This window comes from Xiphophorus maculatus, chromosome 8 (assembly GCF_002775205.1).
Source record: "Xiphophorus maculatus strain JP 163 A chromosome 8, X_maculatus-5.0-male, whole genome shotgun sequence".
NCBI classification, from domain to species: Eukaryota; Metazoa; Chordata; class Actinopteri; order Cyprinodontiformes; family Poeciliidae; genus Xiphophorus; species Xiphophorus maculatus.
This window is the reverse complement of record NC_036450.1, coordinates 6,916,596-7,060,774: the sequence shown is the minus strand read 5'-3', so window position 1 is coordinate 7,060,774 and position 144,179 is coordinate 6,916,596. Positions and strand designations below refer to the sequence as shown.

The window sequence follows — 144,179 nt, the reverse complement described above, 5'->3', positions numbered from 1 at the left end:
GGAGTCATTTTCATTGAGTCATTTTCATTGAGTCACTTTCATTGAGTCACTTTCATTGAGTCACTTTCATTGAGTCACTTTCATTGAGTCATTTTCATTGAGTCACTTTCATTGAGTCACTTTCATTGAGCCACTTTCATTGAGTCGCTTTCATTGAGTCACTTTCATGGAGTCATTTTCATTGAGTCATTTTCATTGAGTCACTTTCATTGAGTCACTTTCATTGAGTCACTTTCATTGAGTCATTTTCATTGAGTCATTTTCATTGAGTCACTTTCATTGAGTCACTTTCATTGAGTCATTTTCATTGAGTCATTTTCATTGAGTCACTTTCATTGAGTCACTTTCATTGCAGCAAGCCCTCACAGTGAGCATGCATGTAGCGACAGTGGGAAGGAGAACCAGAACCAGAACCTGCTCAGTGTGAACGACCAGCTGCGGGTTTGAGAAGACAGAAAAAGCACAAAACAAAATAAACAGTAGTTGTGTTTCCACTCACTGCATAGTTTAACATTCAACATTTTGGAAATAAATTTGCTTAATTTTGAAAAACGTTTTTGTTTCTTTGATAAAAGGCTTTGGCTCAAGGATAAGTTGGGGTTTATTTGGCCGTTTCAGTGTTGGGTTATTTCACAACACTGTAGGGGAAACACTTTTATGACGCATCGCATGAGTCACATGATCAACAACCAACTGGCTGTTACTACTGCGGGAAACCATGACCAAGAAAATGACAGGAAGTAGTTTGAGGCTCATTGTACAGCGTGTTGTTTAATGACCTATCACATGAACAATCTGATTTTAATTTGGTTTCTTATTTAATGGAAACAATGTAATTACAAATTTGTGGGGGAGTTTCAACATTATCAGAATATCGACAAAATTTTGCGAACATTTTGTAATGAATACGCAGCTGCAGACAAATTCATTTTTTCTACATTAAAGAAAAGTAAAAAATTACTGGTAGCAGTTGCTACCTTTTGTAGGAAGGAAATACAACTAAGTGTTATATTTATCTTAATTTATCTGGTCACAGTTACTTGGGAACACGGATGGCCCAGTCAAAGTCCAGACATAAATCCAGCTAAGAATGTGAAGCTTTAAACTGATGTTCAGAGACACTCTTCATCCAAACCTGAGCGATTTCACAAAGAAAAAATAGGACAAAATGTAAAGTAAACGATGGTTCCACGAACTATAGACACATAAATTCCAGATTAAATCTTAATTTTGAGGTTGTAACTCAACAAAATGAGGAAAAGGTCAAATATAAAAAAAAAACAAAAGTCAGGCTGCCTAATAATAACAACTCAAGAGACTTTAATAAATTACAATTTTCCAGTCAGGTGAAAATGTTTTCTACTCCTGCAATTTAAACATTTGAGATAAAATAAGGAAACAAAAAGCTTCTTTATCACGTTTTCTTTGTTTTGTTTCTCTAAGTTGAAGTAAAGCGAGTCCAGCTGTGAATCCTCCAGCGGCCTCACTAAAGGGGAAGCGTAATCTACAGAAAATGGACAATGCATGCATTTCTGTGTGCTTTTAATGTTTTATATGAGTCCTGATGTGTTTTTCTTGTATTTGGAAGAGAAGCTACCTAAGCTCCGACTCTGAGCCACTTTTGAAACTTACTGCTTTGTTTTTGTCTTTGTTTTGGACCAGGAAGGCAGAAACCCTTTGGCCGCGGGTTGCAGCTTGTGGGGAGGGTCTCGTTTGGAGCGATCTACTTTTTAGTTTCTGGACGGATGCCTGCGTCGACCCTGCCAACCGACATGCTGTGAACGACAGGGAGGGGAAACGTGGCACCAAGTTAAATGGAGCGAGCCTGATTTATGTGTCCAACACCAGATTAAGGTTACATTTTCGGCCACACTGACCATAATTTCTGCGTAATTGAACGTGGACAGTCTTCTAATAACTCACATTGGTCGATCTTTGCTAATAAACGATCCCAAGATGATTCTGGGAAGCAGTAGATTTGACTCAAGCATTGTTTTAGACATCACATTTTTTAAGCCTACCGTACCCTAACCCTAACCCTACCCAAAATAAAACTCCTAAAATCCAGAGTTAGTAAGATATCGCGGCCTTTTAATCCCCCCGTGGATTTTTCCCAGCGCTGGTCGGCATCCTGCCAAATTTACCCTCACCTGATAAAACTGCCAACTATTGGCAAAATGGAGGACAGAGACCGGAACACAGTGTTATAGACTGGTCAAATACTGGTTATATACTGGTCAAATAAGAGGTAAACATCTTACAGAGTTTTTGTTGTGTTTTTATTGACCTGAAGGATAATAAAATAGGAATCAGCAAAGACGACCGAAGCGATTAGCATCCAGATTGCGTGTGAGGCAAACCGGAAGTCCACCCCAAAAAACCCGAAAGCAACGCCCCCCAAACAAAGGTTTCGCTTCGCCACAACTGCTCCCATCCCAACGCCTGAATCTCTGGAGGCCCCTGAATGTCTGGAGGCCCCTGAATGTCTGGAGGCCCCTGAATGTCTGGAGGTCCCTGAATGGCCCCTACCAGCAGCTACTGAGTTTTCTTTGCCTTGATATCTCAGTCTTATAATTCTAGATCTAGAGGTTTAACATTTGAGGTTTCTGATCTATAAATCAGTCTGCAGCCAGGTTCTTCTAGAGGTTAAATAGATATTATTAGGGCTTCATTAGTAAAATGGCAGCAAATTAGCTTATTTCATACCTTCATAACCTTTGACCTTCTCTTCTCTCCTCTGGTCTGTTTAACAGCTACAGTCTCAGATCAGCTCAGCCCTCCAGGACTGTCAGCAGCAGAAACAGAAACTTTATACCTGTTGGGGAAAATATAGACTAGATTTGCTTTGCATTTCCCCGCATGATGGCAATGATATAGTAGGATCCAATTAAAATCTTGATTAATATGGGTTGTTGCTGTGTTGCTGTTAAGATCTAGTACAATGTGCTCTTTTTAAATTTGGGGCCCCCGCCCCTCCAAAGGTCTCTGCACGGCCCTGTTGAAGTTTATGGATTAACGCATACTAATACAGCAGACTCACCTGCACACATGCAAATGATAAAAGCATAATTCCTGCTGTGACGGAAAGAAAGTGCGTCTGTGGGCAGTGGGGTGGAATCAGTTTCTGCCTGTCACTGGTGATTGGCAGAGGTGCAGGCTGCAGCCTCCAGGAGAGCTTTGTTCTCTTGGATGGTGCTGCTGAACAAACATTAGGCTTGCTAAACTGCACTTCAGAGCTCCCCCTCAGCTGCTCAGACATGAAACAAAAACAAAAAAAAAAGCCTTTCTGAAGATGTAGGGATCATGCTGTAGAGAAGCACACGCTCCTCAGATGTAAACCTATTGAACTGTCGTTTCACGGGCCGCTTCAAATGGGCTTGAGAGCCAGAGATGTAGTCCAAGCAAACTCTTATCCAAGCATTTAGAAGAACATATTCCAAAACACGAGGAGCAGAAGAGCTTTAAAGGTTGGTATTACTGCATTTTTTAATTTGAGCGTTCGACAGAAGAGTTTATGCAACGTTTCTGTTTCATTTAGAAATCTAGACAGCTTTAAGATAATCCATCATACAGCATGTTGTGCCAAATCTTGTTCGATTAAGAGACTAAATTCTTTAGATTACCGGATGATAATTGAATTTAGAACCTGTATTCCCGTTACAAATGTGTGCCAGAATTAGTTGATAGTACGTGAATTGAGTTGTTCCCATTAAAAATGCAGTTAAAATCACATATAAATAAGTTTGTTTGCACAATAAGTCCTTAAAGAACATGTTGCACAATCTTCCTCCAACTACTTCCTGTGGTATTATTTGTGGTTTTCGCCAGTGGCAACATGAATATTTATGTGCTTAGCTGCATATCAAAGTTAGCTATTAGAAATTTTAGATTTTTTCCCATTTGAGAGGTTGATTTATGAGCAGTAAAATAACCTAATGGAGCTTTAACTTCCACATTAACAGTTAGGATGGGCAGAACATCCACAATCTCGTTGCGTTTTATTTTTTTAAAAAAGGAAACAGGACAGAGGAACTCCCAGAAGCCGTGAGAAGATGGCGGGCGCGGCTTGACTTGGTGGATTTTTTGGCTGAGGATGACTGCCTCCTGCCAAAATAGCAAAGCATTTCCAGCTGAGGGCCACTGCAGGAAGGAGTTCACATTTTGATCTCTCTTCCTCCTTCTGTGATGACTTCTCTGAAGTGGGGATTTAAGCGCACAGCACCAAAGACGGAATAAATCTGAAAGGATCCGAAACTTCAGTCTGCACACAGAGGTCGCACGAGATGAAGCAGTCAGAGAGGAACTAAAAGCAAATAATCACAACTAATCAGGTGTCAAAAAGACAACAGGAAGCTTAAATAAATCAAAAATGAGTTTGTGTAATAAAAAAAATAATCAGATGTGAGAATAGGAGGTAAAACCGGCCTCACAGTGCAGCTGCCATCTTAGATTAAAGCAGCAAAATGTGTTCAAACACCTGACAGTGTTTATTGCAGCAACATAATATCCTGTTTCCAGGGGGAATAAATATGATGTAACACAGAATATAATTTCTCTTAACCTCTGGTCTCAATGGGAAAGACGAAAGAACATGCTGGTCAAGTACAGCAGATCTTCATGTGATCAATAACCGGATGTTACTACTGCTGGAAAAGACGAAGAAGAAGACGACAGGAAGTGGTAGGAGGATCATGGCGCCGCATATTTTTTTTAAGGACTTATCGTGTGATCAAACTTATTCAGGTGTAATTTTAATTGCTTTTCTTAACCAATGGAAACACCACGATTGTGAAATTGTGCTTAACAACATAAGCAGAATATCGACAAACTTTTTCACACATTTGTACGTGACTTTCACTATAAAAAAAAACTCAAAAGCTGCTAGCATGTTAACAAGAGGCAGAAACGCAACAAAACTTTTGTGTTTTACTGACCCGGCATTGTCGCGTGAACAGATTCTTAGTCGTTGGCTCCCCAGGGGGCGCCGGTAAGTGTGACAGACGACATAAATGCAAGTCAGAGACAGTGGGTTGTGTTGGTGTATGCTGGTCCTGAGTCAGACTATTGACCTGTCCAAGGTCCTCCTGCGGAAACAGACTCATGTGACCCTGAACAGGATTTAGTGGGAACACAGAGTGACGATATCAAAGCAAAGCCTCTTGTTAGGAAGAGGTAAAGTTATCAGATGAAAACAAACAACCACCAGTCCTAATAAGAACTCTTGTCCGTTCAGCTCTTACCAACAACAGACACAATCCCTTCAGTTCATTGAAATACTGACTTCCACAAAAATTGCTAATGCAATCAGATCCAACATTTTTGAACGATGGAGCACAGACCGTAGAGCCAATCTGTCTAGACTTTTCTCTAGTAACGCCACAACTGGAGCTGAAACAACTTCCATCCCTCCGCAGCCTCGGCGTTCACACTTTCAGCCCTGTGAACGTCACCTGGCCGGTCTACCTTGAATGTGAGACCTTGCTGAGTTTCTCAGGAGATGCATAAACACAGAAAGCTGTTAGGATAGCAGCTGCGGTGTGATGCCTGCCGAGTCTCACTGCCAGCCCATTATCTGTGTCACCAGACTGCAGCGCCTGCCACTGCAGCAGCAACGGCGATTGTTTGCAAAACAAAGGAAGCAACGATTTTTCTTCAGAGCTGAGGTTTTGTTCAAATGAGATCTCCTAGATAGTCCAAAACAGACACTGCCACGTTCTGTAGAGTCCAAAATAAACTTTGGACTTTACAGAACTGATTATTGATCCAGGATAATTTAATTATTGCATCACAGATGACCTTGAAAATGAAACAAGCTTGAGCGAACACACAATAATTAGAGTATTGGTCTTTTGATCATATTATGGTGCAGCTGGTCTAGTTTCTGCAGAGCTATTTTGTCCCGACATGCACATCTATTACTAAAATCTAGATCTGGGGGAGGATTCTTACAATTACAAAAAATTAGACTATGTTTTATTATCTTATTATTTTCTTTATGAAAATGTTAGTGAGCAATAAAAAATTCCCAGATATTCTGATGATATTCTTTGCAGAGACGTTGACAAATACTTGTTTACAAGTCCAAGTCAAATCTTAAAGGGGCAAGTTGACTTGTCTTTTAGGGACAAGTCAACTAATGAAATAATGTCAAGTCTTTTCAAGTCCAAGTGAGACATAAACTCTTTATAGACCAAGTCATGGAGGCAGTTTTTAAGGAGCAAGTCAAAGTACAGACAAGTGTTTCGAGTGCAAGTTCAAGTCAAGTCTTAAACCCAAGTCATTAAACTAGTCTTTAAGAGGCAAGTTCAAGTCATGTCTTGTATAAACAAGTCAAAGGGAATGTAAAAATACGTGTAAATATGTTTAAGCCAAGTCCAAGTCATGTTTCAAGACTTTAAGGGACAAGTCAACTCATGTCTTTTAGGGGCAAGTCAAAGTAACGTCTCAGGTCTTTTCAGATACATATTCAATTCACTTACAAACTCTTTAAAGGCCAAGTCCAAGTCATGGAACAAGTCTTTAAGAAGCAAGTCCAAACCCAGTCAAGTTTTTTTGGAGGAAAGTTCAAGTCAAATCTTAAGCCCAAGTCATTGAACTAGTCTTTAAGAGACAAGTTCAAGTCATGTCTTTTATACACAAGTCAAAGTAACATCTTGAATCTTTCCAGGGAATGTACAAGTCACACATAAAGTCTTTAAAGGCCCAGTCCAAGTCATGGAACAAGTCTTTAAGGGACAAAACTAAGTTTTTTGGGAGCAACTTCCAGTCAGATCATTGAGGAGTCAAGTCTCCAAGTCAAGTCTCAAGTCTCTGAGGAGTGAGTTTAAATCAAATCTTTGAGGGACCAGTTCAAGTCTTCAGGAGAGGCTGCTATGATCCAATATTCATAATTTATAAGAGACAATAATTATGTACTAAGCTACACTCACCAGCTTACTTCCCCCTGAGATAAAGATTGTTAATGAGACTTGAGTCTGTTTTTGTGGCTCAAGAGCAAAACTCAAGTAATCATCTCTGATTCTTGGCACTTTTAACTGCATCCACCGAAACTCGATTGTTGTTTTGCTGCTTTATTATAGTCATTTGTCTCTGCAAAGAAGAAAATGCTGCTCAGACGACGACAAGAAGACGACATCAGAGAGTTTTTATTGAGTTTCTGCGGTTGCCGTGTGGTGAATGAAGCCAACCATCACTCCCCTTTATGCTGTTCCCTTTTTCTCTGCCAAAGGAGTGGGTTTCGCTAACAGGTGTTGCTGCTCATCAAGCCGACTGGAAATACCTTTTCACGTTGTGTTTTGAAAGGCAGTGAAATAAAAATAGATGTGCAGGGAAAGCAGCCATGCGGTTGGTTCGCCCTACTGATCGGCTTCTAAAAACGGCAGCTGCAAAAATAGGGATTAATTTTTCAGTTTGACGTGTTCTAATGACAACCAACACTTAAAAATGAAAAAGATTTTTTTCTTTTTTCTTTATGTACTGCGTTAGTTTTTTTAAAATTACTATTTGATTTGTTCAAGACTTTTTCTTTCAAAGCTTTACAGAATAATTTCAGCTCCTGTTTCTGATTTGTCGACGAGTTCAGGTATTAAATTGGATAATCTGGTCTTCAGATTTATTCCCAACCGTAACCTGGACTAAGACCTGTCGCCTAGCAACCGTGACCAAAAAAAAAAAAAATTGGCTAAAAGGAAGACTGCTATATTTCTGAGTTTCTTTTTTCTTATTTAATCTCTTTTTAAAAAATCAGTTTTCTTTGTATTTTACATTTTATTACAATTGACTATTAAGGCCATGGTAAGAAAATTAAAAATGCTAAAATTGCAAGAATAAACTTTTACAAGAAAGTTGGAATAATACAAGAATAAAGAAATAAAATATTGTGACCTTCTTTTCAAAATAATGACTTTATTTTTGAAATAATATAACTTTATTTTCATATTATTATGCCTATTGGCTTTATTCTTGTATTATTTGGAATTTATTCTTGTGTGACTTCATGACTTTATTGTCACAATAAAAATAATGAAATTGTGAGAATAAAGTCATAAAATTATGAGAGTAAGCTCATTAATTTTAAGTGAAAATATTACAAGAATAAAATCAGAGAATAAAGTCGTATGAGAAAGTTGAAATAATATTATGACTTATATAACAAATTTATTTAGTTATTTTTGTTGTAAAACTTTCCTCTCATAATATGACTTTATTCTCATATGAGTTTATTCTAGTTATTTTTTTATTTTCATGAATGTGGCCCTAATTCTCCACCATATTTTATACATATAAATATGTAGATGCAGATAAAAGCCCTCTCACTATAATCATTACATTTTTGAACCACCATATTTTAATATACTTGTGTTTACACCGAATATTAATCCTTTTCTCCCTCCAGATTTGTCCTTCATTATTACAAAAACAAAAATCTCCAGTTGGACCCACAGTGAATCTCTGAACAGGCTGGACTGCGAAGGAGAAACCAAACTGTCGGATGTTTTGCTTTCAAATTTGAACCTCCTTCATCGCTTTGTTGTGACGTAATCGGCTACATAACACAGCTACGCTAACAAGATGTCTACCAAACAGCAAACGAGGAGCAGCCATTTTAAATCTTACCGATTAAGAAATGCACTGTGGGTATTTTTAGTTTTGTTTATAGTACAAATATCTTATTGCACTTGAAATAACCAACCAACTTACAAGAATCTGTTCAATATTATATAGGAGCTTGTTTTAAGTAAATAATTCCTTAATATTGTTTAAAAAGTTCTAGTTCCATTGGTAGAATGTTTCGCTGCTCCGTTACCTAGCAACCCCAGCCACGCCCAGCCTGTCACCTAGCAACCCAGTTTTACTTCCATTGGCAGATTATTTCACTTACAACAAGATATTTTTCCCATGTTTTAAGATAAATAATCTGTCAATGCAACTAGAAATTTTACATCAGTATCAAAGAATTACTTACTTAAAACAAGCTCCTGTGTTTTTCTGATACTTCTGAGAAAGTTTTGTCTTATTTCTAATGCACCAAGATGTTTGCACTAGAAGATCAAAAAATACTTGGTAAGATTTTGTGTTTTTGCAGTGTGATGTCATTCAAGTTCAGGTGAGTGAAAGGAAACGAGCAAAAACTTTAGACAATATTGTGCTGAGTACAAAGCAAAAGCCCTTCGAACTAAAACAAACGTCTGTGGAAACACGTTGTAATAGCAGAAACTGAACAACATTTTTTACAGCATGCATTCAGTGTTTATTCAGATCTTCCTAAGAATTAAAAACTTTTTGTTACTGGGAAACGTTCTTGAAACTTCTTCCTTGTGTTCAAGGACGGAGCTGGACTCCGTTAGCATTCATTAAATCCTTGCCATTATACAGATTTTCTTTATAGCCGTTTTCCTAGAAACAGATTTTCTGAAATTGTGAGCCCAGCTCCCAGCGTCAGACATTTCAAAGCTGTAAAATATTTGCAGCAGATGCTTTTGTTTGCTTTTGCTGTTGTTTTATTCTCTCAAGGTCCCGACACATACAAAGACATTTCTGACTTTCTTACCCCTTTAGCCTGGAAAGGATAATAATTCTGACTTTAATCTAAGAATTCTGACTATTATTAATCAGAAGTCTGACTTTAATCTCAGGATTAGCCCTTAATCTAAGAATTCTGACTTTAATCAAAAAATTCGGACTGTTTAAACTCTTTAGTCAAAAAAAATAGCTTTTTTTAAACTCAGAAGTTTGACTTTAGTCTCATAATTTGTTGTTAAGATAATAATTCTGACTTTAAGTTAAGAAGTCTGACTTTAATCTCAGAATTTTGACCTTTTCAAAATCAGAAGTCTGACTTCTAGCGTTAATCTGAGAATTCTGAGTTCTTCTGTAAAATAAATTATTTAGTTTTCAATAGAAATGAAAAGCCAAATGAAAAACCTTCATCGGATCCTTGTAGTTATGTCACAATATTAGATAAAACAACCAGAAATGAAAAGAGAGGAAAAATAAAGTCTCCAGGACCTGAAGAACTCCTGATCTAAGCTAGTTTTAAACACTAAGCAAGTCTGGCTGCTGGGAAGGAAAATATAATAAACTTCTGGGGCAATTTAATATTGTTGCAAAGCACCATATTTTGGCAACATGGTGTGAAGTGTTGCTGGCCAATTTGTTTAAACCTTGAACGCACCAGAATGTCTCAGTTGGAAATGTGACGGCAATAAGATGGTTTCTTTAGGGCAGATTAGCATAAAACCTGTTGAAGGTGATCTAAAGTCCCTGAGCAGCTTATCGTTGATTTGCTACAAGAATAGAGACTCTTCTTTGGCCGCTCCATACCTGGAGAGAGAGAGAGAGAGAGGAGAAAAAAGTAATGAAAACAGGGAAAACATTGACAGAAGAAGCTAAATCAGCAGATCTTAAAGTGGGTGACAGCGAGATAAGCCCAGGGCTTCGTTTCCCTGCCATTAGCAGAAGCATGTACTCTCAGTCATGGACTAATGATATGCTGCAGGATCCGTCTCTGCATGAGCTTTCAACAGATGGAGCCAAGCAGGAAAAAAGAAAGAAGAAAAAACAAACTGAAGAGTGTTTTCCATTCTCACCACGAGTTTTACTACATGTATTCTGTCATCCTGGTGCAAATTTTTTAACAAAACATTTATTGTACAATAATTTAACAATAAATTGTTACATAGTCAAGTCAAAAAAAAAACATATTTACAGTAGCAGGTTGTTATATTTTAGTTATTCCTGATCAGAAGAAGAAGAAGAAGAGCATTACAAACACCAATCTGTTTATAATGTTTGAATCTCCCTGAGGGAAGCAAACGATCATCTTCCTCTTATTCCCACAAACTATACATGGCCTCATGCAGAGGAAGCATAAGGTTCACAAATTAAAATTAAAATCATGTCTAATAATAGAAAAACGAAAAGGTTTCACAGAAGCACAAGGCCTGATTGTGTTTTCAGCTGATTGAGTTTTAATGAGCTCTAATGGAAACAATGATGATGTAAATGTGAGACAAACAAGTGAAATGTTTTTAAAGAAGAGAGAATATTTTTAAGTCATAATATTTGTAACCTAAGGATAAAGTTGCAACAAAAACATTTTTTTTTCTTCTGTAGAAACAGGAGTTAATAATTGTTTTGTTTTTTTATTTGAAAGTCTCCATATCAGGGCAAACTTCTGCCATTTTTTATTCTGCTTTCTTTTCTCAACTGTCCTCCAGAATCACATTTGTTGCACTTCAAAAACAAACTAATTTGAACGTGAAGCTAACTTTTATAACTACACTATTTATTTTTGAAATGTTGCCCTTTTTCTACACTATTCTTTCTTCTTTTTTAATTTTTTTAAACTTACTTTGCTGCTGTCGCACAGAAATTTCTAAACTATTTTACAGAACTTTCCCAAATGCATTTTGTTAAATCCTCCTTAAAATGTCTAAATATTAATTTAAATTCACTCCAGTTATGTAGAGAAAAACTAATAAAGCCAGAGAATTGAAAATAAAACATGTCTTATAAATTACTAAATATATTTAAATTTATATTAGAAACAACTAAGTACCAAAATGATAAAAAGGTGTTGTAACTAAATAATGTGCTTTATTTATTTCATATTATTTTTGTTTAATGATAACTTAGACTATTACAAAATTATGTACTTTTAATTTGTGTGATATGGCTAAAAAAATAACATTTTGGGCTATTTTTCATATCTAATTTCCAATTTTAATCAAATCTGTACTTCCTCAAAGAAAATACAAGTGATAGAAAATATTTTAAATATTAAAAATGTAGCTAAATAATGTGTTTTATTTATTTTTATGCTACTTTATTCAGTAATTTAGGCGACATGGTGAAAAAAATATACTCTGTTGCCTAAATGAATTTTCATATCCTATTTCCAATTTTTATCAAACTTGTCTTTCCTCAAAAGAAATTACAATTACAGTAAATATTTTTAAAAATCATCATGCTTTGACCTGAATTCAAAGTCAGAACAAATACAAGCTGGAAAATGTTTTTTATAAAGCAAAATGGTGGGAATACTGGTGTGAAGGAATCAGCAACAAATATAATAATTAAAGCATTTCCCGGTTTCACAGTGGAATATTTAAACAGCTCTGCTTTCTGGCATTAAATTAAGAGTCAAGGGATAAATGTAGGCGTAGAGGAAAACACTGAGGAATGAGGTTTATCATAAATGTAGTCGGTGTGAAGTTGGCTGGTGTTTTAGCTGCAGGGAAAATATACTGAAGGATTTTCTGGCTAAAGGTTCCAAACAAGCAAAAATAGAAAAAGTATGAAAAAATGAAACTGATGAAGCCAAACTGAAAATATTCAAAGAAAATATTTAGATTACAGAGCAGAAACCTCAGGGAGTGTCTACATTCATTCAGTACGAAGCGTTTTGTTAAAAGGAGAAAACGTTTTTTTAAAAAGCGCATCAACATCTCTGAGCCTCAACAGGCTGCAAGTTTGTGTCTCTGAGCAATAAAATTATTCACAAATCCATAATGCAAATGAAAAGTGTCGCTGTTTTGTATCCTATATCTATAGAATCCCAAAAGTCTGGATCTGACAGAAACGAAAAATATCTGAGTGAACATTTATTAATAAAAGAACACAAAGTCTATGCTGTGCATAAAATGGAGAAAAATGGTTGTGCATGCTATCGAAAAACAGAAATGTATTGTTCTGTTGCTAACATAGCAATTTTTTCTCTCAATGCTGCAACTTTTGAGACATTTTTCTGTTGACTCAACGTCAAAAAAGAGACTAGAAACAAATTTAGTTTCTGTTTCCGTCTGTGTCAGCTCCTTTTGTCCCCACAAAATGCTTCTGGTAAATAAAGCTGCACTGGAAAACGTACAAAATACTGGTGTGGAAATCAAATAAAGAGAACCGGAAGGTCTGGATCTTAAGGAGGCTTCACAAATTTGCCTCATAAACCTCCATCATTTCTGCTTGAGCGGACAAAATGCCAAAACAATAGGTTACATTTCTCAAACTTACATCTACAACACCAAATATAAACCTTTATTTCTGTTTTTTCTTTTCCATTAACGCTACAGAAAAGAACAAGTAGCCATTATAGTAAAGCATATTACTGTAAAAACATTTCAAGTGTGGAAACAAGCATAAACATTAGCATGCTCCATATTTCCCACTAGCCACTTCATATTCAAGATTTCAACCAGTAATTAAAACATTGCCCATCTTAATTACCTCATATGTCATCATATTATTCAACTTTGGTCATCCTACTCATACACCTTTAAAGTGATAATATGTAGCAAAATCAGAAATGATTGAGGTTGCTGTTTGAGAATCTAACACCAGATGTCAATTGGGAGAATATGAAGATGATTTTGAAAGTTTGCAAGAAAAAAAACTCAGAAATTGTGAGATTAACCTCAAAACTTTTCTAGAAAAATTTGAAAATTTTTGAGTTTCAAAAGTTGAAAATTTGCTACAAATAACTAAGAAATTTTTTTATTTATTTTAATCTAAAATGGCCCAAATAAGTTCTTGTGTTTTAATAGTTAGCGTTATCTTCTGCTGTATTTAGTGGATTAGAATGAGCTAATCCGCTAAGTAGCTAATTCTAATTAGCTAATTAGCGGTGTTTATCAGTGATTTACATTTAGCGGTTTAGTGTTAGCTTCTGATAATATTTTTATGTGGTTAGCAATTTAGCACTAGCATAGCTAAACTTCTTGTTTAATGAATTAGTGGCTAATAAAGTGGCTTTTTGGTCAGCTGTGCCCATCACTGGCAGTAGCTAACGTCGATTTTAGTGTCTACATACATTCTCTCTTACAACCACGGCAGCCATTTTGTAATACCTCCACCAAACAAAGGAAATGCAAAATCAAGAAAATTATTTCTTTGCTTCAACATTTGTAGGCTATGATTTGATACCAAACAGAACCATCCAATTGGTGATTTTAGTGCAAAAGTTAATTTTCCATGGCAACCAGATAAAAAAATGTAAAAAATTGTCACTAAATATGATTTTTATGGGTCGATTAATGATTTATTTGACACCAAAAATGATCATCTGTAATAAATATTGCCAGATTTTGAGCAAAAAGACATTTTCATTTATGACCGTGGCGGCCATGTTGAATTTTTCAATGGCTAACTCCCCACCCCCAAAATAGACATTGTAAAGGTTTTTGTATCCACATGCTAAAAAAATGCTGAAAAATTGTATTACTTGCTGAACTGTTACAGGAAGTCAAATCAAACACTATAGCACAGGTTACCATGACAACAAGCTGGTGCTAACACCATAGCTCAGCCATCCACTTTGATTTACAACAAAAAGCTTCACTGACAGTATCCATCTTTGTAAAAGGATAGCATTGAACCTTGAAAGTTTCTTACAGAAAAAGGCCTGGTTTGAGTTTTGACTGAGGTTGGAAATGTGGAACCATTTTACTTTTTTTTTTTTTATTGGGAAAGGAAACTTTTTGAAAAGATTTTGAAAACAAATTAAGTCTTAAACACATCAGAATGAAGGCCAAGTATCATCATTTTAGCATCTAAAGGTTTACCTAAAGAAATAAAATTTTGTTTGCCGACTTCTGTTACGTCTTCTTCATCTCTGCAGACGATGAATGTGATTCTGATGTAATTAATTGCCGGAGAAACTTATCAGCAATTAATTATGTGAAAATGTTGTCAACATGTGTTGACATTAAAGTTGCCTTATGAGTTGCCTGGCCTGTCCTCTCTGACACCTGTAACACTTTATCGTCTCACGGTTAATCTGAACATTACAGAAAGTCTTTTCTTTATATTTAATTTTTATGTTTTTACCCTGTAAAGTGACTTGGTTTTATTTTAATTAAAGACAGAAAAATTACATCCTGCCAGAAAGTGTAGATGAGGTTTTCCTTGACTTTAGTATCATATTACATCAGATTTTTATACGAGTCTTGACCCTCTTAAAAAACACATAAATGCTTAAAATGCTGCTCTAAAGTCAATAAAGATGTTTTTATTAGAAAGCGATCAAAAGTATGTCATAAATCTCAGCTCTGCAAATATCTTAGTACACATGAAATTACAAGTAACTCATCAGCAGGATATAGGAGCTTGTGTTGAGTAAATAATTCCTTAATATCGATTAAAAAGTGAAAGTTTCAGTGGCAGATTACTTCATTTAAAACAAAAATAAAAATTGTCTTGTTAGAAGTAAATTTAGTTCAATTGGTGGAATATTCCACTGCGCTGCTACCTAGCAACCCCAGCCAAGCCCAGCCTGTCTCCTAGCAACCCAGTTCTAGTTCCATTGGCAGATTATTTCCCTTATAACAAGACAATTTCCCCATGTTAAAAGTGAAATTAAACTAGTACTTTTTCATCAATATAAAGGAGTTACTTACATAAAACCAGCTCCTCTATCTTGCTGATAAGTTACTTGTATGTTAGTTTTGTCTTATTTCTAGTGCAATAAGATATTTTCACTAGAAATGAAATGGTGAGTAAACTGGCTAATCTGTACTGCGTTGCATCAATCTCCAGAGAGGGCCTCGAGTCGACCGGAAAACCTTATCAGAACCGTCAGAGGATGATGTGATCCCTAGAAAATCCCTTTATCACCCGCCTGACGACACATCGGTCATCGCTGCTGGAACCTGCGGAAACTCAGGAAGCAAAGTTTCCCCGCTGTCAGTGACAAAACGTGATAAATCTCCGTCTCCCAACGGTAACCTTTAGTTTGCGGATCCCTCACAAAGACTAAACGGGTTTATTACAAACAGACGGCACGTAAATGTGGTAAACACAATAATCTGGTGTAAAAGTCAGCCAGGCGTGGAGAAAAAATGCGTATCATTTATCATAGAGTTTTGTCCATCTGAAAGATCTCCATCGACTCCATGAGGGGGGGGTTAGATGCTCGTTAACTTTCCCTCCTGGACAGCAGTCTTCTCTACATCTGTTCATACAGCTGGATGAACAGAGCAAACATGGAGGACGAACGGACAAAAATCTGAGGCAAATGTCTCCAACAAAACACGACAACCAATTCAAATTGTATTGATGATAGATTGTAGAAGTGGTCTATAAAATCAGATTTATCAATCAATGATGACCCCAAGGCAAATGACAAGGGCAGGTGATTATTTTGTGGACATTCAGATAACCACATAAGTTGGCTTAGGTGGTTTGGTGTGGTTAAATCCACCGTAAACATCAATAGCACCATATTATAATCATATACTTGTCTTTAAAGCCTTACTACTGGGCCCAAAGGCCTTTATAACTTAGCTACATTTGGTAAATTAAATAAAACATTCTTCTCATTACTCTAGTCTTGTGTTTCAGTCACTGACAAAGTGAAATACAGTAAAACAGAGCAACTAAACATAACAGAATTCACCATTTTAAAGTAAAACGGAGCTTCTTCTGGGAAAATATGCAATAAAATGATGAATAAAATACATATTATCTTTCTTAAGCATAAATAGACTGTAACTTCCGAGTCGTATGAACGCACACACTGATAAAAAAATTACCTAAAATATCCTATAAACACAATTTATGTCGATTTAAATGCTTTCTGATCAGCATTTTCACATCAGAACAAAACATTGCTCGCAAAACATCCGCGCCCCCTACTGGCGAAACCTTAAAACTACAATACAGCCCTCAGATTAATCGGTTAATAAAAACGATTAATGGGGGAAAACCATAAATAGCTGGAAATATACTGTGCATTAATAAAACTAACTAAAACATACTGAAAATATAGACATAATATCCTTTGATTTTTGTGTTTATGAATCTATTTAATAGCCTTTCAAACAGATGTGAAATTACGGCACTCCATAGACCTGCGGGGGCGACAACAAATGGCGACAACAAAAGTTGGAATAAAACAGCAGTCAGTTGTTTTTTCAACAATAATTGAAAACATTTTTTTGAAAATGTTATCTTCTGTTGACTATTCATTTAAAACACTTTGCTCTATTCCAATTCTGCGCCTAAAAATTCACCAAAGTATGCCAAAACCTAAAACTACCAATATAAAGAAGAACAACCAAATTAAAACTGAACAATACATAACTAACAAAAACTAGCACGCACTCTAAAAACTAATTGCAAATAACTGAATTCGACAAACAAAAAGTTCATAATGGAATAAAAACTATAATGAAAAACCCAAAACAATTACCAGCAGATTTCCAAAAGGTGTTTCAATTCACTAAACGTTGGATCGTAAAGAAGTACAAAACAATCCGGTAAAAACCTCAAACAGACAATGAAGGTTTGCCACCAATCAGAGCTAAACTGGTTCTACATCTTATTTAATATTTCATTTCTCTCTCTTGTTTTTCTAGCATCTTGCAAATTGAAATAATTATGGTAAATGTAATTAACTAAAACCAGGAAAGGTTAAGTATGATTTAATGGCACAAAGTGAAAAAATTTATATCTTTTGATTGTGTGTGTAAACACTTGGTTTCAACTTTATGTCAAGCAAAACAAATATGACCCAGTCATGCAATGTAGACACAATCTTATTCAATTAAATACAATGAAGGTAAAAGAAACTGTCATATTTCTGACAACAAAACATTTAACCAAGAAATCTGTTTTTAGCAAACCTTTAAAAAATTACTTTCTTCTTAATCATCAACTAAAAAGCTTCAGTCAAATCTTTCTTATAATGAAGGGTTTCTCTGGAAAGTCCAGTTTGTTTGGAAACTCTTAAAAAGTTCTGGTGCGGTTCGAATGCACATGTGAACGGCAAGCGGACCAGAGACCGCTCCAAAATCAGGAAGTGGACTACACCGCAGTGCATTCTGGGTAAATACAACCAAAGCAAACGCACAAATCTAATGCTAGCGGTATAAATAGTTTGTGGTTTTTCAACAAACACAAATGAGAAAAATACAATGGCCACTCCATTTTTGTTTACTCTGTAGTTTCCTTCAGTGGTTCTGGGTGCAGCGCCCCCCAAAGGCGAGGAGGGGAACGGCTTCTTCAAAGTGTTTGGTTTGTTTGACACAGTGAAGTGAAAGAATAAAAAAAATTTAACAAATGTTGCAATTTTGGTCCCCAACTGAACCGAGTCTACCGGACTATGTGGTTTGAAAACTCCCTACGTTGGAGAGAAATTACCAACTGCAAACAGAAGTGAAAAACTAGACAATTAATATTAACTAATTCTAACTCTTCAGTTCATTCAATGAGGGATTCCAGAACCATTGTCTCAGCCTTAAAGGACTTGACTATCCTCTGTTGCTGGACTCATTAAATTAAAAAAACGCCATTCTTCCCATGTCCATATAAGGACATTCTGTTCCAGCCATTTCTTGCCGACCTTCAACTTGAAGCTACTTCCCAGCGTTTCGTAATGCAAAGGCAAATCCACCTGCTGTTATCTGCCGCTGAAAGCATTGGACTGCAAAGTGCTTAGTGTGCATTTTTAGTGATTTAGGCGCGGCTTATCTTAGGCTTATAGAGATGTCAGCAGAACCCTGTTTTAATAGCACTCGACTCATAATTCATTACCGAATGTGAGCATCGCTGCGGAGGAGAACTGGACAGAGAATTAGAGGGTGCATTCCTGTACTCTACTAATTACTCTGTAAATTCAAACCCATTTCCTCGTAGGAGGAGTAAAAATATCTACAAAAAAAAATCCATTAAACCCAAAGGGTGTCATTTCTCTTAGAAATGAGATTTAATGTCTTTTTGTTTCATCCCAACAGGAAGAGAACATTTTTCAGTTTCACTTTCTAAAAGAAAAGAAAAATGTGAAAATAATCATCTCCAACTCCCTCAGCCTTGACTTGAAACGGCTCCAGCGTGAATATACTGATGCGCGTTTGCTGCCATGCAGATCTCAGCTTTCAAAAGAAGTTTCCTGCTGTCTGCTTTGTTTCTTTAATGATGTTGCCAGGGCTACAAAGCTGGAGCATCCAGCTACCTGTCTGCGATAACTGAGGTGATTAAGCCCCTTTGATCCAGAGCTGCTGCTGCTGCCCTGTCTGGCTAAAAACAAGAAAGTGGGAAAAGACAGAAATCCCTCAGAATTGATCATTTAGCAGCAGACCAGAAGATAAGCTGCACCAAGTGCTGCAGCTTCCATCCAAACGAACCAAAAAAACAAAAATAAAAGTTTATAAATGACAAAAAAAAACAATCACAGCAACAGAAGATCACATTTTTAATACCTAATTATTAATTTAATTAGACTAAATGTTCTTATTTGGAGCTGACGAAGATCTGAATGAAATAAGTGAAATATGTAGTTCTGTCACAATAAGCAATAAATGAATTACATAATGAATAATTTTGTTTTTCTCTCTTTTTCTACCAAAAAGTGAATATTAAAACTATTCAGTCCGATGTTTTGGTCTCAACTATCCAGTTTTAAGGATAGTTTAATTTACAGATTTCATAATTTGTTTTATTTGTTGTTTATGTCGTTTCGTTTATTTATCCTGGAAATTTAAAGTTTATTGATCTTCGAGATCAATAAACTTGATCTTGAATTTTTTTTGTTCTTGAAGTTTAAAGCTATTAAACTTTGAGATTAATATCTTTAGCATTATATTACTTGAAAATGGTCTTAAAACAACAATGTCAATACCTTTATCTTTATTTATTGTTATTACTGTTATTTTTTGTGTTATTATTTTTCCTCTCTTTTAATTATTTTACTTTGCTGCAGGTTTAAAGCTGTTTTTAAAATGCTATATAAATAAATTTGACAAAAAAACCAATTATATCGTTTATCGTGACAACATCTTGGACTATTTATTGTCCTATTAATACAGTGAAAACCATGTTAGCACTATAACAGAAACTAATATCTACAGTTTTCCTTATTTCTACTCTTGACGGTTCAGCCAATCAGCAACAAGGAACATAAAAGGCACTCCCGGATTGGCTGCTTTGAAAACGGCAGCCAATAGTGGTTCCACTGAAGGCTTTCATCTTCCTAAGCTGTGTTTTCCTTAAAATATTAAGATATGCTTTACAAAAAGTAAACAAATCGGTTACTTTTGTTAGGATCTAGAGTTGTTTGATTTTGGACTTTTGGTGCTCCTTAGTTTTTTCTATTTAGTTCTGCCTTGTTTTCCTCTTATGTTCTTCCTTAGAGGTTCTAGTTATGTTTATTTCTTGTTTTTAGCTCAGTCTGCCTTCACTCCCTCCACTCACACCTGCATTCAGGTAGCTCAGGTCTATTGTTCCAACATTCACCTCCCAGGATTTAAGCACCTCAACATCGGTCACTACTTGCTGGTTCCTCTTGTGTCTCCAGCTTGGTTTTGTTTTGGATTTTCTGGCTTCCTGAACTTTGCATTTTGTAAGTTTTATTCTTCATTGTTTCCTTAAATGTACAAAAGCACTTTCCATCTCTTGCCTGCTGCATTTGGGTCCATTCAACCAAACATCATGACAACTTTGTAGATTATTTTCTAGGAGCAGTTTGGAGATGAAAACATATTTTTACATCGTTTTTTTTTTTTTTTTCATTTTTGTAATATTTTATAAAATATAATATTAAATATAAAATTACTTTGTATTTTGTACACTTGTTGAACATATACGTTCATGGGTTTTAGACATTGCATTGAAAACGTTTCACTTCTTTTTGATTAATCTAGTACAGTGAATTAAACCACTAAAACCTTTTTTCTAATTAAAGCTACATTAAGTCTTATTCACTCATAAGCAAGTCAAAGGAGAATCTTATTCTCAGCAGCACAGGACTTTATTTGAAATCTGAAGTGGCTGCTTTTATATAGATCCTGCATCATTGACTTTAATTACAGCGTGTGGGTATAAATAATGCCTTTGTTTGCTGCAGCATTATCAGTGACGCCACCTTGCATGGTCAGTCAGGCTGCATGCTAAGCATGTAGAGCGAAGAAGGACAGCACTGAAGATGGAGAGGGAACAGAAGAGTAAACAGGGATCTCACTGATGAGAGCTGAAACGCCTCGTCTGGAGTAAATTACCTCCTGCAGCAGAGAGTTAGCCGCCTGTGCAGACCGGAGTTGTGATGTGAGGGATAAATGACAAGAAGCGAACGCAGCTTGGACAACCCGGGGTTAAAGGTTAACACAGCGGAGACTGCTGGAGTCTGCAGGGCGGCAAACAAAGCACAGAGGTTTGATTTCTCTGTTTTACAGTAGGAAGGTTCGGGTTCACCTCCAGCAGTGAAATATACCATAATTATGACTATAAAATATTTAATTTTTTATCTTGTTTACAGCCTCATTAACAGAGAGGCTGTTTGAAATTAACATCAGTGGGTTGATTTACATCAAATACGCTCATCAGAGAAATAATACTTCCCGAAAAGTGTCATTAAACACTGATTTTAATTATTTATTTCAGCCCTTTTAGCAAGTTGGAATGATTCTTGTTGCAGGTTTTCATAAAGATAAGTTTGAAATATTATTATTGTCTCTTTTTGATCCACCAGTAATATAATTAAACTCTCAAGCTAAAACAAAAATATGAATATTTTTAAGTAGCACTGAAGATTCTTGAAGGTTTTCTAACCTGAGAAAACCAATCATTAACTTCTGGTTAATGACTGACCACAACTGGATGTTTCTCTTTTTTTAAGATGAGTTTGACAGCATTAATTAGATCATAAAATTTTTAGAGTAGTGAGAAAATCAGAGGTACAGTGAACCACATCAACCCCAACGTTTGTGGATTTCTCTGTGAAATGTAATTATTCTAAACAAAATCACCTATTTGCTTTTTTTTGTACTGCTTAACTAAAATATTCCAAAGAAAATGTAGCCTAGGACGCTAAGATGATTAGCTTCCCAATGCTACTTGACACATTATTGGCAGCCAATACAGGAGCAGCATTTATTTTCTCATGTGCTGATTGGCTGCGTAAAGGAAGAGATAAGAAAAACTGTGGATGTTAGCTGCTGCGGTACGACGGCTTCCACAACTTAACGTCACAAACCAGTAGGCACTGCCCGTCACCTAGCAACCCCAGCAAAGCCCAGCACGATTGGTTGGCTGGTTTTACCACTGTACAATGGCTGCTGGAAAAGCCAAGTGCTTTGTTGTTGACTTACCATCCAGAGATCACTTGCTGCAATCTTGTTGGTTGTGCAGGCAGCTCTACTAATGCTTTTCAAAGGTTCCATAATAGGAAGCATTATAAACTATTAGCAGTTTAAAATACTTTCAGGCCTCTAGCTTAGTAGTATAACTTCTCCCATTTTTTAGCTTTTGCTTCCGGCTCCATTTAGCTGCTTCTTGTGAGTGAAGTGCGAATCTTATGGGATGTGTGATTGATCGGAGCGCATTACTTACAGCCTGATTACCTTCTGTACTTTTCTGTCTTTCCTTGACTACTTCAGCTTGTAGCAGCTGAACTTGTCGATGTAAACCAATGACCTTTAGCTACCAGGACGTCAATGTTCATGTGAAATAACTGCAATCCACTTTTAACCCTTCATAAAACAGCACTTTCAAATGGCACTGACGTACGGTGCTCTGCCACTTCATATATAACATTAAGTAGAGATTTTATTAGCACATTGGACCTCCAATGGAGAATCTATGACATATTTCCAAACTTCCTGATGCCAAAGCATCAGTATCACAAGCATGTAGAAATCTGTGTAAATTCAAGCTTCAAAGTTTAATGCATCTCAATTAACTTTCTAAATATCCTACAGTGCTACTCAGTCAGTACCGTGTCGCTGTGCCTCATTTGGGAGGGAATGCAGCCTATTCAAGCTTACATCTGTTGCCTACTTTTCCTTCAATTGCAGATGACCCAGAAAAGCCAGCATCAATTTATAAGCAGATGAAGTGCTCTTGTTGTAACACTTAAGGATATGTCATGAATGCCTCGCTGCTTCTGTGCCGCCTTGCTGCTTAATTTGCAGAAGGTGTTGCTACGGTGACACAAAATGGAGGTGAGGAAATTCATTAATGTCTGTTGCATGCGTCCAGTTGCTTTCTTAAAAGTACAATTTTGCTCAAAGGGGCGATCAGGTTGGCGGCGCAGGGGCGGAGAAAACCCACGTACTGAGGCCTTAGTCCTCATGGCGGTGGTCGCAGGTTCGATTCCCGGCCTGGTGACATTTACCCCCTGTCTCGTTACCTTCTTTCCTGTTGAACTACTTTCAAATAAAGGCCACTAGAGCCAGTGGCACAGGAACCAGAGGGGCTAATCAGAGGTAAGTAGAGGCAGCTGGGGAAGAAAGCCGGGAGAGAGAAATTAAGCGATGTGAAAAAGCTGGGAAGGAGAAAGAAAGAAAGTTAGGGAAACAAGGGATGAAGAGGAAACTAACCCCTGAAATTAGCTTTCAAAGTACAAACAATCACAAAAAGGGAACTAACACAGGGACTAAACTAAAAGGGTGAGATGTAGGAAAAGAAACAAAAAAGAAACAAAGTGCAAACATCTACAGATTATAACAATATTACTACAGTTTATAGACCTGTTGCGGCACGACGTCACCACATCTCTCTGCTGGAGGGCAAAATGCTGCTAGCTAACGATGACTAGCATTGGTTTTAGCTAATAAGTTATCAATAAAACATGCTGAATCTTTAATGTATGGATGATATATTAAAGAAAAAGGGACACAATGCTTTGCAACAACTAGACAACGATGTCAGGAAAAGTTTTAAGAGAAAACAAACAGCGAAGGAGAGGGAAGTAGTTCAGTTATGCTAGCTTGACTATGATAACTTTAACATGTAGATGTGCTGTGGAATTCGGTGTGTTTCAGTTCAATTAAAAAATAAAAAAAGGCGACCTTAACACCAACTTTCACAGATTGTCAGTAGATCAGGCGTTTCAATTAGCTAATTATCCACTGCTGTGTTAGCTTAGCTAATAGCTAATCTACCGCAGCGCTCACTTATTAATAATCGCAAAATAAACATCAAGCCTGAAAACATAAAGCTGTAGCGGACTGAATGTTCTATTCTTTGTGTGGGAAATGTTTGAGTGGTTTTTTTTGGTTGTTGAATCTTGAAACATAAAGTGGCGCTGTTGTCAGTTGCTATAGTAACGAGTCTGCCTGTAGCTTAGCCGACACAGAGAGTGAGAAAGAAGTAGTTTTCAGTTATTCCTTAATGGTTTTCTGCCTTTTTTCCCCTGTGAATTAATAAGGTTTCATTTTGGTAACTGATTTGTTCTGCCGCGTCTTTTTGACCTCCTCTAAATTTCCGAGCACAAACAATAACATGCGGGGGGGGGGTCTGCAGGTGAGGCTACATAAGGAAAAGATCAAAATATAAACACAAAAATAAACCAAAACCCAAATATTGCAGGATGGCTTACTAAATAATTACGGTCAGAGTTTAATTAGATAGAGAATAGATTTGAATGTGAATCATTAATGGTAATATCAGCTCATCCTAACCAGCCTACTAAATACACCGATTTAAAAAACCCTCAAATTAATTCGGAGACGGTCATTTTCTCTACTTGTTGCCGTCTTGACTTTGATGTCCGAGGTTATTCAAACTCAAGTGTCCTGAATAAATGTCCTCTGGGCTTTAACCTTTCCTCAATGAATTTTTATTGGCTTTTCCTCAGCTGCAGTTACGCATGAAGCCCGACTAAATTTAGATCATTACATCCAGGTCAGCGGTTACTTCCTGATTTTCAGCTACCAATTAGGTAGACCTCACACAACTTCTGATCCCAACACCATCATGAAACAATTTCAGAAATTGTTGTGATAATTGCACAATATCTCCTCTAATAGAGCAACATGTTGCTTTCATAAAAGGCTGTGTTTTGTGTGAGACGCTCTTTGAAACCGGCATGTTCCCACAGACCGGCTTTCTTTCTCATCACATTTTAATTGTGACCGTGGCCACTCAAGGACATTTGGAAAATAGCCTTGAAGAAGCTCGGTGCTCAATTTCATTAGTGGTTTCTGGTTTAATCCTGTAGTACTGCACCATATGAATTACCTGCCACTTGTCCAAATGGATTTTGTCCCCGTTTGAGGCTACGGTACAGATAAGGACAACGGCATAAAGCCACTAAGAGGAGATTTTTCAAAGCTATCACCCAGGCGCAGATGAAGTCAACAAATCCAGATTCAGAAATAAACCCTTTGCTCTTATATAGACGCACAAAATGGTGTTTATAGTCACAGTTTGTCTAGCAATGAGCTATATACTGTATATTGAAGCAACGTCTTCAGCAACACCAATATTGTAAACTATTCCAATGATTATCGACCTGCTGCAAGCTAACAGCACTAACAGCTATAAGACTATACCACCCTAGAAGGTAAATAAAATAACTAAATGTATTACTTCTCACTTTTTAAAAGTATTTAAACATTTAAAGGATGAATTAGAGCAGAACTCATTTTCATTTTTGAATGTTCTTAAAGAGCCGGTTGTGCCCGAATGTATTGATAAAACCCATTAAAATATCAATAAATGGCTGTGTCAGGTTCAACCGACCTAAAACATTTAAACACCACAGAAAAAGGAGAAAGACAAGAGAGTTTAGATTTACTTGCAAGAAGAGACGGACAGAAATGTGCTTCAGTTACAATTTCTTGGCGCTGTAAAAGAAGTTCTGCCGTACCATTTCTTTTTATTTCCTTATGTTCGGTCCCTGGTTGCACAGCTTATTCTGTTATCTCAACTTAGTTCCTGTTCCTGAAAGTTCAGTTCCTGTTAGTTCCTTTCTGCAACTGCAACTGCAAGGCAGGAACTGAAAAACTCAGAACAGCACGACAACTTCACACATCAAATTCAGTGAACATAAGATAACATATACTAAATATTTCTAACAAGCTGTTTGTTTCAGCATTCACTCAGTGTTTCTTAAAATGAAAAAATGATCATCTTATGACACTGGTCCGTCCATCTACGATTTCTTTCAATTAAAATCTGATTTTGTGGCACTAATTTAGAAATATTTGTAAGGAATTTTGATATTTGTGCTAATGTATGATGTTAAATGTTTTATTCATCGCCGAGGCAGCAGTCATTTAAATCCAATGTTTTTGGTCAATTTTGAGGAAAAAAATTGCAGTAAAAATCTGAAAAAATGTGGGGGGAAAATTTATTGTCTTTTGGAAATTTTGTGGATTTGTGAAAAACTGGGGGGATTTATTGATTTAATCTGGCGTGTAGAGGGCCACACAAAAAGCTACAGCGGGCCTTGAGTTTGACACATGTGGATTAGAGTGACTAGTTGTGCTACAGTGCTAATGCTAGCTTGTGCATAAACAAGAACACAAATTGAAAGGGTGGTTTTAGATTCATTCTTCTGTATTTTCTATTTTTTTATTGAGTTTCCAATAAAGTCTTTCTCTTTAAGAATGCTTCTGCCAACAATATTTTTCCATCTAGAAAATAGCTAGTCGCACTACAGTTATTTAATAACATCCATTATTAATGTCTTTTTTGAAAGTGCTACAGTGCTAAGTTCCGTGCTAACGCTGGCTAATGCTAACGTTTGAACAGACATAAATGACATTTCTGGCTGTGTCCAAATCCCTCAAAGCTGAATTTGAAGACATCACAGCAACGGCATGAAGGCTAATTCAAGTGCTCTATAACAGCAACTCAGCTAACAAAATCGTTGCTAGCATTTTGCTAATTGTCTAGTTGTTTTGCAGGACAACTGCTAGCTGGTACATATAGAGAAATAAGTGGAACTTGACTTGTCTTGTTTGTTCTTGAAATAAATACTTTAAATTATAATCCTCTATGCAACAGCTAACACTTTCATCTAGCAACTATGGCTAATCAACTACTCATCTTCAATTAGCAGAGATTCAGTTTTAGACCGTATTGTTTTTGTGCTGCAGCTTACAAAAGCCTCTCTGCTTACATAATAAATATATTTTGCTCCTGCTTGAGTAAATGAGACAGCATTGAACCGTTACTTTCTAAGCCAGTTGCTCTCAGTGCCTGCTGCCCTGCATGTTTTAGATGAGCCTCTGCTCCAGCACGCCTGATTCAAATGATTAAACTACCTCAGCAGCTAACAAGAAGCCTGTTAATTACCCATTCATTTACATCAGACGTGGGGCAATGGAGGAACACATAAAATTAAGAACTGGGGCTCTGAGGACCAGATTTGAGAATTGATTTCATCCATCTTTGCAACTGTGTGATTATAGTTTTTCTTATAACAATGAGTTCAATTCCAAAGTATTGATATGGACCCCTGTATGTTGTTGTTTACATCCGGACATTTTGCACATCAGCGCTGGAGGTAAAAAGACTATTCTGCGCTGCCGCAGTAGAACGATACAGTTAACAGAACTAAACCCAGAGGTGTAGGTATTATTAATTTAGTGCAGTGCGCCACAGCAAAGGGAAAAATAACACAGATAAACCGTAGAACCACTCTAGACCACTTTTATTCCTCACCCTCTGGGTCCGCTGCGCTACTCGTTGCTATAGCAACTGGCAACAACACCACTTTATGTTTAAGGATTCAACACCAACACATAATTTTTTAACTGACTCAAAACACACAAAATTCCACAGCACATAAACACGTCAGGTTATCATAGTCAAGCTAGCATAACGGAACTACTTCCCTCTGCCTTGTTATTTTATTCTGAATTAAAACTTCTTCCTGACCTCGTTATCTAGTTATTGTAATGTTGACAATTAGTAGCAGAGCACTGCATCCCTTTTTCTTTTAATATATATATCAGCCGTACATTTAAGATTTAGTGTGTTGTATTACAACTTAACAGCTAAAACCAATGCTAGTCATTGTTAGCGAGCAGTTTTTTGCTCTCCAGCAGGCAGATGGAGAAGGGACGTGACGTCACGCTGCAGTGAGTCCATATAGCCATCTTCTTCTTGGTTTCATTTTTATTTGAGACCAAAATGTACTTAAATCTTTTGACTCCTCAGTTAATCTTTGAGGGATAAACAGCAAATGTCAATATCCAACACATCAAAATACCAAATTTTACCTAGCGAAAACCTAGCAAAGCAATTAAAACAATTTGATTATGACATACTACATAACAACAAAGTAGAACATAACACTCTGCAGTCATGACAAACTCAATAGCTCTTAGCACACAATCCCGATTGCATTTACTTTTTATCTAATTTATAGCTTGGCAAGCACAGTCGACCTCACTAAACCATTTGTAATCAATTTGACTAATGGAATAATCTATTTGTCTGAAGCAGTGAACATTCGTTGAGTAAAACAGTCCAGAGACGGCCGTTTTCAGCGAGTGACAACAGATCTGTTGCCTTGTAATCATCACCTGCCAACGCTATGCATCAAATTTATTTCAGTGCAGTTTGAAAAAAAAAAAATGTTTCTGGTTTCTTTTCATCCTTAGACAAGCAATTAGAAAGTAAGATTATGTAAACAAGCTGTTCCTTAGTGATTTCCAGCAAAGCATTTCACTTTCTGTTTGTGTCGGTATGACAGCTCACCTTGATACGTATGTGCTGGGTTTTTTTCCCCCTTGTGTTTCATTTCACTTTAGCATATGCCATTTTGTGAAGCCTCTGTAGGGAAATAAAAGTCTGTTGTTGTATGAGGTTATATTTTTAAACGGATTAAATAATCGGGTCCCTTCTGTTTGCCGTCAGAGGTTTCTGATAAATGTGGAAGATGGAACAAATCAACAGGTCATGGAGATTGAGAGGATGTGTCACGTTATGCAGGTGTTGATACTGAAATTAACACCTGTTGACAGCCCTCATCTTCCCTAATGGGGCCCAATCATCACAAGAGCGGCAAGTCAAAGAGCTCAGGAGAGCTCCTCCAGCTGGGAACAAATCCCAGAAATACAGAAACCTGAATACCGAAATGTCTGCCGACTCCTTGTTTACATCTGGAAATTTCGCGCCAGCCAGCGCACAACGTTGGAAGGTCAAAAGACAATTCTCCTACATCGCGACTCCGTGACCTAAATGAAATCTGGAGATGTACGTACTATTCATTTAGAGCAGCAAAGGGAAAAATAAAGCAGAAAACCCGATAAATAATAACTCAAAACCACTCGCTTTCCATGCTTTCCATATGCAGACTCGTTGCCATAGCAACGGACAACAACTGCACTTTATGTTTCAGGATTCAACACCAAAAAAAAACATTTCAAAAACAAAGAAGAGAACAGTCGGTTCTTTTACAGTTTTATGTTTATAGGCTTGATGTTTAATATTTTGTGATTATTAGTCAATGATCGCTGTGGTAGATTAACTTCCGCTGCTATTAGCTAAGCTAATACGGTAGATTAGCTCATTTAAACACCTGCTCTGTTGATGATCTGTCAGAGTTGGTGTTTTGGTGGCCTTTAAAAAATTTTTTTAACTGAATCAAAACATACAAAATTACACATCACATCTATATGTTATGGTTGTCAAAGTCAAGCTAGCATAACTAGCTTACTACCGTCTCTCTTGCTATTTTTTATGAATTAAAACTTTTTCCTGACCTCATGTAGTTGTCGTTTGTAGTAAAACACTGCATCCCTTCTTCTTTTAACTAACAGGTGTAGATTTAAGATGTAGCACATTATATTGACAACTTAACAGCTAAAACCTAAATGCTAATCTTTGTTAGCCAGCAGCTTTTTGCCCTCCAGCAGAGATATGGGCGGGATCTTGCGCATGTTACGTCACATAAGATGATTTTTGGCCTTGTTATGAGAGGAGGGAAAAGGCTGTTGACATTAAATCAGATGTGAGAGCTAGAGAAAGAAAAAAGACAATCATTTTTGTTTTGTCTGGCTTCTTTTGTTTACAACAAAAGTTCAAAACATCTTACATTACAGTCTGTGTTAAGACGTGGTTACAAACGTTATTTTAAAGCATCAAAGAGAAGGTAAATTTGCAACTAAGGCTCCTTTTTAGAAGCCTTTGCTAAAAATCTATACATCGTCAGTCTCCTAAAATAACGGCCTAGATTTTTTTTTTTTGGCAAAAACTGACTATAAGGCCATTATTTTAGGAAGGTAATGATATGGAAAAGCATATAATTATGCTTTTATAATTATTCAGGGGCCAAGAACTGATCCCAGTAAAACTCCAAACTTGATATTATGTAATTTAGTATAGTTCCCATTTAACACATGTTCCTACACTGCAAAAACACAATCTTACCAAATAATTTTTGTCTAGGTTATAGTGAACTTGAAATAAGACAAAACTGACTTACAAGTAACTTTTCGGTAAAATATCAGAGCTTGATTTAAGTCAGTAAAAAGTTCTAGTTCTATTGGTAGAATATTCCACTGCTTTGTTACCTAGCAACCCCACCCAAGTCCAGCCTGTCACCTAGCAACCCAGTTCTAGTTCCATTGGAAAATGATTACACTTATAACAAGACATTTTTACTAAAAACAAGCTCAAAAAATTTCCCCAAAAGCTTACTTATGAGTTTGTTTTGTCATATTTCAAGTGTACTAAGACAAACTAGACCAAAATATTTGCTTAGATTTTACGTTTTTGCTATATAAGAAGAAGATTCGATTAAGAAAACATAATCTGCATAGTTTCTAGTACTTAATTTGAATATTTCCTTCAATTTCTGTCATACAAACCAACATAACTAGTTAATTGTCTGTAAGCTGTTCAACTTCAAGTACACTAGACTAGATCTTGTTGAAACAATTACAATTTTACTAACCAAGTAATTCAATCAGCCTCTCTTTACCATCAAAACAAGTTTAATTTGTATTATTTTATAAGTAAAGCTCGAACGTGCAGCCGGTCTCTTGAGTTGCTCTCATATGTCACTGTCTATAATTAAATAGACACATCTGGCAGGTTCATTCCTGTAATTACTGAGAAAGTATAAAATTGCCCACTCAACCCACTGATAGTGCACATAGGTATTTATGAGCAATTTGTTTCATTTTACTTGTTTTTCCTGTCAAAGTAGTGGCCCATTTTAGAAGCTAATTTAAAATGTATGATGTGCAAATTGTAGGCCAACAATTCCCCTCGACTGCAAGAGCGTCAGTGATTTCTGGGAGAACAAATGTTTTGTCAGAAGCTAAACTGAAATGTAGTAACTGTGACCTTGAGTGAGTTATTATTGATAGGGTGATTACGCAAAAGCTGATGGTTGTGTTTGAGAGGAAAAATAAACTTTTCACATTTCTGACGACCTGAAGGAGGTAAAGGAGTCTCAGACTAATTCAAAAAGAGTCATTTCAGTGGCTGTAAGAGTCTTTAAGCAGACGACGTACCAAACATTGGCTAAAATGCTCAGATATGGCTAGCTACACATGTTTTGAATTTGTTTAGTCTAAAAAAACAGGACATCCAGCAGGTTGACTCAGAAGAAGCTAAACAAAAGTAACTTTCATTCAAGGTTTGTCAGGAGGAAATCTTTGCCTTTTCGGAAAAGATGAAGTTGTTTCTCCAGACATTTCTTGGTGTTTTACGTTCTGTTCTGCCGCTCTTGGCAGTTGGTGGTTACCGTAGCAACCAGTAACTGACAGCTCCTCCCCCTTATTTCTGTTGCCGTCGGTAACTGTGGTACGCATCAGCTCTGTGTTTTCTTTACAAGTATTATATTTTAACACATATTTTAGGCAAATTTGACCACATACAATGTTTCATGGATAATTTTGCAATATTTTGTATTTTAACTGTTATTAATGTGCATTTTAGCTATGTCTACATTTGCATAAACCACTAACTGATGTTAACTGGTGTTAAATGCTGCTAACTTTTTATTTATATTCCTTTATTTAACCAGGTAAACACCATTGAGATCTAGATCTCATTTTCAAGAGGGACCTGGGCAAACTGCCAACTTCTGCTAACTTCTGCTAACTGTTGCTAACTAGGATAAAAGGACGAATGTCCCAGCAAGCTCTAGAGAAACTCATTAATTTGTTTGTCTTTAGTCACGTTGATTACGGCAGCAGTTGTAACCTTTCTATATTCGTCTCAGTTCCAGTAGGTTGACGTCACGATAGAAACATTCAGGTTCATTGTATTTATTCTAACAAGAGGAAATCAAGTTGGTGGCTAACATCAGCAGCTTCTGTCCTTGTGCTTTAAATAGAATATAATTAACCACAAAGAAACTACAGAGCAATATCTCCCAGTGAGCATTTAGTATCAGATAGAAGCAGTTAGTGGTTTACAATGGTTAACAGGAGTTAGTAGCAGTTCATCCACCCATCCATCCTTTTTCGTCTTTCCCGTTAGCAGCAGTTAACAGTAGAAATGTTCTCTGGCTGACAGAAGACTGACTTTGTAACTGTCTATGTGACTCTGAAGGTCCAGGTCAGATTTCAGAACCATCTTGCAGCTGAACATGAGACTGGAGAAGAGTTTCTCTGCCGTTGTATAACTTTTTCCTCAAAGCGAAAGGCACAGTGAAGACCGGCACCAATAATTGGAAGAAATAAAAACAAGCAATGCGAAAAGATGAATGTGTTTCTCCAAACCGAAACTATTTTCAAATCAAACAAAGTCGCCATTAATCAACAAAGTGTTTCACAATCCAAACAGTCGCCACGAAAAGTTGCCGTCTTTGTGTCGCGTGTGGATTGTCGAGGACGAAGTCGAAGCAGCCATTTTAATAAGGTCATCAATTCTGGTTGAACACAGAAACACTTACTGCAAGGATATTACCCCTGGGACGACTGAAACACGGATGTTTGGGTTTTCTTCCCCCCGTAAAGTCCGCCTCTTGGGCAAACGTGTAATTAAAGTGAAATGGGGGTTAAGAGAGATTCTGCTGTTCTCTACAGCCGGTACGACAGAGGGGAAAATCCTTCTCTCCCCTGATAATATTATTCCACACTCTGCTGGGAGACAATCGACGAGGTAATTAACTCCACCGGCGTGTTGTGGATTCTCTCAGACTAAACAATGGATGTGCAGATTGAAGACGGAAAACGTCTCTCTTCAAACGATCCACCTCCAAACATATTTCTATTTTAATTTTGACAATAATCACACTTATTTTACACCTGGTTGGAGATAATACTTGCAGGTATCCTCGGCTACAGGCACTAATTGCTATATTTATGAGCTCTTTCAAGCAAAACATAATACCTGGGAAAATAAATTGCTGCGTGAGGACGGGAAAACAAAAATAATCATCGGCCTGCAAGGTTGTGTGAAAAATAAAAAGGTCGCCTCATTCACGCTTTTTTTCCCACATCTTTTCTTATTTTAAAAGCTATTGTTTCAGCTGATTTGGATGATTAAATAAACTTTCTTTGCTTGCAGTCTAATCAAAAATGTTAACTCATCAAAGCTGTCTTTTTTTAAATAAAGAACATAATCAGCTTTTAATTGCACTCATGTTAGGCCTGGAGGTAAAGCAATGGGTGAACGCTTACAGCTTCCATCTTTAATTGCACTTGGAGTTTTGGATAATTAAAGAAATTTACATTTTAGAGAGAAAATCTGGATAAAATATGTCCAATTGAAAGAAATGCAGACAACCCATAGTTATTCAAGAAAACCTGATCTATTGTCTATGCCTGTTTGTCCTTGCAGCATGGGGGACACACTGGACACACACACACACACACACACACATACAAATTAGAAAAACCAATTAACCTAACAGTCATGTTGGAGGAACTCTCTACAGCTGAAGGTAGATGAAAGATTTTCTCGATGTTTCAACTGGTTAAGTTTTAAAATAAAGGAGCCTAAAGCTAATCAGACTCTGTGAACTAGAAGTAAGTTGGAGTTAATTAAAGCAGAGGATTTTAACACTTAGTCAAAGTAACATGAAAGTCTTTACCTACAGCTTTGTGTCACACCTGCAGCTTCTCAGCAGAAGGCGGTTATCACACCGAACGCAGAACTGCTGGAACAAAAGGAAATACTAAAGCACAATCTGATTTACTGCATTTAAAATAAAGGAGAGAACACATCCCTTAATGTCAGTCAGCTTTAGAAGACAAAAAAAAAGAAAAAATTAATGTTACAGCTTTATTTAAAAACAAATAACATAATTTGATTAACAGAAGAAGCTCACACCGAGTCCTTCAGATTAAAATTCTTATTCCAGTTATTATTGGTTGCCTAGGTACAAGTAAAAGGTGCAAAGAAAACAGGAATAATTGTGTCTATTTCTGCAGCAGACAGCCATGAACTAAATCAGTTTCATAATTAGTACTTTTTTACTTTAAAATCTTTCCAAAAGCTAATTTTTCTCTCATATTTTAAAATGCATGTCCAGATTTCTAAGCGATGCACAGAAAATGTGGGTTGAAACTTTATTTGAATGCTGACATGGAGGAGTCTTTGTGTTTATAACTGATGTCACAAAATGTCATTCAGTAAATAATGAAAACGTTTGTGTGACGTTGCGCAAAAAGTCTTACTTTTAATGCAAAGTTGCATAATTTTTAATCCCAAATCAGATTTAAAGTGTCAATTTTAATCCAAAGTCACAGTGAAATTTTAATTTTTAATCCAAAATCACATTAAAATGGTAATTTTTAATCCCAAAGTCAGATTTAAAGTTTGACTTTTAAGCTTTTCAAAGTTGCATTAAAAGTTATAAACAACACTTTTAATGCAGTCGCATTAAAATCGCATTAAAAGTGTCATTATTTACCAAATGAAACACAACGCCAACAGCCATGAACATTCATGAAGACTCCTGCAGGACCACACTAAAACATTTAAACACTAAAAATAAAACTGACTCAAACTAAATGTCAGCCATTTTTAGTAAGGATAACCAAAGTTAGTCCTGTTTGCTGAATTTCTGAATCAACTTTTTTGAGCTTTATATCATGTTAAAAACATACCTGGAGTGTTGTTTGACTTGAATCTCCATGGCAACCGTTCACACACAAATCAACGCCTGTTTCCACAAAGCAGCAGCAGTTGCCGCATGAAAACGGCTGTAAACGGCATAATGAGGAGCACTGCTGGAACGAACAGGAGCTTCTTAAAGAGACAGAGCCCAATTTCAAGGCGCTAAATTTCATCTGTTTTTTATGACCACTGAGGGTAACGGTTACGTGATTGTGCTAAAAAATAAAAAAAAAAATGTGGCGCTATGTGTGTGGAAAATAAACAAAATATGAGAAAATCACTAGTTTGTCTATTTTGGTGTAATAAAAACAAAACAGCAAATTGGAAAAAAAGTGTTTAGATGCAACAAAAACTGATCCCACATTTCTGGACAAACATTTTTTAATTTTTAATTTTAGCCGCTTCGAACAAACAGCCTCCAGTTGGTGAGGTTTAGGCATCACTAATCTCCATCTTTCAATTAAAACGTCGTGGAGAAAACCTGTACCATATGGCTGCTCTTTACAGTTTTACATGTGATATTTTCTTTCGCAGGAACTTAATTAGTTTGATGCCTTATGAGCGACTTCCTGGCATTTGGAAGTAATTCATTCTCCGGCCAGCGGACACGTCACGCTAAATCCTCAAAACAATCCTGTTTGCTTCGTTCTGCTGCGGCGTCACCAATCAGTCGGGTACTTTTTATTTTTCTCATTCGGCCCTCAAAAATAGTTTTAGAAAGAGATTATGTTTGTTTTAGATTTTATTTCTGTCGTGACCAATCCTCACAGAAACAACCTTAAAGAGAGAAAGCTACAAAGACATTTTTTTTAACTAAATTTGGCCTTTATGAGCCAGTTTCACTTATTGAATGGATTTCCCATAAAGCTTTGCAGCACTGAGTTAATTAATAGTGAGAACAATGTGAGTAAAACATGTGATATCACAAGAGAATATTATGTTTCCTCCATTACATAACTCAAAATAAAACAAAACTGAATCATATAGTCATTATTTTTTTATATTTCTGCATGTACATGTGGATAAAACAACAAAAAAGTATTTTATTTTATTTGACAGATTCCTAACTCGTCTTACTTAAACTAAATGTAATTTCATTTAAACTGTTGAAGGCATTTCTAGGTGTTTAAATTTACATTTTCAAATTTTTTTTTTTTTTTACTATTTTATACATTTTAATCTAATTGTCTTGGTTGTTTTGTGTATGAAATACCACTTGACTCCATCTCTTGCTTCTCCTTAAAAGAAATAAACATGTTTTCATTTGAAACAACCTTTTTTTTTAAGTGTTGATTAAATTAAAACACTTAAACTGTCCTGGTGCTACTCAAAGATTCAGGCGGCTCACAAATTGTTTAGCCTTTTTTAGCCATTTTGATGAGACTCATGATTATTAGGCGACTAAAATCCTAAAATGATCCCAACAATAAAGCACAAAGTCATTAAAGTGAACATGACGATCCGTGCGACGCTGAACTGCACATCATCATCATCATCATCTCCTCCTCACCGTCTGAATGGCTAAAAGTGACCGAGTGCCTGCTGCAGCACAGGTAATAGTATCCGATTTGAATTTTTCTTTCTGTTCCCTTAAAAAGGTCAGCATTGTCACGAATGCTTGCAGTGACGAATTTTATTAAAGGCCGCTCAGCAGGTGCAACAACAAGCTGCAGTTAAAAAGATTTGCAGAAACTTTTGTTTTTGGCAAAACTTCACCTTGCAAAGGGATTCATTGTAGCATTATAAATGCTAACTTCAGTACAGTTGCATTGTCCTTAGCTTTAGTATTAGCATGTTTATGTTAGCTTTAGTACAATACTAGCATTAGCATGCTAGACATTTCTTTAGCGTGGTTAAATGTGCATAGTATACTAATTTGCTGGATATTAGCTTAAGCACAATAGCATTAGCTATATACTCTCTAACCTTAGTCCTTAGCTTTAGTATTAGCATGTTTGTTAGCTTTAGCAGGGTAACTATTATACGTCTTTTTAATTGTAATACTGATATACTTCCTTGCTAAAGCACATTGCATGCTAATTTTAGCTTTAGCATGGTAAAATTGGCATTTTTAGCTTCATCAAACCAACAGCAGGACGCAAAATATAACATAAGCAAAAATACACATCACAAAGAAATTTATATTTAAAAAAATGATCTGAATACATAATTTACTCTAATAGATATTCCTAAACAATCATCCCGTACAAGCAGAGATTTCTCAATTAGTAAACAGTAGAACGTTTACATTCACACGACATTTTGGTTGATGCTAATTCTGATTTGTTTTTGCTCAAATGTGTGCATTTATCTGACTGTTTGTTCAAACTACTAATTAATACGAACACAATCAGATTTTTGTGTGAGCAGAGCATGAAGGAAGCTAATAAAAAGAAAGCTAAGCTAACAGCGATGGCGTTTTGTAGTAAAAAGTTTGTGCAGTGGGAGCTAAACGTGGCGGGATTGTGATGCAAATCACCAACACAGACTTCTTCTATTTTTAAAATATTCTAATTCTGTTATTGTTTGAACTTACTAAATATTTGTGACATGAAATGAAGTTCACAGCGACATCAAAATATAAAAACATACTTTAATTTTTAACAAACATAAAGAAACTTCGATTTAAAAGCTTTAAAGTCGGATCAGATCTCCAACCCACAACGTGGCAGCCAGTTTGTTTCATACTTTAAATCATTTATTTACAACAAATTTGTCTCTTCTACCAAATTAAAATGCTGAATTTACAGTTTTAAATTTCTTTTGAGGTTTTTCTTATCCAGAACTTTTAGACTATATTCAATATATTCTCTGAAAATAAAACCTGTAATATTCAATCAATTCAATATCTCTTTCTAAAAAGAAGCTGTTATAACTTTAACATGTCTTGCAAAAATACATCATTATTCTACATTTCTTAGATGTCATGAGAAACCTAACAGAAGGAAATAAAAATGGATAAAAAGCATAATTAATCCTGTGTGTAAAGGATTACGCCTCTCACACGTCTTTACCTTCTAATTACAATAAAAGCTTGATTTTTAAATATATATTTAAAACACTACAATAATCTTGATTAATTGAATTTTACACAAATTAGCTCTTGCCTTTGCAGATGAATCAGAAACTAGTGAGGATTCATGTATAGTTAACTAGTTTTTATACTTGATTTATACTTTTACTAAAAAATAGATTCACATCTTAATATATCAACAATAAATCACAGGCAATAAAACCAAAAAAAATGTTTGGATGGATGGAAACCCGGTGAGTTGATTAAAATTAGAGAGAAAAGAAAATAACTTTTTTTTAACCAGTTTTATGTAATCATTCAAACCAAAACCTGAAAACAGGTCAAATTATTTTTGATTTATTCCTGGATGATACATCCAGTTCATACCACATACAGATCCCACAAATCCTTTAAACTTCCTGTAAAAATGCTTATCCCTGCCTACTTTAATAGTTCGAACACCAAATATACCTTAATGTGCTTTAATATGCTCCGTGGAAATTGTTTTAGCACTGCTGCTATTTCCCTTTTTCTGCTTTTCGGGGTTACAATCAATTATTGGCAAAGAAAATAAATGCCGCTCCCTGATTGGCTGGTTTGTAAATGCTAATCGATGGTGTGTAAAGTAGCACTGTGATTCGAGAAGGCAAGACAAGATTTTAGCTAACATTGTCAAATGTTTTGGAAATTTTCCCTGAATAATTTAGAGTTGCATTACAAAGAAACGCGCACAAATTATGTGAAGTTTCTCAAAAATGTGTTTATTTATTCTTTGAATTCATTTTGTTTAGTCAGTAAGTTATATTTTTCAGACAATTATTGGTGTTTTAAGTTCTGCTCTTGGTTACCATAGCAACCAGTAACTGACAGTTCCGCCCCCCCCCCCTTTTTTTCTGTTGCCGTCGGTAACTGTGGTAGTATTAGGATCAGCTCTGTGTTTTCTGTACAAGTATTATATTTTAACATATTTTAGACAAATGTAATCATATACAGTGTTTCATGAGTAATTTTGCTACGTTTTGTTTACGTTTTTAACCAGCCTGTCCTCTTCTGACGCGCTTATCAAAATATTCAAAGATCCAAAATGTTTGTAACTTTATTAAAGAACAAAAAAAATGTGTTCAAATTTATATTCTCAGTAATTATTGTTTCAACAAGGTGTTGCGCCATTCAGTGCGTTTCGGTTCCATTAACAAAAAAAAGGCGTCTCAAAGATCGACTGACTATCAGAGCAGGAGTTTAAATTAGTTTAAATTAGCTAATCCACCGCCGCTGTGTTCAGGGAAGCGCTTATTAATAATAGAGGAATAAATATCAAGCCTGGAAACCTGATATCGTAACGGACTGAATGTTATGTTTTTAACGTGATCTCTGCTCGTCTTGCAGAGCAGAGAGTGGGCTTAAGCACAAAGAGAGAGTAAAAAGGTACGAATTGATCACCTGTTCAGGTTATTTTACCTTTGTTTACCTTTACCATAATAATACCTGCTATCCTCAGGTTTGCAACCAGCCTGTGAAACCAGTGACCTCCTCCCAGTGTCAGAATCTCACTGAGGAAGAAACTGCATTATCTATTACCTTAATATGTCTGCTATAACTTTTGGATATTTGCGTATAAAACAAGTCAATAAAGTTTAATTTACTATTTTTATGTCTTCGTGTTATGAGGTAGATCTCAGCCGGCTGGTGAGAGAAAAGTAGATCTTTGGACTCGAAACGTTTTGAGTCCAAACGTTTGGGCTCCCCTGGCTCATTGGGAGCTATTGCGTTGTAGTTTGTTTAGGGTTATTGTACACAGAGGTTCAATATACAAGGCAAGACAAGATTTTAGCTAAACAAACATTCATGGTAGCGTATTCCACATTTCTGTGGAGTATTGACAAACTTTTGCATATATTTGTAACGAAACGCAGCTACTGCCTTATGTTATTTATATTCTCCCATATTTAAGAACAATAAATTACATTTTAATGCTCTATTCGTTCTCCCTAGTGAGCAAACCAATAGTAGCTGGGGAAAAAAACTAAGTTTGTTTTTGTTTCAGTGCGACGCGTTTTCTGGAAATTCAATATCGCTGGATCTCACAGCATGAGAGTTTGTCTAAATCCTACTGGTTGATTCATCCACAGCTAGCAAAATAAACAAAGGGATTTGTAATCTGTGTGGAAAATGCTAAGCATAATTAGCTAAAAAAGACCAAACCCACCAAAAAAGCTCTCGTCTCTGGTCGTCTTTTATCCACTTTTGGAAAAAAATGTAATAAAAAAAGAATGAGCTCGATCGCAGAAGAGCTCACTTTCTCCAGCGTGAGCTTTCGTCACCCGGTTGCTCCGAGCCGCCGCCGCGGCGCCAGGCGAGGCGATGCGAGCGGCGGCGCTGTCAGAACATCACGGTGTCTGGTTCTGGCACAGCAGAGCGCCTGCTTTGATCCCCCGGCAGCGACGCGAACGCAGAGGAACGTTTTTGTGCTTTCTCGGAGCGCGGCATGCTGGGACGACTCCGGTTGGCAGCGGGCTTCTGTGGGTTTGGTGTTGGGAGAACGCCTGCAGGTACAAAAGGAAAAGAAGTTTGTGAAATTACAAGCTGTGATTTTTTTTTTTACCTCAGCTGGTATTTGATGTATAAGTTTCATCTCCTTGATGGTGAACATCCATGTGTGAGAAACAGTCACAGTTTAAGGGCTGGATATTAAAAACGGACGTATCCAAGAGAGACCTGACCTTTCTCTAAATTTATTCAAAGAAATATATTTATAAATGTCAGCCAGGCAGAAGAAAGTTTTCCAGGAATTAGTTTTTTAAATGTTGGCTTCCATCACAATCCAAAACTACTTCAATAAGACAAACGGTGAAAGTTAAAGAACATATTAAAATATTCTTTTTTTTATTGGTTAAGAATATTACTTTTATGTTTGTGCCAGCCGTGTTTTTAAACAGGAACTTACAGGGACAGAATTTCTATGTTTGTACTGTAATTTTTACACTTTTAACCCTGATATGAAATTCTCAATACGTCATGAAGCTTCATATTTTTATTTTATATTTTTCACATTTTTTGGTTTCTATTTCGAAACGTGTAAAAATTAAACATAGCAGCAAGTAAAATAGTTAAAATATCATGCTCAAAACTACGAAAGGTCAGCATAAATCCAAATACATCACCTAAAATTAACTTTTTCCCTCTTTTTTTTTTTTATCATTTTGGACTTATTTTTAGAAGAATTTATATTTTTTTCCATACTCAGATGACCAGATCATCAATTTAAATGTCAATATTTGATTCAGAATTTATTGTAGATATTTCTATGGAGGCGAGGCTTTAAATATAAAACTAAAATTAAATAACAGCATGTGTACTCGTTGATAATGTAAATTTGCTACATAATACAAAAATACAAAATAAAGATTAAATTAATATCGTATAGTACACAACTTGGGTGAAAACAGTGAAACAAAGCTACTGTGTGGATAAATATCAAAATCTACTAACTAATCTATTAAGCAGATCATTTGTGTAATTTTAACAAGTAATTTTACTTTAAAACATTAATTTACAATCTAGAAAATTAAAATTCTCACCATCTTCTTTTCCAGGCCGTGAGCAGATGTCGCCAGCATCCCATTCATAATTCTCATCTACCGAAGGCTGCCTCCTAAAGAGCAACAAAAAAATTAGCCGCAGGCGCTAGTGTTACTTTTTGCTTGGGAATTAGTATAAGTAAACTCTTGATAGATTTAACATGACAGCCCTAGTATTAGCTTGCTAACAATTGCTTCATTGTATGCTAGCATTTACTTTAGCATAATAAATTGGAATTTGGCTACTGTTAGCTTTAGCACAATAATACTAGCAATAGCATGCAAGACATTTGTTTAGCATGATTGAATGTGCACAGTATACTAATTATCCTGCTTATTTTATCTTAAACACTATAAAATTAGCATTATAAATGCTAATTTTAGCACATTTGTTTTTAGCTTTAGCATGTTAGCTTTATTACGGTCAATATTATAGGAGTGACTTAATTGTAGTATTTAATATAATTTGTATATACTGCCGTGCTAAAGCTGCTATATGCAGCATATTGCATGCTAATTTTAGCTTTAGCATGATAAAATTGACATTTTGTTAGTTCTATCAAACCAACACCAGGAGGCAAAATTTAACAAGCAAAAAAAACAGAAACATTTTTTAAAGCATGATGCATTAACTTTAATACATATTATTAGGTTGCCTACAGGCGCTTTAGCATAATAGCTACCATTAGCATGTAAAGCCTCCATGCACAACCTTTTCTGAATTATATTCTGAAGTGTACTTTGTTCTATTCAGTTCCCAGTTATTGACTTTTAGACATTAGATGAGTAATGGGCTCACGTTGATAGCGATCATAGAGGTTATCTAAAATCCCTGACATCGTCTTCAACTAAATCAAAATTCAGTAAGTCGGTGTGCTCCATCACCTTCGTTTTGGTTCTATTTGTCCACCTTCCTTGTCCTCTGATCCCCCCTGAGTGTCCTCTGCAGTCGCAGGTGAGATGGTCAGCGTTGGGGACAGGTGAGACAAGGGCAGATGCCCGTTAGCAGTCTCCATGCTGCCGCGGCCGCTGCTAGCATAGCTGCTGTAGCTGCCACCAGAGTCTGCCACTCCCTCGTAGCCTCCTGAATCCACTTCCAGTGCCTCTAAGTCGTTACTGATGGGCGGTAAGTATGTGGAAACCTCCTTCAGGCTGACAGAATAACCTGATTCCTTCATTGTGTCCTGATTGGGAGTTGGATGATTGGCAGTGTCAGCTGAGGGACTAGGTTCGCAGTAGTGGGGCACGTCAGGTTTTCGACTGCGATTTGGACCCACAGCAGTTGAGAAATGTTGCTCACTTTTGGTACTTGTATGAGAAAATTCAACCGAACAGTCCTCTTGGCTGAGTGACTCTACCCATGCGGATGGTGTGAGAAAGGTACTCTTCTTCTGTCTCCTCAAGTCTAGACTCTGACTTCGCTGACTGCGGTCCAAGGTTTTGGAGCCTCGGGTCCTAGCTCTCCAGTGTTCTGGTCCTGAGGTTTGCTGACCGAGATGGGCCATGTCAAAGCTGCCGACAGAAGCATTCCTGTTGCAATTGAAGCTTGTGCTTCTTCTCATGTCTTCATGCCTGCTTCGCTGAGACAGCGAGCAGCCGTGTTGAACATGAGAAGCAATCCTGTGGTGTAACATGGGCTTCGCAGGTTCCAACGTGGGCAACTCAAACTCCGGCTCGTCTACGCTCATCTCGACACACGACTCTTTGCCAACTGAACCAATTGGTTCACTGAGCATTTTGTCCAATCTTGTAGAGTCTGGTACTGTATCTGGAGTGTTTCTGTTGCTGTGAAACACTGTGCCATTACTAAGAATGTTTTCTTTTTGTGGCTTATGAAATGAGTCACTTGTTTGGTGGTCAAAGGATGAGAATCGTCTTGGACTATCGTAGCCTTGTGGTGGATCTACTCGACACCTCTGGTGAGGCAGAGTTGAGCTGTCAACAAAAGAGTGGCGGACTCCATTGGGTTTCTTAGTAAATGATTCAAGAAAAATGGGAGAAAAAGAAGGAGTGAAAGGGGGAGATGTATTCAAATGATCTCTGAATGGATTCAAAGTTGAACTTGAGTCATAAGGATGGGCTTCCCAGTTGGTTGCGGATGATGTAAGGTACTTAGATCTCTCCTTACAACCTTGACGATAGATGTTTGGTAAGGTCTTGCTTTTGTATTCCCACATAAGACTCTCAACACTTTCGTCCCCATTGCTCGTTTCTCTTTCCTCTGTCTTGACGTTCATGGAGTTTCTGTCTAGTGTGTACCATCGAAGCTCCCTTTCCATTTCTTCTCGCTCCTGTGCCAGCCTCAGGCACCGACTAAGGTTCCCTTTCTCACGTTCATGTTCCATTTGGAGAACCAAAGTGCTCGCTGTTGTTGAAGGCTGACCAATGCTGGCTCGGAGATGTGGGAGGACGGGAAATACTGAAGGCAGTCCTCTGTTGAGACAAGGCATGGTGCAAAAACTGGTGTTTGAGTACAAGCTGTTCTGATCAGGCGAAACAATGTAGCTTTCCTGAAGTGGCGGGAGTTGACCCAAGCTGTGCATTTGACTTGAATCACCCTCCAGTTTAAATGGAGGAACGTCAACAGAAAGCACACATGGCAGGTCTTTCTTGTCCTCCTTTTCCAAGTGGAGTGACACAGATCTTTTGACTCTGGAAATCGTTTTGCTGTTAACACTTATTGTATCATAGTCACCAGCTGCAAACCGGCCATCCGGACCTCTAGAAATCAACTCAATGGAGGGAGAAATTAAAGAAGTTGTCTTGGTAAGGCGGCCTTTGCTGTAGGTTGGCTCTAGAGTCCTGCGCCGACGGTTATTCTCTGTGCTCAAAGTGGAGCAGTCCGTCTGAGATGAAGAAGTGGTGGAAGACGTTGTGGGGTAGTGGGAGCTGGCTGGGAGCAGGCTTTTCTTCAACAAACTGTCTGGACTACTGGAGCCTGAAGTCTTACTGTGAGAGTGAGGGGAAAGATGGGGAAGGGCAGAGGAGAGAGATTTGTAAGTGGAAGAAAAACTGACTGCATTTAAGCTCAGCCAGCAGCTTGGATAGATCATCGTGAGGGAGATAAGAAGATGAAATAGAAACCTGTTGGCATTTTCAGCACATTCAAAGGAAGGAAAAAGGGAAAGGTTACTGTCTGATATTGCAGTGGACTGATAAAGGGGTACTCACATTGATGGGGAGCACTTATAGATGGCAGGAAGGGGTTCTGAAAGGGAGGGATGAGGTGTAAGATGGTGCACGACTTTCTGACCAGGAAGTGAAAAACAATATCAACCCCATCAAGAGCCCAATAGAAGGATCCATGATTAGTTGTAACAGTAGAGTTTGAGAAATATTTATTTTAGATGTAAAATCAATACAGTAATAATACTATAGGTCATTTAGTTTTTAGAAATGTTAATAAAATATTGTCACAGGAACGTTGCCATGTTGTTCACGCTGCAATGCATTTTGGGTAAATTACATCTAATGGTCCCACTGCCTGGCTGGGTCCAGCCAAAACAGCATGAGTAATGTCTTTAAGCCTTTTCAATTTGAACTGGAAAGCAATGGGAATATAGAAATCACAAGAGGTGATGAAGATGAGTAGAACCAAACAGTGGAAGAGGACAGAGTTGGCCGCAGCAGCTGGTGTTTGCTGCTGCTGCTTCGTAAATGAAACAATGAGTGACATGTACTTCAGGTTGGACTGTGTGATCCAGTAAGTACTGCTATAGCTCTGTGTCCGATCCGGACATAACTGAACAGAGCTCCATTAGCACTTAAAAGAGTTTCCAGTGCCGAGTTTTTGCTCGTACAAATGACTCAAAGTCTTCTGGAGAGAAATGTTGAGGGCACAAATGTACATCCTTTGGAAGTTGTGTTTGCTCCTGTTCTCTCCTAGAGCTCCTGCGCTCTTTGTTTTCATGTGGGAAATTTATCCAGATTCACCTCACTGTTTTTTTTTTATTACAGCCAACAGTGACACAGTGTGGCATCGTCTGAAATTACACCTGTCAAACATAATATGATGGAGAACTACTCAGGTAAAATTAGCCTATCTGTGTTTACTCTGTATATTCCAGTTCATAATGGACCATTATGCGTCATCAACCGAGCAGGTTTAAAAATGGCGACCTCCATGGGTGAAAAACATAACAAAAGATGAATGTTTTTTGAAGTAATTATGAGTTTTGGTGCATCACAAACAGCAATTTTTAGTTAATAGAAAAATTACAAAATATTTAGGCCAATATGTTCAACTATTCTTGGATCCCTTTAATGACTCAAGGCAACTAGGCTAGCTAAAGTTAATTACCCTTTCATTTATTACCGCCTAATGAGAAATTACACAAATCAGCAAGCAATGTGAACATCATCCATAATTTTTACAACTGGATGGATGAGGAAGGGACAAGATAATTCCTAAATCCATGAAGAGTAACTTATTACGCAGATATGAAGTGGCTCAATATTTTACTGAATAAGTAATCACATTCAACATACAGTTCATCAAAATGTGTTAAGTCTTCATTGGAAGATGAATACTGACCATTCTCCGTCTTCCTGCGGCGACGATCCCTCCTGCGGCTGACGAAGCAGGCAGAACCGAGCAGCAACACCAGCGCCAGAAACATGAAGCCGATCCCGGCTAGCACACCGGCCAGCAACGACTCCGGGACAAACGTGGACGTAGCTGCGAAGCTCTCCGTCACTGAAAACAAACAAATACGTTTAAACAGACAAAGAAATAAGTGACTGTAAATTTAGCCACAAGTAGAAAAATAAATTACTAAATTCCAAGTTTCATTCTCAAATCCTAAAACTCAGTTCTGTGGCTTAAATGCTGCTTAAGTCCAAATCTTAACTGCTAAACATGAAACCTTGATTTTGACCTGAATGAAACAAATTTTGGCTTTTGTTATTTGTTTTTACTTAAATATTTTATTTTCATTTATGTATTGTTATATAACACAGACAAAGAAGAAAGTATAGGTGCACATTGGCAAAGAGTTGGTAATTATTCTGATGCTTTATGTCCGGTTGTTATTTACAGTTGTCAATATTACTATTATTATTATTACTATTATAAATATCACTACTACTATTACTATTACTGCTACTACTGCTAATACTACCGTCATTACTACTACTACAACTACTACTTTTACTACTGCTACTATTACTATTATTATCATTATGTGGCTTTTCTTGTCTTGTGAGTTATTTTGTAATAATTTTGTCTATGTAATGTAATTTATTTGTTGGCTCTTTCGCCAGTGAATACTATAACATGGTTTTAATTACAAATTTTTAATAATTATTGAGTCGGTACTTGATCTTTTACCAATTTATTTTTGAAACTTTTTTGGTATCGTTTTGTGAGCCCTGTTTTCAGAAAGAGTCCATCTTTCTTATTTAATTTTTATATCTACCTCTTAATTATTCTCATTGTTTTTCTACAATCCTTGAAAGCCAACTACAGATTAACTCCTCATTTCATTTCTTTCTTTACAATTTAAATGTCTTAACAGAACAGTCATTGTTATATCGTAATGATTTGGGTATAGATTTTATTTTTAATTTAATTGTTAATCTGGTTTCCTGATGGAGCCTCATCATCATAATCAAACCTTGAACATGTTTGTTTTGCAGCCAGATGACCGAAACTCGGCGCAGCTGTCTAAACAAAAACAGAGATTTGAGTTGATGCTGCAGCGACGAGCCCTGATTGAGTCCTACGTCTGATTTAACATTCATGTCACACACAAATAAAAGGAGAACAAGAAGAAGAAAAAAAAAATTAGTGAAGCTATTTCTATGGGCCGTGCTTCAAATGGGCAGCGTTCCCAAGGGTCTCACTCTGATTCCCCTCGCTGAGGAGAGACGGCGTCACTTTGAAGAGGAGCGGCTGCTCTTTCTCAAACTCCTACCTGTGGTGGAGACGTTGACTGATGGACCGGGCTCGCTCAGCAGCTCCCCCCGACGAGAAAGCATCCGCAGCTCATACACACGGCCCTGAAACCACACACACACACACACACACACACACACACACACACACACACACACAGAGGATGAAACCACACTTTGTCAACACATGGCGCTGTCTGCAATGCTAATGAAGTTCATTTGAATTCATGTAGACCCATACAGGAGAGGGAAGGGGGAGATGAGACAGGCACAGGGAGGGAATAAAAAAATAAAAAATGGAAGTGATGACTGTCATGTAGTCTACAAAGTGAAACCACTGCAGCACAGGCAGAACCAGAGGGCAGGGGGTCGGCTCTTTACCTTCTGCAGACCCCTAACCAGGATGTGGCTGCTGCTGGCGTTGATGTTCTCCTCCAGATTAAACCAGTCCTCTGCTGCGGCGGCGGCGGTGGAGCGGGATTGGAGGACAAAGCCTGTGATGGGCGGCTGCTGGGCGTCAGGGAGAGCCCACTGCAGGATGACACCTGCTGAGTTCTGATTAGCTGACAGCGACGCGGGGGGCTTCGGTTTGATGCTCCTCCCTGGAGGATCTGATGCGAGGAGAATCAGAGACTTTGAGTCAATCAGAGGGAAGAAATTAAATCAACGCAGAACCTCGAGAGTTTGGGACGAAGGAGGAAGAGAAGCTAACATTAGCTCCACTGAGGAGAAAGCAATTAAAAGGGCAGCATTACATAAAATCCACTTTACATCATGTTTTAATATTTCCTGGAGGTTGCTTTGTTGTTTGATCTCCATGGCAACCATTACGTTGAAAACGGCTGGGTGGAGCTAGCCCCGCCTTCGAGGACAAAGCTCCCCCTCTGAGCTGCAGTTTTGCACCCATAACTCCCCCACTCAGCTCCTTCAGACTAGCCAGCAGCAATTAGCAAACACCTGGTGGGACTGCGGATCTGCTGAGCTCATTAAACAAGCTACTTCTCAGTGAAACGCTGGTAAAAATGTTGCTAAAGGATTAGTAAGGGGTGTTATGACTTCCTGAAGGTGGAGTTACAGAAAGAGCAGGAGCTTCTTAAAGAGACAGAGACCCAACTTCAAGGCGTTAAATTAGGAAGTCATTTTATAACAACTGGAGGTATTATGGCTACTTGATTGTGCTATGAAATGGCGCCACATGGCTGGAAAATACACAATATGGTCCTTTAAAGGATTTGTCAGTGTTTTCAAAGATCTGACATGCACATAAAACCTAAAACCAAATGTAGATAGGTTCTGTAGATGTACACATATTCTGTTTTATGTTACTACAACAATGAAAGTAGTAATATGAATATTGTACATATTTGTAGTGAGAAAACCAGTGAAATTTTTCCTAGAGGTCAGAGGTCACAGCTGCCGAGATATTAACATTTCTCTTAGTTTGTTAAAGTTCACACGTATTTGCTGCTGGAAATGTTTGTCACTTCAATAAGTTACAACAAATTTCAGCACAGGCTGAAAATAAGAACATTACCAGTAAATACATAGAGGTGGGAAGGAACTAGATACATTTACTCAGTTACTTAGTTTGTTAGTTAGTTTGAGTAATTTTATTATGAAGTATTTCTACTCTTATTTGAGTAACATTTCTGAATTTTCTACCCAATGAATGAAAAACAAACAAAAGTCCACCAGACACACACCTGCAGTTTTTGTTAAAGTATTAAAAGTTTTTATTGAAAGAAAATGATCAGGAAACATTTTATTTTGCCTGATTTGGTTACTTTTTGTTACTTATATGAATTATTGTCCTCAAAAAAACAAAATTTTAACTTAAGTTTAAATTTTTTTCCTTCTATTGGTGTAATTTTTAAATATTGAATAATTTGATAATTTACTCAGAACTTGAGTAACTTTTTACCAAATACTTTTTTACTCTTACTTGAGTAATTTCATGGCAGCTACTTTTTACTTTTACTTGAGTACAACAATCAGTATTTGCATTCTATCTATCTTTGGCGTTTCTTCCAGTAGTAACATCCGGCTGTTGGTTATGTGATGCAAAAAAATGTTTCACTTGCAGTTTTGTGAAATATATCCGTTTCTAAACCACCTCTTCCTAAAGCTTTTTTCAAAACTGGCAAATTTATCTTCCTACTTCTAATTTGTAGCTTTTACAGCTACTGAGAGAAGCAGGTTGTGTGTAAATATTTGGTTTTAGCTAAGAGTAGAGTCCTTGTTCCAGTTCTGCAGAGATAAAAAAAAATAGAGCAAAAGAGGAAAACTGGACTGACCCAAAGTGCGTGTAGTTGCGATCTCGCTGAAAGGCCCTGTGCCAAACTTATTCTGAGACAAGACGCTGAACTGGTAGTCGGTGGCGGGAAAAAGGCCCGAAACCTGCAGGCTGGTGCCGGATGAGGGGGGAACGGGTACGGAGTACCAGTCCTGCCTCCCGTCGCCATCGCTCACCGAAATCCTCTTCACCCTGCAGAGCCGGAGAGACGGAGGGAGGAGGAGGAGTGAGAACAAAACAGCAGCGAGGCTTCTGGGAGTCTGGCTGTATGAAACATGACAGGAAAGTAGGTTTCATTAATCATTCATGCTCATCATCTGCTCGAGATTTTGCGGCAGAGACAAGCTCTGATGGATCCCCGATATTGCACAGAGCGCACGCAACTCCAATTAGGTGTGATTTTCATGTTTCTACCAGAGATGAAGCTTTTATCTGACCTTCAGGGCTTTAAGAGGAAAAAACATAATCATTAACCTATTCAGAACGACAGGAAAGTATGCAAGTCAGTCTGAAAATTAAAAAAAATGAGAGCTTGGATGCAAGTGAAGAGGTTTGATTCTTTAAGAAAACTTCATGCAAAAGGTGAAGTTTTTGTGTTTGTTTACTAACAACTATCTGACCCTTCTTCACCTTTTAAAAATGTGTGAAAAGTGTAACCATCTGTCAGAGAATAATACGATCCTTTTAAAGAAACTGTAAATGGAAGGAAATACAAAAACAAGCTCCCATTATCGTCTTTTTTTGCCAAATACTTTCCGTTCGGTTTATGTACTGAACTCTGTCCATGTCAGGTCACATAAACAAAACATAAAATCAGAAAATGAGTCATATTTGATGCGAAAATAACAGAAATTAAAGCTGCAAGCAGCCTCGGGCGGCCCTCGCAGCAAGCGCCGCTCCGGCCTATTGGCCACCGCGGGGGTTCCGGCCACCGCAGAAGGTCTCGCACGATTTCCAGAGCCGCAGCCCGCTCCCCACCGCGGAAGCTCAGCCGCAGTTTCCAGCACCGCCGCCCGCTAGCCGCCGCAAGAGCCGTCGCGCATTTACCCTGCCCGTCCACCGGGCGATACGCGTGAATGCGTTCGGCGGCGCTACCCGACGACTGTCGAAAAATCTGGCGCAGATCAGTCGATGCGTCGAGGAGATACAACCCATGTATTACCTTAGGGGGCGCAGTGGCGCCAAATTACATTTCAAACCCGTTGGGCTCTTTAGAGGTGAACAAAGGTCATACATATCCAGTTTGGCGCCAATCGGATGATCTATGCCTGAATAAGAGCCAAACGTATGCATATGGCGAGGGACTGATATTCGCCGTTTGGCCACGCCCACAGGGTTCAGCCAGCAGCGAGCATTGACAGAGTTTATCATCCGAATCATCTTGATTAGGTCAAGAGAGCCATAAACGGAGCTTTCCAAGTAAAAAAACGGCACTTCCTGTTCTGAGGGGGCGGGGCTTATATGACGTCATAATATGATGACATAGGGTCGTCAAGGAACCCACCAGGGTCACTCCTGCAAAGTTTGGTGCAGAAGCTATCGACCGTTCACAGTAAAATACAAGACTTCCTGTTGTCAGAGGGCGTGGCCTACGTGATGTCATCATTTGACCATCGGATATTATTGGACACAAGATAATGATCAATAACTCAAACTTTGGTGTCTCTGTCAGTTTTTGTGTTAGAATTACAAATTATTTAATTTTTTCCTTTTCAATTCAACATTGAACTGTCATTCCGTAGGGCAATGCTGCCCTCTGGTGTCGAATTACTGAAATTACTGAAATAGTTTCATTATTTCAGTAATTCGACACCAGAGGGCAGCATTGCCCTACGGAATGACTAAATATCCCCTTTGTAATTGACTGTGTAATATGTCAATCACAGGGGATCTTTGACCCCTGCTAACCCCCCTTCAACATGCTCCAAAACTCACCAATTTGATAACTTTAAATCAAACATGCCTTGTGATCAGACTGACCAAGTTTGAAGTCGATCAATCGAAATCCCTAGGAGGAGTTCGATCAAATACGAAGGCTGTAAACGTCAAAATCGAGGTCAAATGAACTTCAATCTAAAATGGCCGACTTCCTGTTGGGTTTAGAGCATGGCTCCAAGAGACTTTTTTGTACGTCCTGACAAGATACACATGTGTACCAAGTTTCGTAATTCTAAGTTAAAGCATCGCTTGGGGCTGATTTTTAAAAATATTCTAGGGGACCGTATAGAGAAATTAGGCCACGCCCACCAAATTTCGCTATGGATTCCTGTTGGCAGGTTGATAAGGATCCATCCTAGTGAGTTTGGAGCAGCTCACCCCGAAACTGTGGAATTCAGAGCCAAACGAAATTCGATGGCGTTCGCAACGCCGCCACGCCCGCCTGCTTCATCGCAGCCGGTCGGGGTTGGAATCCCCAACACACCAACATGTCCTCTGTCTCTGGACACAGTTTCATGTTGATTAGGTCAAAGGGCTAAGATAGCGACCGTTCACAGTAAAACATGACACTTCCTGTTCTCAGGGGGCGTGGCTTAAGTGATGTCATCATTTCACCACAGGGTATTTTAGGACATCTTATGACAATCAATCACTGAACGTTTGGTCCCTCTATGTGTTTTTATATAGGAAATATAAGAGTTTCGTGTTTCATGGCGAGTAGGTGAACTTTGACCCCTGCTAACCCCCCTTCAACATGCTCCAAAACTCACCAATTTGATAACTTTAAATCAGACATGCCTTATGATCAGACTGACCGAGTTTGAAGCCGATCAATCGAAATCCCTAGGAGGAGTTCGATCAAATACGAAGGCTGTAAACGTCAAACTCGAGGTCCACAATGGACCTTCAATACAAAATGGCCGACTGCCTGTTGGGTTTAGAGCATGGCTCCAAGAGACTTTTTTGTACATCCTGAAAAGATACACATATGTACCAAGTTTCGTAATTCTAGGATAAAGCATGGCCTGGGGCTGTTCATTTAAAATACTCTAGGGGTCGCTATAGAGAAATTAGGCCACGCCCACCAAATTTTGTTATGAATTCCTGTCGGTGGGTGGATAAGGATCCATCCTAGTGAGTTTGGAGCAGCTGGGCCCGAAATTGTGGAATTCAGAGCCAAACGAAATTCGACGGCGTTCGCAACGCCGCCACACCCACCTGCTTCATCGCAGCCGGTCGGGGTTGGATTACTCAACACACCAACATGTCTTCTGTCTCTGGACACAGTTTCATGTTGATTAGGTCAAAGGGCTAAGATAGCGACCGTTCACAGTAAAACATGACACTTCCTGTTCTCAGGGGGCGTGGCCTACTTAAAAAAATAATTTCACCACAGGGTATTTTAGGACACCCGATGACGACCAATCTCTGAAAGTTTGGTCCCTCTCTGTGTTTTTGTATAGGAAATATAAGAGTTTCGTGTTTCATGGCGAGTAGGTGAACTTTGACCCCTGCTAACCCCCCTTCAACATACTCCAAAACTCACCAATTTGATAACTTTAAATCAAACATGCCTTATGATCAGACTGACCAAGTTTGAAGCCGATCAATCGAAATCCCTAGGAGGAGTTCGATCAAATACGAAGGCTGTAAACGTCAAACTCGAGGAAAAAAATGGACGTTCAAGACAAAATGGCTGACTTCCTGTGATATTTGCACTTCTAAATCTATACCTAATTCTGAGCATCTTGGTGAGCTCTACAACTGTACCAAATTTCATGTCTCTACGATAAAGTAAATGAATAGCAAAATTTCCTTTGAAAATTGCTAGTTGGCGCCGTTGAGCCAATTTTTTTGCGATTTTTGCATCGACCTTAAAATTCAAAATTTTTAAACTGCCTAGTCGCGACCGCCAAGTTTGGTGCGTTTTTGAATATGATAAAGCCCCCAAAAAGGCACCTCTTTGGGGGGTAAGAATAATAAGAATAATAATTAAAGCTGCAAGCAGCCTCGGGCGGCCCTCGCAGCAAGCGCCGCTCCGGCCTATTGGCCACCGCGGGGGTTCCAGCCACCGCAGAAGGTCTCGCACAATTTCCAGAGCCGCAGCCAACTCCCCACCGCAGAAGCTCCGCCGCAGTTTTCAGCACCGCCGCCCGCCAGCCACCGCAGAAGCTGTCGCGCATTTTGCCCGCCCGTCCACCAGGCGACACGCGTGAATGCGTTCGGCAGCGCTCCCCGACGACTGTCAAAAAATCTGGCGCAGATCGGTCGATGCGTCGAGGAGATACAGCCCATGTATTAACTTAGGGGGCGCAGTGGAGCCAAATTACATCTCAAACCCGTCGGGCTCTTTAGAGGTGAACAAAGGTCATACATATCCAGTTTGGCGCCAATCGGATGATCTATGCCTGAATAAGAGCCAAACGTATGTATATGGCGAGGGACTGATATTCGCCATTTGGCCACGCCCACACGGTTCAGCCAGCAGCGAGCATTGACAGAGTTTATCATCCGAATCATCTTGATTAGGTCAAGAGAGCCATAAACAGAGCTTTCCAAGTAAAAAAATAGCACTTCCTGTTCCGAGGGGGCGGGGCCTAAGTGATGTCATCATTTGACCATTGGATATTATTGGACACTCGATTATGATCAATCACTGAACGTTTGGTGTCTCTGTGAGTTTTTGTGTTAGAATTACTAATTATTTAATTTTTTCCTCCATTACAACATTGAACTTTCATTCCGTAGGGCAATGCTGCCCTCTGGTGTCGAATTACTGAAATAATGAAACTATTTCAGTGGGCAGCAGAGGGCAGCATTGCCCTACAAACAACGAACATGGACTGTTTATTATGTAATTACACAGAAGATCTCTCTAATTCATTCTGAGGGGGCGGGGCTTAGATGACGTCATAATATGATGACATAGCATTGTCAGGCATCAGACCAGGATGAGTCAGGCCAAGTTTGGTGCAGCTCGGTCGAAACATGTGGAATCTAGAAGCAAACGTATGGCATCGGCGTTACAGGTCACTTCGCCTCGCCGCCACGCCCACCTGCTATGTCAAAGCCGGCCGGGGTTGGAATCCACAACACACCAACATGTTTTCTGTCTCTGGACACAGTTTCATGTTGATTAGGTCAAAGGGCTAAGATAGCGACCGTTCACAGTAAAACATGACACTTCCTGTTCTCAGGGGGCGTGGCCTACTTAAAAAAATAATTTCACCACAGGGTATTTTAGGACACCCGATGTCGATCAATCACTGAACGTTTGGTCCCTCTATGTGTTTTTATATAGGAAATATAAGAGTTTCGTGTTTCATGGCGAGTAGCTGAACTTTGACCCCTGGTAACCCCCCTTCAGCAAGCTCATACAGTCACCAATTTGATAACTTTAAATCAGACATGCCTTATGATCAGACTGACCGAGTTTGAAGCCGATCAATCGAAATCCCTAGGAGGAGTTCGATCAAATGCAAAGGCTGTAAATGTCAAACTCGAGGTCCAAAATGGACCTTCAATACAAAATGGCCGACTTCCTGTTGGGTTTCGACCATGGCTCTAAGAGACTTTTTTGTACGTCCTGACAAGATACACATGTGTACCAAGTTTCGTAATTCTAAGTTAAAGCATGGCTTGGGGCTGTTCATTTAAAATACTCTAGGGGTCGCTATAGAGAAATTAGGCCACGCCCACCAAATATCGCTATGGATTCCTGTTCGGGGATGGATAAGGATCCATCCTAGTGAGTTTGGAGCAGCTCACCCCGAAACTGTGGAATTCAGAGCCAAACGAAATTCGACGGCGTTCGCAACGCCGCCACGCCCACCTGCTTCATCGCAGCCGGTCGGGGTTGGAATCCACAACACACCAACATGTCTTCTGTCTCTGGACACAGTTTCATGTTGATTAGGTCAAAGGGCTAAGATAGCGACCGTTCACAGTAAAACATTACACTTCCTGCTCTCAGGGGGCGTGGCCTACGTAAAAAAAAAATTTCACTGCAGGTTATTATAGGACACCCGATGCCGATCAATCACTGAAAGTTTGGTCCCTCTATGTGTTTTTGTATAGGAAATATAAGAGGTTTTTGTTTCATGGCGTGTAGGTGAACTTTGACCCCTGGTAACCCCCCTTCAACATGCTCCAAAACTCACCAATTTGATAACTTTAAATCAGACATGCCTTATGATCAGACTGACCGAGTTTGAAGCCGATCAATCGAAATCCCTAGGAGGAGTTCGATCAAATACGAAGGCTGTAAACGTCAAAATCGAGGAAAAAAATGGACGTTCAATACAAAATGGCCGACTTTCTGTGATAGTTGCACTATGACATTACTTGTAAATTCTGAGCGTCTTAGTGAGCTCTACAACTGTACCGAATTTCAAGTCTCTACGATGAAGTAAGTGAATAGCAATGGGTCTGTTGAAAATTGCTAGTTGCTGCCGTTGAGCAATTTTTTTTGCGATTTTTGCGGCGACCTTAAAATTCAAAATTTTTAAACCGCCTAGTCGCTTCCGCCAAGTTTGGTGAGTTTTTGAATATGATAAAGCCCCCAAAAAGGCTCCTCTTTGGGGGGGCAGAATAATAATAATAATAATTAAAGCTGCAAGCAGCCTCGGGCGGCCCTCGCAGCAAGCGCCGCTCCGGCCTATTGGCCACCGCGGGGGTTCCGGCCACCGCAGAAGCTCTCGCGCGTTTTCCAGAGCCGCAGCCCGCTCCCCACCGCGGAAGCTCCGCCGCAGTTTCCAGCACCGCCGCCCGCCAGCCGCCGCAGAAGCTGTCGCGCATTTTCCCCGCCCGTCCACCGGGCGATACGCGTGAATGCGTTCGGCGGCGCTGCCCGACGACTGTCAAAAAATCTGGCGCAGATCGGTCGATGCGTCGAGGAGACACAACCCATGTATTAACTTAGGGGGCGCAGTGGAGCCAAATTACATCTCAAACCCGTCGGGCTCTTTAGAGGTGAACAAAGGTCATACATATCCAGTTTGGCGCCAATCGGATGATCTATGCCTAAATAAGAGCCAAACGTATGCATATGGCGAGGGACTGATATTCGCCGTTTGGCCACGCCCACACGGTTCAGCCAGCAGCGAGCATTGACAGAGTTTATCATCCAAATCATCTTGATTAGGTCAAGAGAGCCATAAACGGAGCTTTCCAAGTAAAAAAACGGCACTTCCTGTTCTGAGGGGGCGGGGCTTATATGACGTCATAATATGATGACATAGGGTCGTCAAGGATCCCACCAGGGTCACTCGTGCAAAGTTTGGTGCAGAAGCTATCGACCGTTCACAGTAAAATACAAGACTTCCTGTTGTCAGGGGGCGTGGCCTACGTGATGTCATCATTTGACCATTGGATATTATTGGACACAAGATAATGATCAATAACTCAAACTTTGGTGTCTCTGTCAGTTTTTGTGTTAGAATTACAAATTATTTAATTTTTTCCTTTTCAATTCAACATTGAACTGTCTTTCCGTAGGGCAATGCTGCCCTCTGGTGTCGAATTACTGAAATAATGAAACTATTTCAGTGGGCAGCAGAGGGCAGCATTGCCCTACAAACAACGAACATGGACTGTTTATTATGTAATTACACAGAAGATCTCTCTAATTCATTCTGAGGGGGCGGGGCTTAGATGACGTCATAATATGATGACATAGCATTGTCAGGCATCACACCAGGATGAGTCAGGCCAAGTTTGGTGCAGCTCGGTCGAAACATGTGGAATCTAGAAGCAAACGTATGGCATCGGCGTTACAGGTCACTTCGCCATGCCGCCACACCCAGCTGCTTCATCGCAGCTGGTCAGGGCTTGGATCCACAACACACCAACATGTCTTCTGTCTCTGGACACAGCTTCATGTTGATTATGTCAAAGGGCTAAGATAGCGACCGTTCACAGTAAAACATGACACTTCCTGTTCTCAGGGGGCGTGGCCTAAGCGATGTCATAATTTCACCACAGGGTATTTTAGGACACCTATTGCTGATCAATCACTGAACGTTTGGTATCTCTGTGAGTTTCTGTGCAGGATATATAAGAGTTTCGTGTTTCATGGCGAGTAGGTGAACTTTGACCCCTGGTAACCCCCCTTCAGCAAGCTCATACAGTCACCAATTTGATAACTTTAAATCAGACATGCCTTATGATCAGACTGACCGAGTTTGAAGCCGATCAATCGAAATCCCTAGGAGGAGTTCGATCAAATGCAAAGGCTGTAAACGTCAAACTCGAGGTCCAAAATGGACCTTCAATACAAAATGGCCGACTTCCTGTTGGGTTTAGAGCATGGCTCTAAGAGACTTTTTTGTACGTCCTGACAAGATACACATGTGTACCAAGTTTCGTAATTCTAGGTTAAAGCATGGCTTTGGGCTGTTCATTTAAAATACTCTAGGGGTCGCTATAGAGAAATTAGGCCACGCCCACCAAATATCGCTATGGATTTCTGTTCGGGGATGGATAAGGATCCATCCTAGTGAGTTTGGAGCAGCTCACCCCGAAACTGTGGAATTCAGAGCCAAACGAAATTCGACGGCGTTCGCAACGCCGCCACGCCCACCTGCTTCATCGCAGCCGGTCGGGGTTGGAATCCACAACACACCAACATGTCTTCTGTCTCTGGACACAGTTTCATGTTGATTAGGTCAAAGGGCTAAGATAGCGACCGTTCACAGTAAAACATGACACTTCCTGCTCTCAGGGGGCGTGGCCTACGTAAAAAAAAAATTTCACTGCAGGGTATTATAGGACACCCGATGCCGATCAATCACTGAAAGTTTGGTCCCTCTATGTGTTTTTGTATAGGAAATATAAGAGGTTTTTGTTTCATGGCGTGTAGGTGAACTTTGACCCCTGGTAACCCCCCTTCAACATGCTCCAAAACTCACCAATTTGATAACTTTAAATCAGACATGCCTTATGATCAGACTGACCGAGTTTGAAGCCGATCAATCGAAATCCCTAGGAGGAGTTCGATCAAATACGAAGGCTGTAAACGTCAAAATCGAGGTAAAAAATGGACCTTCAATACAAAATGGCCGACTTCCTGTGATAGTTGCACTATGACATTACTTGTAAATTCTGAGCGTCTTAGTGAGCTCTACAACTGTACCGAATTTCAAGTCTCTACGATGAAGTAAGTGAATAGCAATGGGTCTTTTGAAAATTGCTAGTTGCTGCCGTTGAGCAATTTTTTTTGCGATTTTTGCGGCGACCTTAAAATTCAAAATTTTTAAACCGCCTAGTCGCTTCCGCCAAGTTTGGTGAGTTTTTGAATATGATAAAGCCCCCAAAAAGGCACACGAAGAGGGGGGCAGAATAATAATAAAACAGTACAGATACAATAGGCCTTCGCAGCGCTTTGCTGCTCGGGCCTAATAAACAGTACAGATACAATAGGCCTTCGCAGCGCTTTGCTGCTCGGGCCTAATTATGATGTGAAAATGAGTCTGAGCTCAACAAAACACATCTGCTGAACATTCAGACGCCGTTGGGAAAACAGTGTCTTCAGTCAGAGGCTTCTTCAGACTGGCTGTGATACGAACTGCTACAGGAGCATCTACAGCCACTCTTAAGAAATTTGTGAGAGAACTTAATTTATCTTTGGGATTAATAAAAAAATATCACAAAATCCTGAAGGGACTGAAAAGATGCTCAACAATAATATTAAATTTTAAGGATTTTAAAAATGTGAACCGGTTTTATCAATACATTCTGGCACAACCGGCCCTTTAAGAGAATTCTTGATCTGGATTGGCCCAAAACAAAAATGAGTTTTATTCCTGTTCTGGTTGAGTGAAGTTTGTCTGAATCCAAATCCATTTCTACTTTCATTCTGTCACATAAACCCCAAATAAACTCCCTGAAAGCCGCGGTTGGATGATAAAAACTTGACACACAAAAGAAACAAGCTTATTATGTCGGCTTTTATCGGTCGCTCTCCATCTTCGCTCTCGGGGCCGAAGCGTCGTAAAGTTACACTCCACTCCGCCAAGAGGTGATGGCAGATAAATGAATTCCTCATCCCGACGATCAATAGAGCAATACCGGGGCCGTCGATGGCTGCCATGGTTACGGCCCGAGAGGAAAGCGGGCGGCTTTACACCCACCAGACTGAAAACGTCTGCGCTGATCCTCCGTCGAAGCCGGCCTCCCAGGATAGGTTGGCCTGGCTCGGCCCAGGAGAGACGGACAGCGCGGCGGCCGCATGGGGACTGGTTCCTGCAGTGAGAGCGGAGAGGAGAGGAGAGGAGTTGGTGGAAACCGGCCAGCGCTCCAGATACCTGACGGAGCAGAAGGTCAGAGGTGCATCTATTGAAGTTCTGCATTTATACATCGGAGGCGGAGCGGAGGCACCGGCTGGTCCAGGTGGACCGAGGAGATTTTAGTAAAAGAGAAAAACAGGAAACTGCTCATGTAATCATGATGCACCGTCTCAAAAAAGAAGAAAGCTGCTAAAAAAAAAGACTGCAGCGCAGAGTGCTGGATGCAAATATACCCAGAAAGTTTAGTGGAAAGAAAAAAAAAGTGGTGGTAGATCAAGTGATCATGATATACCATGTCAAAAATTACTTAAAGAAGAAGACTGCTGCACTGCCACTCCCCCTGGTGGCCGTTCAGAGCGCCGGACGCAAATATACTCATGCAAAGTTTAGTGGAAGGAAAAAATGTGGCAGTAGATCATGTAATCATGATACACCATCTCAAAAAACATTTAAAAAAATATTTTTTTAGTATTTTCTTTTTTTTGGGAGGAAACTGCTGCTAAAAAAGATGATCGTCCAGAGCGCTGGATGCAAATACACTCATGGAAAGTTTAGTGGAAGGAAAAAATGTGGTAGAAGAAGGTGCACAGCAGCCATGTGAGAATTGTTCAGCAAATATAATAGTTTACCTAAAAGGGGGTAAATAAAGGGTTGCTACATGGGTCTTAGCCTTTGTTTTCCCCTGCTACACTTTTTCCTTCCACCAAACTTTCCATCAGAATACTTGCCTACTAACATCCAGCTTCATAACCAGAGATCATGTGTGTTAGTTTCTGCTGTCATGTTAGCATGTTTGCTGTTTATTTTATTGATCACCTGAAACACGTGGTGTCACTTTAAGGAGGGACTCACCCAGGACAAAGACTCGTGTGCGGGTCTCTATGGACGCAGCGCGGTTGGACACGCTGCACTCCCACTCCCCCTGGTGGTCCTTCAGAAGAGGCTGCAGCAGCAAAGACCCATTGGGTTTGATGGAGTAGGAAACAGAACGAACCGGGTCAACCTAAAAAAAAACAGAAACAAAAAAAAGTGGTTCAGTGGTGCCTTAAGCTCGAGTATATACATTTTTATTTTTTACATATTCGTTGAAATTGTCACCATGTGCTGATATCATAATATGAGACAGACAATCTGTTAAAAAATGTATCTCCTCCACCTCCTTCCTTAGCTGTTATTGCCGAAGTTTCTGGCGCCAATCAGAGCCAGGAGGCGGGTCTTAGCGCTGCCAATCAATCTAGTGCACACACTAAAGAATGTGTTAAAGGCAGAGAAACAACTTACCGTTACAGAAAACCCATGCTAATTAGCCATAGCATTAATAACAGCCTGTGTTAACAGAGAGAGAAAAGGGAGAGTGGTGATTGACAGCGCTAAGACCCGCCTCCTGGCTCTGATTGGTTGTTCCTAGTTAAGCACAGAAAGAAAGCGATTTCTTCACAGATTATTTGTCTGATACTGTAAAAACACAGTAACAGATTCAATATATAGAAAAATATTTTTATAAAAGTTACATGCTGCAATTTTCAGATGATAAATACTTAAAAATTATGTATTTTCTGTAACTTCATGGGTTTATTTCCTAAAAACCCAATAAAACACAAATGTTAGTGGTAGTGATCTGACCAAAGGGATGATTGAGATAACTGAGATTTAAAGAAAATGTGGAAACGTCAGGCAGAACAAAATTATCTTAGAGGGGCCTTAAGATGTCAGATTTTAGAATATTGTCATACTTTCCCTGCAGTTGAGATGTTCAGGACAACATCTCAAATTAAGATAATTACATGTGAGCTACATGGGTCAACTTAGCACAATTTGGAATTTAAACCGTTTAAGTTAAAGTAACTGTTTCCAGACTGGTCACTTCCAAAATCCCTGCTGTGGAAAAACAGTCATGCTTCCACTCGTCAACATTTGGATGATGTTTCTCTGCTCTTTTCTTGGAGGCAGTTCGGCCTTTATCCCGATAATGTGGCTTCTATCCAGGTGAAATGGACGAGGTGGATAATAGATCACAGGGGATTGTGTGAAATCCTTTGGGCTTTGACTGGATCGCCAAAGGCGAGTGTGTGAAATGACTGAGCTGCGTCTTGCTGTAGGGAACATTTCATCTCCAACACTCCAAACCTCCTCGTCATTTCCTCGGCCGCAGCAGAGAAACTCTGGGAGGATTTAGAAATCAGTTTATTAAACCTTCAACGAAGCTTTGGAGCGAGGAGACAACCTTTTAGCCAAATGATATTTAAACACACGACGCCGAAATGTTACTGTTCTAAGGGAGGGATGGATGGATGGATGGATGGAAAAACAAGTGGATGGATGGACAGATGGATGGATTGACTTGTTTGATGGACGGATGGACGGACGGATGAGTGTGAAGCGCTCAGCTACTCTAAGTCTTCTGGTTCTTCCGGACCGTCTCCACTAAACTCCGGCCCGTTCCCTCCAGGTCGGGTCGCTCCCTGCTTTGGATCGAGGAATTTAAGTATCAGAACGTGATGTTGTCCTGAAGCGGGAGTCGGGCCTACAGATTAGGACTGGGCTGCAGTAATCCAGGCGCTACGCTGGTCTGTTGTGGTGAAGAGCGACCCGAGTCCGAAAGCAAAGCTCCTGATGTACCGATCCGGTTCTGATCGTCACCTGCGGTCATGAAGTTTGGATCCTGGTTATCTCTGGTACTGCCAGAGATTTTGCTGTTATTACTATTCTGCGGCCCAATGTTTATACATCATGATTTCTTAATCTGACACACTTTTATCCACAGAAACATGAAACCTTTTCTGTGGATAATCAGCAACAACCTATCAATATGGCCGCCAGTGAAGGGTTGGTCTCACAATGCCAACCCAAGAATTTCCCAAAAGAAAGACATTTTTTTGTTTCACAGAGAGACAAGCAGCTTCGGTTAAAGAAAAAAAAAGTAAGTTTTCATTTAGAATATTTTTATTTTGCTTTATTTGTGTCAGATTTACCTTGCTCCAGGTGGCTGTTGCAGCTGCGTTTCCTTGACAGGGGATGAGCAGCGTCCTCCCGGCGTCCTGCCTGTATTCCTGGGCTGGAGTGATGCTGAATGACGGGGGGTCCTGCCAAACGCCAAAGCAGTAAGCTGAATCAAGGACATCGCAGCAATGCAAAACAAGGGATTTCCAGACTGGATTACCGCCGCCTTGGACTACATTATCTTAATAACAAGAGGATTAGCCACACAATTAACTCCCCCGCTAAGTGACATCGTTGTAGTCGGGCGAAGTTGACTTCTATTAATGTGGGAGGGCCTCGCAGGTCGGCGGGAAAAGGTCAAGAAAATGTTTCTTCTTAATACACAGTGAGAAAATTCTTCATGCTTGATGTGAATAGAAAGATTTAATGTCATCGTCGAATAAGTCTAAAAACACATCAATTCAAACCAAACACTTTTCATTCAAAACACAAAGATGGTAAACAGTTAATACTAGTAGTAATTATACACATTTTTTATACAAATAAAACTCATTATGTCCATATTTTCTCTGGTATTCCTCTAATTACCATAGCAACTAATTAGCATAAACTACCACAACATGGCCGCCAACTTAAAACACTGAACTGATCTGAGGAAGCAGCCGAGAGACTCAAAGCAAGTCTAGAGGAGCTGCAACGAAACTTTTCATGTGTTAGAATGGCCTAGTCAAAGGCCAGTATTTTAGGTAGGAAAATGTTTTCTGTACTTCACAATTTTACACAAGTTTGTGTTGGTCAGTCGATGTCAGTCCCAAGAAAATAGATTCCAGTTTGAGGTTATGATGTAACAAAATGTCAAAAAGTGAAAAAAAAAAGATACTAAAGAGTTTATGGCAGCAATATTTGAATATTTCAAAATTTCATCTCAAGAAAAAGAGAAATAAATCAATAAATGTAAAAATGTTTGATGAATGTGCAGCCAAATGATGAGATTGATCAATGACATCTCCGTTAACGTTTTTCACAAATTGATCAGCGTAAACAAGAGGAAGGTAAACCATTACCACACTGCAAAAAAACTAAATGTTTGGTCTAATTTCCAATGGAAATGTCTTCAACTTAAAGGTAACTTTTCAGCAAGAAATTTGCGTTTTTAAGTCAATAATTGGTTAATTTTGATAAAAAGTGAATTAGTACATTAATTAACTTATAATATGGGTACAAATATCTTGTTATAAGTAAAGTAATCTGCAAGTTTAACCAATATTAAGGAATGATTGACTTAAAACAAGCTTGCATTTTCTGCAGAAAAGTTATGTGTATATTAGTTTATTTTTATTTCAAATGTACTAAGATATTTGGATAACACTTTAGTTGAATGGGGGTGCGCAAGACTGACATTACACTGTCATAAACATGACATAGCACCTGTTATAAACATGAAGGAGTCTTTATAAATGTTGTCATGAAGTGTAATTTAGTACATAATGAGACTTTTGATAAAAAGCTGCACTGAAAGTTGCATTAAAAGTCAATTAAAAGTGTCAAGTTTGCATTATTTGGTAAATAATGACACTTTCAATGTAAAGTTCTATGAAAACGTACATTAAAAGTATTTACTGACTGACACTTCATGACAATAACAGGTGTTATATCATGTTTATGTCAGTGTTATGTCAGTGTTATGCACACCTCTTCAAATAAAGTGTTACCCATATTTGCAGTAGAAACTAGACCAAAGAATACTTGGTAAAAATTTTTATTTTTGCAGGATTTATTAAATGTGCTGCTGGGTGAAATGAGCTTAGAGCTGTTTCTCGTTAAGTGTGACCTTTCAGCAGGTGACCCACGTTGCTTTGTGTTCGTACCGACCTGCAGAACCACCCTGGTGGGTCCAGATGGCCCCATGGTGCCGTAGCTGTTGTATGGAGTACAGCTGTAGGTGCCCGCTGCGTCTTCGTTGACCGTCGCCATGACCAAAGAGCCGTCGGCTTTCAGAGTCCATCCTGGATACTGGAAGAAAGGCGCACAACTTAACTTTATTTTTCTTTTTGCCGTGTCTCGACATTTCAACATATAGAGCAGGCGTGTCAAACTCATTTTCGTTTTGGGCCAAATCAAGACCATGAATGCTCTTAAAGGGCCAAAAGTGCCACAATGCATTTATAAAACACATTAACAAACTCTTAAAATATTAATGAATTCTTACAATTAAATATCATTGAACATCTTTTCAGTCCCTCCAGGATTTCGTGATTCTTTTTGTGATTTTTTGCAATAAAAGTCAAAGTGTTTGTGGCATTAATTTGGAAATATTTTCCCATTATAAAAAGCAAATGTGACTTTTTATTACTCGCTGTATAAATCATGGACTATTATAATCTGATATCAACTAAAGATGAGGCAGCTGTTTAGCACAAGTAAGAAAGTTTTGACAATTTTTGAAAAGAATCTGCAATAAACTCCCACTTGTTAGTGTGGGAATTTGTTGATTTTCAGTGAATTTTCGTGATAATTATCAAGAAACTGGAGTAATTGACATAATTTGGCAGTAAACAGATAAAAACTGCATTGATTTGATTGATAACATGATACTTAAGCACACTTTGTGTTTAATCTAGAATCTAGAGGGCCACATAAAACGCTGTGGTGGACCAGATTTGGCCCACGGACCTCGAGTTTGACACATGTGACATAGAGAAACTGGTTGCCTATGTGTCACTGCAAAAAAAAGCCAAGCTGATATAATGGTAATCTGTTTTTGCATGGCTTCAATCATGTAGATTATGTGTGCGTTCGTGTCAAATTTAATATTCAAATTTAGTTGTCATCAAAATGAACTGCTGTAAATGGTTAAAATGTTTCCATCTTTGTCCAATTGGTCAATATAATGTATAAGTTTCCCTTTTTCAGTTGAATTACTTCATAAATGTGTTTTTATTTATATTATAATTCATTCACATTCACCTGAATGTATGGGAAGAGCAAAAATGTGAGAAACTATGAAGAGCTGTTTGACCTGAGAAGTGTTTTCTGTCACAAATATACAGTGTGTGTGTGTTTTTTTTCTCCTATGGTATGCATTTTTATCCATCTGGCATTGATGAAAAGAAACATTACCTCCAATAAAAATCACATAAAACATAAAAATATATATACTTTCTGGCTATTTCAATCAAAGCACAAATGTTCTTTTCAGGTTTCATGATCAGCTTTTGAGAAACAGAATTAAAAGCACTCAAAGTAATTTTTTCCATTACACCTTCAGTGAAAAGCTTTCGCTGTGTTCAAAAAGTTCTCCACTCGGCTGCTTAATGAAGCCAAAAGTGCCATTATTCTCCGCGGATTGAAGCCGTAAGTATCGCTGCGGCGCGTGAAAACCGCGGCAGGATCGGAATAATTGGCAGAATAACAGCCCGACTCCGGGCCTCTGCACCAATCTCCTGCGGTGCATCTCATTCTCTGATACATCCATCGCTCCCAGTGTCAAAAATACAGATGGGAGGAAACCCTGGACGCTTTTTAAGAAAAACCAAAGTTTAACTTTTACCTTACAAGAAAGAAACCAGAAAGAGGAAAAGCGGTTTTCCAATCAGGAGAAGTAAAAGGTAAGTGAAGGGAAGTTCTAATCTGTAATGGGTCCTACACTCATTCCTCTAATAAAGGGGGGAAAAAGATCGAAGGGAAAGTCGGGGACAACACAGAGGTGAGGAATTCCTGAGGGATTGCTTCCAGAGCTTTTAAGACTGAACACATTACCCATATCCATTAAAATGTATGTGATTGAATGGCCTTCCACTGCAAAGCCGGCAGGAAATTTCCATCATGAGCAGAGGGAATGTCAGAGAGGATATCCTTCCCTTACATACATATTTATTCACAGCTAAGCCCAGAATTGTTCATATCTCTGGCAGATTTATGTTTAAAGTTCTATTTCTAAACAATATGGAGCGGTTCAGCCAGAGTCCCGAATTAATTCTCAATTGGCAAAGAGAGAAAAAGATTAGAGGAGTGGAAAATCAAGACTCCCTCTGCAAAAAAATCAGATCACAACTTTGTTTTTCTGTGATCAGAAGATAAACTCCTTGTTCCGAGACAACCTGTACAAAGCTGAAGAAGCCCTGCAGGTTTTTTTTTTTTTTAGGTTACAGGATTGCTCTTTGCCAGCCATGTGGAGAGGACATAAATGTCATAAGTGAGTATGTAGCCAAATATATAAACTTTTGTATAAACAGCATCATAACACAGAAAATCAGAAAAATTATGAATTAGACTGTCATAGAACCAAACAAATTGAGAAAGCCGTTCCCCTCCTCGCCTGTGGTGGCGCTACACCAATATCTACCGAAGGAAACAACATGAAAATAAGTCAAAAGAAGACACAGATCGCAACTTTCTTCTTCACGAAATGTAAACAAGTGGAGTAGCATCAGATTTTAGTGGTTGGAGGATTTTTCTTGTCATTTCTCCCACTAGCGCTACACTCACGTTTGTTTTCATTGTATTTACCCAGAATGCCTTGAGGTATGCATTCAAACCGCACCAAAGTTCACATCGCACCAGATTTCACCGTTTTGGTTCGCATCAAAGTTTGATTACGCATTCATACCTCGACAAACAAAACAGAGCTTAATTAAAGCAGACTAAAAATGGCTGATGTGAATGAATGCTAAATAAATTAACAATTTTTATTAATAATCATTTTACACAATTTTATTATCTTTTGAGTATTGTATCTTGTATTGTATGAGTATCTTTCTATCAGAAACAAACTTCTTGCCCGAGTATAAGTCCCTGCCAGAGTAAAAACTCTCAGAATAGAAAGTTTTAATTCTGCAGTTTTGAGTCTAAGATGATAACGAACATAAACAGGATGTATCATGATGTGTTTTTGTGCTCTTTTAATCTACTTCATGAAGTCAGACAGGTTTTAAGTAACTAAGTGTGAAGTTTTATAACAGATAAAATCACCGTTAAAAGTGGATTTTTATCTCAAATGTTTGTTGATCTGAAACATTTAAGTGTGACAGAAAAAGCAAAAACAGGGAAAAAATCTATGACAAAACAGTTTTTACAGCCTGGTAGGGGATCCTAGTTGCTGCTACTTTCCTCCTAAATCCCATTGAAAAAGCAAGGCTGTTTACTCTTTTCTCCACACACACACACACACACACCTTCCCAGCATGAAGCAGACATGTCAATAACTTCATTTCTGCAAATCCTACAAAACACATCTACTGGAGTGTAAAATACAGCTCTGCTGAGGGAAAATGAATAGATTCAGCCACTTTACCTGGAACCACCATCATTTAAGCTGCTGTTGACAACATAATGATGCACAGAAATTTCCTTATCTTTTAAACTGAGCACTGCTCAGGGAAATTTCACCTAATCGTGAGATTATTGTTTATTACCAGAGACAGATCCAGAGGCGCTCCGTCTTTTATCCAATCCACACGGAGCAGCAGAGGCTGAGCTGCCACCGGGCATCGGATCCCGCCGCCCATACCTGTGGGAAGGTACGTTTCCTCGGGTAGTTGGAAAGCCTTGGCTGGGTCTAAGTGTAGTTAAAACACAAATCTGAGTTATTAAAGTCTTAAGCTAAATCATGCCTCAGTGTCCTACTAAAGTTTCAACAGTTCTACCAAAGAAAACAAGACATTAGATCCGTTTTACACAAAATGTCGAGGATTTATTAATCTCCAAATCAAAGACTTCCTCTGGGAAAAAATCAGGTCACACTTTTCTTTTTCTATGCTCAGGAGATAAACTCCTTGTTCAGAGACAACCTGAACAAAAATAACTGCTGGCGTACAAGGTTTATTTGAGGCAACAGATCGGATTGCTCATTGCCAGCCACATGGAAACAACATGAAAGTCATGCGTGAGTGTGTAGCCAAATATATAAACTTCTGGCATGAAGTAAAGAAGGTCTTTACATAAAATCAAGAAAATTATGAAATACCCAGCCATCACTATCTGCCATAACTTTTTTTGAAGAATCGTGAGTTAAAACAATATTTAAATTCCCCTTAGGATCAATAATGTAATCTTAAATGCAGCCTGCTGTTTATGTGCAGAGAGAATCTGCAGACTAGAACTTGTTCATTCTGACATCCAGCAGAGCTGAGGATAATGTATTTTCTCCGAGTGAAGCAAGAGGAAAACGCTGAAGCCGCAAGGAAACGATATGATTAATTATACTACAATATGAGCATTTCTTTGCTAACAGGTAATTATAGAGAAACAGCTACCTTTCAAACAAACAAGCAAACAAACTGAAAACTTGGCATTTTTTATTGCATACACCAGCAACCTTTTGAACACGCACATTTTAGTCACTTTTTAAAGCATAAAGGTAATAATGGAGTATTTATTTTAAAAGAGAAAGTATTTTTACCCAAGTACTTTAACTTGACTTAACTTTTGCCAGAGTAACCTTTAATTATAGTTGAGAAAGATTAGATAAATTTACTTTTACTCCATTATTAGAATTGAACAGATTTTCTTTTACAATATTCTTCTGAAATGTAAAATGTTTGGTATTTTTTCTTCTATCTATCTTCTATGTAACCGAAGGTGAACCACAAACGCAGCAAACGTGGGCAACCACCTTCAAATTTGGTAACATTTGAGAAGAAAGTTACAGTTTTTGGTTGTGAAGACATTTCTCTAGAGCAACAAAATTGAAAACAATCAACCCAAATATTTAGAAAACTGCACTAATTTCTTAAGACTTAAAATAGTTTTTTTTTCTGCATTGTTTGATGAAAATAATGTCTGTTTAAATAATTTTTAAATGGAAAAATACACCTAAAAGTTTGGACACAGTTTGCTCTAAAGCCTCAGTCAACTATGGCTTGTAAACGATTACGAAATAAACGAAACCAAATAAACGATTAGCTTTAGCTAGCTATTTCTCTAAAATAACTGGTAAAAGTTTCATAAGTTGATTATTGGGGTATTCCTGTAACATAAAAAAAGAAAAAACGGCACTTCGACGTCAGCCACTCTGTAAAGGTTTCCATCTATTAACAGCGTTAGATTTCTGTCCATTTTTCTTTCATTTCCTGAATTTGTTCCCTTCATTTTCTCCCCAATTTTGTTCCCTTCCTTTCTTACTCCATGTTTTCTTCCATTCTTTTCTTCCTGTTTTTAGGTTACTTTCTTTCTTCTCCCATTTTTTTGTTTTCTTTCACTCTTCTTTCCATCCTTTCCTATCCAAATTTGAGCTTATTCCCTTTTATTTTCTCTCCATTTTAGTGTCCTTTCTTTAATCTTATCTATCCTTTCTTTCTCTCCCCATCTTTTTAAGTTTCCTTATTATCCTCCAAATTTTTTGTTTTCTTTAGTTTCTTTCCTTGTATACTGCTATCCTTCTTTCTTCCCTCCCCATTTGTATCACTCCTTTCTTTCATCTCCATTTTTTATCCCTCCTTTCTTTCCTCCCTGTGGTTGCAGCTCAGTGGAAACTAAATCAACCGAGACGTTTTTTCCTCTTTACCTCCTTATGTTGCTTAGTTCAGTAAAAATAATTCCTGTCTTTAACCACCTGCAGCAAAACCTTAAGCTTCAGCTCACTTCACTAGGAAATCATTTCAAACAGCCACACATTTAAAACGCTACGTACGCATCACAGTTAAGATGGCGGAGGCGGTGGGCGGGGTCAGCAGCCCATTGGTCGGTACGCAGCTGAAGTTCCCGGAGTCTTCTGGCAGTAAACGGAAGATCTGCAGCGTTCCATCAACCAGGATCCTCACGCGCGACTTCAGAGACCTGCACAGGAAATATTCATCACATCAGGGGGGAAGATAGTTTATCTGAACAACGAGGGGAATAAAAACCAAAACACAGCAGTGGAGGTTTGTTTATGCCTGAAGTGGACATAAAACACCTTAATGAAAACATTTTTTATATTACTTCATCAGCAGGGTATACTCAAGTTTTCAGGACCTTGTAAGACCTTTTAATGTCACCTCCAACTTAAGACAAAAAAAGGAATGTTTGGGGCTTACAATAAAAGCAAAACATGTGACGAAGATACCAGAAAAATGTTAAAACTTTCGTCGCCATTGTTGGCGATGACTTTTACCTATCGAGACTATCATCAAAAAACTAGCTAGCTAACTAGCAAGGGTACATTAGCAGCTGGTTACCAGAAGTCTTAACCGCCTCGAGTTGCAGAACACAATGAAGATGTCTGCAGGACTCAAACTTTTGCCTGACAGAAAAGTCCAGTGAGAGAAGAAGCTACGAATATGAGATAAAATCCAAATTTAAGGCATGTAGAACTGTGACAAGACAAAAGAAAGTAGAAAAATGTTTAAACTTTTGTCGCTTCATTGCTATTGCCTCCGATATTTTGGATTTCACCCTGAGAAGCAGACTTTTGTTTTTTACTGTCATTTGTCCAACCTATCACTCATGACGGACACAAAGAACTAGCTAGCTAGCTAGCAACAGTATGTTAGCAGTGAGGTAGCACAGAATACATTTAAGTTGCAAGGCCACGACTCAAACTTTTGCTTGACAGAAAAATCCCTCAAGAATAAAAACTTAGCATCTAGTCCTGCAATGACAAAATTTAAGACCCCAAAACATTTAAGGCCAATTTACATTATTTTAATTAATTAGAGATTTTTTAAGGTCTTAATTTTCTATACATGAAACTTAAAGACATTTAAGGTATGCATTTTTTTTTTATTAAAATTTCTTTTATCAAGACTTTTTAAGACCTTAATTTTAGGTATGTGGATTTGGCATTTCTAAGGCCTTAATTTTCCATTAATAAATTGAAGTATTTTTAAGACATTTCAGGTCTTAGTTTTAAATATGTGAATTGAATTTGTAAGACTTTCTAAGGCCTTAATTTTCTATATATGAAACGAACTTTTAAAGACATTTAAAGCATGAATTCTAGTTACATGAATTTAAATTAACTTTTTAAAGACTACTAAGCCCTTAATTTTTTTAATGCCTTAATGTTACACATGAAATTCAAGTTTTTAAAGACATTTGAGGCCTGAATTCTAGGTACATGAAGTTATACCCATTTTAAAGACTTTGAGACCTTAAATTTTTACGCATGAAATTAAGACTCTACGATATTTTAGGTGAATTAGATTTTTTTAAGGCCTTAATTTTCATTCATGAAACTAAATTTTTTTAAAACACATTTCAGGCCTTAAATTCACATATGTGAACTTAAATTCACATATGTGAATTTAAGGCCTGATTAAGATTAAGGCATTAAAAAAATCTTAAACAAATTTAATTTTACATGTGAAATTTATTTAAGATTTTTTAATGTCTTAATCTTTCATTCATGAATTTAAGACTTTTTAAGGATAATCTGCGTCAGACAGTAACAGACGTTCTCCAGGGAAACAAACAGCAAGAATCTGATGGAGAGAAGAAAAGGTGCGACCAGAGCCTTCCCAGTTCCCCCAGCTCCTCCAGTCCCAGTTCCCCCTGTGGTTTTACTTTCCCAGCAGCGGCAGAAGCAGCAGGACTGTGTGGGTCACGTGGATCCGTCCTGCCTGGCAGTAAATCTCCTGAGTTCAATGTGCCGTTGCCCCACAGCAGAGGAATGGCAGCCATTTACGGCCCGACCCGGTTCTGGCCGTGCCGACAGCGGCGTTGGGAAACAGCCTTCAGGTTTACGGCGCTCAGACAGAACAGAGTTCACAACACAAGGTTTTCCTGTTGTATTTTGGCAGCTGCTCACTTTGGATCAGAACAACGCTTTAATTCAAGGATGTTTAAAAAAAATGACTATTCTCTTTTTTTTCTTTACTTTTCCTGCTTCCTCTCATCCTTTCCTTTATCCTTTCTGCTTTCCTTTGTTTTCTTTCCAAATTATTTCAGTCTTTCCTTTCTTTATTCTTTCAGTCTTTCTACTTCTATCTTTCCCACTTTCCTTCCTTTTGTTGCGTTTCCTCTTTTCTTCCATCTTTTCTCTCTTTCCTCCTTCTCTTTCCTCCATGTCATTCTTCCTCTCCCATTTCTCCGTCCTTCTTTGCTTCCTCTTATTGTTTTACTTTCTTACCTCCCTTCATTTTACTCCCTTGTTCCTTTCTTCTGCCATCATTTTCTTCTCTTCCTTTTTCCTCCCTTCCTAATGCCCCTCATTTCTTTTCTTTTAGCTTTTCTTACATCAGTTCTTCTTTCCCCTCTTTTCTTCCTACATTCCCTCCTTCCATCTTTTTTCTTCCTCTGGTTTTCTGCTTTTTTTTGTCCCATTGCTCCTTTTCCTCTCTTTCTTTTGTTGTCCTTCACTCCTTCCTTCTTCCATTTGTTCTGTTTCTTTTTCTTCTTTATTGTTTTTTGCCATTTTTTCCCATATTTCCTTCCTTCTTCTCCTGTTTAGGCTCATAAAAGTCCTCGGTTTTCACTCCAAACTTATCAAAATAAGATGTAAAAACTTGAAGGTAAACATTCAAACAGAAAGAAAAACTGGATTTCCTCGACTATTTTTTCACCCAAACTTCCAAAGGAGTTAATTTTCCAGAATTAGAAACAGATAATTAAATCATCTTCATGGTTTGAACTCCAGTATTGCCTGCTATTTCCTGCACATCAACTCCAAATGCCCCTCTGAATTTCTCCCCTCATTAAAATCGTGTAGAGAATTAACCTGAGCTTGACTGTAATGAGTCGCGATGCGTTCAGTAGAGAAATGCTAACGAGGGGAGCCCTAACGGAAATTAACCCAACCCTCTTCACCCCCATCTGCTCGTCTGACCTCTGCTGTATTCAGCAGCTGCTGGATTGCGAACGCTGGTAATCACAACCATTTACACTCAGATCCTCTGTCTCCCAGTTAAACATTAACAAACTCGTTCTTTGCTGCACATTTTCGTTTTTTTTACGATGAAATTAAACACGAGAAACTGAGGTGAGCACAGCTGAATGAAACTGGTGAATGAAAAACTGTTTAAAGTCTCACTAATCTTTCTTTTTTTTTAACTAGCCAAAAAACTAAAAAAAAATTTAGTTTTTTTTTTAACTAGCCACTAGACCACCTTTAATTCCTGCACTGCAAAAACACAAAATATTACTATATTACTAACTAATTCTGGACTAGTTATCATGTAAATATCTTAGTACACCTGAAATAAGACAAAACTAACTTACAAGTAACTTTTCAGCAAGAAATATGTCCTTATTTTAAGTCAATAATTCCTTAATATTGGTGAAAAAGTACTAGCTCCATTGGTAGAACGCTCCTACACAAGGTTACCTCGTTACCTAGCAACCCCAGCCCATCACCTAGCAACCCAGTTCTAGTTCCATTGGCAGATTATTTCACTTACAACAAGACAATATTTTATAAGTGAAATAATCTGCCAATGGAACTTTGTTAAAGAATTACTGACTTGAAACAAGCTCACATCTGGCTGAAAAGTCACTTTAAGTTTGTTTCGTCTTATTTCAAGTGTAGTAAAATACCGGCACTACAAACTAGATCAAAAATACTTGGTAATATTTTGGTGTTTTGTGCCACGTAGTCCAAGATAACTGGAGGAGCAGCAGGGATTTAGCAGTCAAGATGTTCAAACATGGTAGAAACGCACCCAAAAATGTAGTTACAATGAAAATTTATGCTCATTGTTATTTGTAAAAAAACAAAATAAAACATAAATACATCTTCTACATCACAAGAGCAAGATTTCAGTCAGACTAAAGAGCAATTGTGTTTTAGCAGCTCTTATTTACATGAACTAGAAGCTGTAAAAAGACAAGAATAGATGATTCACGAGAAAAAGAAGCACTACTGCTACTCGCACAGAATCATTTTTACAGCACAGGAGGGACAGAAAGAAGGTCAAACCCATCAACTTTCAAAAGTTTGTCATCCAAACCTAACAAGCTTTTAGAAAATGGTTTTATAGATTCAGCTTGAAGCAGCTTTAGTGTGAATCTATACAGAGTAAAACCGAGATAAGAAAGTACTCCACTCACTCGATATGATGGACGTTTTCTCCGGCTTTCTGCCACACGTACGTCATGTTGGGAGGGTCGGCCACCGCCTGGCACTGCAGCAGTGCATTCTGGGACATGTTGAGGGTTGTGTCTTTAGGAGGAACGATGATGACAGGCGGACCTGGACAGAAGGAAATGACAGAGTTTTTATGCTTCTTTTTTGTGAAGAAACAAAAACTAGCTCAGAACAACTTTAAAATGTGCCAACATTTTAAACAAGAGGCTAATATTTCACAATTTTTGGAACTTTTTCATGCAAAAATTTCAGATTTTTCAGTTTTCATTTGCTTTTCTAATAAAAACAGTTACAGTTAATTGACCTTCTTTCATAGCGACCTCAACCTAAAACCTCTAGAAAACAAGATGATGCAAACTTCTGGAGGACAAATATTTGTTTTCCGACTTAAAAAAAGGCAAAGACGGTTACTAGATTTAGGGGAACATTACTTTTTAATTTGAAGAACTATTTTCCCCCTCAACAGTTTAAATCAATTTGAAATTTTATTCAGCATATTTTGTTGGATAACCAGATTAAGGAAGCAAGTGCTTATTCACAGATTTGGCCAAAATACACGAAAACGGCAACTAAAGTAGGCGAAGTTTAAAAAGCTGGAGGGTCTGAAGAAGATTTGACAACAAGCTGACACCTGACAGAGGGAAGATGTTGGACCGCTCCGCATATAGACACGAGACTGAGAGAAACACGGCGGTGGTGGAAGCTAATAAAGGGAGATCGGGCAGTCTCACGGGCTGGAAAATACACATAGACAAGGAGAAAATCAAACTAGGACACCTGAGGGAAGTGGTTATTTGAAACAAACAGGTTGGGCCCAAACAATGACAGAAAGGAGACAGCTGCAACATGACAGGAATTATTTTCTGTGTGGGTTTGTTCTGGGTTTGTTTCTGGGGTCTTAGAATGATTATTGTTGGGGTAAAAAGTTTAGTGGGTAAAGAAAGTTGGAGCAGAAATTTAGTTTCTTCCATGAGGACATTTTCTGACGGATGGGAATTAGTGATAAATACAGGAGACATCTGAACAAATGAGGTGAACGTCTGTCACGTAAGAAAAACAAAGACACCTTTAAAACTGCCTGCGTGTTTCCTAACATATTTTGACGTTTACAGTAATGGACACTGCTATCTTTAAAGGTAGTTATGCTAACCCTAAAGCGCTACATGAGTTTATAGGTATGCTAACTTAGCTTATGTCCCATCAAGGTTATCTTCTATCCTAGCTAAGTTAGCTAATGCTGGGATTTGCTAGCTATTGCTAACTAGAATACCTTATATCCCATCAAGAATATCTTATATTCATGAAACCATATACTTTCAAGCTAAGTTAGCCTTAGCCTTTCAAGCTAAGTTAACACTATTAACTGGTGTAGATCTTTAGGGTTAGCGGAAACATTGGTTCTGCTAACCCTAAAGCTCTACACCAGTTAATCGTTATGTTAATTTAGCTTAAGTCCTATTAAGGATATCTTCTATCCTAGTTACGTTAGCTAATGCTGGGATTGCTAGCTGATGCTAACCTACCTAGGATAACATGTCTCATCAAGGACATCTTATACCCTTGAAGCCATATATTTTCAAGTTAAGTTATTATCTAACTTAGCACTTGGTAAGTAAGCTAAGTTAACACTATTAACTGGTGTAGAGCTTTAGGATTAGCAGAAATAATGTTACCGTTGACCCTAGCAAGTACTAACCTAGCATTGGCAGCTAAGTTAGCGCCAACAACTATTGGCAAAATAATTTTTTACTTTGAAACATAAATTCTTTACTTTGTAGCTATTATACTTATAGTAAGCAATACATTCAAACTGTAATACAGTATTATATTGCAGTAATTAAGAAGCAAAACACTTAAAATAAGGGAAATGTTCCAACATGTGAGAGAAAAAATAATGTTTTGCAGTGATTTCAGCCGTTTGCAGAAGGCTAATGAGCAGAAGCGCGTCTCTCCACCTGCTTTACATGTAAACAACAATAATCTCTGCAGCAGTCGCTACACATCAGGCTCGTAATCCAACATCTGTGCGTGAGTAACAGGTCGGAGGTCACTAACGGCTTTCAGACTGACTTCATGCAGATCAGATATTAGTCTGGATTAATCCACCCGTAGTGGGAAAGCAGCAGGAAGCTGCCGCCAAAGCCCAGATAAAGTGATTTCAGTCGGCTCATGAGGATTATTAGTTGTAATGTGACCACTCCGACTCCAAGAGCCTCAAATTAAGTTAAGCCTGGATGAGATTCGGTGGTAAAATATTTTAGAAAAATGATGTAAATATATTTCCTGGCTCTCCTGAGGAAAGGGATCTGCTGTAGGAGTTGGAGTAGGAGTACAGGAGAAAGTCAGAAATAAATCCCACTGTTTGTTATGCAGAGCTGTGTCGGTGTAATCCAATGATGCACAGATTCATATTTGCATATTCTTCATGCTTTTGTCCTCAAAATTGACTCATTTTTACATTTTCCTGACAGCCAGTCATGACTGCATAAAAAAAACTCTAATTAAAACAGAAAGACTTCACAAAACTAATAAGTCCCGTTTCATTTTTTAAACTTTCACTTGCTTTCAAAGTGAAATAAAATAAGGATGACTTCAGTTTGAGCTTTAATACAACAGTGTCGTCTGACGCAAGGCCGAGAAAGAGGAATGTAAATCACAGCGTCTTCAGGCACAAAGACAGACAGGCGGCGAAAGCTGACCTTTGATCTCCAGCTTCGCCACGCGGCTCGCGTTTCCCTCGGCGTTGGAGGCGTGGCAGGCGTAGAGCCCGGCTGCCTGCGCGGTCACCGCCGGCAGAGACAACGCTCCTCCCTGGTGAGAGCGACGAGACGGAGAAACTCAGGATGATTTGACATGAGAGGCGCTTTAAGAAAAAGTTACGCACATTAAAAATGCAACATTCGCGTCAGAAACTTGCTGATATTCACCGTTATTCTCTGCCAGCGGCTGCAGAGCAAATAAATACTTCATTCCTTTATGTTTCCTCATCGAAAAATTAAGAAATTCTTGCAAGTTAATTTCAAACTGACACAAAGCTGTCAAAAGAAACAATGTTCTTCACTCCTGCTTCACTAATTAAACTCTAATAAAATAAAGATACTTGGAGAGAAAAAAACAATATTTTACTGCAGCAGCAGAAGCATCAAAAATAAAAAAAATCAAATATTGATTTTAATACATTTATTTCCTGGAGGAAAAGAAAGTAGAAAATCACCAGTTTACCTGTCAATTAACGTAAAATAAATGTAATTTTTGACAATGATGAGTAAAAACCAGAAACGACAGGGTCATTTATTTTTATCCGACCGGAACGACATTTCTACGGCACGATGCTCTTCAAAATGGGAAAAATAAGAAAACCTTTATGTCTGCAATTTTTTTATTTTTAGCAGCGTAAAATCTCTTAAATAAGGACAACATTAGGTGTAGCAACAGTCTACACACTTCCAATTGTCCCTCAATTTAGCTTATGACCAATACTAGATAATAAATTACATTGATTAATAATAAAAAAACAATTAAAAAAATAATAATAATCAAAAAATATTAATGCAAAAGACCAAAAACAAAACAAAAATAATCTGAAATAAATACACAGCTAACTACATATAGGAGAAAAAAAATACATGGATTAAAAAGAGAAGAAGAAGAAATCAACATTAAAGGCAATTATTACAACTAGAACTTATAAAATATTCATGATTTGTTTTATAAGTCAAAACAATCTGGTTTCTACAAATATTTATTTGCATCATCTACTGAGAAAAACACGCTAAATTTCATAGTTTTATATTTGTAGTAAAATTTGTTTAAAATTATTAGGTTTCTTGTTTAAAAATACTATTTGTTTATTATTTTTAAGCATATAGTATTTGTTTAATAATATTGTTTATTTTGGATTTTGAACAAACATTTGTTTAAATATTGTTTTAAAAATTCAAATATTGTTCAATCTATATTTTAACAATATTATTTAAAAACAATATCTTAAACAAATACTATTTATTTAAAAATATAATTTTATGGTAAAAAGAAAGAAAATAGTTTCGTTTATAACTATAAATTTTGATTAAAAATACTTTAAGTAACTTAGTATAGTTACTTGTTTTGGTTATATGTAACTAACGTAGCTACATATAATTACACTATTATTTTAAAGTAATAATAGTAAAAAATACATTAAAAAAATAGAAAAATTAACTAAATATTTTTTGAATATTTGTAAACAAATACAGGTACAAAAAGGTTAATTATAAACTTAAGTTAATATTAAATAATAATAATAATTAGAAAAAAAGCAAAATTACTGACATGTGAAATATATTTATTTTAATATTTAAATTTATTTCCAGTTGTATTTTAATTCTGACCAATATGAATTAAATTATATATTAAATGATTTATATATTTAATCGCACCAGTTTAAATGCACTCTCTCAATATTTCCCTACAGAACAACTGAAAATAATAAATATAATTTTAAGCAGGGAGAAAAGAGTGGCTCAGTGTATGAATGGGTGAATTTCAAAGCACAAGCCATTTTGAATTCAATACAAAGGTCAGAGGTCAGAAGTGTTGTTTAAACGGCTGCTCTTATTCTTCCAGCAACAAGACTCTTGAAATAAAATACCAATAGAGACATCCAGAGAAGAGAAATTTTAAGAAATAGCAGGTGCAGCCGCTTCTTTTCAACATTTTGTGTTTTACACAACGAAGAGCAGAATAAAGGGAAAAAGACGAGTGTTGAACCCGAACACGGCCTTGACTGAGAGGGAAAACGCCGCAGAAAAGATGAATATTTTACATTCACTGCAGGAAATCTGAACGATTCAGATCCTGAAAACTCCACTTCAAATCGCACTAAACGTCCAACCATCACAAGAAAACCGCAACAAGAATCACCAAAGTGCAACAATAAATTTTACCTTCAAAATGAGTAAAAAGTTAATTTAATAGCTTGTGAGTGAAACTTTTTAAGGTTTATTCTGTTTATTTAGGAGAAATCCAGTAAATTATTGTTTGTGTACCTGAATGTTTGCACTGGGAACGGCGCTGCCGTCTTTTAGCCAGGTGATGGTTGGCGTAGGGTTGCCAATAGCAACGCAGTCAAGAGACAGGCGACTTCCCACCAGGGCCTGGACGACAGGGGGCGGGGCTTTGGTGAAAGTGGGCGGGGCTAAAAAGAAAACATAAACAAGCTGGAAATAAAAAAATTTCCCCCACAAGAGAGTAATCAAAGGATTATCAAAATGACTCAAAACATTATCTGTCAATCATTTCACCTGACTGCAATCAAATAAATACTTACAGTTATATATAATTACAAAAGAAAAATTGTATGTATTTTTTACCTTTCAACATGGATTTATGAAAGTATTTAAATTTGTAGATTACAGACGTACTTTGTTAATCAATGAATTAATTTACATTTTTTTAGTATTGTAAATTCATTGAACAATCATAATTGATATATTTGTGCAATTTATAATAAATTTTACTTAATTACTGGAATAACTGTATAATAAATAATAAACAATGTTAAATGTTTCGGTCAAAAAGTTCATCTGTGTTAAACTTTTCCACAGAAATGCAGCTGATTATTTTTATTTTATTTTAGTTAAGCTTTCCTGCTGCCACCTGGTTACAGATTTAAAATAATAAAACCCAGAGAAAAAGAAAATCAGCTACACGTCTGCAACTTTACAGTTGTAACAATTACTTTTCCAGATCAAACTAGGTTTCAAATGATGTTTACTTATTAAAACTTACAAAAGAAAAAATCTAAACTAAATTGAGATTTTGTGAAAAAGCAGTTTAGCTGAACTGTATACCTAAATGCCTGTTGTATCAAATATGATACAAACAGTTTTAATAGCACCAACAGTTCCGTTTTTAAAAATAAAAACACATTTAATTATCATTTCTTGAATCAAGTTTGAAAGATTTAAAGTCGGACAGAATTCAAGATATAATATGAATCATAAAATTTATATTTCTCAGATATTCGATTTGAGCCTTTACAGAAAACTCTGCTGACTGCTGGACTCTTGTTTTGCTTCGCAGGCGGTTTGATTTGTTGAGGAAGAAGCGGGTCAAGATCACACCAGCAGAGCCAGAACCCGTCATCGCTCCCGCCGTCCAGATTCACTTTGATCTGATCATTTCTTCTGAGCAACGATCGAAAAAAGGTTTTCCAAAACACAAACAGACTTCAAAGCACACACACGGAAAAAAAAGATAATAATCCATATTTTATATCCAGATTTAATATTTAAACCCATCAACAGGCATAACTTTACTTATTTTACCCCTGAAAACACAGATCATTAAATATTACCTGATGCAAATAGAAACTTTACACACGTCCAACTTCTTTAAGCAGTATTCAAAAGTTGGAAGTTTAAAGAAGTTCGATTATTTACAGCATCTGTCATATAATGCTTATTTTGGAGAGCAAAATAAAAGCAACATAAGTGCAGATATTATGGAAGATTCACTTTTTAAAGAGGCAGGAACCACCTAATGAGGCTTTAAACCATTCTTTTGATTTTCTGGGTTATAAATAAATAAAATTTAGACTTTGATGTGTTTAGAAAAAACAGAAAACTGTGAAATTGGATCAAAACAATGTACCTCTGAAGAGGAGCAGAGAAGCCGGATATCTTCTGGTAAAATGTTTTCCCTTAAAACACTACGGCTCATTATAAATAACTAAAGAACTACGTTTAGGTGGGTATTTCATACAAGCAAACGCTGGAGGCTCTGGTGTAATCCCACCAAGTGGAACAGGAGTTTAAGGTTTTATTTAAATTCTGGATAAATGCATCTTTAATGTGTTTTTCTGCCACAGCTGCACCCCGTTGATCAGCTCTGTCAGGGTCAGGATTGTTTTGTTTCTGACTGAATGGGGCGAGATTTCTGCAACATGATGCAAGTTTTAACCAGGAAATGGGACCAGCTTCCCGCTGTGCAGAGGTTTGGTTGTGTCTTCATGTAAAATATATTTTTATTTAATCTAAAAACCAAAACTAAAAGAGTTCTTAAGCAATTATTGTACAACTACATTTGAAATATTAGTTAGCCTAAATTAGGCATCAACAGAATTACAAATCTGGACTTTCAAATTAAGTTTCACATCCAATTACCAATAAAAGCTCACTTTGTAAGATAAACGGAATAATAAAAGCTTCTGTGTTCTTTCAAAATAAAATTCAGAGTTACTTTCACATATGAAAATGTTTTATAATGACTAGAAATAACCACGTTATGAAGAAGCTGCAACATCTTCAAGAAACAAAAGAATAAGTCCTGTGGCCTTTTATTTAAGCGTTGAGCATTGTTTGTGTTGTCAACATTAGCTAATATGTAGTTTTAGCTATTCATTAGCTAAAATACAGTTAAAATTAGCTGTAAACGCATAGCTAAAATTATATGTTTAGCTATAAACAAACATGTGTGTTTAGCTATATGTTTTAGCTAGTATGTAGCTAAAACATATAGCTAATACAATACATATGAATAAAAATAGCTATTCATAGCTAAAACTATTAACTATTAATCCAGCAGGATGCAGCTCACCAGTCACAGAAAGCAGAGTCCAGTTGCTGCTCTGCATTTCCTCTTCCAGTTTGTCCAGCTGAAATATGCGGCAGCTGTAGGGACCCTGGTCGTCCAGCTGCAGGCGCTCCAGCCTTAGGGTGGCGCTGCTGAGCAGAGACGCCCGCCCTGCAGAGACAGAGGCAGACTTCACTTTTCATCCTTCAACTTTTCATTTGTGGAGAAAACAAACAAAAAAAAAAAGGTTCAAGTTTTTCTTTTTTCTTTTATTTTATTTTTCAGTTACAGAAACAGACGCTCAACGAACGCTGCACAGACAAACTTGGAAACCAGATCTGCTGGTTGCCAGGTGACGGCTCCCTCGAGCCAGCGCCGCTTGTAACATCAACCCTTTATCTCTCGGAGGCTGCAGACTAACTGTCCATGTAGATTTCACACCTTAACGGATAAATCCGACAGAAAGAAAGAAAAAACCTGCAGGAAGAAAATAAAACGTGAAAGCATCAAACAGACTGCAGGATTGCTCTGTACCACAGGGAAGCCACTGTTGTGATGGTAATTATTAACAGATTCAGTGGATTGGAGGGAGCCTGGCGGCGAGGGACTGGCCTGACTGTAAAAAAAATAGACCAGGAAGTTTGAGCCAGGTATGCTTCTAGAGATAACACACCCTGTTTACTTTTCCTCGCCACCAAAGTGGATCAAATCCACGGGGAGGGGGACAGAAGTGGGAGCGAAAGTGGAGCAAAACACACATCAGCGTACATTCAAGGGATTAGCTTGTTTCAAAACCCTGCCCTTTGACCCCCTCTGGTTTTTATCTCCGCTGCCTTCCTGTGATATAGGTCAGTGCAGCGCTGAGCAGGAGAGGCAGAAACGCTGCTGGATTTCAGCAGGGGAAAATGGACAGAAGTGGAAAAGAAAAAAATCTGAGCGAGACGAGATGCAGAACAGAAAAGTGATCAAATTTGTAAAATCCCTCCAGAGCTACTATCCAGTAACCTTTATCAAATGGAGGAACAATTTCTGCAGAAACCATTCAGGGAGTTGAAGCAGGAATGAAACTAAAAACTGAGCTGTATTAAACTATTTGTTCTGCAACACGGCAGCTCAAAGTGCTTTACATCATAAAAACATGCAGACACAAATTAAAAACCAGGAACAAACTTAACATTTTGTTGAGTGACATCATCAAATATGTTGGTCAATGATACATTTATTATGCGTCAAAAGAAACGCTAAACCAGTTACTCTTGATTTAAAAGAACTCAGTGTTTCGGCTGTTTTGAAATTTTCTGGAAGTTTTTTCCAGATTTGTTTATTTTCTGTTGTCATTTAGTAATTTCTTGAAATACAAGAGTTCTCAGAAGTTTCTGTATTTTTTATTCCATCACTAATATGACAATTCAACTAAAAAACATGAAATCTATTAAGAGTGCTGCAAAAACACAAAATCTTACCAAGATTTTGAAGTAGTTCCTAGTGAAAATATCTCAGTTCACTTGAAATAAGACAAACTAATTATGAGTCATTTTCTAAGAAGAGATAGAAGCTTGTTTTAAGTCAATAACCTCTTAATATTGATGAAAAAGTTCTAGTTCCGTTGGTAGAACATTCCTCTGTGCCGTTACCTAGCAACCCTAGCCAAGCCCGTTACCTAGCAACGCAGTTCTATGGAATTAGAACGTTATCATCAATATTAAAGTATTTACTCAAAACAAGTGCACATTTCTTCCTGAAAAGTTAATTTTAAGCTGGTTTGTCTTTTTCCAAGAAACTAGACCAAAATTACTTGGTAAGACTTTGTGTTTTTTTTACAGTGCAAGTATTTTATTTATAAAGTGCTTTTCACAGACATAATATGACAAAGCGCCGTATAACAAAAATCAACCTTGAAATTGTACAAAGCATAAAACAAACAAGAAGATCTGTTAAAAGAAAAATAAATACAAAAGGTCGAGTTGCCTGGTTGAATAAGAGCCCATGAACTTACAAAACATGAAATTTACAAAACAAAAATTAAATATCATCTCTTATCTACATCTTCTATCTTTAGGTGACCCACAGATTGTCTCATTAAGCCATTATTAGGTCAAATTGTAAGTATTCTTGTTGCCAAGTCTATCTAACCTGGAACCGAGTCAAGAACAACAGCAAACCAATATGAGAGCATTAGTTAAAGGGCAAGAATTATGTATTTTCCAGGCAGATATTTACTTGATTGTGGCTTGAAATTGGGCCTCTGTCTCTTTAAGAAACTCATGCCTTCAGAATGTTGTCACAACATGGTTCCTCCATTAACCCTTCAACAACTTTCTTACCAGCTTTTCACTGTGAAGTAACTCTTATAATGAGATCAGATGTTTGTCAGACGTTTGCTAATTGCTGCTGGCTAGTCTGAAGGAGCTGAGAGGCAGAGTTACAGCTTGGAAACTCAGAGGAGGCGGAGCTAGGTCCACCGAGGCGTTTTCAGCTGAATGGTTGCCATGGAGATTAAATGATTTCTCAAACAAGCATGAAAGAATCAAAGCAACACTCCAGGAAAAAATAAAATAACACGATGCTCAAAAAAGTTGATTTTATATAACACTACACCTTTAAGAACATAATTTAATAACATCTATACTAGTTAGTTTCCAGCTACATTTCAGTGAACCCAAACTTTTATGCAAGCAGAACGTCAACCACATGCTTGTCCAACACATTTTTACAAGTTAAACGGACAATTTATGGAGCAGATATCCAGCTGGATGTTAACCGACGTGGTTTTGTCTGCAGGCAGATTGAAAAGAGGCGACACGGTTGGAGGTGAGCAGCGTCGTTTCTTTCCGCGTGATGTAGAGTCAGAAAAACATCCGTATATTTGCAAAAGAAAATGTTTCTTCGCCTTGTTTCTCCTTCATGTCGGCAGCACATTGGAGCACAGGTGGAGACAATAAAATATTCAAAGTAAAGAAAGTTTAGTGGTTGAATTTGAATGCAGGCAGGAGCTTCACACTAGGCTGCAGTGGTAAAAAAATAAATAAATGAAAACCGAGAGACGGTCACGACCAAACATCCACAGCAGACGACACTATTTTGTATCAGAGGTACTAAAGTACCCACAAATAGTATTCAAGTATCACTACTTCAACATATTTTTACTCAAGTAAAAGCAAAAAGAAGCCATCCAAGAAATGACGTAAGAGTAAAAAAGTATTTGGTAGAAAGTCTACTCAAGTATTGAGTAACAGTTATTTAATATTTAAAAATTACATGAGGACCACAATATAAAATGTAAATTTAAGTATTTTAAAGGACAAAAATGACAATAATTCATATCAATAACAAAAAATAATAAGATTTATTTTTTCCAAATCAGTTTCTTTCAATAAAAAAAACGTATAAAACTTTAACAGAAACTGCAGCTGTGTGTCTGTGTCTGGTGAATTTCCGGATCAAACATGTTCGTTTTTCATTCGGTGAGTAGAAGATTCTGAAATTTTACTCAATTAAGAGTAGAAATACTTCATAATAAAATTACTCAAGTAAAAGTAAAACGTAAAGTTTTTAAGAAAAGTTACTCAAGTGAATGTAATTGAGTAAATGTAACTAGTTACTACAAAAACTCTCAAAGGAGATATGATACAAAATGAATAACAAAAGGTGTCAAAATAGAAAGAGAAAATTACAATTTTATATTTTTTAGGGTTGGAAATCATCTTCAGTATTTAAGACAAAAGGTTGGGTTGAATCAGGAATCAACAGAAACTTTCTCAAAGCTAAAATATCTTTGGTTTTTGAAAGGATACACAGGGAAACTTGTCAACTTCCAACAGAAACACCACAGATAACATTTAAATCCAGGTTTTTCAGGCCGTGAGGGGAAATTCAAGCTTAGAGTAACCCTAATCTTTGCTACACTAAGTGAGCTAACACAATAACAAAACGCAAAAGAAAAACATCAGTAATGATCTTAGAGACACAATTACTGGGAAGGATTGTAACGCCACTTCAGTCTATTTGAAATCTGACTTTGTCCTTTGCATAGATTTAAGTAGAAACGTTTGGTCAGAAACATTTTGGCACAAACACACAACTGTTGGCTCCTTTGGAGACTCAGCACCTTTAATTGATTCACCCGACTAAAAACTCCAGTCTGTACCAAAGTATTATAGACAAACGTGCCGTTTTTGGTCCAAACTGGGTCATCAATGAGACAATCATCCAAACTACCAATGCAAATCCACAACAGAAGGACTGAAAGAGAAAAAAAATCAAGATACAATTTAAATACTGAATCATAAATTTGAACTGAAGAAATGATGGGAAGAAGAGTGGGTCAAAATACTCCGCTGGTATATCTGGGTGTAATTATGTTTCCCCATCATGACACTAAAGTAAATTTTGACTATATGAACCTGAGAGGATAAAGTCTGTGTGTACGTAGGAAGAAACTTATTAAGCTGTCAGATCACAAATGTAGTAAAATGAGATGGCTTTAGTTTTGCATTACTGATGTAAAAACACACATCAGGATTTCCATTTTCTTCTTTGCCCAAACTACAACTTCACTGTTGAAAACGCACAACTTTTATCCTTCAGCCCTTCTGTAAATACGTTGTTGAGAGCGCCGTCTCTCCTGCAGCATCAGAACCAGGGGCCTGAAAAGGCTCAACACTGCAAAAACACAAAATCGTACCTAGTAGTTTTAGTCTAGTTTCTGCTGAAAATATCTCACTGCACTTGAAATAAGACAAACTAACTTACAAGCAACTTTTTCAGGACACATAGAAGCTTGTTTTAAGTAAATAATTCACTTAGAACATGGGAAAAATGTGTTATAAGTGAAATAATCTACCAACGGAACTAGAACAGGGTTGCTAGGTAACGGGCTGGGCTTGGCTGGGGTTGCTAGGTAACAGCTCAGTGGAATGTTCTACCAATGGAAGCAGAATTTTGAGCCAACATTATTTATGTCAAACAAGCTTATTTATCTTGCTGGAAAATGACAGGTAAGTTAGTTTGTCTTAATACTAAGATGCTCCAGAAACCAAACAAAAATTACTTGGTGAGATTTTGTGTTTTTGCAGTGAACACAGCCTGATAGAGAAGGCTGGTTCTGTTCTGGGGACGACTGTGGAACAATATAGAGAAGGATTCTGCATAAAATCAAGAAAATAATGGACAATCCTGACCAGTGTTTTCATGAGTGTGTTCAGTCAGAGGCTTCCTCAGATTCGCTGTAATACTGACTGCTACCTGCCAACAGCCATCGCCATCTACAACAAGGCTTTGAAGACTTTGAGTCAACAACATTTAATTTCACTTTGGAATCAATAACATATTTTTGAATTTGCAGAAATAATGTCTACTTGCTGAATATCTTACATTACTGTAAAAACAATATTTAAAAAAAAACGCAGTCATGGTATGAATATCAGAAGGTATCTGCAACTAAAATCTCATAATACACAATTAGTCATTATTATGGTTACTGTAGAGGTCAAGAAGTATTGGGTCAGTCTATCAGGATCTACTCTGGTCACTTCACATCTACAGAATTGGACCAATCTGTCTCTGCAGCTCATTCAGTTTACAGGTCTTCTATGAGTTCACTAAATTATGGAGTTCCTCAAGGTTCTGCTCTGGTGTCCTTGTTGTTTCTGTTGCGCCTGCTCTCACTTTGGCATAACTTAACATCTTGAAAAGCCGTTTTTGTGTTATACATCTCTTCTAAAGTTTTTGAGGTAAAAACTTAAGAATGTATCATTCTAGAATATTTTTGACGATGGCGAACGCTGTGAAACTGGGAATTTTTTGTCCACACAATCTCTTACTGACTTCATTTTAATACCCAACTTTGAAATACATAAAATAACTTTGGAACAACGGGTTATATGCAAACATTGATGTTTCAAACTTGTTCTTTTGGGACATAAATATGCTAAATATATCATCAAAACCACCACAACTAGGCCTAACATTTCTACAAATAAACTTTTTCAAAACAATATTCACTTCTTCTCTTTATGCTAATCTGTTTGCGCACAGCACTCGCCATCAAAAGTAGCAGCTATGTGGGTTTTTCAAAAGCCTAAACCAAACAATACCCTTTGTCAGCACAATTCAACCACACAATGCATTTATTTGTCAAACTGCCTTTGAGTGAATCCCCCTTAAGGCTCCTTCCCCCATGCTCTTAGGTGACACTGAAACAGAAAACCATGGAGTGAAACTTTCCAAAAGAAAAGAAAATAATTCAGAAAGGAACTGCTTTTAAAGATTAGAGCATGAATTATAACACGAGGAAATCATTGATGTCCTTTCTTAAAAGACAAAAGCTAGCAGAGGGAATATCATCATCATCTGTGTAACTTATTGAGGCATTTTTATCAAGGGGTGACTGTCAGAAAAAAGCCAATATTCCCATTCTTCTCAGTTCCAGTTTGATGCCCTTCATAAAGCATCCAAACGAGTCAGAACAACGCTGACAAAAGGAATATCTGCAAAGACCACGGCTTGTGATTTTATAACATTTTATTGAGAGCGAAAGACGCATCACACATATTGATTTTCCATCTTCCAAAATGGATGTGTAACATTTCAGAAATGAAGTTTTCAAATTATAAAAAGAAGCCTTTAGGGAAATCATCCACAAAGTGTCTTGTTTGGTTTGACAAGAGCCTGTAGACAAAAATTACTTCAATTCAATACCATTTTGAGCGCCTCAGACATTTATGTCCCTGAAAATGTGATATCCACGGGCAGAGAGCCCACATCATCTCGGAGAGATGTCGTCAGCTCTCGGCAAGTCGAGGAGATGCTTTCAGGTTTCGGGTTACGCTCCGTCCTGCTTGTGGCTTTACGCAGGGTTACCGCGTCACGGCTGGAAATCTGAAGTGAAGCAATTCATCTAAATCTAAATAAGAGGCCTAGCTTGATGCTCCGCTGAACAACCCCAGCGCCAGGCTATCATGTTTGTCCACTTGGGAAGGAAGCACTTTAACAGTGTTTTAAGTTGCTCCTGCTTCCAGTGGGACAGCGCATTTATACAGCTGTATTTGCTTTTAATAAAGTCAGCAGAAGCGCGGTGCCAACCTGGGACTCCATTTCCTGTCCACAGAGCTGACATTAATGCTTTGATCACTTGCTCTGCAACAACAAACACTTAGACCTCTGCTAGCTGTTTTCACAACGCAGGGGGAACGCCAACGAATCCTTTTATAAAAAAATATATATATATAAAAATGAGTATATGGAAATAAAATAAGCTTGAATTGGTACTGAGGGACAAAAAAAGAGAGAGATTCATCTTTATATCCAACCATTTTCATAAACCAGGGAGAAATTCATCTAGGTTAAGCTAACAGCTACTCAACCAAACAACTATTCAAGCTAACAGCTATTATTAATTGGAGCAAGCTATCTGCCATTGAAGCTAACAAGCTACTCAAGATAATGGCTATTTCATTTAGCAGCTATACAAGCCAACAGCTACTTTAGCTATCATTAATTCAAGCTGCAGGTGTACAAGCTAACTACTTGAGCTAACAAATACTCAAATTCAGCAATTCATGCCAACATTTGAGCCAAGTTAACAGCTACTCAAGCTAACAGCTATTTGAGATATCATTAATCCAAGCTGCAGGTATACAAGCTGTCACTGAAACTAACAAGCTACATGAGCTAACAAGTACTCAAATTGAGCAACTGATGCTAACATTTAGCCAAGTTAACAGCTACCTGAGCTCACAGACCATTAAGCCGACAGCCAATCAAGCTAAAAAGTGTACAAGCTAACATCTGAGCTGACAGCTAAGCTAACAAGTCATAGGAAGTGGGTTAACTTCAGAGAGTAGAAGAACAAATATATAAAATTTACCTAGCAGTTTCATCAAAAAGTGCATATTGTACTAGATAGTTGTGTAGTTTTATAAATATTTCTATGCCTTTTTATAGTGATGAACTCATTGAGATACAGCTTCAATTTGAAGAAAATACTTCAATCATCCATTTTTGACTTATTGACTCAGATTATCCATCAGTTTCACTATTTGACTTCCCTACGAGACTCTTGCCTAATGCCTCTAAGGTACTGACTTCTCATTACTACTCTACACAAACCCACTTCACAGAAAAACATGGAAAAACCACTAATGTGGGGCAGAGATGGAACCGAAACGTCAGCCTCTGCAGACTGATTCACTTGGATAACTTGCATTTGAGTCATAGCAGCCAAACATCAGTTGGAGGCAGTTTGGCTCTTGAAGCCAAACTGCTCCGACACCCGAGAACACGCCTGAGGGGTTGAAATGCACACTGCTCATTTCTACACTAAAGACTCCAGGTATCCCATGCTGCACCTGTGAGAAAGCTCAAGCTCCGCATCAGCGAGGACAAAGCATCTTTTTCAAGCCCTTTGAATCGGGGGAGAAACGGTTTTCTGTTTGTTGTTACCAAGCTTGTCCATTTTAAGACAAGGAATGAGTAAGGTGTGCAGAAACGTGTAATTTGTCATTCAAAAGGTAGGCAAATTTAAAGGTTATAAGCAACCAGCAGATTGCCTTGCTTCCTCTGACATGGACGATGATTTATGCTGCAGATTGTCGCCTGAATCAGCAGCAAAAGCCGACTGTCTTTTACGAGCCTGCGCTGGAATTAAAGTGGCTACAGCTCCCACTTTTGATAATTCAGCCGATCAGCTAAGGTTCACCCTGACTTTACTGCTATGTAAATGTCAGCATCGGGTTTCCTGGTTGAGGCTGGGCGTGGGAGTGGCTCCCCACTCAGAGGGCAAAGGCTGTGACTCAAACTAAAAGCAGGTCCTGATCCTTTGACAAACACAAAACTAATGGCGGAGATTACGGTGCATTACTCTGTTAGCACAAGAGATAAATCTGAGAATATTGTTACAATATACTAGAAATTTGGATATGCAATAAAAGTGAAATATCTTGATCTAAATACTGAAATATTTGAAAACATTCTTTAGAAATGGACTCCACTTGTTCCAATTGCCTTGCAAAATTATTCATTATTCACATTTTAACATTTTACAACCAGTAAAACTCTAATTTGGGGGGATTTTAGTTTGATTTGCCAAAGCAAAATAATGCATAACTGTGATATGGGAGGAATTGGTGAAAGGTTTTCAATATTTTAACAAATAAAAGTGTGAAGTACAATTGTATGCAGCCCACTGGAGTCCAAACTTAGACATTTTCAGACAAGTATTCTTAATTTCAGAAGTTATTTACAAAAAGTCTAGATTGAGTCTTTGTGAGGCATAAGGACAGATCTATTCAGTCTATTTCTATGCTTTCTGCTCTGAACAATGTCATGCTTTGTCGTTTATTTCACATCATATGTCCAATTTCTAATTGTGCTTCCTAAACCATTAAAAAATAAAATTTGTTTTTGTATTTTCGCATGTTTGATCAAAGTAGTCAAACTATTAAATATTTAATTATTTCACATTGCCTGTTATTTTATTCTCCTAATTGCAGTGCATTGTTTTAACATGTCTGTGAAGTTATTGGTGTATCTAAATGTGCTGCACTGGTGCAGAGTTTCAAATACGTTTATAATTCAGTACATTTATGTCTGTGTTTAAAAAAATAAACATTTTAACTCATTTCAGCAGAGTTTATCTGAATCTGATCGATATCGGTCAAAACTGAACCTCAGCAGTGAAGAAAAGTGGATCAGTGCATCCCTAATTTAGACAGTTCTTTTTTTATTATTTCAAATAAAATAATTGATAACTAATTAACACCAACTACATCAACAAATATAGAAATTGCGAGAAAAAAGATTGGAAGAAAGGAGGTAAAAAAAAAAATTCCCACCGTTATTTACGATTCTTGAGCTACTACATAGTTCAAAGACGGGTTTGATTTTGGAAAATAACAGAAAAAATAAAACTACATCTTTGCACAGTTCATGCACATTTTTCACCCAGGCAGACTTGCTGTCAAAGACAACTTCAGTTGGGATAAAAAATTTAAACGTCCATCAGATTATATCACCTTAGATCTGTTTTCCATTCTTCTGAAGAAATTCTCTTAAACTTAAGACATATCAGATGTCTCAGCTGGATGTAAAAATCAATCGGTGTGGGTGAGAACTGCCTTTAGTTGCACAGCATGTAATGAGTGATGCAACAGGGAGTAAGATGGGTGTTGAAGAAAATTTAGAGAGCCATAATTATGCAGTCAAATGTTAATCGGCGCTGGCTACCCCTCCTCGGTTTTCATGTTGATGGAAATAAACGAATTAGGTTAAAAGCTAAACTTACTACCAGTTTGCTGCCTGCTTACCTCCCACCTGAGAGTTAAAATGTACCAATTAATTTCACGCTTTGATGTTTTTTTCCAAGAAACTTCAGGTTTTAAAAAGAAAAAAAAAATTGGACTTTGGTTAGAACTTTGCCTGATGCGGCAGAACATACACTGCAAAAACACAAAATCTTACCAAGTAATTTTGGTATAGTTAATAGTGCAAACATCATAGTAAACTCGAAATAAGACAAACTAACTTACAAGTAACTTTTTAGTATGATATAGAGGCGTGATTAAAGTAAATAATTCCTCAACATTGATGAAAACGTTCCAGTTCCATGGGCAGATTATTTGATTTAGAAAAAATGACATAATCTGCCCATGGAACAAGAACTGGGTTGCTAGGTAACGGGCTGGGCATGGCTGGGGTTGCTAGGTAACGGTGCAGTGGAATGTTCTACCACTAGATCTAATATTTTTTCATCAATATTAAGGTATTATTTACTTAAAACGAGCTTCTGTATCATGCTGAAAAGTTAGTTTTGTCTTATTTCAAGTATACTAAGATATTTGCTCTAAAAACTAGACAAAATTACTTGGTAAGATTTTGTGTTTTTGCAGTGTACTGGTAATTTTTTCTTCATAACGTCATACCTGTTGTCATTAATTATGTACTAAACCTTCTTTTGATATCTAATAGTGTCGTGTGTCCTATTTAAGTAAATAATTTCTTAAAATTGATGAAAAAGTTCCAGTTCCATTGGTAGAATATTCCACTGCGCCGTTGCCTAGCAACCCCAGCCAAGCCCAGCCCATCACCTAGCAACCCAGTTCTAGTTCCACTGTCAAATTATTTCACTTATAACATGTCATTTTTTCCATATAAGTTAATTTATCTGCCAGTGGAACTAGAATTTTTTAATCAATATAAAGGAATTATTGACTTAAAACACACCTGTGTATCTTGCTAAAAAGTTACTGCCCTTGAAATAAGACAAAACTAAGATGTTTTCACTAGAAACTAGACCAAAATTACTTGGTAAGATTTGTGTTTTTGTTGGATATACAAAACAAAAACCCTGCACAAGTTCAGAGTGAAAATCTCTACAGGAATCTCCTCAGCGCGAAAAACTGGACCTGAACAAAAGCGAAGATCTGAGCCACCCAGACAAGCTTTCTTTTTGTCCACATTTGTCCCATTGTTTGTGACTTTAAAGCCAAACAAAGGTAGCCCTCGCCCATTGAAGCTCTTTTTTCACCTCCGACTGTCTTTGTTCGCCGTGCCGCGGCTTCGATCGTGAACAATAAGTTGTGATGCAATGCGAGAGTTGGTTTGAAAGGCCACCAAGGTGTGGCGCAGAATGAAATCCGAGAACAAGAGTCTCGTTTCATTTTTGACTCCAGCCAGAGCTGCACTCACTTCACCGCCTGTATTGCCTTTAAAGAGAGAACATTTTCACAGATAAACATTATAATATTGCTGGCAGGAATAATTATATTTCAGGCATGGTGCTAAGTGCAGACATCAGCGTGCTGGCAAACAGAAAAACGTTCCTCAGGGAACCTCGGGTTTTTCTGTAAAAGGGTTTATGGCCGTTTTTACAGTCGTGCATAAATTTCAGTTTCTAAAACTGCCTGTGGAGATTATTACAACAAACATTCTTCAAATTTCAAAACCTGTCCACAGGTTGTTTTTAAAGGGCAGTAAATTGCAATACAGTTTAAAAACCTCCAACTAACCCACATTTCTTCAAACAGGTGCATCTCTAAAAGTTAGAATATCACACAATAGTTTCATTTAATTCCATAATTTTATGTATTATATAGCTGAGAAATCTTAAGCTTTTACTTATGAATGGTTTACAGCTAAATAAAGCACAAAGTCTCCATCTGGTTGGTAAAAAGAGTCACCCTGTTATATTAAAGCAGTGTAAATATTTGAGAATTTAAAAAAATTCTAAAAGCTAAAATGTTCATATTAACGTTCATTAGGAAATTATTTATTCATTTATTTTCTAAAAACAAAACGACAACCATTAGCACACAGGAAACTAACCCGCGAATAAGTACAGGTCCACTGTAAGGTGCTAGTATTATAGATAGCTCACGTAAGGTTACATGCTAATGCTACCAGTTAGCAACTAATATGGACCTTTTGCAATGTGACGTCAAGTGAGCAAGATCTGGCCCGATCCTTCTATCGGAGGGCAAAAAGCTGATCGCTAGCAATGGCTACCATTGGTTTTTACTTTAGTTAAGTTGTAAACATAAAGTACTAAATCTTAAATGTATGTCTGATATGTAAAAGAAAAAGGAACACAGTACTTTGCTACTAATTGTCAAGAAAGCTAGTTATGCTAGCTTGACTATGACAACTGTGACGTGTAGCTGTGTGGTGTAATTCTGTGTGTTTCAGTTCAGGTAACATAAAAAAGGCAACCTAAACACCAACTCTGACAGATCACTAGGTATTTAAATTACCTAACACACCACCACTGTTAGCTTACCTAATAGCAGAAGAAGCTAATCTACCTCAGCGATCATTTATTATCGCAAAATAAACATAAAAACTAAAAACAAAACTGTAATGGACTAAATGTTCTGTTCTTTGTGTGGGAAATGTTTGAGTGTTTTTTGGTGTTGAATCCTGAAACAAAGTTGTCAGTTGCTATGGCAACGAGTCTGTGTATAGCGCAGCAGATAGAGAGAGAAAACAGGGGTTTTCAGTTATTCTTTCATGGTTTTTCTGCATTACCTTTGCATTTTGCTGTGGCACACTGCACTAAATTAATAATCCTTACATCTCCAGGTTTTATTTGGTTAACAGAGTCGTTCTATCACGGCGGCGCAGATATGAACTTCAAGGGAAAGAATCGTCTTTTCACCCTCCAACATCGTGCGCATGCACAAAATTTCTGGATGTAAACAATAACACGCAAGGGGTCCATACCAACATTACCACTACAGCTAATGTTAGCAGCTAACAATAGTACAGTAGTAGGTTATATCTAACATGCTAGCACCAAGCAACTGTTAGCATGTTGTATCACTATATTAAACTTGCTGGTTCTGAATGTTTCTCTTTAAAACACTTCTCTAGAGCTTAATGTACCACATTTAACTCAGAGAAACCTAATCTCTCATGCAGAATTGCCGTTTCTTCAGTCAAAGATGAGGTTCAGATGTTCAGTCTGAAAACTTTTTCAGCAGTTTTCTAATATTTGTTTTGTGTCTATTGTCCTTTTTTAAGCAACAAATTGCTTTAATAAGTCCCACTCACCTTCAAAATCTGGATGGACTCGGGGTGTGTAGGATCCAAATTTCATCAGGACAGGAATGTCAACGCCTTGCCGCACCCATTCCACCACATGTTGGGTTGCAGATAACCCAGACCGCCGCCCTGCTGGTGAAAAACTGCACTCCAGATCCACCCAGCCTCCAACCTTTCCACGGACCTCTGACTTCCCACCATCAGTGGTCACTAAAGAGTTCATAAGCAGCGAAATGAATGGCTAGGTTAGGGTATCCAGGTATTACAGCTACAATATTTCCACTGGAATCAATAAAGAGATACTTACAAAAGTGACAAATGAGTACAACTGCAGCGAAAGTCTGCCAGTATGATCTTCCTGACCCCATATCTGTCAGTCAAACAACCTGCAGCATGTTCAGCCTGTTGGCAAAAGACACACAATTGTCACATTCCCATTACTTCCTTGGCTGCACATAAGATGACAGCCATCTGTGACAGCTTTCCAACCTAAGAAGACTCTAACCGAGCTGTCAGTTCTGTCATCGTTTTACAGGAAGGGGAGAGAAGAGAACTCGGGGGTTTTTCTATAGTTTTCCGATAACTGGAACTCATCCCATATCATTACACAAATGGAAAGCGCAGCTTCTGCAGCCAGAAAGCCTGGCCTGACTCTCCTTTTTATACAACCTGATGGTATAAATGCCAAATAAATCTCTGGAGTCACGTGTTTTATTTAAAGGTGTTTGGCTGAAGGCTTTGCAGTCAAGGACAGGGACAACCGTATCAATAAAGTTCAACAAAGGGTTCAGTTTTGCTTCAGTGTTTGAAATGTACGATGAATTTTTCATTTAAAACATTCTTTCATTCCGTCTAGATTGGGATACACCAAAGCTTTGCACATACTTGTCACACATCCTGAATATTTGTGATGTTGTTAGAAAAATAAAAGCTGCAGCTGTAAGCTACCATCTGTTCCCACTATGAAAGGTCGTACCACCAGCTGTTCCAGCTCTTAGTACTAAATTAGAAGATGATGTTGGTTTTCAGGGTCCTACTCTGCAAAAACACTCAATTTTGGTGTAGTTTCTAGTGAAAATCTCAGTTTTGTCATTTAACAGGCAAACTAAAAGTTTTTGCACAAAGTATTGGTATTGAATTGGTATCGTCAATAACAGCTTCAATTTTACTCAGTATTGGAAAATTGATGACTGATTTTCAAATTGAAAAAAGGAGAGTTTTTGTTCAGTTTTTATTTAACCAACACAAACATTAATTGGAATTTATTGTAACGACAAAAATACCCAAGATAAGAAATTTATTACGATAAATGTTCACCCCTGTTGGGTAAGAGGAACTGAACTAGAGTAAACTAGACAGGTAAGGTGTCAAATTTAGTGTTTTGTTTGTTTTTAATTTAGGACAGCATCTTAAAATCAATTGACATAAACATGAGTTAAAGTCAAATAAATGTGAACGATCAGATTGTCACATTCTCAATGATTTCTCCACTTTCTGATTGTGATCAGCCGCACTCCACCGCCCGGCAGCGGCCGTGCAGGTCCCATTTTCAGTCCCCACTCCCACGCTGGTTTTTATAGCCGTCTTCATCTTTAGGGCCGGGGCAAAGTCTGAACCGGTGCAAAACAATTATGCCGGCTGTCAACAGTCGCCGTGCTCCGCTCAACCCGCTCCCATGCCTCAGCAAACGGCGAACGAGACATTCCCCAGAATTAATGTGAAAGTTAAAACTCAATCTGCAGCCGTTCTGTTCATCACCGTCAGCTGGAGCGTAAACACACCAATCCACAGTCCTTCACCTGCCTGGCTTCTCGCCGCCTCACAGAAAAACTTTATGCTGAACAAACTGCATTTGATTTAAAGTGGACAAAGGCAGTCGAGATTAGCCGCAACGTTACGCTTCGAAGAAGAAGAAGAAAAAACTGCAACTCCAAGCCTGGCAGTCCATCACTTAGTGTCTTTCTTCAGCTTGGAGCGTTTGACAATAAGTCAGTAATTAATTTCAAAAAGGAAAACTTTCATACGGTAATGTAGTTCCGACAATCATTCATTCATTTCTGTTAATTTTCACAAATGCAGCTTTCCGCTTTTGAAAACTCAAAATTCAACTTCTCTGAAGTTTTTATTTTAAAGAGGAGTGATAAAAATGGATAATGGAGTGTTGCAATGGAAAGTTGAGTGGAAGGAAAAAGGTAGGGCTTCAAACATACCGATCACTTTAGCAGTCATGTTTGTGGACTGCAGGAAGCCGGAGCACCCAAACAGTACGCCATTGTTTCTGCAAGCTAACAATGCTAACAATAGCTAGTAGCATTGAAATAATACCAGTTGGTTTTAATGTGCCAAACATCAAGCTTTTTGTGTTATTTTATCAATATCTGCAACTACTTGGATGGAGTTTTTATTGGAGTTTAAGGTAAAAAAGAGAAAAAGCCCAAAATACTAAACATAAAAAAGGTATCAGAAATTATGTTTTTTCATTCTTTGTTGGGTGCTTGTTGCTTTTAAAGTACTTTATAAATACAGCATTATTAAGATCTTCATTTGTTGATTTTGCAGATTTTTTACCCCACCACAGCATTTTCTTCCACTCAACTTTCCACAAATATGCCTGAACGCATCACTCTGAAAAGCCAGCTTCAACAAACACTAAAAAAAAGTGTTGTGAAGTTACAGTTTGCTTTTTTCAAACACACAACTACACATAAAAGTTGTAAGGAAGCATAATAATGAGAAGAAGGAAAAACAACTGACAGCTCCAGATAAATAAATCGGTTTCTCGCAGCGTTATTGGTCAGAACTGTGTGTCTGCGGCAAAACAGAAAGCAATAAAAAAAAAATAAAGAAGATACGAGGGACAGACAGAGAGGCAAACACAGCGAGAGGGAAGATAAGAGGCACAAAAAAATCTCATTAAGCTGCAGGACATTTTCTGTCATTAAATCAGAACTAAAAACTGTGAGAGCTGCCGAACAAACGCACGGCCGCTTTGTTTGGACGCCATGTTGACTCCGAGCGTCTCCCTCAGACGTATTCTGCCTCCGTCTTGACACCGATAGCACAGCTGCGGCGCCGGCACTCGCTCTAAAGATATAATGAATGAGCAGGTAGCTCCCAAAGCAAAGCAGCTTGTCTCTCACTGATTTATCACCTGACAGAAATAGAAATGTCAGTGACAGGCATGCTGTTGAGATTCTGCTGCGGCCTTCTCCATCTGCGTAAGGAGACAGGCTGAATAATCAGGACTGAAGCTCAGATTTATCACAGAAACAAATGTTTTTCCCATCAGATTGAGTTTCTCCTCCAGGAAAAAGTTCTCCCAGCTCTTTTTACGCCATGCCAGATTATCGATCTTTACTCGGCTGTACCCTTTAAGGAAAACGAAGCATTAAACTTTTCCTCAGAGGATGTGGAGCATTTCTGTCTACCAGAAACAGAATTGGACATTAACCTCTATACGGAAACAGAAAACACTTGGAAAAAGGTAAAAAAGATGTACAACTCGGGTGAAACGTTAGAAATAATCAAGATCAAAAGTCTGAAATATGCATATAGCATAGTCAACTTTGACTTTTCATCTAAAAGATCTAAACTCTGCTTCACACTATAAAAACTTAATACAGTAACTAGTTATTAAACATAATTATATTTTGCAAAAATGCAGTCATTAAAATCATTAAGCAAATACCAGGGTTTCCCCGAGTGCATTATAAGCCTGGCAGGCCACCAGGCTTAATTTGTGCCCCCACCAGACTTAACATTGCTTATTTATTCAAGTCTTTTTAAAATGTTTGCATTTTTATAGTTGGCGTTCAGGTATTAATCTTCCAATAGCACATAATTACTGAGAGATATTTTCACATTTCCTGTCAACTTTAAACATTTTTTAACTCAAAAACATGGCGGGCTGCTGGATGAATGCTAGCTAGGCTAATGGCTAACTGCTCACCCCTAAAATGAAGTTTTTCTGCTTTCCTAGCAAACAAACTAAAATAAAAAGACATTGCATCCAGATGTGCTTTAAACTTCACAGACAAATAATAATAATGGATTTTATTCATAATGCACTTTATAGCTTATGCTATATAGCCTGTTAGCATGTTAGCTGGAGGATGACGTGAGGTTTTTATTAACATTCCTGTGTCTCCTATTGAATCTGCTGAATTATGCTTTGCTAACTGAATTGAATTAAATTGCACCTGTCAGACAACACAAAGGAGGCTTAAAGATTTCCAAAAAAAAGCTATCCCATCATTAAAATCATTAAGTAAATATCACGTCTGGATCTTAAAAAATGTTACGAACAAATGAGAAACAAAATCATTAAGATATATGAGCCTGGAAACGGTTGCAAATCCATTCCAGAAAACCACAATCAGAGCCATTATCCACAGCAGTGACCTTCAAAAGAGAGGTCAGTCGACAAAAAATACTCCAAATACCAGAATAACGTTTCACTACATGCATAATTCAAATATTTAGGATTAATCAATAAAAAGAGAGACTTCCAATGCAAAAAACCCTGCGACTAAAAAGAACTTGAAGGCCAATCTGACAATTACTTATAAACCAAAAGGCTAATTTTGATGATTGGCTATGTAAGCATGACATCATTCTCCTGACTCCACCTCTGATTGGTCCATCAGGTCCCACCGACGCCTCCTCTCCTGATCGCAGTGTCAAATTTCAATTACAAAATGTGTTTCTATTAATTAAACGCTAATCTGCTTTTAATTTTTCTTTCCAGATATTTATTGTCACTTTATCTTTTTATGAGGGTGTTTTTCCATTCATGGTGAACATAATTTTGAATCTATATTCAAATTCAAAAATACTTCATTAATACCAAAGGAAAATTCAATGGTTAAAATTTCATTTTGATTACATTTTTAACTTAATTTCATGTAATGTTTAAAAGTCTTAAATGTAAACATCTAAAAACAACTGGGCCAGATAAAACCTTTATCAGGAAAGCAAAGAGACTGAGGGTGAAACTGGTGTTAATGGGTTTTTTTTAAAGATTTGTTTCTTTAGCTTAATTAAATCAATGAATAGATTGTACTTTAACTGATTAATTAAATTAAACATAGCTTGCTCTGTTCAACATTAAAGCTCAAATGTAAGAAAAGAAAATTTGAGTTTGAGAATTTGATTCATTACTCCAGAGATGTAAAAACCTCTTTTTATTTTTCTAAAATGTGGAAATCGGCAGCAACGTAGAAGACGAGTTAATAGAGCTGCTAATTTGTTAGGCAGGAGATTTCACTTCATAAATGTTAATGGTGCTGACACAATTCTGTTAAAAGAAAAAAAAGAAAGGATTGAAAAGCACCAAGTGCAAAGTACGGCTGTGGCTTTTAAGGATTATCGTCTTTAACCCAAATATTCCACCAGATAAGCCAGAAAAGGCGCTGAAGCTATTGCTGTTTGTCATGTTGGGAGCTGATTTCGTGATCACTAAATGTCCCAAATGCAAACCCGCCATTAGCAAACTCTCTCTTTTTAGAGAGGGAAGGAAAAGATGAAAGATTCGCCTCATCACTCGATTGGATTTTATTTCCTACTCCGCTTCTCTGATTACCTGGAATGATAAGAAAGCTGGAGAAAATTATCTTCTAGTTTAATTTGTTTTGGACACGCTCCACGAAAATTAGACAACAAATAGGAAGATTTTCTGCAAATAATTTGGAGATAAATTCTACATGAAAATACAAATAAAAATGTGAACAACTGTTTCTGTTCAGCTGCAGAAAGTCAGCGGTGACATTGAAACGTAGAGCTGTGTTTCATCAGCGTAGTTTTGGTAACTAATCTTATTTTTTCTTGATATAACCTGAAAGAGAAAGAGCAATTTGGAGGAGTCCTAGGATTAAACCTTGGGGTACTCCAAGTTGTCTTTACAAATTAGCTGGCATCTAATAAACCATTTGTGCAAAGTTTGATTTAAAACAAGTTTGATTTAAAACAAACTTTCCACAAATGGCTTATTAGATGCCAGATAATTTGTAAAGACAACTTGGAGTACCACAAGGCTTAATCCTAGGACTCCTCCAAATTGCTCTCACCATATCAGCGAGAGCAAACTGAAGGTTCCCAAAATGTGTGCAAATAAAACTTTGCACAAGATGGAACAAATTTGGAGCAAAATTGCTCTAGCTATATCGGAGCAAATTTACTGATAAAGTGGTCGCTATAGCAAAACTTTTCACAAGGTTTAAAATCTTCCTTCAAGGAAGATTTCCTCCCTTAAATTAAGGAAATCTTGATCGTGCAACAAACAATTTAAGGGAATGCAAGGTTAATTTTTACCAATTTCAAAACAAAGTGCAGCAAAGAATGTATTTTCAGATTGAAAAACTATTAGGAGAGAATTTAATGACGAGGAAAAAAAACAACTTTTCAGTATTTGACCTTGCCTGCCAATCATGAATCTGAAGAACCAACAGCATCCAACTTCAAAACGTTTAACACATGCTTTTCATATGAAAGGTCAAAGACTGAAAAATGTCAAAATGTACATTTTTTAAATTTGGCCTCAAATTCCTCTCTTATCTTTTATAGCTTCCTATTCCAGCTTGTACTTAAAGTTTCATGTCGTTCTTTGCCAGACTCTCCATCACCAGAACGTTTGAGGCTGTAAAATGTCATGTTGGAACATCTACTGTCAGCCATCTCTCTCAAGAAAGAAATAAAAAATAAAATGCTCTTCATTGGCATTCACCCTGCTCCAACCCGGTTCGTCTTTGTTACCGTGATAAGAGTTTTCCCCAGGGAGCTTACTTTATTCAGCCTGGCTCCTGTTAATCTACATCTTATTTTTTTTCCCCATCCTTGCACATGTGTCAGAAAGGCTGGTTTTTATAAATCCAAACACGCTCCTTCCATCACAATGGGTACTCTCCGTCTGGCTCGGTTTGATGTGCACTTAGGGGGAAAATAGGACAGGCGAAATAAAGAGGGTTCCACTTTAGTGGCCATACAAACGCTTGGAGTGCAAATATTTGGCATCTTTTCTGGGAAGGTGAACGGGTCTTGTTGACCCCATAGATGGAGTTACTGTAAAGCTCTGGCATAGAAAGTAAAGAGCAGCAATATGGAGGTCAAACCAAGGTCACAAAGTCAGTCTGTAACTTCACAGTGGTCACGAATTGCTTCTTTAAATGTTGTAATAAGGGTGCAATCACACCGACCCCGTCTGGGCGGCTAGTTCAATCAGAGTCTAGTTGTTTTGCTAACAAAGTTGGGTTCATTTGGGGAGGTGTGAACACGTAATTAAACTCAAAAAAGCGAAATCCGGTCCGCTTACAAACCTCGGTCTTGATTCGATTTTGTTGAAGTGAACTCTGGAGCTGTTGGAAAGCGCATGTGAAGCAGGAAGTGGACTACAGCACAGGGCATTCTGGGTAAATACAACCAAAACAATTGGTGCGCTAGCAAACTACTCTAGCAGGAGAAATGGTTCGTGACCTTTTACCAAAGACGAAAGAGAAATCCTACAACTGCTAAAACATGACGCTACTCCATTTCCCCCCCATTTACAGTGTCTTCTTTATCAACCTTTAATAAACCTTAAAATAAAAACGATCTGAAAGCTAGTCATAGTGTCCTTATCCACAGTGAAACGAGTCGTGTACCAACATGAGCTGAAAGGCCAATCAGAAGACGACTTTACTCTAAAAAGCAGACAACAGATTTCAATTTGAAACCTTCGTCTGGGGCAACATGGACTTAAAGCTTTATTACAATATTTTGTGGTAAAATGGTGATTATTTATTACACCTTTTTAGATAACTGTGTGGTTGTGACAAAAAATACTGCTCTTGGAAAAACATTCCCATTTGTAAAATGCTTCTTTTGAACACTAGTTATATTTAAAAAGTTATTTGTATCACCAAGCTGCACAGAGTAACTGCATCCAGTCATATTTTCAAATTTGTTGATATTTATTGATGCTTTATTTGAACAAAGAGTGAAGAAAATAGTAAAACTAACAATCCAGACAATATGGATAGTTTTGGGGGGTTACACAGCAACCTCAGATTGGTGAAAATCTCACCAAATATTTCTGTCTAGTTTATAGTGCAAATATCTTAGTACACTTGAAATAAGACAAAAATAACATACAGGTAACTTTTTTAGCAAGAAATAGAAGCTAGTTTTGAGCCAAAACCTCTAGTTCCATTGGTAGATTATTCCACTGAGCCGTTACCTAGCAACCCCAGACAAGCCCAGACCGTTACCTAGCAACCCAGTTCTAGTTCCATTGGTAGATTACTTCACTTATAACAAGAAATTTTTCTCATAAGTGAAATAATCGGGCAAAGGAATAAATAATTTACAGTCTTCTGGAAATTAAGACAAGCAAGATATTTGCACTACAAAATAGACAAAAATACTTGGTAAGGTTTTGTGTTTTTGAAGTGTAAATTTTAATTGAAATTTACCACAACGATAAGTTAAAGTTCTTATCATAAGTAGCATATCACGATAAATGATACACGATACTATAAATGCCCCTCCCTGTGTCTGATTAAACTAAAATCAACGTTTCTGACCTTAATGATTGTTTTATCAATAGAAAAAAAAACAAATTTGCTTTTTGCCGTTTGTATTGTGTGGACAACAACAGTATCTCATCATTTGAATAAAATAATTGTCTTTCTGTTGATCTGCATTGCAAAACTCACCTCAGAAGTGATTCAAGGCGAAGCTGTTGTATGAAATATTAAGAGATTATTACGATTAGGATTTTAATATTTCAGCCAAAGGGTGTTTGAGAAGAAACCCAGAAATTAATTGGTTTTAATTTAAAGTCAGAGTCGCCTCCTTCAGATCCTGAGAACTCAAATATGAAACTGCTCAAGGCAACAAGCTCATCTCTGTAAAGCTTTACTAATGCCCAACATTACATTTTTTCTGTATAATAATATTTGAACAGCCATGTTTTATAGCCCAAGAAGCAAGGTGAAGCTTTTATAAAATCCTTAATTCCAGTTTCTCAAGGTTTTAAAGAGCTCCTGTCAATATTGTGACACCAGCAGCTAATGGGCTAATGTGACCTTTGTTATATCGGTGACTTAATTCCACTTCATTCTGCTTTAGTTGTCAAAATGAAGTGTTTACGGTACTGCTGCAGATCAAGAGGCACCATACGGGCTCTTCTCCTCCTCAGGTTAATTAATTTCCACTGAGTTCGTTTTTCTGATGACGTAAACTTGGTGAGAGGGAAAAATGATCCATTAAACCGGGAGCCCAGCTGGTGCGTCGAGAGGCTCCATAAAAACCGACGAGAGTTTCTGAAACTGTTCAACGGGGCTCATCTGGGGACTTTATGGACATTTTGTCCAATTAACGCTGGAAAATGAAGATAAATGATGATAGACTCAACACTACAGACAAATGCATATTAATGCAAACATTTTTTTTATTTGAGAAGCAAAAAAAAAATCCAGAAAGTACCTTTTGTTTATATGCATTTACTTTGCTACCTAAAAAACTTTTATATTGAACATTTTATAGTTCAGTTTATCAGAAAGTCCAAAGTGCTCAATAACACATCGTAAAGGTTTCAGCCGTTGATGAAACCATAGTTAAATATATTTTTAGGTAATTAAGTGATAGTAATTAAATTTGGTATTTTCCAGGCACTTTACAGATTGTTTGTTAAATTACATAGTTTTTGTCCATCTGATATTATTTTAAAAATAGTGAATTAAATGTTCTGATGGACACTTATTACTTAAGTTAAAAAAAATTAAGTAGAGATCATTAGCTCTGATCCTAAGCACTATTGTTATAAAATTCTGACATTTTCCTTTATATTTTTAATTATTTTATATTGGATGTCTTATTACATCCCACTAATTAAAATTAACGCTGTATACCACTTAAACTTGTCAAATAAAAAAGTTTCACTGATGATGTCATTTGTTAAGTCATTATTTAGTTAGCAGACGACATTTAGACAGAAAATGAAATACGATTAAATGAGGTGGGCATTTATCGCATCATTTATAATTTATCAATATTAATTTCTTGTCATGATAAGAATCTTGATTTTTTTTTGTCACATAAATTCCAATTGTGAGGTTTAAAAAAAGCAAAGTATTGTTTTGATTATTTTTTTCTATTTTCTCCACTGTTCAATAAATATGATTAAATGCATTCTAGTGACACAAATTACGCTACTTTACACTATCCTGAAGAAGCTAATCACAAATTAGTATGTATTTTTAAGAGCAGTATTTGAGTTTGTGAGGTACGATTGTTGTCATGCAGACCCAAACCATACAATTAATTAAAAAATAAATAGTGACTTTATCTCTGTCAAAATAGTACCACAAAATATCGCGATAAAACGTCCATATCGCCCACCAATACCATTAAACAATCAAAGAATATCAAGCTAACAACTTTCGGACGAATTTATTCGGACAAATAAATGCGATTAAATGCATTTTAGTGACACAAACACACTTCTTTATGGCGTCCTAAAGAAGCTAATTACAAATTAGTATATATTTTTAAGAACTGTATTTATGTTTGTGATGTACGATTGTTGTCATGCATTCACAATTTTTTTTTTAATTAAAAAAGAAATGGTGTCATTTATCTTTTATCAAAACGGTACCACAAAATATCGCGATAAAACGTCCACATCGCCCTCCTATAATATCAAACAATCTAAGAATATCAGGCTAACGTCTAGCTAACGTCCGCCCAACGTTAAATGCTAGCTAGCTAGCTGCGACTCGTCGACACTTCTTAGTAGCCATTTTGAAAGAGTCGACGTTATGATCCAGCTTATCAGTAATTAGGCACCTTGTCTGGCCTTTATGAGTCCAAAGTGCGAACCCAGTTAGTAAAGGAGAAAAAACAGGAGGCTTGTGGATTTATACCAAGAATATATATATAAAACTGTCTCTTTTAACATTTGATAACCCAAAGAAAGTTCATTAGTTCAGTTTAAATAGTCTACATGCCTCACACAGCTCAATATGGTTAATTTATCGACATTTAAACACTTTTGATCGTGTTTTTAACCTTACCTGTGGTTCGCTGGTGGACTCCCTTTAAAAATAAATCCTCTACATGTTCCCTCCGGTCCAACTGAAGCGACGGTTTGAAACCGAGCAGAATGAAGGTTTTTGTTCCTGTAAGCGACAAAAGCCACCGGGATCCCCAGCTGTAACGCGAACCTTTTCTTTTCTCATGCGTCTTTAAGAGCCCACCGGGCAACAGGTGTTCGCTTCACGTACAGGTGACGCCTCCCCTCTTACCTCTGCGTCCCTCCCACCGCTGCTGCTTCCTTGTTCTGCCCAACTCATCATCATCATCATCATCATCATGAACAGAGAGCACATCCCAACTCTGGAAGCTCCTGCATTTTAAATCCAGGGTTTGTTTGTTCAAGCTGACACGTTTTCCATTTCCAATCCCCAGATGACGTCCGTCTCAGCTGCAACCACCAGAGGGCGCCCTTTACCTGATGGAGGCCAAACTGCTGGGCTTCCGTTAAAAGCAATGAAGAAAAATGTCACAAAATATCAAAGCAGTTTTTCTAAAAACACGTTTCTTTCCGCATTGAGAAAATTTTCCCACATTTTGTCACAAAATTCAACTTTCTTTCGCTTGTTTGTTAAATAAATAAATAAATGAATAAATAAAAATGCAAACAATATTCTGAGATTTAGCAAACTCAAATAATTTTGGTTATCTCAGCTGGCCTAAAAAGTTGAAAACATGAGTCTGATTTTATGTAAGACAGTGAGAAAAAAATGTTTTCTCTATTTTTAGTGTAAAATTAACTATATGGTGAATAAGAATAACAATACTTCAACACAATTTTACTCAAGTTAAAGTAATTATCCAGATAATTGAGCGACAGAGCGTTTGTTAAAAAGGCGACAGACATATTAATGATGTAATTGGACACAAAAAAGAAAGTTTTTCTACATTTTATACCAATTTATTTAATTTAATTAAATACCAACTTAATTAATTTGGTATTTTAAAGATTAGAATCACATTTTATTTATATTTTACATTATAAATAACTCCAAATTATTAGAGTTAAAAAATTTTAAAAGAAAAAAAAAACACAAATTACACTTTTCAACACAAAATGTAACAAATAAACAGTAATTTTAGCACAGTATATGTATATTTTATATAATATAATAACTAGTATTATTAGCAATACTGATATAAAGTAAAACAGAACACTATGGCCATTGTTTATACATGAGTAATTTCTGCCAAAAGCAGAGAAATCAAGAAAAATTTCAGAATTTGAAAAGCCAAAAATGAAATAAATTTTGAAATGTACCTCAGAAATTTTCAACACACTCTGAAACTCCCACGTTTTTTCCCAAATATTTCTGAAATTAATCTCAAAATTTTGGATTTTTTTCCTAGCACATTTTCCAATTTTCAAACTTGATTTTTCTAGAAAACCTGTGATTTTTTGGCAGAAATGTACTCCCTTATTTCCCACACATCTATAATTACCCTAACGTGCTATCACAGCTTCGATTAAAACCTTAAATAAACCACATTTGCTAATATTCTTGACATACTGATGAAGTTCAAAACTCGCAACATTTAATAAACACCCAACATTTTATTTCCTGCTTCATTGCAGCAACATCAAAACATTCTTTATTGTCACTCCAGCATGACAAAAAGAAACACTGCTTTAAAATAACCTAAACACAGAGCAAGAGTACAAACACTTTAAGACAATATACCTGCACACCATAAAAAAATCAACTTTGGATTATAATGCAAACACTCTGTCCCAGAAGAACCAGTAAGGCTGAGAATATAGAGCTTTGGAGTGACGGTAAATAAGAAATACATTATGATTTCTGTGTCGAGTTTTTGCAGGCCAGCTTCCTCTGCTGCTACTAAAGCAGCTTGAGTCTCTGAGTTTGTTCGTGTTTCGGCGTGGAGGCTAATAAAGCGAAGAAGAAACAAAAGCAAACAGAGCAAAGAAGAAACATCTCAGTTATACATTTCTGCAACATTTCAGCAAAGCGCCAACATGTCGGCCTCCACTGCGCCGTTCGTTCTGCTACATTCGATTCAGAGAGCAACCAGTCGCTCGGGTCAGTCGCCGAAGTCCGGGATGTCATCGTAGGAGTAACCGCGGTAACCCTTGGCGGCGTAGTAGGCGATCCTGAGGTGGTAAAAGCCGGGCAGGAAGACCAGGAGGCCTATGACGATGACAGGGATGGTGCGGTCGGGATTCTAGGAGCCAAACAAAACAAATAAACAATAAAATAGAGAAGGTGAAAATGAAAAAGCAAGGTAGGAAAATGTGAAACAGAAGCACAGCAGGAGGCTTTGCTTTTATGTAAACCATGAGTCAGTCAAGGTGCAGCGCTGGGCTCCACCACCAGATGGCAGCATCATGCACCGAGTCGAAGCAGGAAGGCGTCCCTGCTGGCTTTCAGAGGTGCACTGCAGCATCACTGCAGCATTATGGCTTTAAAACAATCTGGTTTTCTGTGTTGGTGCAGAACTAAAGCCGCAGTGCAGAACGTTAACGCTGCATCTTTAATTATCCTGACTAAAAACAAAGGAATTGATCTTGTTTGGTAGACAAACTCTTTCCTTCAGTGCTGGCTGTTCAAAAACTGTAATTGAGATTAATTTAAAAAAAAAAACACACATACAACAAAACTCATTCATCAATCAACTCTGACAACTTTTCACCAAACAGAACTTCTACTTAACTAACTGTAATCCTGTAATCTGATGCTGGTAGATTTACTTCCTTTACTCGTTTTTTTAAAGAAATTAAAACTTGGTGCAAGTTAGTGAGTCAGTGAGTGAATTAGCGAATGACCAAGTTACTGAGTGATTGAGTAACTGAGTTAGTGAGAGGCTGAGTCAGTTAGCAAACAACTGAGTTACCGAGTGAGAGAGTTACTGAGAGGGAGTAGAAGAGTTAGTGAGTCAGTAACTGAGTTAGCATGCCAGCAAATTAGCAACTTACTGACTGAGTGAGTGAATATAAGTGAGTGAACGCATTAATGTGTTAGTAGTGAGTGAGTTAGCAAGCTAGTTAGCATGCTAACTACTTAATACTCAGCAAGTTACTCTGATAATAGATAAGTTAAGGATTGTGAGTGAGCGAGTAAATGTGAGTGAAGGTGTTAGTGAGTTAATAAGAGAGTGAGTCACCAAGGGAGTTTGTGAACAACTGAATGAGTTAGTGACTGACTTACTACGCGAGTGAGTTAGTAGCAACCGAGTAAGTCAGTAATTGAGTGAGTTAACAAGTGAGACCAACTGAATTAGAGACTGAGTTAACGAGTGAGCAAATAAGTGAAAGTGTTAGTCGTGAGTGAGTGAGAAAAGGAAGGCAAGTGAGTTAGTAAGTGAGAAAGTTAGTGAGCTACCAAGTTACCAAGTGACTGAGTGAGTTAGTAAGAAACTGAATGACTAACCAAATGAAAGAGTGAGACGCCAAGTGAGTGAATGATTCTGAGCAAGTGAGTAAATGTGAGTGAACGAGTTAATAGTAAGTGGATGAGTGAGTCACCGGGGGAGTTAGCAAACAGCTGAATGAGTTAATAAGCAAGTGAGAGACTGAATGAGTGAGTGAAAGACTTAGTGAGTTAGTAATGAATGAGTTAACGAGCAAGTGAGTGAGACTGACTGAATGTGAGTGAGTGAGTGAGTGAGTGAGTGAGTGAGTGAGTGAGTGAGTGAGTGAGTGAGTGAGTGAGTGAGTGAGTGAGTGAGTGAGTGAGTGAGTGAGTGAGTGAGTGAGTGAGTGAGTGAGTGAGTGAGTGAGTGAGTGAGTGAGTGAGTGAGTGAGTCAAAAAGCAGCTGAAGGAGCAACTTGTGTCTAATTTAAATATTTGTCAAATCCTGAATAATAAATGTATTTCTGTCATTTCTGTAACATCAGTGAAGCTTTTTCTTTGTCCAATCTGAGGTTTGGTTGTTGTAGCTGCAGCGGCGAAGCGTCCATTTCCAACGTTTGTCCAAAAACAGAGGCAGACGTCACTCGTGGCACCAATTATCAGACTGAAAGCAGCCATGTTTCATGCAGGTGAGGCGGCTGAAGCATCGTCAGGTTTCACAGCTCACCGGGTCGACTAATGGGACCAAGCCAGCGGTAAGTTCTGCTCCACCTGGGCTTTTCCTGCTACGATACGGTAAAAATATCTGTAGCACCCGGTGGCATAAATTATAAAAACAGTTAATGTGTAGCTTAGGGTACCTGACTTACTGCTTTATTTACTCCATGAAGCTGTTTAAATTAAATAAAAGACTCTACTTTCACTAAATGGTTCAAAAGTGCCACAATCCAATAAAAATCCATATAAAATGTAAAATATTTCAATTATTTCTTAATCTGATAATAGATATGTTAAGGATTGTCATCTTTTAACATACTTTAATTATTTCACTCTTCTGGGGGGCCACAAGTGCAACAATTCAATATATAATTGTTAAATATTTACATATTTAAACCTGAATTCATTATACAGTAAAATAAAAGTATTTTGAAATAAAATTTTGTTATTTAATATTCCCCTTGCTACTAGCAACAACCTGTACACGTCACTGGACTGTAATGATAAAATTAAATAAAAATACAATTATTTGGTTTTCTGTAAAATGTATACACATTTCATTAACTATTTTTACATTTAACTATTTAATTATTGCATTTAATAATTTATTTAAACATCCAATATGTTTTATTTAACGAGTGCATGTAATTATAATTTTGTTTAAATTATTTCTGAAGGTCTTTTAGGGTTTTTCTTTGTACTCTAGTTGCTTTAACTTAATTTTTTTCCCAATATTTGACCATTTTTAGGCAAATGTTGACATAGGAATCATGCAGGCATAAAAATGCTACTAAACTAAAACGAACCATTGCTAAAAATGCATAATTTCCAGACTTTAAATGTGAAAAACTTCAAGTTCTTGAGCCGAATAACTCAAGAAGAAACTTCAAACTCACCTCGACATTGATGATCCCGGCCAGAAACAGGGCTCCCAAAATGATCAGCAAAGAGCCAATCAGGAACAAGATTACTGCCACGCCAATCGCCTTGTAAGGGATCTTTGGCGGACTCTTCTTGAACTAGTAACACAGAAAGTGTAATTATTATGCAGTAAAACAGAAAAGCTTTTCAATCAGCATATAATTTGGCACCAATTTAATTAAACATTTTGCCCTTAAAGTTGATATCCGATATCGATATCTGTATCGGTTCTGATGCTATGCTTTATTTATTTTACATTATATTTATAATTCCTAATTAAACTTTCTGAACCATTTAACACAAGTTTGTTGCAGTTTATCTTAGGAATGCGGCGATACGAATATTATGGCCGATACCGATATTTGATAGTAATATTGCTTTTATTGCCAATACATAATATTTATTGATATTATATATATTTATCGTTTTGACACCTTCAGGGGAAAAAACAGCAACAAGATGGAAATTAATATTGGTTGTTAATATTCTGTTTTATTTTAGCCGATACTAATATACTAAAAAATGATTAATATCAGCCGATACCAATGTTAATGCTAATATATCATATCTCTAGTTTATTTTTACATATTTGACCAAAATTATCAACTTATTGATTTTGTCACATTCACTTTTTTATTATTTATTTTCATTGGCTATTATAGTTATAATAGCACTGACTGAACAAATTAAAGTTGGTTTTACCAAATTTGTTAAGTTAATGGTGTAAAGTTATCAAATAAATTTATAATACAATACATTTCAGTAAAAGAAAAAGAAGAGACGTTTTAAATCAATTTAAGGCTGTTTTCCTGTGTCTGTTCGGTATCAGACGATACTAAACCTCAGATATTGAATCAGAAGTGAAATTAGTGAATCAGTGCTAATTCTAACGGCATAATCAATCAATAAAAATGTAAAAAACTTGACGATGAGGCGCTGACCTGCAGGTCGATGTAGCCATCGTCGTCAGCTGCCAGTCTGGAATACTTGGCCTTGTTGTTGGATAATCCAGCTGTCAACATGTTGCTTCCAGCTGCCGTTAGCGTAGCATAACAGCTGTTTGGGGAGAGAAACGCAGGCTTGTAGTCCCAGTCACTTACAGCTTTTAATACAAGTTCTGATTGATCCAAACAAATAGAAACCTGGGAAATGAACAAGGTCGATATAAAGTCTGGAAAAGTTTAGTAGTAGTTTAGTAACATCCAGGTGTGGATAAATCAGGAAGTACATCTGTATTTATAACGCTTATTTCCTGTTCCATTGCTTAAACGTTGAATTCAACCGTCCACCTCCTTAAAGTTTAACTTTTAAAACTTAAACTTTTTAAATATTAACTCTTATAAAATGGAAAAACCTGAATGGAGGACTCCAGAAATTTGAATGAAAAAAAAAAGCAAACTCTTACTAAACAAAGCGAGGTTTCTACAGATTTTCCTTTTCAATATTTTAAACATTTTCATTATGAAATTCAGTTAATAATAATTCCTTATCTAAATGGTCATTTACTGCTTTCCATATTTATTTAAGTTCTCAGGACAACAAAACAAGACACTGACAGCTAAACCATTCATCTAAAATCTAAATATGAACAGATTGAAAGGTTCTTTTCAGCGTAAAATAACATTATTGAAACATTTTTCTATAACATCCAAATTTTCTGTTGAAGTAAAAAGAAAAAGAAACAGAATTTGGAACAAGTTTGGGTTCCCAATTAGACAAAGACTTGAAAAGGTGAATAATGCATTTGGATTCTACCAGTTTCTACTTTAAATAGACATATTTAAACCACGTTGGAGACAATAAGTTAATGTGCACCATGTTAGGGTAATTTACACAACTAATTGTAGAAATTATTTCACGAAATTCAAGTTTTTAACTTCCAAAAATAACTGGACAGAAGAGAAAGTCAATCCATCCATCCATTTTCTAACTTCCTTGTCCCTAGTGGGGTCAGGAGAGGTACTGGTGCCTATGTCCAGCTAACGTTCTGGGCGAGGGGCGGGGTCACCCTGGACAGGTCGCCATGGACAGGTCGCCATGGACAGGTCGCCATGGACAGGTCGCCAGTCTGTCGCAGGGCAACACAGAAACAGACAGGACAAACATCCACACCTAGGGAGAATTTAGATAATTTAACCTGACAGTCATGTTTCTGGACTGTGGGAGAAGGCCGGAGTACCCGGAGAGAACCCACGCATGCACAGGGAGAACATGCCAACTCAGTGCAGAAAGACCCTGGGCTGGGAATCGAACCTTCTTGCTGCAAGGCAACAGTGCTGCCAACTGCGCCACTGTGCAGCCCAGAAGAGAAAGTGTGGAAACATTAACAGTTTGACCTTTTTGGCAGATATAAAAACTTCTAGAAGTAAAATATCACACTTTTCAAGGCTGCAAAGGAAACTGCAGTTTAAGAAGTGCCATAATAAAACATTCTGACGCTGTTGAGATTAAATCCTTGAAAAACATTTTGCTAAAAACAATATTTTAAAAAACATTTTGGAAAAGGCCAGGATGTAAACAGGAGAAAAAAGTAACCCTTGTAGCTAACTGACAGGCTTTTTAATGTGTTGAAAGTGTCTACAGAGATATCTAGGACTCCATTCATTCATCTAAATGGAAAAACAGGGGTCTAGTTTATACCCAATGGGTTAAAAATATTCTCAAACTGTGTTTGTGTGCTGGCAAAGTTACATCTTTGTGCGTTTTTATGCTAAAACTTGGGTTGTTCATTCTTTTCTAGCTTACTAAGATCACTAATAAGGGGATTAGTTGCCTTGTGCCTTTTGTGATGTCATCATTAAAGCTTGTCTTGTGAAGGTGGTTTATCTCTTGGTCAAATAATTACAACAAAACTAGCAGGAAAACTGAATAAGGCAGGTTCTACAGGTAGGAGCTGAAGCTAAAGTACATTTTATTGGTTATAATAATAAATCTGAGTAGCAGCTTTAAGTTGCTAATCGTCTTTAAAATGACGTAACAGTACAGGATGAGATTTTTAATACAAGTTTAATCAGTCGTCAAACTAAAGATATTTTTAAAAGGCGCCCGGGTTTTTTTAATACTGAATTAGGAGCATTTTTAAAACGCTTAGCTAATATATGAAGGGTTATTCGCTCAATTAAAAGGCTCTTGGTTGAGTTTACCGTTTTAGTTGCCTAATTAGCTCCAGCATTAGCCTCCAACAAGCTTTGCTGGGAGAAATAAACGAAGTACAAAAACAGACGGACACGACTGCTTTGGTTCCGCGGGTGACTCTCTTACCTTCACATGAGGCAGAATAAACCCAATTAGCGTCGCTCTGTTGCTAAGTTCTGTCCCATCCACAGTGTTTCCATTGGGGGGAAAACTTCCTTGTTTTTCCTTCACGGCGCATGCGCACATGCAAATCCCGTTTGTTATCTCGCCTGGTCGCGGTCACGTCGAGCCGTGATTTAAAAAGGAAGTAAACATTTAGAGTAATCTGTAACGATAATTATCAGCATTACGGTGTTATTGTGAATAAAACGAATATTTTAAGATATATTTTAAAATAAATGTTTTTTAATGTTGAATATTACCACTCCATAAACTATAAACTATACACGTGGATGAACAGCTGATTATAGATACCGTAAAGTACGGTAAAGTGTACGGTACTTTACCATACCGTAAATTGTACCGTTATTACCGTTATTTTTCTAGTTTTGTAAATTTTCTGAGGTTCAAAAGTTTAAAAAAAAATTCCACTTTTGCAACTCAGAAAATTTCACGATTTTTCTAGCAAATGTTTTAACTTTTGAAACCCAGAAATGTCTTTGTTTTTTTCTGAAAAATGTCTCAGATATGTTTTTTTGCAGAAATTATTTAATTTTTTACATATCTGGCCCCAAATACACTTGTTGCCATAGATTTACTACAAAATAATGAGAAAAATATTTAATATTAGCTTGTGTTGTCAGCATTATTAGCTTCTTTAACTAGCATTTCTGAAGGGCTTTTGGACTTTGAATTGGGACATGCTGATTTAGTTAGGTTGGATGTTACTCCTGAGGTTTCTGAATATAAACATTACTAAACAGGGACATTGAAATCTCATTGAATGTCAGCAGTAATAAAATGTAGTTATTTGCTTTTTTACAGCTGCTGATGGATGAATGATATGTAGAAAAATGATTGCTCATTCAGCTTAAAGCGTTGTTTACTGAGACACTTCTATTGCATGCCTGAAAACAACATGCTGACTTTTGTTCCATGAACAAGCCTCCCACCTCCGACTGCAGGGAACAATCTAAAATTTACCGTCTGTCTCTGCACATGGCAGGAAACCAAGGAAGTCCCATAAAACGAACGGCACTCAAACTCCTTACCGTCATAAATAAGGCGACACAGTTAAAGCAGCAACACTTTAATCATTGTGAAAACCACAAACAAAAAAAAAAACAAAAAAATTTAATGTTAAAAGCTTTGACCATCACTACTGCGGGAATGAAGAACTGCAGACTCCAAACTGCATGTCAGCATTTTGTTTCTATATTACATCAGACTCATCATCTGCACAGCTGAGGGTTTATGAAGAGACATGACAGTCTACGTTTAGTAATCCTACTCCTGAATTACGAGCTGATACTTGTTATTTAACATCCGCGCTGTTACAATTAATAAAACAGACACAAGTAAATGAACTAAACTTCTTAAAGGGGCAGTATTATGTGTTTTCCAGGCACATAGTGCCATTTTATAGCACAATTAAGTAACTAAGTTACCTTCAGTTGTTATAAAAATGCTATATATAAAATTTGACTTAAAAGAAAATTTACCTTGTAAATTAAAATTGGGCCTCTGTCTCTGTAAGAAGCTCCTGCTCTTCCTGAAACTCCGCCTCTTTTAACCCTTTAGGTGAATTTTTACCAGCGTTTCACAGAGAGGTGTCTCGTTTAATGAGCTCAGCGGTTCCACCAGGTGTTTGCTAATTGCTGCTGGCTAGTTTGAAGGAGATGAGTGGGGGAGTTGTGGCTTACAAACTGCAGCTCTGAGGAGGAGCTGCGTCTCGAAGGCGGAGCTAGGTAAAATCAGGCGTTTTGTACAGCTGAATGGTTGCCATGGAGATTAAAGGATTTCTCAAACATGCATGAAAGAATCAAAGCAACTCTCCAGGTTTTGTTTAACATTATGACATGATGTAAAGCTCAAAGAAATAAACTTTACATTTTGCTGCCCCATTAAGGCATCAATATATTATCTCATTCTGGTTTCTGCTCCCTAAAAAGTGGCTGCTGGAATCGAATCCCTGCATTTCTTCCAAGCCGCATTTGCTGGTATGGAAAATATCAAATGTCTAGCAAGGTCCTATTCTCACCGCTGACAAAACCTGAGCTCCTGCTGCTGTGACGGTTAAAAATAAAAACCTCTGTGAGGCAGAAAGGCTCCTCTCGCTGCGGGAGGGCTGGCAGGAAACTCGGCTCACCACGGAGAGTCCAGGCTGCTGAGTTTCTGATTTATCTGAGCATCCCTCAGTCTCATTTTAGATCTCAGAGATTATGTTAGAGCCTTGTAACCCAATATGAAGTAAAACAAACATTTCTATGTGAGGTCTGCAGGAATTCTGCGTCTAGCAAATCAGATTTGACCTAAACTGCATGAACTCCTCTGGACGAATGGGTGGAAACCTGTTGAAACGACAACTATTAGTTATGAACTCCAAAAATCTGCCATTTACAAAAGAGTGGTAAAGAATAAAGAAGCCAAAATATCTCAAATAAGAAGAAAACTGATTGTTTTAAACATGCAAAACATCATCCAATCAGCGTAATGTAGCAAGATTTTTTTTATTTCTATATATACTCAGTAAAAATCCTAATTTCTTTAGATTTTAAAATTGGTTATCCAAACTTTCTGAATATCCTTCGATGTTATTTCCTTCTATCTGTTGCTTTTTCACTCATTTCAGCCATTTTCTGTGTTTGTGCAGCCTGTCTTTGTCAGCTGCAGTTTCCATGCAAAAATATCAAGTGAAATATATTCCTAAAACATAAATTAACAAATCTGAAACCAATCAAAACGGCCCAATATTAAGCTTAATATTTACTCCATGCAAACAGGTTAGTTTTATACTTTAATGTTTTGCAGTGTGAGATTAGAAGGAACCGCTCTAGCTTGCTAGCATGAACATAATCCCTCTGTTTGCAGAGTTTAATACAATCCTGAGGACGTTTGAGATAAATCCCAGCCATTAGCGTCTGGCTTTAAGCATTGTTTCCACTTCATTTCCTTCTTACTTACTTCTGTCTTTAGCAAACCCCAGAGTCTTTACAAGTTAATGAAACCAAAGGGCTCATTTCAAATCCTGTGTGGCTCATCTCTAAATGCATTTGTTGAATAATTGGGTACATAGTACGCATTAATTCAGCAGGTTAAATAATACTGTAGATGCTCTCACTTCTCTCCAGAGACGTTTCCATCTCAGGGAATTAAATTAGGATCGATATAATCTCTCTGGAATACATTTAGCCGCGTCTGCAGGGAGGAAAACACTGAAATGCCGCGCAGGAGGAAACGTCCAGGAGGATTCCTGTGTTTTTATGATGGAAAGCATCTTGAACTGGTTTGTTGCTGAAATCTGCTGTACAAATAAACTTGATTATTTATATTATATTATGAAATGTGTAAGTTGGCTCCCCAACCCATATTTTACTATTTTCATTTTTCTTTTTTTCCTTCAGTTTTTTCTTCGTTTATCCTTTTTTCTTTTTTCTAAATTATTTATTTATTAAGTTTGTCCTGATTATGTATTTAACGGTGCCTTGTTAAATAAATGTACAAATAAATGTTTTGCTAAAAAAATCCTTAATTTTCCCGTTTTCCTTCAGTTTTTCTTCTTTTTTCCCTCTTCCTTTATTTCCGTTCTTTTCCCACATTCTAACCTTGTGGATTTCATCACTGAGAAAAACAACCAGCAGCATTCGAAGCTCCTAACAGGGTGGTATTTATTCTTTCTTGTATTTGGACGCAGATAAAATAAATTCTACTCTGCTGAAGGTTGACTTGCTTGCCGTGGGAGTATGACTAATACTGACTGCATTAAAATGCACCAACATCATCAAGTAAATGCAGGAACGGATGACAGACGCCTCAAACATTTACGTAGTTTGGAAGGTTTTAGAGAAATAAACAGAAACGTTGCCAGAATACGCAAAAATTATACTCAAGAGTAGCACTACTTCAACTTCATATTTTTACTCAAGTAAAAGCAAAAGAGTGACTGATAGTTTCATATTTCAAAATTACATCATCAGACGGATCAAAATATAAAGTTAAGTGGAAATTTGGGTATTTTAAGGACAAAAATTACAACAATAACAAGAATATTTTTCCAAATTTATTTTTATTTCACAAGTATCAAACTCCAGCCCACCTCTGAATGTAACTTAGTAAATGTAACTCGTTACTACCCAGTTCTGGTTCCCCTCTTCCTGAGCCAGCGGCGTGACGATGCGAACCGTTAACGGCGGTCAGGACGCGCCGAACGCATCAATAACAGGGAGAGGATGATAAACAGGCTACTTCTTCTCTGGGGTTATTGTTTCAGGCTGATTTATTTATAGACTCTTCGACGGGTCAGTAGCTTTACCACAGGTGTCTGAGGCATCTGTGATCAAACTTTCCCCTCCTTCAGCTCTGCCTCAGACGCAGAGGTAATATATTTATCTTCAGTGACAGAAATGTCTCGTGTGTCTGCTGCCTCTGGCCGCATCGATCCAAGTTATAGATCTTCCTGCTGTGTGGTTTTCTGTTGCAACTTTTTTCTTGTGCATTTTTCTCACATCGTCCTCCTTGAACTCTGCATTGTGTTTTCCAGTTACTTAAAAATGGGGGAAACGATGGGGATGGTTGTTAAGAAGCAGACGTATAATTGTTAAGAGCGATTGATGTCTATCTGGGAAGGTTTCTAAAGTCTAGGACTAGCAAACAGAAAGCTTTTCAAACAGCGACCAATTTTCTCAGGCTTGGACGTTCCAGCAAATTTACTCCAAGGTCGCCCGCATGTAATGATTTCTGAAATTGCAAAAAACCCAAGATGTCCATCTGAGACTCTACAGGCTTTAGTTTGCATATTAAGTGTTAACATGTCTGACTAGATGACAGAGTAAAGGTAAAGTATCAATAAATATGAAAATACTTGTGCTAGTTAGTGATGCAAATCCAGGGTTTCCCCCAGAAAACTTGCTATTGTGGTGATGCATTCAAAGGCAGTCGTACATCCAGCGACCTGCCGCGTTTTTGAGTTAAAAAAACGTTTAAAATTGACAGAAAATTTGAAAATATCACTTGATAATTTATGTTACTGGAAGAATATTACCTGAACACCAACTACAAAGTCTTAGAAAATGCAAATGTTTTTAAAATCTTAAATAAATAAGCAACGCTTAGCCTGGTGGGGACACAATTAAAGCCTGGTGGCCCGCCAGGCTTATAATACACTGGGCGAAACCTCCAATTCCAATTAATGATGTTTAAAATCGTCAGGATTGTTAGCTTTGCTATTGTCTCCACTGTTTTTACAATTATGGTATCAATAAATATGAAAATATTTCTGCAGGTTAGTGATGCAAATCCTGAAGGTCGAGACACCGACTTGGTCCTCCGTGTTTCTGTAATAAACAAGTTAATACAAATTAAATTATGTTTATAGGAAATTTTAAATATTACTGGGTAATTATGTTATTCCGTTTTTTTGTTTTTATTTTTCTGAAACTCTCCCACTGGTCACACTTTTACTGCCATTAGATTTCAGACAGTATTCCTGTGGTTTAAGAAAAACGACTCTGTTGCATTTAATTGGTCAATCCTCTGTTTTCCTTCCATTTCTCTGCAGATTTTACGATTGAAACCATAAACTTTACATAACCTGCAGCCGAGCCGCTGTTTGGGGAGTTCCTGCGTATTTTTCGCTACCTTTCTAGAACCAAATATCAGAACTCCTTAAAGGTCAGACTCCTCGCCGTCTTGGCAGACGGGCATCTGGAAGAAGCATTATTGCGCCACGATTCCCACTGCATCCACTCATAACTGATGTTGTCTCGCTTTGGCCGACTGCAGGCATTAAACCGATTACACTTCGGCAGAGTCTTCCTCTCTCTCTCCACTTCTGCTGCCAGGGGAAGACAAACACACAGCCTCCACGTGGCACAGAAATATGTTTTGTTGCTATCAGCTGGTTAAATACTAAATTATTCATAGGTAGGTAAAGGCTTGTGTTGGTGAGATTAGAGCACCTAATTGTGCCTTTTACAGAGACGATTTGTCTTTCAATGAACATCAAGTAAAAAGGAAATTAAGGGTAGGAATTTATCATTTTGCCTTTCATTTATCATGATCAAGATAAGACTTTTGATTTATTATTTTTATGAAAAAAACCTCCAAAAACTGTCCTTATTGTCAGGATTGTTAGTTGTACTATTTTCTCCACTGCTCTATCAATGAAAGTATGAATAAATTTGAAAATATGTGAGAACTAAGGAAGCACGTTACGAATGGGAAAGTTTTTCAAGAGCAGTTTTTGTGTTTGTGGGAAAATTTTATTTTATTCACTTTTAATTCTGAGAAAGAGCCACAGATAATCTAATAGAGTAGACTTCCTTTAACATACAGGAAACTTCAATCAGTCATTGGGAGACATGGTTGCCAAGGCAACAGATATAATTTGGAAAGAGTAGAAATTGTGACATGAGTGAAAAATCAGATGTGTAAATATGGGACATATTTGGTAGTTTGGACTTAATAAGTGTTGTTTTCTTTGTGCTTCTTTTCAGATATGGAAGTTTTGTTTTTGTTTAATTGTTGCTAATGTTTTCTTCTTGTTCTAAATAATTTCATTTTATTTCATATGCCATACAACCCTGAATGCACAGGGTACAGTGGGTGTTTTCACGCCTGATAGTCTGGTAGATTTGATTGGGTTGGGGACCAAAATTGTAATATTTGTTACATTTTCAGCTGCTGCAGTTCGTTTTCACACCGTAATACAAGAAACGATCCAAATTAATTGAATAAAGCTATTCCCCTCCTCACCTGTGGGGGCGCTGCGCAAAGAACTACTGAAGGAAATGACACAAAAAACTCCTTCTTCACAAAATGTAAAAGAAAATGGAGTAGAGTCAGATTTTAGTGGTTAGGATTTATCTTTTGTCTTTGGTAAAAAGACTACAAGCTAATTCTCCGGTTAGCACCTGACTCACACGTTTGTTTTGGTTGCATTTACCCAAAATGCCCTGCGTTGTAGTCCAATTCCTGCTTTTGGAGCGCTTGGCGTTCACATATGCATTTGAACCACACCAAAATTCACTTCAACCAAACTAAGGTTTATAGTTTTGTTTTATTTAATTGTTAAAAAAGTTAGTTTTAGTAGTTTTAGTTAGAGTTTATTTACTAGTTTATATTAATTAGTTATTGGTTAAACATTGTTTACTTTTAGGTTAGTTTTGATTAGTTACAGTAGTAGTTTTAGGCGAACCTGAGTTTGCTTCACACCTCACCAAATGACCCAGTGATTTGGATTAAAGTGGACTAAACCGGGCTGATGTGAATCCTTGATATCAGTTTAGAAACAGATTAAGCTAACATGTTTTAGGACTGTAGGAAGCTGAAGAACCCAGAAAGAAACTACGAATGCCTGAAGAAAATGCAAAAATTCCTGTAGAAAGACAGAATATTATGGAAAAGTAATTTATTTCATTAATTTACTTAAAAAGTGAAAACTCATTACACAAAGTTACATCTATACTACCACAGTTTTTCCTTCCCCTCAACTTTCCTGCTTTATACACCTAGATACAACCCACTGTGAACAGCCAAATTCTTCATTTAAGACCTTTTATGTCTGTAACTGACTCCTGCGGTGGAAGGTGTCTGCTGAGCTACAGAGTAACACTTTCTCCTTCCACTCAACTTTCCGTTAATGTGCTTGTTTATTGAGAAGGAAGATATGTTTTCAAAGCTAGACGACAGAAAACGATGAAGCCTGAGTCAAATGATCCATAGCCGATGAGTGGGAAAGACTCTGCAGAGGTCACCATTCAATCACAGCCACCAACAGTAAAGGGCGATTTAGACACTCCAATCAGCCGAACGTCTAATTGATCAGAGTCACTACCTTACAACCGACATATCTGAGAACAGATGATCATAACCTAACGAACGGACATGGATCACCAATATAAAACAGGCGCTTAGAGAGACCGTCCATGAATAAACTGAACCTATTTTTATAACATTATACAAAATTAAAAACAGAGAATAGCAGCTACATGGGTAAATGTGTTGCAAAAGTAGCAGTATTCCAACATATTTTTACTCAAGAGTAAAAAAGTATTTGGTAAAAAGTTACTCAAGTTCTGAGTAACTGATCGAGTTAGCAATCATTTAATATTTAAAAATTACATAATTTGACGAACCAAAATATAAAGTTAAGTGGAAATTTTGGTTTTTAAGAACCAAAATGACAATAATTCACGTAAGTAACAAAGAAATAACAAAATCACGCAAAATAAAATGTTTCCAAAAATATGAACAAAAACTGTGTCTGGCGAGTCTTTGGTTAAAACATGTTTGTTTTTCATTCAGTGAGTAGAAAATCCAGAAGTTTTGCTCTAGTGAGAGTAGAAATACTTCACAATAATATTACCGTATTTTCCGCACTATAAGGCGCACTGTCGGCTTTTGAGAAAATTTAAAGGTTTTAGGTGCGCCTTATAGTGCGGAAAATAAGGTACTCAAGTAAAAGAAGAAAATACCGCATGGTAAAAATACTGAAAAAGTAAATTTATTCAAAAAAGTAAATATAACCAACTCTAAGAACCCAACAAAACTATTTCTATAGATGGAAAAAGGCCCCAAAACTCTGAAATAATTCTTTTTCCATATTTGTTTTAAAAAAGTTAGTCAAGTAAATGTAATTGAGTAAATAAAACTAGTTACTACCCAACTCTGCGTATACAGTCATTTCTTTTGCCGTGGACAATAAAGCAACCAGTTGAAGAAAACCCAGAAGCTTTGTTTCCTGTTTCCAGTTATTACTCTCCGAACCATCATTTGTCAAAATGTCAGTTGAGCGAAGCTTGCAATTGCAATTTCCTTGGTCCCAAATCAAAGGGGATGACATGTAAGATTGAATTTTACAGACTGCTTTCCGTTTCTGAAGGGAGACTGTGCAGGTAAACTCGTTTAGATTTGGCTGGTGCTAGTTAGTGTGCATCACTAACTAGCACAAGCTGAAATGTCGAGTGAGAAAACAAAGGATCTACACTTTCCAGCATGTAAAGAAAGTTAGCATGTGTACAAGGTTTATTGTACTAGTTTTAATTTTAAAATATTTCAAACCATACATTTTGTTGAAAGCTGACCTTAAATAATCCCATCTATCTGCTTTTCCACCCCTATAAATTTAAAACCATTTACTGCTGCTTCAGTATAAAGTTCACTTCTCTTCCTTTTACCTAATTCAGTTGTTGGATTCTTTAGTTCTGCCTCTGCAGCTCCTGCTTCCGGCTTCATTTGTGAATTTCTCCTTTTCAAACCTTGTTTTTGATCCAAGCTTTCATAGAAACACAGCCGCCACGGTCAGGTTCTTATTCTTGACATTAGTGCGGAGGCGAACGCTTCAGACGCGAATTAAAGTTTCTCCTAAACCGCCGACACATGCAGCGCTGCACAAAACAAACTGTCAGCTTCACAGATCTCCGGGAAAATGTGTCATCCTGTTTCAAGCCCAGCTTCAACATTTAAAAGGTGAAGAACGTCTTGCAAAAGATTTAATGTGGAAATAACAACTCAAAACCACAGTTTTTCTCACTCTCCGTGTCGGCTACGCTACACGCAGACTCGTTGCCATAGCAACCGACAACAACGCCACTTTATGTTTCAGGATTCGACACCGAAAAACACTCAAACATTTCCCACAAAAAGAGAACAGAACATTCAGTCAGTTATAGTTTTATGTTTTCAGGCTTGGTGTTTATTTTTTGATTAGTAATAAGTGATCGCTGTGGCAGATTGGCTATCGCTGCTATTAGCTGAGCTAACACTGCGGAGCTTGATTAGCTAATTTAAACACCTGATCTACTGATGATCTGCCAGAGCTGGTGTTCAGGTCGACCTGTTTCTAAACTTTTTAACTGAACCGAAACACAGAATCCCACATCACATCTTCATATCAGATTGTCATAGTCAAGCTAGCATAACTGAACTATGCTAGCTTGACTATTCTTTTTCTGACCTTGTCATAGGGTTGATAAAGCATTGCTTTTTTTAAAATATATTATGCATATATTAGAGATTTAGCACATTATATTGACAACTTAACAGCTAAAACCAATGCTAGCCATTGTCAACCAGCAGCTTATTGCCCTCCAACAGAGATATGGAGGCGGGTTCAACATCAAGATTCATGCTCTAAGTTGGAAAAGTTATTATTTTTAATTTTTTGGATGAAATATTTGCTACATTAATTATTCTAGAAAGACATTTATTATTTCTATTTTTATCACCAATTTTGGCATCATCAGTCCTCCATAGAATGATAAAATCTTGCACAATTTTAACAGGTTTTTACTAAGAAACTTGGTAAAGCAAGTATTAGCTTAAACTTAGTTTTCTTTATTGTAGAAACAATAAAAACGAAGAATGAACCTAAAAAAAGATTAAGAGGCAACAAATTAAAGAAATGTAGATATTTTTGATTATTTCTGATGACAGTGAAGCAATTTAATTATTCAAACAAACAAGTTGTTACAATGGAAAAAGATAATCCAATGAGATGTGAGGCACTTTATGAGCTTATTTTGGCTTTTAAGTGGTTGTAATGTTTTGCTACTATTTAGTATCAATCAAGACGTTTTCTAATCTGTTTTTTTTTATCTCTATTATCCTCATTACTGGAACCGTAATTATCAGATCCAGCTCATAATTTTGTTATTAAACATGCAAAACCAGAGAAGCAGCACTCCACAGGAGGTACTTTGGTTGTTGGTGTGTGAGGATGCAGGCAGCCCCTCACACCTCAGAGCGTCTGAGCGCGCCGGCGGGAGGCGGAGCCAAAGCGGATCAGGTTGGTGGTCCACTCTGATTGTATTTTCCATCAGAGGAGGCAGCAGGACCGACCGCAGGAAGGAAAATCACTTCCTCCACTGCGTTCTCTGGGTTTTCTCTGGCTGCCTCGGTGACGAATGGCTGCCCTCTGAGAAAATTAACTCAATTCTCCTCTCACTCTCAAAAAAAAAATGTAAAAAAGGTAAGACTTTCTTTTTCCTGTTTTTCTCCTTTCATCCTGCAGCTTCCTTCCTGTACTAAACTACCAATCAGTGCAGTGAATCTTCCAGTTTCTAAATATTTTGCTTGTAATTTGGAATGATTAAACATCATGAACATGTAATCCTTAAAAAAACAACAGGTGGGCTGATTTAGGAGTTGGAAATTAAGATTAAAAATCCCTTCAACAAAATGCTAATTTAAATGTAGCAGTGGATTCCTGCAGATGCATCCCATCAGTGCGAGTGCAGCATAATCACGGATGTCGCTCAGGCATTGAATTATGAATTTCAAGCAGCGACTCATCCCTGAGGAGAATGGCCAACATTTTAGGAAATGGACTTCTTCTGATGCAATTCATCGCTCGAGTGCTTTTCGCTCTGCAGACAATTCAACAACTGTTAGCATCACAGAATTTGGAGACGCGCCGACGACCCTAAAGTGAGTTTTTATGAAGCTGCAGTGTTTAAGTTTTACAGAAATATATTTGTCTTTTACATGTTTGTTAAGTCGTGACCAGAGTTGGGTAGTAAAAAGTTACATTTACTCCATTACACTTACTTGAGTAACATTTTTTGTTTTTTTTAAATTTACTTTTTACTTTTACTTGAGTAAAATTTCTGGATTTTCTCCCCACTGAATGAAAAACAAACAAATTCACCAGACACACACCTGCAGCTTTTATTAAAGTTTTTTATTGAAAGAAACTGATTTGGAAAAAATTCTCTTAATTTTTTGTTACTTTTAAATATTATTGTAAAAGAGACCATTGAGGAGGATGTGAACAGCATATACACATGCATTATTGACATCGCTAAGGCCTATTTTTCATGAAAGTTACATACAGCATCTTTAAACGGGCAAACACAAATGCATGTCAAATTTTCAGAAGTTTTATTTCTTTGAAGACAAAGCAACCTAATCCCTCAACCTTTCAAGTATTCTCTAAAAACCCTTGCTGGAGTCTTGTACATTGATGAAGAAGGTCAGGATTGAGGTTTTGGAGACGTTTAAAGCTGAGTTAGGTCTTTATCATGAGATCCCAACATTTTATACAACTCTGTTCAATTATCACCTGAAATGCGCAAATTAACAAAATATGAATACTTCTACCAGACCCCATGCAACATTTAGAGGATAATCTCTCAGAAAAATACTCATGCTGAAGCAGAAAGCACCAATGGTTTGCTAATTGCTGCTGACTAGTCTGAAGGAGCTGATACGTAACGCAGAAGCTTGAACACTGCAGCTCTGAGGAGGAGCTGCGCTTTGAAGGCGGAGCTAGGTCCACATAGGTGTTTTGTTCAGCTGAATGGTTGCCATGGAGATGAAAAATTCTCAAACATGCATGAAAGACTCAAAGCGACAGTCCAGTGAATATTAAAACATAATTATTATTTTTTTTGGCTACTACACTAACAAAATATGAATACTTCTATGACATTTAGAGGAAAAGCTCTCAGAAAACCTTTAAAAAACATGGCCGCCTTACAGTACATCCATATCATGTGTGATAACGACGTTCCCTCGGCTTTTTTCAAGCCACATTAGTCCGACTAACACCCCCCTGATGCCCTATCCGTTTCAAACTGAACGGTGTTTTTCCCATGATGGTTTCCAAGCATCAAGGACAAACCGTTAGTCCATTACATCCTCCGATGCAGCAACGAGAGCAGATCCACCTTTACATTTCACATGTAAATTATACCGCTGGCTGCTGGCTTTTAATCAAATCTTATCTCTGGAGGACGAGAGCAGGTGTTCAGTTTCTGCTACCAGCAGAGAAAATGCTGTTTTCTTGGGCGGTATCATTGTAACATCTCCATTATTGTCGTGTTTTTGCAGCACAAATTGAAGAGAAAGAACGAAGTGTCTGCAGAGAAAGGCAGTGTGATTCTGCTTCCAGTGAAGCAATGAAGGTTGGGAGGGCAGGGAGGCGGTGACCAGCCTGAAAAGGTCATTTTGCACATTATAACCCATCATCATTTCATCTGTGCTGCTCTCCGCCTGCTGCCCTGCAACAATCTCACTGTACATGAATGAAACATGAATTGGAGAGAGTTTGGCTGCATCACGACCAGCCGCCGTGCTGAGCCGGGAATTAAAGAAGTCGTTTAATCTCCTCAATGTTGTGCAGCTCCATTGCTTATGCTAATTGACTCATTTATGCACCAGATTCACAAAGCAGATAGCAGCAAATGCAGGAAGGAGGAAGAGAAACTCCGCCCATTAAGTTTTAAAAGATGGCGGCCATTCTCACCAGTTTTTCTCCAATTTCTGGGGCTGTTTTCTAGTGTTTGCGCATTTTGTTTTAGCAAATTTTTTATCTTAAATGGCATACAATTTAAAACCCTTCCAGACTGAACGTATTGGTGACGATCCAGCCAAATTTGCGGTACCGTAACTCCACCACTCTTTGGCTATCTGAAAAATTACAACGGTTTCTGAAAGGGGAGACGTTGCACTTTCCAGCCAATATCTGGTTGGAATCGGAGGCAGATTATGGCGGGAGGAGTTTCACTCCCACCGTAGCAGGAAGGATATTAATCTGATGAAACACTCTTTTAATAGGTGGTAAATTGCAAAAATAACTAACCAGACATGGAAAGTTCCAGTTGTTATGAATAAAGGTGCAAATATATTTACTCACAGGACAATTAAAGAACTGCGTACAACTGAAATAAGCAAAAATATCCAGAAACTTAGGACTTGAAGGGTTAAAACCGCTTGTTGCCATGGAGACTAAACACAAGCTTTTAAATACAACTTCAATGTATTCAGTCAGAAGCTTCTTCAGATGGGTTGCAAGACTGACTGCTACCAGAGATCCTGTCAAGACAACATTTAGTTTTCCTTTGGGAGAAATAAAGTATATCTGGATTCAATTACATGTTTAGTCAAACAAAATGAGATTGGTCTCAGAATTTATTTTTTTTTTTTTATTTGGAAATTTCTTAGCTTGAAAGGTCAAAGAATTCCTAGAAAAAAAAATTAGATTGATCTAAAATATTTTGTAGAAAATAATTTCAACATTTCTGAACTTGGAAAGTAAAAATAAATTGCTAGAAAATACGAAACAACTCCAGCCAGAAAACAGTCATTTTAAAGCCTGAGTAAAATTTTAAAACACTGTCTTGTTGATATTAAGTTAATTTTAAGAACAACTATGTAAAATCTGAAGCAGTTTCTATTTGGTGAATAGAAGCGATATTTTGAAAGGAGGTGAACTACTCTGAAAAACATTCAGGTGTGCACCAACCTATCACCCTGCAACAACAGCAGGAGCATAAATCGCTTCACCATAAACATGTCGCCTGCCGCTGACTTACTGCGCCGCCCATGAATCGCCTCTAAACCAGAGAGCAAACAGCCTGTTGCTGTGGAGGAGCGAAGCATCACTGATGCTGCTTTTCCTCTGCTCAGCGTTCATTTATTTCCTAGTTGACCCTCATTTCCCTCTAACACACCGACGCTCAGACGGAGAATGCAACAGAAAACTCCACACAGGAGCGCAACTGTGTACTTTCTGAGGTGTATGCAGAAAGTACACATCATTTACACACACAAACAGCTGCTAAATACAGGAAATGCTGACAAGAAATAATATTTACACCATTATTTTGGTGCCCACTTTAGCGCAGCACCTCAACGCAGCATCGGGGTCGCTGCAGACAGCACAAAAACAAAAAGACTGGAGTAAACTTCTACCAAAATACTTACGGTTCATCTCTTGGAAATTTCCAAGTTTGGAAAGTCAAAAGTTTTTAGATTAATCTCAGAAATGTTGTAGAAAATAATTAGGAAATTTCTGGGCTTTAAATAAAAGATTTTCAGGAGAAAAATCTGAAATCTTCGAGAAAATTTGAACATTTCTATGCTTGAGAGAAGAAAAAACTCAAGAAACTTTTAGACTAATCTCAGGAATTTTGTAGAAAAAAATACATTTCTGAGCTTGAAAAGTGAAAAATTTGAATGCTATACATTTTCAGAAATTTCCACATTTTTCTAGAAAATTTCTACAATTAATCCCACTGGTTCCACTGGTGTTTTTCTTACAAACATTCAAGTTTTTCTAACTCAGAAAATTTCCAGATACCTTTTAATCTCAAGGTTTCTGAGTTCTTTCTCAATTTTCAGCTTTTCAAACTCAGAAATTTCCAAGTTTTTACTAAAACACTAATCTAGTAAAATTTCAAAATTTCAGAGTTCTTTTGGCAGAAATCTACTTAATACTTTACTAACACACACTAAACAGGTGTTAAAAATTGTCACTACTAATAATCTCTCCACCATCGTTTGGCGCCCCTCTAGAGCAGCACCCACATGTGCTGCATAAAACACAACCTGTTGTTTTTACACCACTGACTCCTCACACTAAGAAATCTCATTAAACTGTATTCAGAGTCACAGTTCATTCAAGCCGTTCGCCTCTTTCATTTCTGCCTCAGGCTCCTGAAATCGCAGCATCCAGTGATAGCGAGTGTGTGGTTCCGCCTCACAGCAGGACGTGCAGCACAACAAGTCTTGATTCTGCACAAACATGCGACAATTACTTTTTTTTAAAAAAAAAAGCTTTTTCATTCTGCCGCAGCTTATCTCTGTCAGCGACATTTCTCACTCTGAAAGGTACGGAGTGAGATTATCGGCACTCGCAGCACTCAGGGGGGTTGTGTAGCGCCCTCCTCACGGTTCAATTCTCCGCCTGTCATCCGACGAATGACATAAAGCCCAACACACACACACACACACACACACACACAGAGACCTTCAGCAGAGCTGTCGCTGGCGCTTGGTGGACTGTTTGCCCTTAAAAACATAATTATATGGCTTTCATTTATCGTCTGGCTGCATGCTTGGTTGGGTTTCTCATAATGCCGCGAATGATTTTGCTGTTGCTCCCTGGAGATCATCATTTCCCCTCTGGTGTCTTTGTGTTTACATCTTATTTTTATTCAAAGTGATGATGCTGAGCGCTAGTTCAGAGCTTCAAAACGGCTAACTGAAGCTAACCTACAGCTCAGATAATATTAACCAGGAGGTCCAAAAACAAAATTACTATTATTTTGAACTTTAATGTGAAAGACTTACAAATTTCTACAAAATGACAACAAATAAAATGATTCAACGAAAAATAAGTACATCAATATCCATTCCTTTCAGCATTTATGCTATGTTTGGAAATCCTAACTTCCCAGTTGGAAAAATCAACTGGCCCACCCTCCAAAGTCACATTTCCCACTGGGAAACTGGGAGTAGTTTAGTGGATCCAAATTGCTCTTTGTATCCAAGCCGATCCAAGAAAATCGGCTTGAAAAATTCAAAAGTCTTGAGATGAATCTTTTTAAAAAAATGTTATTATTATTTCTGAGCTTGAAAAGTCAAAATTTGACAAAAGAAAAACTCCCACATTTTTTTTATTAATCTGAGAAATTTTATACAAAAGTACAAAATTTCCCAATTCAAAATCTTTAAAATTTCCTCCAAAAAAATTTACTTTTTTTTTTTTAACTCAAAAATTTTGTAAGAAACATTTATTACATTTCTGAGCATAAGAAGTTAAGAACGGATGTGAAAAAACTCTGAAATTCTCTAGAAAATATTTAGGTAGGTTCAGAGTTGCTGTGAAAAAACGGAAAGATTTTGAAATTAATCTGAGAAACTTTATAGAAAACATTTCCAGAAAAAATTCTGCCATTTTAAAAACATTTCAGAAATTTTGTAAGAAAAAATTGGAAATTTTTGAGTTTGAAAAGTTGAAAATTAGCTTGTAAAAAAATAAACTTTGTAGAGAAGAAATTAGACTTTTTTAGCTCAAAGTCAAACATTTCTGACTTTAAAAATTTAGCAAATTTCCAAAAGTTGAAAAATTTAAGTTCACCCAAAGTGGGGCAGCTTAGTGGATCTAGATAACTCCTGGATCCAGGTGTGAGGGGTGCAGCTCACTACCAATAGACTCTTAGATCACGTATTGGAATCAATGCTTTCTGATCAGTTTCTTTCAGTTTGTTTCACCCAGTTTTTCCTTCGACTCCATCTGGGTGTCTTCACTTTGTCTGATTTCGCTTGCAGAGGCAGAAAGACAACAGGCTGAGATACTTCTGGATAATTGTGTGTATTCTCTACTTCATTACTTGGATCTCTGCTGCAGATCTAATGAAGGGAGAAGATTGTTATTTAACCACATCGGAGATGTAATGAGCTTTGTTTTGCCGTTTGCGTCTAATGTGTTTTGTCATTTGGCTTCTCCACCAGCAGAGAAAGAGCATCACTTCGGTTTGTTTACTGGTAAATGTCACTATTATGAATATTTTTTATTCTTCTACAGATATCCTGATCAATGGCTGCTTTTTGAGTATTTCCAGACGATTGTGACCAAATTTGATGTTCAGCCAAAGGAATCCGAACCACAAGATCTATGGGTTGTTGGCAAAAGTCGGTGTATCTGCAAATGAAGCGGCAGAGCGGTTTGTGCAGCTGGGGAAGCTTTTGTCCTCTGTTGGAGCGCGACCATAATGGTTCCCACTGAGAACACAAGTGTTTTGTCGCCAGATGACTTCTGCCCCAACTGCAGCTCGTCCGCCCAGTCGGAAGTGCATCTGGCAAAGGCGGTGGCGTTGGGGGCGGTCCTGGTGGTGTTTCTGTTGTTCGGCGTCCTCGGTAACATCCTGGTCATCCTGTCCGTGCTGCTCCATCACCAGTGGCGATCCGTGACGCATTATTTCATCGCCAACTTGGCGGCGGCGGACCTCTTGTTGAGTTCGGCCGTGCTGCCGTTCTCGGCCGCCTCAGAGGCGCTTGGCCGGTGGGTGTTCGGACGCTCCTTCTGCAACGTCTGGGCTGCCCTGGACGTCCTGTGCTGCACCGCGTCCATCCTCAGCCTCTGCGTGATTTCCATCGACCGCTATCTGGCGGTGAGCTACCCCCTGCGCTACCCTGCGATTGCTACTGGACGGCGCGGCTTGACAGCGGTGGCGGCACTCTGGGGAGTCTCCGCCGCCATATCGGTGGGCCCTCTATTCGGCTGGAAGGAGCCCGACCCGGAAGACGAAACAGACTGCCGAATAACGCAGGAACCTGGATACGCCTTGTTTTCCGCATTGGGGTCTTTCTACATACCGCTAGCCATCATCCTGGCCATGTACTGCCAAGTCTACACTGTGGCAAGACGAGAAACCAAAAGCATCAGGGAGAGCACAAAGGGAGAGGAGGTGGAGATGGGAGGAGTCACGTTGAGGATGCACAGGGGGAACGCGGCGGCCCAGGCGGGGACACGCGAAGACGGCGAGGAGGCGGGGACGCACAAGCGGCCATCGTTTCCTCTGCCGAAGCTGCTGAGGTTCTCAGGGGAAGAAAAGGCGGCCAGGACTCTTGGCATTGTGGTCGGCTGCTTCATCCTGTGCTGGCTCCCCTTTTTTCTGGTTTTACCAATAGGTAGGTAACTGGAAAACAGCTTTTTTCATTACTCATTTTGTGCGTGACATTCATGATGCAGGGTTTTCATAAGTGAATTATAAGCCTGGCGGGCCACCAGGCTTCACTTGTACCCCACCAGGCTTAGCATTGCTTATTTATTTAAGTTTCTTTTATGTTTGCATTTTTTAAGACTTTATATTTGGTATTCAGATATTCATCTTCCAATAACACATATTCATCAAGTCATATTTCCAAGTTTCCTGTCAACTGTAAACATTTTTCAACTAAAAAACACGGCGGGCCGCTGCATGATCGAACCAACCACCTGGCTTAGCTGGTTTTTGGGAGTAAACCTTGTGATGATACTGTATGATATTCTGTTCTCCTGTCACCTAAAGACGTGGTTATTCATAGTGGAAAGCTGCAGGTGTCGCTTGTCTTTTGTAGTTTAATCATTTTCGTTCAAATTACTATTCCTTTCTACACATTTTCTTCACACCAGAATATAAGACGATACAAAGAAAATATATATAACTGAGCTTGCAAGACGTTTTATAAATGTTTGATTTTTTTTTTATTATTATAGTCCCACCAACCCAGTGTTGTCATAGTGTTGACAATTAGTAGCAAAGCACCTTTTTTTAAACGCATACATTTCAGATTTAGCACATTATTTTGACAACTTAACAGCTAAAACCAATGCTAATCGTCATTAGCCAGCAACTTTGGCCCTCCACCTGAGAGATGGGGTGACATCACACTACAAGGGGTCCGTTAGTGAGATAAATCAGATCTATGAATGCACTAAAAATAAATTTTCTGACATTTTGGTTTATATATTCACTACACATTCTAATTTAAGAGCATAAAACATGTATAACTGAATTTTCTACCCAAGTAGAGATTCAGTTTCTTTCTTTTTTTGCAGTGTTTTTTTTTTCTTTTGCTGCAACCATGAGATAGCAGTGCCTCATGTTGTGACGAGAGTTCAGGGGCGCCAACATAACATGTCTGAGTGTTTATTAAAAACAAAAGTAGCAGAGTCGCCAAAAAAACTGCAAAACCACAGTTTCAACCTTTTCAGAAGTGAGTATCTAGTAGAAAATTGCCATCACTGTGCAATTTGAGCGATTCAACCAGAGGGAGCAATTAAGCTCTGCTTTTCCAAGCAAGGCTCGAGTTTGATGCGCCTGCCAAGAAAACAAGTTATTATGTCAGATGATTTATGCAGTAGAAAATAGATATGTCACCAGTGTCTGTGTTTGGCTTGGATGGATTCACGCAAATTGAGCGCTACTGTTATTCAGTTCCCCTAATCTTATGTTGGCGTATACAGAGTAAACTTAAAAAGTTCGCTTTAGTTAAAGTTAAAGAGACATCACGAACATTTTTGTTTGTTTTTGCTTTTGCAGCAAAACTATTAAGCTTAACAGTTTTAGACGGGAAAAAAATGTGATTAAAATACATAAAAGTACATTGAAAATATTTATTAAACAAGATAATATTTACAATTTGAGAGGATCGCCAAATACGTCAGAACTATTTACAGTTAGCTTACTAACAAATGGAACATTGCATTTCTATTTAAGCCAACTATAGTTAGCTTACCATCTGTAAACCAACTACAGTTAGCTAACAGTTGGTAAGCAAACAGTCAGTTACCTTACCAACAGCAAGCTAACTCTTGGCTATGTATTGTAATAGTATTCAAAAACCAAAGTTCTGCAACTCTCCGTGAGAAACTTTCCATCGCTAGCTTTTTAGCAATCCAGTTTTAAGCTACTAATCCATTATTATTTCTTAGTCCAATCCTTTGGTAAACTAACTATAGCTTATCAAATTTCCTTTTACAAAATACCAACTAACAAATGGAGCATTGTATTTCTATTTAAGCCAACTGTTGTTAGCTTACAGCTACAGTTGTAAGCCAACTGTAAGCTAACGCTCAGCAAATAAAAGGTTGTTTACATGCAGTACCTCTCAGACCACTAGGGGGTGGCAACGGACCACAGTTTGAGAAAGACTGCTCTAAATCATCAGGTCCAGTGGAGCAATTTTAGCCAGGATGTGGAGGAACAAACAAATTTCTTTAGGTGAAGTGCAGAAATGCATCATGTTTCCAAGCCGACCAAAATCCCAGAGGAATGTTGAATCAATGCCACAAAGAACAAACGCAACTTTCATTTAATGTCCGAGGAAAGATTAAATCTTTAAAATGCAAAGCTGTAACATAAATTAGCGCTTTAGCAGCCGCTTCTGTTGAGGCATGAACCTTGGCGCTTTAATTAATTCGCTGTGAGCACAACAACAGGGAAGCCATCTTTTGTTGACTCCTGTGTCTTGACCCAACTCGGCCTATTGCGTCGCTGAAAGGAGACAAAGAAATTCAATTACAAGCAAGCAAATAGAGCAAACAAAACGGTACAATGGGCTTCCTCTGCAAGATGAAATGGAATAACCCACCTATTGCTCTCATCTAAGAGAAAACTATTATAGATAACACGCAGGAGGTTTAATGGACTGCTATACCAGAGTCACCACTAACTTCCAAAGCAGCCAGTCATATAAGGAGAGTCGTGCATTTCAATGGAGACAGACCTTCACAGCTCATGAAGCTGCTCTCAGACTTTCACCGCCTCAGCGTTTTGTATGACATTCACAGAAAAACCGCATTTTTGTTCAAAACTCTGCGGATAAAAAGCCCGTTTCAAGCTCGTTAATGACGGCTTTCAATGAAGCTGCAGAGTTATTGCAAGAGCGCCAGTTGTTTACAAGGCAGCTCCGTTTTCTGAACGCCAAAGAATCTGTAAAGTGCGTGTGACGCATTGATGTAAAGAGAATCAACAGACCAGAAAACTGGACAGATTTGTGAATCTATGAGGAAAGGTTCAAAGTGGTTTTCATCGGATTTCGGATATAAAAATTTATATTTTGTGCGTTTTGGATGAGTGCACATGCATTTTGAGTCCAGCGACCAGGCAGGGAGCCCCAACAGGATTAATTTAGTTTGGAAACGGATGGAAAAATGCCACATTTAAGCATTTTCCAGCTTTGGATTAACACGCAAACAGAAAAGAGTAAATATTTCCAGCTTCTGACCCTTATTTCAGGTATTTTTGCCTACATGATAAATACCAGACTTTCTAAACATAAGTTGCTGCGATCAGATGGGTTTGACCTGTGTTAATCTTTTCATTATGTTTGTATCTTAAAATTAAATCACCAATTGATTGAGAATCCTGGACATTTAAGACCAAACTAGCTAGATGAAAAGCTTCTTGTAAATTAGTTAAATCTTACTTGGTAATATTTTGTATTTTTGAAGCGTTGCTGATGCGTTACTATCAAATAAAGACGACAAGCACTGAAAAAACACAAGGTAATATGGAGTCGACTTATTGCAATGCTGAACTATTCTTCTGCTGAAGAACAACCAGTTTATAGTTTACGTTTCTAAATTAAAATGTATTCTGATTTAATTTTTTTTAATCAATTGACTTAAAAATATATATTTGTTTTACATATTTGTTCAAACTGTCACTATGTCATTGTGACAGTTTGGTTTGTGACAGAAAATGTGTGAAAAAAAAAAAGTATCTGCGCCTTCTCCCAGTGCTAACTAGAACCAACCAATCAAAGCTAGGGGGTGGGTCATAGTGCTGTCAATCATGCCCGTGTGCTTCACTACATATTATTTTGGTGCCACGCCCTCAGTTTCATCCGCCATTGTACACAGACACCAGCAGCAGAAAATAACGGCTTGTTCCAAAGAGCATCTAGAGCAAAATGTCATCGATTATGGTGCGTTCAGTGTGAATGCACCAAAATCCTTAGTGAATTACAGAATATTCAGAATTAATTTGTGCAACAAATTCTTGCACAGTAACTTTCTCCAGGATGTTTAAACCTTCCCTTAAACTTCTACCTAAGTTTTTTTTACTTCTCTTTCCCCAGGCTCCATCTTCCCATCCTGTAAGCCTCCTGAAACCATCTTCAAGATAACCTTCTGGCTGGGTTACCTCAACAGCTGCATCAACCCCATCATCTACCCGTGCTTCAGCCAGGAGTTCAAAAAAGCTTTCCACAACATGCTGAGAGGGCGCTGCGTAAGAACCGCTGTTCCCGTTACCAAGCAAGGACACGTCGCTGCTCATTCCTCCAGCCCAGGTCCGACATCCAACGCACCCGTTAGCTCCGTCCAAAACCGCGCCGCCGCTTCTTCTTCTTCTTCTTCGTGGGCTTGCTGCAGGACGCTGTCAACGTCATCATCGTCTGTTGGTGGTCAAGACCTGGATCGGAATGGACACGTTCAGGGGAAAGGTCTATTAAAGGCCTGGTGCCTTTCAGCCCAGCGAACCTCTGTACCACAGAACCCGTCCACAAATGGGTCAGGTAAAGTCTTACGGCTCTCTCTTGGCATTTCCGGCGACGCCGTTTAATTTGCTTCTCAGAGTTTGGGACATTCAGTCTTGTTATCCAGCCTCCTTGGAGGAACAATTATCTACAACTCTGTCGTTAAACGCGAGATAAAAATGACTGCAGAAAGAGAAACATGCATGCTCAGCAGGAAACTTCTGGACCAGTTCTGCTGTTGGACTGAGCCAAGAACACAAAGATAGATGGCAATTCCATGAGTGCTTGCCAAGGATTAACAGACACAAGCAATCTGCTAAAAAAGAAATTGCACAGCAACCAACGGGACGTGATTGATCTAAACAGTCTGCAGTTTGCACCAAAGGGAACGTCTGTAGGGATAATTTCTACAAAGGAAGCTGTTGTTGGGCTGTGTTAGCTAAGATTGAAAGAGAAGCATTTCAAACGACAATGTTACAACAGAAACGTTCGGTGCCTTGTTTTCACACTCATTTGTCAGGCTATTGCCACAAACCCAAACATGTTTGATGTTGGGATTCAATGCGACAGAAACATCATGAAGTATAAGCCCAGCTGTACTCTGATAGCGTCAGAGGTTTGAGAGAGAACATTAGTGAACTTTAGAACCAAAATTAACACTATTGTGCACCCAAAGGTGGCTACTTCCTTGTCACAGGAAATTATATCGAGTCTAAAGCCAATTACTGGTCTGAATAATGATAAACAATGTTACTGGCATGTATGCTAGTTGTTAGCTTCTGCAAAGCTAACTTAAGTGATTACTCTCCTTCTCATTTGCTCATTACTAGCTCCAGTCTATAATCAGATCAGTTGATGGGTTTATTTAGGATATAAACTTTCACAACAAGGACGTAGCCACTGCTGCCTCAGCAATAGTCTTAATTTTGGCCCCAATGACGCACCATATTCAACAAATCGCATCATGAAGACCAAGAAACAGATCAGGCAGGTCAGGAAAGAAGCCAGAGAAGTTATAGGGTGTTTTCACACCTCATAGTCCAGCAGGTTTGGTTCGATTGGAATATTTGTTCAATTTTCAGCTGCTGTGGTTGTTATTCACACTATACTGTGTCCAACAAGCCAAACAAATCGAAAAAGATGTTCCTCTCCTCGCCTGTGGGGGCGCTGCACAAAGAACCACTGAAGGAAACGACACGAAAACCTCAAGAGAAGACATTGAGCGCAACTTCACAACACGTAAACAAAAAAAAAGCAGTCGTAGGATTTCATTGTTGTCTTTGGTAAAAGTCGTTTTTCCTGCTAGCGCTAGAATCACATGTTTGTTTGTTTTAGTTGCGTTTACCCAGAATGCAATGCACTGTAGTTCACTTCCTGATTTTGGAGCGGTCTCCAGTCCACTTAGTTCACATACAAATTTGAACAACAACAGAATTCACTTTAACCGAACTGAGACCAAAGTTTATAGGTGGACCAGAGTTTGATTTCGTGTTCGCTTCCCCAAACGAACTAAACTTTGCAGAAACTAGATTACAAAACACAATGGTATGAATTCACCATTAGTGTCAGTTTGGGATGTTTGTAAAAAACACCAATGAGCAACCGACGTCTCTATCCTTCACTCCTATATGTTAAATCCTCACACATTTTGCGCGAGAGCAGCTAATAAACCAAGATTTCTAAACGCACAAGGCTTGCTAGCTTGAGAATTGGGTTTGAATGTTGAACACATTTTCAAAATGTTCTTATGAGAGTTGAACATGAGCCTAAAGAGGAAACTCTGTGCTTTAATTTCACTCTACCCACACCAAATTAAAAGGAGGAGATTGGAAATTATAGTTTTGTAGTCATTTGACGAATGCATGATAAATTTTTTGTTACTCTGCTATCACTCCTCGAGTTTTGAAACAGTCTGATCAAATAAGTATTCTCTCTAGTGATACACGTTGCCAGGTTTAAAATATTCTGAAGTTACCCAGAACTTGCTTCGTTTTGTGAAGAAGAAAAAAGGTTCATTTTTATTTTTCAAGTCAATATAAGAGCAGCTCTTGTAGTGGTGAAAGCTTCAAAACACTGCTAGCCTAAACTGAGCGTGTCCATCATGTCTGCATCTGATTTTTGCCTTTACAGCTGGTTTCTTGAGTGATTGTCTTGAAATTAAGTCAAGAAGTGTCACATCTGACTCCATCAGTTTGGCTATTATTCATGGAAATAAATGCACAAGCCTCCTATTAGACATTCAGCTCTCATTTTTCGAGAAGCAGCGGATCCAAAGGGTGACACCGCAGCCGTCGCATTAAGGCAACGGCTGTCGTGATGAATGGAACCGGGCTCCCGTTACTGGAAAGACGGGCTTTAACCCAATCAGTCGACTGGAATGTGAAGTCATCACAAAGGGTGATTATGATGAATAATGTCGAGGCAGCAGAGCGACGCAGATGACGTGGATTGAAACTGAATCGGGAGCCTCTGGTTTGTGTCAAGCTGGAAGTCTGTTCCTGCTACAGAATATCAAAGTTTCTCTGAGTCAATTAATGTGAAATTTTTATTGATAAAAAAATCCTACTTGATTTGATGACTTGTAAAAATAATTTTCTTTTGTGAAAATGTGCAAAAATGGACATTCTTTGTTTGCCACACAGGAAAAAGACCAAATCCTACCAAGACTTTTTGTCTTGTTTATAGTGCAAATATCTTACTACATGTTAAATAAGACAAAACTAAGTTTTAGCAAGATATAGGAGCTTGTTTAAAGTCAATAATTATTGAATATTGATCAAAAGTACTGGTCCTGCCAGCAGATTATTTCACTTGTAGGAAAATGTCTTGTTATAAGTTGAACTAGTATTTTTTGAAAAATCAATTTTAAGGAATTATTGACTTAAAACAAACTTACAAAATTCACTTTCTTTTACTTTTATCTTTTTAAGATATTTGTACTAGAAATACTTTTGCTGTATTTGCAGCATATTTCATGTTGTGGAAATAATTATCCTGATAAAGTTACCAAAGTTCCCTTCAGTGTTGTCTTCTGGAATTATTTTCTGTCTTGTTAAATGTAAGAACAATATATTGTCTAATCCTGACAAAATGCAACTTAATTCCTAGCTATGAGGGACTAAAATGCTACTGTAAAGCTAAATAAACATCATCGACCTGCACAGTGAAATATTTTCTTCTGATACAGTAAGACAGGGACTCTATTGGATAACAAATTGAATATTGATCAACTATATTTAATTAATCAACAAGAGTCTAAATAAGAATGATATAATCCCACAGAGTAATGAACTTATTAAGGATATTATATTATTGTACTCAAATTTAACAGCAAATCAATGCAAATATCATCTTTTGTCAGTTCAGCTGCTTTCTGGGTTCCCAAATGTCTGCTTAAAAGTGCAAACGTTCAGACTTGTCCAACTATGTTTTAGGGTCATTTTGTAGGTAGAAAAAAAATTAACTAAATAAATTCTACCCCAAAACATTTTTTTAGAAAAAAAAAATTTCTGGGTCCCAAAAGATTCTGATTTGCAAGAAAAAAAATTCAAATTTTGTGATTAATCTCAGAGGTTTTCTTGAAAATCTTGACATGTTTTGAGCTCCTACAGCCGAAAATGTTCAACTTCACACAATTTTTCAAAAGTTTCAAAAGTTGAACATTTTGAACTTTCACCTCAGAAATGTTCAAAATGTCAAGCGATTATGGTGCGTTCAGTGTGAATGCACCATAATCCTTTGTGAATAACAAAATATTCAGAATTAATTTGTGCAACAAATTCTTGCACAGTAACTTTCTGCAGGATGTTAAATCTTTCCCTTTTTTGTAGAAAATTTCTGAGATTAATCTTAAAATTTCTCAGGTTTTTCACTCTAATTTCTGACTTTCGGAGCCCAAAAATGGTTGGTTTTTCTAGAAAATGTCAGATAAATCTGAAAATTTCCGAGTTTGTTCACAACAATTTAAGACTTTTAGAGCTAAAAAATGTCCACGTTTTTTATAGAAAATTTCCAAAGTTAATCTCAAACTTTCTGAGGTTTTTGGGCTGAAATTTATTGTATTTTCAAAAGCCCTAATATGAAGTCATAGAGCCATCCTACTGTACAGTTAGCCTCTGCATTTTTATGTAACTGCAGTTTAACCACCATGTTTGATGCTTTTAAAGGAAAATAAACAGACATCCTATTACTAAGAGATCATATAATATCCCACAAAATCTTATGCCACTTACAAAAGTGCCTTGAATTGGCTCAACACGATCGATAAAGGTGACACAATACAAGCTAAATATTAGCTGAAAAATACTGCAAACACAGGATAAACACATTATACTAAGTAAAACTGGTTCTCTATTGTCCATTTATCATCTTTACCTGCGTTTCCTCCCAGGGTCCAGCGGCCATTGAGCCGGAAGTCCGGACTCTGGACGGGTCACGTTCCCTTACGGACAAATACGACAAGTTAGCTAAACATGCTACTCGCTGCATTAGCTTAACGTTGCGCATATTTAAGGTGATTTGTCTTTCGACAGTCTTACATACATGTCAGATTTGTGAAGAGTACGACGTACAGTTCTTCTGTGAACAGGTTGTCCCACCTGAGCAGTTTCAAAAAGCAGCTCCAGATTGATTTCAACATGCTAAACATGTTAGCCTGTAGCTAACTACCGTTAGCCGACCGGAACAAGTAAAAATTAGCTTAAAATGAGGTCTCCGTCTCCCTGTAAGATCAGACAAGGGATAAATAAATGTTTTTAGGATGATGCATAAAATATATCATCATGAAAATATCTTAAAAATCGAACATTTTATATTACTTTTTGGGGAAATGTACAACTCCAGACTTTTCTCAGACTTACTTGTCTGTCATGCTCTTAAATTGTAGCGTAGATGTCACTGTGGGTGAAGCAGAGCTGGTTTAATCAAATCCTAAAGTGAAAGTGATGGGCAGGCAGGTGGAGAGGTGAAGGGTAACTACATGCAGCAGCGCTCAGTTACCTGTCAGGTAGTCAAAGCTGCTCATTCTCTGCTTTCCTGCAGAAAAAAGCCTCCGTTCAATCTCTTTCCAACTTCTCTAAAAATGTTATAGTAATTTACAGAGTGCTGATTTTTAATATCTGCACATTTTGAGCTATTTATGCTTGGTATAGTTACCTTTCAAATGATTTCCATTACAATTTATCACCCTACATCTACTAACTTGTAATCTTTTAACTGGAAAATCTGGAGCAGCTCCAGAAATCTCCACAAATTTTGGCTTATGTAAAACTATCAAAAGAAATCAAAATTAAAACATTTATTGTCTGGAAAACAATATATGTGGGATTAAAACAAAAAGAGCCCACAGCTATGGAGGGTTAGAGGTGACAAAAGTAAACAAATAAATATACCATGAAATACATACCAAATCATAAAATGATTAAAGTCATTAAATAATTAAAATGACCATTAAATATTTAAATATATTCAATGGCATATTAGGGCCAAAAAAGTAAATTCCCACCAAAAAAACTAATAGAAAAGAAAACAAGAAAATTGAGTTTGAGAACATTTTCTTGAAAAAAACTCTTTCTTCTCAAAACTTGTCATGCTTGTACTAAAACCTTCTCGCGCTCACACTTAGTCGCTGCTTGGACTCTCTGCTCGCTTTTGGAAACGCCTTTTGGCACAGTCGCCTGGCAACCTCTCAGCCAATAGAATGAAAGTGTTGTACTGGGTGCGTTTGTTTTCTTCTAGCGGGTGTGCCTTTGTGGCTACTATTGATTGTAGCAACCTGGGCCACCCACTGGATGTAGAGAGAAACAACAATGTCAGCTTTCCGCTCTGTAGTACACTGAACATCTGCTAGCAGTATGCTACTGATTGCTAACAGCTACTGACCTTAGGCAGGAATTTGTTCACCCAAACAACTCCCTACATCCAGTGGGTGGTGCAGGTTGCTACAATCGATAGTAGCCACACAGGCACACCCGCTAGAAGGAAGCAAACGCGCCCAGTACAACACTTTCATTGAGAGAAGTTGAGAGGTTGCCAGGCGACTGTGCTAAAAGGCGTTTCCAAAAGCGAGCAGAGACTAACTGTGAGCGCAAAGAGAAGTTTTGAGTACAAGGGTTACAATTTTGAGAAGAAAGATATGAAGTCCTGCTTTCAAAATAAAAATGTAAGCAAAAGTATTAAAGGTTTTGAGAACAAAAGACATGAAATCTTGTTTTCAGACTGAAAATGTGTGCTCTTGGATTACGGCAATAAAATTCCCCCATATCTGTGTTGCTTTTTTCTTGCACATCTATGCATCTCCACAGCAACTGAACCGCTCACCTTGAAGTTCTTGATGAGAA

At 37.7% G+C, this 144,179-nt stretch overlaps 3 protein-coding genes across 3 annotated transcripts; 1 reads left to right on the top strand and 2 right to left on the bottom strand.

Annotated features, from left to right (window-relative positions):
• Nucleotides 1-36,412: 36,412 nt before the first annotated feature.
• Nucleotides 36,413-107,041, bottom strand: LOC102221300 (protein turtle homolog A-like). The gene is made up of 21 exons (XM_023338745.1): nucleotides 106,828-107,041; nucleotides 96,087-96,181; nucleotides 95,789-95,989; nucleotides 82,268-82,414; nucleotides 79,717-79,865; nucleotides 77,389-77,500; nucleotides 74,653-74,794; nucleotides 70,319-70,464; nucleotides 68,103-68,245; nucleotides 64,561-64,701; nucleotides 62,721-62,831; nucleotides 60,601-60,751; nucleotides 59,593-59,704; nucleotides 49,527-49,717; nucleotides 47,614-47,843; nucleotides 47,253-47,337; nucleotides 45,872-46,033; nucleotides 44,509-44,545; nucleotides 42,223-44,286; nucleotides 41,338-41,411; nucleotides 36,413-40,302 (listed from the first exon to the last, which is right to left on the bottom strand). Exons 2-21 carry the CDS (start codon nucleotides 96,145-96,147, stop codon nucleotides 40,139-40,141), a joined length of 4,623 nt encoding a protein of 1,540 aa, XP_023194513.1. The 5' UTR covers nucleotides 96,148-96,181; nucleotides 106,828-107,041; the 3' UTR covers nucleotides 36,413-40,138.
• A 1,344-nt stretch (nucleotides 107,042-108,385) lies between these two features.
• Nucleotides 108,386-115,169, bottom strand: LOC102235296 (transmembrane protein 230-like). Its single transcript, XM_005799678.3, has 4 exons — nucleotides 115,057-115,169; nucleotides 112,737-112,851; nucleotides 111,771-111,893; nucleotides 108,386-109,030 (listed from the first exon to the last, which is right to left on the bottom strand). The coding sequence occupies exons 2-4, from the start codon at nucleotides 112,815-112,817 to the stop codon at nucleotides 108,890-108,892; spliced, it is 345 nt and encodes a 114-aa protein (XP_005799735.1). The 5' UTR covers nucleotides 112,818-112,851; nucleotides 115,057-115,169; the 3' UTR covers nucleotides 108,386-108,889.
• A 10,819-nt stretch (nucleotides 115,170-125,988) lies between these two features.
• LOC102221555 (alpha-1A adrenergic receptor-like) lies at nucleotides 125,989-139,116 on the top strand. Its single transcript, XM_005799708.2, has 3 exons — nucleotides 125,989-126,058; nucleotides 132,401-133,506; nucleotides 137,443-139,116. The coding sequence occupies exons 2-3, from the start codon at nucleotides 132,588-132,590 to the stop codon at nucleotides 137,925-137,927; spliced, it is 1,404 nt and encodes a 467-aa protein (XP_005799765.1). The 5' UTR covers nucleotides 125,989-126,058; nucleotides 132,401-132,587; the 3' UTR covers nucleotides 137,928-139,116.
• The last annotated feature ends 5,063 nt before the right edge of the window (nucleotides 139,117-144,179 follow it).

What these genes read in the sequence shown, in the direction of transcription:
- LOC102221300 (XM_023338745.1), bottom strand. Translation starts at nt 96,147, where the DNA reads ATGGGGTCAGGAAGATCATACTGGCAGACTTTCGCTGCAGTTGTACTC. An exon ending in GGCGAAGCTGGAGATCAAAG is followed by an intron (nt 74,795 to 77,388) that starts GTCAGCTTTCGC and finishes CCTTCTGTCCAG; the next exon opens with GTCCGCCTGTCATCATCGTT. An exon ending in CCACCAGGGTGGTTCTGCAG is followed by an intron (nt 62,832 to 64,560) that starts GTCGGTACGAAC and finishes GGCGTTTGGCAG; the next exon opens with GACCCCCCGTCATTCAGCAT.
- LOC102235296 (XM_005799678.3), bottom strand. Translation starts at nt 112,817, where the DNA reads ATGTTGACAGCTGGATTATCCAACAACAAGGCCAAGTATTCCAGACTG. An exon ending in ATGGCTACATCGACCTGCAG is followed by an intron (nt 111,894 to 112,736) that starts GTCAGCGCCTCA and finishes CTGTGTTACTAG; the next exon opens with TTCAAGAAGAGTCCGCCAAA. An exon ending in CCGGGATCATCAATGTCGAG is followed by an intron (nt 109,031 to 111,770) that starts GTGAGTTTGAAG and finishes TTTGGCTCCTAG; the next exon opens with AATCCCGACCGCACCATCCC.
- LOC102221555 (XM_005799708.2), top strand. Translation starts at nt 132,588, where the DNA reads ATGGTTCCCACTGAGAACACAAGTGTTTTGTCGCCAGATGACTTCTGC. An exon ending in TTTTCTGGTTTTACCAATAG is followed by an intron (nt 133,507 to 137,442) that starts GTAGGTAACTGG and finishes CTCTTTCCCCAG; the next exon opens with GCTCCATCTTCCCATCCTGT.